The sequence below is a fragment of the Xenopus laevis genome, chromosome 5L (assembly GCF_017654675.1).
Source record: "Xenopus laevis strain J_2021 chromosome 5L, Xenopus_laevis_v10.1, whole genome shotgun sequence".
Lineage (NCBI taxonomy): Eukaryota > Metazoa > Chordata > Amphibia > Anura > Pipidae > Xenopus > Xenopus laevis.
In genome coordinates, this window is record NC_054379.1 from 38,705,012 (window position 1) to 38,849,190 (window position 144,179).

Below are 144,179 nucleotides of genomic sequence, written 5' to 3' on the forward strand. Positions count from 1 at the left end.
CCTGACACAGTTACTTAGTAATTGCAGGTAAAGTTGCTGTACCGTGTTAGCCAGTAAAAATGTTACAGGGCAAGGTTATTACATCACTCATTCATCCGGGTCAGACAGGCTTTATGCCTCACAAGACCACGGCCATTAATTTGAGAAGATTGTTTACACATATTCAACTAGCCAATCAACATCAATCCAACGGAGCGGTTGCCTCGCTGGATATAACAAAGGCATTTGACTCGGTCAGTTGGCAATACCTCTGGCAGGCACTTGAGAAATTTGGGTTTGGACCAAACTTTATCTCATGGATAAAACTGTTATATAAGAACCCCACAGCCTAAATCCGAGTAAACAACACTTTATCAGGGGTATTCAACTTGGGTAGAGGAACTAGACAGGGTTGCCCCTTATCGCCCCTGTTATTTGCCCTAGCTATTGAGCCGCTGGCAGCAACTCTGAGACAAACTCCCTTGGTAAAAGGTATATCAACTGGTAGAGTAGATGAAAAAGTGGCTTTATATGCAGATGATGTACTACTGTTCCTTGCAGATGCTGGCCCTTCTTTGAGGGCAGCATTAGAAGTGTTAGAAAGATTTGGCGCAATAAGTGGCCTACAGGTGAATAAGAACAAATCGATACTATTTCCCCTGGGGAATCAGGTTGTTAGGGAAGAGACCTCGAGACTCACTGTAGTGACTAAATTGCGCTACTTGGGTATCATTATTACATCAGACACCTCCTTATATGTAGCTGAAAATTTGGAACCCATCCTAACAAGGTTAAAAACGGCAATTCCACACTGGATTAGACTACCACTAACTTTGTGGGATAAAGTCAATCTATTCAAAATGCTGTATTTGCCTAGATTCCTGTACCCGTTATGGAACTCATCTCTATATCACTAACCTTTTCTTTAAAAAAATCAATAGTGATCTAATCTCCTTCATATGGGCCAACAAGACTGCAAGAATGTCATGGTATACTCTAACTGCCCCTACAGACAAAGGAGGGCTCACCCTCCCCCATTTGCAGCATTATTATTTTGCCTCCCAATTATCCTACATTCACAACTGGTTTAACCCAGATGACAGTAACTCTTTAACTGCTGTACATGCCTCAATTCTGGGATCTCTGGAGGCTATACGTAACTCTCCCTATAGGCGACTATGTGACCTCCCTCAGTGGGGACCCCAATACCTAATGTTTCTGGCAAAACTCCTCTTTGGAGAAATTCTAACTTGTTCCATATGAAGAATCTAATAGACTTTAATTACTGGCCACAAATGGGTATAAGACAAATTGAGGATTTGATTATAGAGGATAGCTTTGTCTCCCTGGAGCAATTAAACGCCAAACTGAATCGTCAAGATATACAATTCTTCCGATACTTTCAACTGAGACATGCATTTCATGCACAGTTCAGTTCTTTTCAAATTACACCCACATTGCTGGGGTGGGAAGCCAGACTTTGGACTCCAGACCCCAACAAACTGCTATCTCAGCTCTACAATATAATTCAATCCTCTCAATTTCCCCCATTCAACAAAGCCAAACAAAAATGGCAGTCACTTATTCCTTCTCTAGAGGAGGAGGACCAATGGGAAGAGGCTATAGATAACCTATACCCCTGCTTAATATCACTCAGAGACAGAATGATTCAATTTAAAATGATTCACTAAATTTATGTTACCCCATTGAGGCTCAAAGCCATGGGTAGACTAGACGGAGCCACCTGTGTAAAGTGTGGCAGGGATGAAGCTGGTTTCCTCCATTTGATATGGGACTGTCCTCAAGTAGCAGAATACTGGGCAGAAGTCATACAATACGCCAATGTCTTCCTCTCCTTCCCAGGAATCAAGTCCCCGGAGTTTTGCCTATTAGGTGTCATAGATGAGGTAGTGCCCTTACAGAAATCCAGAACACTTCTAAGGTCGATCCTTTTCTACACAAAAAAACTAGTAATTATGAAATGGATGAGCCCTAACCCTCCCTCACTGCAGCAATGGATTGACTTAATCAATGGTACATTACCCTTAATTAAACTGACGTACAATGCTAGGGGAACACCTGGGAAATTTGGGAAAATATGGGACCCTTGGCTAAACGTCAACCCCCATGCATCCCTTCCGGATGATTGATTTATAAGAAGTACTCTGACATAATTGAGGTTATTGGCTAATTATTTCTTCAAACCATCGCTATACATATAAATACTTGTAAACGGAGCTGAATAAGTGTAAAGCATATATGTGCTGTTTATTGTTTGTTTTTTGTTTAAAATGCAGAATAAAAACCTTTAAAAAAAAAATGTTACAGGGCAACCCTTTTGAAAAAAAAAATGTTACAGGGCAACCCTTTTGAAATAAAAAAATAATAAAATAATAACACAAGGGGTATAAAGGTGATACCTTTATTGGCTAACTGATATAATCATAGCAAGCTTTCAGAACATTTTAGTTCATTTTAGTGCACTTATACCATGAAGTGAATGGGAACATTTTCAGCCTGGTGTGGCATTGGCCTTTCCTAAAACAATCCTATTGGGTTTGTTTAATGTTTGAATGATTTTCTGGAAAACTTAAGGTATGAAAATCCACATTACAGAAAGATCCTTTATCCAGAAAACCCCAGGTCCTGAGGTTTCTGGATAACAGGTCCCATACCTGTGTAAAGATATAGAAAGGAACATACTCAGAGATCATGATGATGGAAATCATGGAACTCAGAGCTGACTTGTAACAGCAGCCTTATATTTTATAATAGGGGGAATATTATTTTTCATAATACAGTGAATCATATGAGGCAAATTACATCACTAAGCACCTAGTTTAATTGAAATAACCTTTGACTATGCCAGAGCTGTAATTATTGGATTATCAATACAATTGTTTGGTTGTCGCGCCATCCTGCCTTCAAAACAATGCATGACATTTTAGCAAATCTAAGCATAAAGAAACAAGGACAATAGGGCTGTTTTTATTCCTGTGCTTTTCGGATGATAATGATAAGGTCTGAAAGCTACTAGTATCGACATCAACAAAGATCCTAGTGTTTATTCAGAATCATGTGTATTCCATTGCCATGTTGTACAAGGGCAAGTATGAGAGGTAGCTATAGCCCTTATATAAGCAGTGCCACTTTAATAAAAGTGAAAAAGGGGCTTTTGCCCAGGTCCTAGTGATTCTGGAGGTCCACTGTGTTTGAATTAACTTTTTCCACATTACAGGTAGTTTTGTCAGTGCAGGTACACTGCCCGTCACCAGTTTTCTGTGGGACTTTTCCTGGGCAGTGGTGAGTGGAAGAGGTGCAGAATTTATTGAAGGCAAGGGATGGGAAAGGCTTGCAGTATAAAAAGTGCCAAATGAGAGGCGCACTTATTGATGAGATGTAACAAGTGGGGAATTTCATTTATCTGTCAATTAAAAGCTTGCTTCTTTACTTCCTTCTGGTATGAATTGCACCAATACTGTATCAAAAATCAAGAAAGAAAACAGCACAACAAAATACCCATGGGCAGAAAAGGACAGTTTAGAATAGAAGGACAAGGCCATGTTGTATGGTGCGCATTCTGAGCTCCCTCCCAGCTCTTGTGGGGGACATTTAAAAAAACAACAAAAAACTTTCCCCAATTGAAGTGTGGGCTTTATTAGGGGGACAGGTGCCCTTTAATCTGACTGCTGTCCATTTTCTTTCCCACCTAGGGGCACATTTATCAAGGGTCGAAGTGGATTTGAGGGAATTTTCGAAGTTCAAAAAGTTTGAATTTCGATGTAATTTGTTGTTTGGGACTTTTTCAACTATTTTTTGAGGAAGTCCTATCTACTCTATTGCACTTTGCCTGGTCTGAGGTGGCAAGTCTGGCGCAAGAGGCAACGTTCAGTAAAATCCACATCTTAGTGAATTCAGTCCATTCGCCAGAGCGCAAATTCGCCAGGCGTTAGGGAGCGAAGTACCACTAGAGTCTCCTTCGCTAGCGAAGTTACACCAGCAACCGTAAATTGGTGAAGTACCGAAATGATGTCACGCTGGTGAATTTTCGCTAGCATTAGTCACTTTGCCCTTTAATAAATCTGCCCCTGTGTTTAATGATTCTGTTGTTATAATTTGTATTTGCCATTAAGAATAGCATTTTGGAATAGCTGCCACACATGTCTTATTTATACCTGTAGGGCATTGATATTTTTGTTACAGCTTTTTTATGCTTGGGTCATAACTTACATTTCAGAGTGAACATTGTTCCCTTTTCTAAGAGCAGCAACGAAACTAGGGGTAGGCAACAGAGGTAGATGCCTAGGGAACAAAGAGTGCGGGGATGCAACCTTGGGCAATGTGAGCCATAGGGCAGGAGATAAGGACAGGGCCCCCTTGTACCATGTGCCCAATATGTTGCTCAGTAGAAGGGTCTACCAAGAATGAACGAGTCAACCAGAAGATAAGGATGTGTATCAATGCCGTACCTACAAATTGCTGGTTCTCACATCAATAAAATTTTAGGGTCCCTAAGACATGTTTTATAAATATATTGAAATGCATATTAGTCAATAATTCACTGGGTTCTCCTCACCTCCTTGCCCCCCAGCAGGATCAGGTGATGTCTGAGGCAGCACACAGACCATAACAAAATGGTGGTTCAAGGCAAAAGATGTAAAAGGGCAAGATTTACTTCAATGTATATTCCAGTTTGATAAGATTCTTTAATATGCCACTTAATTTGATATAAACTATCTGTTGCTTAAGTGTTCATTTGGGGGGTATAGTTTCCCTTTAAGCCAGAATCAGAAAAAAATCTGGTTCTAAGTATAACCAGGATGTGTTCCAGCAAAGGTGGCAAGAAGCTCTCACTCCTTTTTCAGATAAAAAAAAAAAATCTGATACTATCGTCCAACATTGACATTTGTGAACAAGACATTTGAGCCAGGAAAATGCTAACTGATATTAATCAACATTGTTCTTAGTAAGTACCTATCATTGAACAAGTTAACGCCCCTTAGTGCTTCCTTCTGTACATATATAAAACAAAAAAACATCCTTCTGCCTTTAATTTGTTCCAGTCTCTGATGCAAAGATGAATTCGAGGTACCTGGGAATGATGCTGATCGTGTTTTTTCTAGTTGGGTGTGTGGTGGAGGCTAAAAAACCTGTTTGTGATTGTGATGAGGACAAGCCCCCTGCTTTTTGCAGAGGAATTACCTGCCCAAAATACAAGTTGGTGGAAAAAAACAACGTAAGTATGCTTTCCATGTACTACACTATAGCATGAGTCTTAAGGTGTCTTACTGTTACAGTATTCCATATTGATCATTGCTAAATGGTTTTGGAGTTTATCAGCCTTTAACCTAGAAGGTACCTGTACCCCTCTTCTTCTTTACAATTACAAGTAGCCCTTAATACCTGAGAATAAACAATTTCTCTCTATAATGAAGAGCTCCTTAAGATGAACTGAAATTATAATGATATTTTATAAATATTTGAAAAACTAAAGTGTATGAAAAGGCAACTTCTGGCCGCCTCAAAGATGCAGAACCACAGCTTCCAATAAAACACCCTACTTTGGAGGCAGGAGATTGATTGGAGCAAGGGTGTCCATAAATTTTCATAACTCATAGCTCACAGCTTGTTGTCTAGATCTCTGTTTAAATATCTCATGTTGCCCTTTCTCAGCATCCTGAGATGGACCTCATGGCCGTATTGATTTTTTCACAGGAGCTGGGCAGAGAGTTGGCAGAGGGAGAGAGAAGAACTTTGGTGTTGGTTTAAAGTAAAACCAATAAAAGGCAAATTAACCATAGACATGCCAAGATAATCACTACAGAAAATTCATAATCAGTATATTAACCACAGCTGTACCTTTATAATCACTGTATAAATAAGCACTCCATTAACACCAGACATGCCAGTAAGAGCAAGGCAGAAATAGATAGATTTAAAACATTACCTACATTTACACAAGCAGCATACAACACTAATGTCTTCTTCTTTCCTTGTACTTCTTCTATCCATGATGCTTCTCTCTTTCTCACTCTCTCTCTCTCTCTCTCTCTGGGGCAAATTAACTAACCTCCGAAAATTCGCCAGTGACGGCTTCGTTCACATCGCAACACTTCGCCAGGCATAGATTTGCCAGGACTATGCTAATTCACTAAAATCTGAAGTTGCGTCCAGGGCGCTGAACGCTGGCGAAGTTGCGCTGGCGTTACTGCGGCAGGCAAAGCGAAGTTGCACTAGCATTGCCTCATTTGCATACAGCAGGAAGTTAAAGTTGAATGGACTTTATACATTACATTAATAAAAGAATATAAAGTTGTTATATTGCCCTACACATGAGCCCAGTGTATAGTTTATGTGCGATATGTTAGGAAATGTAGGGGGAAGCCGGGTACCCCAGAAAAAATTTACGATCTTTTGCAGCCTATCACCCTGAAAAATGAAAAGTCGCCAGCGTTTTATGGGATATTCAACAATTTTTCGAGGTAGTTTTATCTACTCTATTGCATTTCGCCTGGTCTGAGGTGGCGAAGGCAAGTCTGGCGCAAGAGGTAACGTTCAGTAAAATCCACATCTTAATGAATTTGCGCAGTTACATCCCTTCGCCATAGCGCAACTTCGTCTGGCAATTGAGTGCGAATGAGCGCCAGTCTCTTTCGCTAGTGAAGTTACTCATCATCATCATCATCATTTATTTATATAGCGCTGTCAAGATACGCAGTGCTTTAAACTGCACCCGTTAGTAAATTGTCGAAGTTCCAAAATGACATCACACTGCCGAATTTTCTCCAGCGTCAGTCACTTCACCCTTTAGTAAATTTGCCCCTCTGTCTGTGAAACTGTGAAAAATGATGGCCACTTTGGATTTTTTTCTGAGGAGCAGGGGGCAGAAAAAAACAGGAGAGGCATTTAGGGGCAGATTTATCAAGGGTTGAATTTCAAAGTTTTTTTGAATTCCCATAACTTCGAAATTCGAATTAAAAAAGGCCAATGGAAATTTATCAAAAAATCTAAGGGTTTTTTTTGGCCAAAAAGGTCCATTCGATCGAATAAGTATTTTTGATCGAATTTGAATCATACGAATCGAAGTAACAGCGTATTCGATAGAATTATATTCAAAGTTTTTCCAAAAAAAACCTTTGATTTTTCAAAGTCCACCAACTGACTCCAAATAGGTTCTAGGAGGTCCCCCATAGGCTAAAACAGCAATTCGGCAGCTTTTAGATGGCAGTTGGTTGAAGTCGAATTTTTAAAGAGAGAGAGTAGGTACATTTCGATATTCTAATTTTTTTATTATTAGTTTAAAATTCAAATTTTTTTAATTCGAATTTTCATTTCGACCTTTGATAAATCTGGCCCTTAAACAACGATTCAGGAAAGCAAGCTGTGGGTGTAAAGGCAGGACAGTTGGGAAGTATGACACGTGTGTGATTCAGAAGATGCAGGACAGTTGCATGTACACATAAGAGTGAAGACACATAAGCTACCAGTAGCAGCTACTTGTAACGGCTACAAAATACACAATAGTGGTAATTCACTAACTTGCGGATTTTCGTAAACTTTACCTCTTGCACCAGACTTTACTTCGCCACCTCAGACCAGGCGAAGTGCAATAGAGTAGATAGGGATGGTTCAAAAAAAGCTGAAATTTTTTTCTAAGTCCCAAAAAATGATAGGCTGAAAAAGAGCAAATTTTTTTTTATGGTACCCTCCTTCCCCCCTACATTTGATAACATATGGCACCTAAACTATACTGTGGGCACATGTGTAGGGCATTAGAATACATTTATTAAGGTTCCCTGGACTTGTGTAGTGTAATGTGTTTTCTGCAGCATATACTGCCATTGTACTTTAACTTCGGATCTTTGTGAATTTACGCAACCCTGTCGAATCTACGCCTGGCGAAATGCGGCAAAGTCAACCCTGGCACAAATCCGGGTTCAAATCTTTGTTAATAGTACATAAGTGTGAGCAAGATGGCACCCACTTTTGCACTTGTGTTTGTATATGAGCCTTCATTTCTTGGGCATTTAGCTTTATGGATGTTTCATGTGGTTGTTGGCATTAACTACCCTAGCAAAAAGGTAGCAGTTTGGAAAATGAACAGCCAGCATAATAAAACGACCAATTAAAAATAAGAATAACAAAATTATTATCTGTATTTCGATTGCCAGGGCTAATTACCCAAACAACCACATAGTATTTTTAGTTATACATACAATAAAAAAAATGGAGAGCAGTTGAAAAGTTGCTGATTGATCTTTAACACAGTAAGTTATTTTTTCCATAATAACCACATTTATTCCCAAAACTGCCTAATGCCAACTTACTTTAAAAACTGCAGGTATCAGAGTACACACATCACAGATGTTGGCAGTATACTTTAGGGATGTACTGAATCCAGGATTCGGCCAAGATTCTGCCCTTTTCAGCAGGATTCAGATTAGGCCTAATCCAAATGCCTGGCCAAATCGAATCCAAATTCAAAAAATCATGTGACTTTTGTGACACAAATGAGGAAGTCAAAACAATTTACACGAGAGCGGCACTCGCAGGCTTCTTTTCTCCTTTCCCCCCTAATTTACATACGCAAATTTGGGTTTGGATTCAGTTTGGTATTTGGCTGACTCTTTCAAAAGGATTTTGGATTCAGACAAATTATAAAATAATGAATTCGATGCAGCCCTAGTATATTTATAGCAGTATGTATATATACAACAATATATATATGTTATCAATCTGTTTTTTTAGAATTTCGAGTTGCGCACATATGAAGCCACACAATGGGTGACAACTCCTTTACAGATGTCTGTTGAAGGTTTGGAAGAAAGTTTTATTCACTTAACAGAGTACATGAATGGAAAAAATTGGGAAGGTATGAAGTGCTTCTTTATTTCTATATTTTTTGGAGTACATACTGTATGTCAGGCATTCCAGCCCATCAGCTAGTATAAAGGTCTTGGTACCCCCAAGAGTGCCTACTACAGGTATGGGATTTGTTATCCAGAAACCCATTATCCAGAAAGTTCCAAATGACAGGAATATATCAAATAATTAAAATGTTTTAAATTGTTTCCTTTTTCTCTGTAGCAATAATAAAACAGTACCTTGTAATTGATCGCAATTAATCCTTATTGAAAGCAAAACCAGCCTATCAGGCTTATATAATGTTTAAATCATTTTCTATTAGACTTATGGTATGACGTTCCATATTATGGAAAGATCCACTATCCGAAAAAACCCTGGTCTCGAGCATTCTGGATAACAGGTCCCATACCTGTATGTCCTTATAGGAATATACCAGACTACAATGAAAGGCTAAGACTGGGAGTTGCAGGATTTGCATAGACAATGTTCTAGCAGTGACAATTGTGGACTTATTGGTCTTACAACTAGGGTTGCCACCTGGCCGGTATTTTACTGGCCTGGCCGGTAAAAATGATGGTTGATCCCAATGTTATTAATAGGGAAAAAAGATAAATATATAGGCCGGTATTTTTTTCAAGAAAAGGTGGCAACCCTACCTTACAACAAATGCTGCCCACATCATAACCTCAATGTTTATTAGGGGCTTTACATGGTCTTTTTTTATAAATGGTAGGAGCTCACAATGTTCCCCAGCTATTACAACTTCTGCTTTCCTGCACCTGCATATAAACCAACGTAGGACATACCCTGAAAGTCAAGAGTGTTTTTTTATTTTTTTAAACAAAATAAACATAAATAAAATGCTCAGTCAGTACAGGAGAGACAGTAGGACTACACATTTATAGCCAGATACAGTATGTGCCAATTATGGACAGTGCTTAGGCTCAAATATCAATATATAATCTACATAAAAAACCTGGAAAGAGGAGAATTGGCAAAATGAAGATGCAGATTAACAGTATTGTCTACACTGACCATCTCCTAAGTGCCAAAATTAGTATCACATTCCGGGGCAACAACTCATTCACGGGGTGAGAATAGGATGGGGTATGGTGCGGCACAAATCCATGTAGTTATTTGGGGTAACAGGAAAGAATTTTAGAACCAAATGGTTTCCATTTCTTTGTGGCTGCATGTGATCAGTGCTGCTCTTATGGAGATGGGCCGGTAGCATTAAAAAACACATATTGGGGCCCCACTAAGCAGCAATTGTAGATAACAAGTTTCAACCAAAAGCCAAAGGTCCCTTTTAATTCTGATTATTATAGATGTATTTATGAATTAAGTTCTTAATGAGACAAACAATACTAACCTCACATGTTCTTTAAGAAATCCTAATGGAGATGGCTGTCCCCGTGCTAGTAATCGCTCCAATAGGTAAACCGCCTGTCAATGGAACCATGATGTTCCTTCTGCCAACGGAAATTAAGAAACCCCCAACACCCACAGATGCTGATATTTCGTTTCAAAAATTCAAAGAAACATCGGTTTACGTTAGGTAAGTGCACCATTGGTCAGATGCTCTCTAGGGCTCTCTTACTAGAAGCTGCAAGTGCAAGTTGTGCAAAAATAGATGCAACCATTGCATGTATTGATGCATTTCATTAAAGGTTCTTGCACTAAAAGTCCCTCCTTGTTCTCTAGTGTATTTGCGTCAAGTGCTCATTGTGCCCACGCAGCCTGTCTAATGAATCGATTGTGCCTATTGATGTTAAGAAGTAGGCACAGAAGAAGGGTAGTAATTCCAGTGTTCAGGCTACATCAATAAGCACAACAGACTTATGCCTAAAGAATTGCTTTGTCATTTGAATGCTACACGCTGGAAATGATGCATTTATAAAAATTTAAAAAGTGCATTTGTCGCAGCTACACACATTGAACTCTTCTGCCTTTCATAGACTCATTTATCATCTGGCTGGTGTGCTTGGCAAGCAGTAAGTATACATAAGATAAGAAAGAAAAGACAGATCATTTCTCAAAAGACCTGAGATATGGCTATTAGGTAACCTGGCAACTTTTTCACCATAATGTGCCCCAGCTCCCTGAATAACTTATCAAATAAACACTGGAAAATATCATGGGTTATCAATGCCCCTGCTAATATGTTTCAAACCTCTAAAGGAAACCAAGTATTCTGTGGCACAAAATGTGCAGATTAGTAGACAGTGGGCAGATATTTAAAGGAGAAGGAAAGCTATAGAGGCATTTTATTGCCAATAGATTAGCTGCAAAAGCAGTAGAAAGCTCTAGAAGCTCTCTGTTTGTTTAGGATAGAAGCTGCCATATTAACTTGCTGTGACATCACTTCCTGCCTGAGCCTCTCCCTGCTCACTTATAGCTCTGAGCTCAGATTACAGTAGGGAGGGGAGGAGCGAGGGGAAGAGGAGGAAACAGAGCATGCTCACGCCTGGGGCAAGGAGGTTTAAGCTGAAGGCAGGAAGTCTAATACAGAAGCCCATGTGTACACAATAGAAGGAAACAAATGCTGTGTTTCTTTTGACAGAGGACTCAGAGCAGCACTACTTTAAGGGGTTTACTGGTATATTTAGGTGGACCTTTCTGATAAGGCTTACTTAGTTTTAACCTTTCCTTCTCCTTTAAACGTCCTTCCATTGCATATGCTTTATTTGGTGCAATGCACACAAAGGTAGCTCTGTACGTGAGAACTTGTTAATGAAAGGTGTAATATTAAGGGCACCCTTGTTACTTTTTGAGCCTAGTGTCACACTGACATTATTAAGCACAATAATCAGTACATTGTCATTAGGTATGTCACACTGATTAGGCATAGGGTTGCAGTCAATTATATTTAAATAATGATTGCACTAGAACACATTTATGGAGCCCTCACTCAGTGATCCCCAAACAGTGGCTCACGAGCAACATGTTTCTCACAAGGCCTTTGATGTTGCTCTCAATGGCCTCAAAGCAAGCAGCCAAACAGGGTCTGTAGCCTGTCAGTCCACATGGAGCTGCCAAATAACCAATCACAGCCTTTAATGGGCACCCATAGGAACTTTTTTCATCCTGCCCTACTTTTTTATATTTAAATGTGGTTCACAGGTAAAAAAAAAAAAAAAAGTTTGTGCCTTAACAGGTTGTGGCCATGGAAATCACTTAAAGGAGCACATTTGTCCTTTTGTTTTCCAGCTAAACAAACCTAATCCATTTTGATATAAAATCAGACTACATCCTTTTCTAGATTCCCTCTTATATGGTAACATTACATTTTGTTGCTTGGTTTGCCCTTTTGTATACTTGCATTCTCCACCACATGTACACAGATTCAACCGATGTTTTCTTCCAATTAAGGCAGTTTATTTATTTACAAGGGTGCAATTTTAGCATAAAGAAAAAAGAACTTGAATAATTTACTTCCCTTTAGTGAAATCCTCACTAGTTCCTTTGTGTACAGCAAAACAAATGCAAAGTTCATTGGAGTCATGGAGGACTTATCTGCCTGGCTACACTAAAATTATTATTTTAATTATATAATGTATACATTATTACCTTTCAGCTTCTATTGCACCTAGAATATACAATGCTAGCAGAATCACTGTGACCATAAAAATCTTTAATGTATTAGTTCACTTTTAGTGCAGCGTCACCAAGTGATTTTTTCGAAGGAATGTTCTACTGAGATACTAAAAACATCAGGCTGATCTTCCCTGCTAAAACTAAAAATGTTGACATGGTGGTAGCTCACCTCTCATCTTCTACTCCTACCCTCCATCACCAAACATGCTCTATTCTTCCAGATGCACCCCGCTCTTTGCTCTGATCCTTCTCCTGAACTGTGTTCCATATTTTTGGGCTGGGCGTTTTAGAGTCCAACAATGAAAATTATAAGATGTAGACAGTGATGAATGGAACAGGTGTCATATAGACCTATGGAAAATAATGGGCTGATGTGCATTGTCCTTCACTGGGTCCCAATAGGACCAGGACCCACCAGGAGATCCTTTAATTCCAATGGTATTGATAAACAGGATTCTTACTGTAAAATGTTACTATATTTGGAATTAAAAAGCAGCTATCTTCAAAAATGGTTTCCGCAACAGAAGTATGGGCTATTATAGTCTGCTCTCCTGTAGTGAAACAATATTTTGTTTTTTTCCAAAATATTGTCCCTTGAGAGTGCTGTGCTGCTCAGATGACCATGTTTAATGACACATATAACACACTGTGCAGGCTGCACACTTGTAAGGGGAAACAATAGTTTCCCTTCCTCCCAAAATGTGCCCCTTATTACACCAGGCCCTGACTAGCATTCTGTAGATTCTGGCAAATGCCAGAGGGGCTGCTGTAAAATTCCATAGACAGTCACTGTTTATTGGGCCTGTGGGGGCTGTTTGGGCCTTTGTTTACTTGACATGCTAGGGTCTATTTTTGATCTTATTCCAGACCTAGCTAGCACTATGAGTGTGATGTATAAATACTATTAGCTACAGAGAATGTGCTGAGATAGCAGACATATTTCTCTTGTGTAACCAAGATATAAAAATATTGCTTTTTTCCAGGACTTACTATGACTTCAGTACCGGAGGTCCTCATGCAAAAACACTGGCAGAAGAACTGGATTTGCAGGGCAAGGCTTTTGAAAAATCATTCTTCATATCAGCTGGATACCATGATCCAACTCTACTAATTGGACGGCACTGTGAAGTGTGGTTTTTAGCAAACTAATGGGAAAGCAAACACAAGAACTTTTCTGTTTCTCTTAATAAGCAATTGGAATCTCTTTTAATGGAAAAGCTGTTGAGACAAAACGCACTTGTGACGTCACTCTTCGGGTACCCATTGTTAAGCCAATAAATGATTTACATTAAACTACGTCTATGGAAAGATTGTGGTAGTTGGGAAAATGTGGGACTGTTGTGAGTAAATATCTTTTACAAAATTTTAATACATTCTTCTCTATTTGATAAACTATCCTGCCTTGCATAATTGTGTGTTTGTAATTATTTATAATACTTACCTGGTGCAAGGCCACAACAATAAAATGACCCCGTATAACTAAAATAAGAAACATTCAGGTTTGAAGTAGATCTACTCAGTACCAACATTAAAGAGGTTACTTTTAGTATTATATAGTAGATGTTGATATCCTTAGAGAACATGCAGTTGGGCTTTATATATTATTATATATTATTAGATAACTATATTGTATATATAATATATTAATATTAGACAAAAGTTATTTTATAGCTCCCCTTAAATCTGGTTGGCAGGTGTGTATTCACTCTGATATTAGAACATTTCCAGTCTGTTATTCAAACCACTGCTTGTTCGCTAGGGTTACCAGTACTATAAATTAAATTAAACACACTAATTATATCAAAATGTAATCTGTTATTGATGTAAGATTATAGTAATAACACCCAGATAGTTCATAGATAGTAGATTGTACGGCCAGCTGGAGGAGCACCACTGGCTGAGGCAGACACTGTTAGTATATTTACTAGTAAACAATGTACAGTACAACGTAAAATATTTAGCAAATCTGTGTAGTTTTGAAACAAAATGTTTAATCTTACTATTAGATAATGCATTGACCTTTAAACAGGTGAGACAGAAACCTTGCAAACTTGCTTAGAATTAGTTGTATAGGTTCTTACAGGCGATATAGCAACCTGTTATAAAGGAATCCTGGGATGCAGCTCAAAAGGACTTGCTCTTTCATGAAAAGGAGAATTCCCTGCTGGCACCTGTCTTCACTGACAACCGTCTAGGGCCCCTGGACTTTCTGTGGTGGGACCAACAGGGAACCCAAAAACAGCTAAAGCTCAGTAGTAACGGGGTTCAGACAAGGATGAAGCATAAACTGTAGTCAAGAACAGGCCAAAAGCCAAGCAGACGACAGGAATCAATGCCAAACAGGGAGAAGTAAAAAACCAAGAACATATACAACAACAAAAAGGGCTTGAGCAGAATATGAAACAGAAGCCAGCTCGGGCAAAAATAAAAAAAGAATGAAGTTTTTAAAGCTGAAAAGGATGGTCTTCTGATATCACGACCCAGGAACAGTGATATTGAAGGAACTGATGTATTTCTTCAATTAAAGGAGTTGTTCACCTTTAAATTAACTTTTAGTATAATGTAGGGAGTGATATTCGGAGACAATTTGCAAATGGTTTTCATTTTTTTATATGTGGTTTTTGAGTTATTTAGCTTTTTATTCTGCAGCTCTCCAGTTTGCAATTTCATATCCTAGCAACCATGCATTGATATGAACAAGAGACTGGAATATGAATAGGAGAAGGGCTGAATATAAAAAAGTAGCAATAACAATACATTTGTAGCCTTACAGAGCATTTGTTTTAGATGGGGGTCAGTGACCCCCTTTTGAAAGCTGGAAAGAGTCAGAAGAAGAAAGAAAATAATGAAAAAAAAGAAAAAAATTAAGACCAATAGAATTAGCCATTCTATAACATTTTAAATGTTAAATAAAAGGTGAATCGCCCCTTTAATACTTCAAGTGCCCCCTGATTTAGTAAAATAGGGTTTCATTTCACTGTTAGTAAGCACTAGAATGTAATTGTAATATTGTGTTTCAGAATGCAATCCTAAATATACATTAAAAAATGGCCAAGCTATTATGTGATCACCAACCTCTGCAAAGGACCAAATGCTGGGAGCTTTAAAGGAAGATTCTTCTACAAATAAAAACAAAATTTGCAAACTGGTTTGTGAATAACCGCTCCTGCCCCCACAACCTTCAATAAGAGGGGTAGGGTTGCCACCTTTTCCAGAAAAAAATACCGACCTTCCTATATATTTATCTTTCTTCCCTATTAATAACATTGGGATCAACCATCATTTTTACTGGCCGGGTGCCAACAATAAAGAGGGGCCTTAGATTGGGAGCACACAAGGGCAACACTCAGGGGCGTAACTACAGAGGAAGCAGACCCTGCGGCTGCAGGGGGCCCAGGAAGTATAGGGGCCCCATGAGGCCCTAAATAATATGCAATTTCAACATATATTGGTAAAAAAGGACAGCCTCTGGTTATGTTGGGGGCCCTAAAATGTATTTGCTGTGGGGCAAATTAACATATAGTTACACCTAGGGTTGCCAGCTCTCCAGTTTTGACCCAGACAGCCCGGTATTTTGAAGGGCTGCCCGGGTCAAAACTTCCTGCCCGGTTTTCCACATAAGGAAAACTGGCAAGGATTCCCCATGATTGACACGGCGATCAGCCAATCAATCATGTCACGGCACGTCCCTCTGTGTCATGACCACCTCACCATGTCACAGCCCGCCCCTATACAGCACGGTCCCGTCACCTGACCAGTCTCCACTGGGGCAGGGTTTCCAGGTTTTTAGCCAAATTGGGCTACTAATTTAAACCCCAGGCGGTTTTGAAAGTACAAACTATCCAAGGTACAGATTTGGGCTACTTTGTGGGCCTTTCGGAAAAGCATTTAGGAAGCAAGCACTCAATAAAGGCAATCCTCCTCCGGGCAGATAAATTCAAAGTGAGAAGTTTATTGTGTCCACAGCCTTACGCCATAGTTGTTTTTCTTGCTAAATTTGTGCCAAGGCTGCCTCTCTCAATGCATGTTGGGTAATGTAGATTTTGTTTAACAATTTGCCGACTGCCAAGTTTAATGCAATGGGACTGACTTGTGTAGAAGTTGTGAGTTACCAGATATTGGGCTCTGTAACCCTGTCTCCCATCACTCTTAGGAATTCTCACATTCTTGCCCTATACCTCCTGGGCCACCCCTGGTGATGGGCAAATCCATACCTCCCAACTGTCCCTTTTTCGGAGGGACAGTCCCTCTTTTGACAGCTCAACCCGCAGTCCCTCATTTGTACTGGAAAGTCCCTCTTTTCTCTGCACTGAACAGCCAGAAAAAGAAGCAAAGTTTCTCACTCCATTGGCTTTTAGCAGACAGCCCAGAACAGCTAACAGGTGCAAATAAGATACTTTGTAACAATTTTGAGACACAAAAACACAGTTTAGATAAGGAGAAATATTTTCAAACTTTCATAATCTGCCAGATTTTGTAAAACAAACATGGTAATTAGGGGGTGTGGCCACAGAAAGGGGTGTGGTCAAAAATTGCTGCGCTATGTGCGAAAAAAAAATTTTTGTCCCTCTTTTTACTTCCAAAATGTTGGGAGGTATGGCAAATCTGTCCCATTCTGCGTCATGGAAAAATATGTGAGATTTGAAAAAGGCGTATTTTCACATATATTCATTTATTTTTTAAGACCTTTTTTTCACTGCACATATTGTGCTATTTTTGGGCTACTTTTGAAGTGCCTCTTGGCTGGTTTTGTAGCTGACGTTGCCTGGTTTGGAGAATTAGACCTGGTAACCCTGACTGGGGGAAAAGATGGCGACCTGCCTAGTTACACCACTGGCACCACTGCCTCTGTATAATAATAATATTAGCATAATTATATTCTATTATAGGCTGAGGGCCCTTTACTATTGTACATTTCAAGTAGTTGTGCCATTATATCAGAATGAATCACCACACACACCACATGATATTAACAGACACCGGTTAAGTAAGAAGATTCTCGCACTTTATTTCATTTACAAGAAATCTTCGCGACTGCCACTTTCCACCACTAGAGGGCAATGTCGCCGCACCAACTGGCTGAAAGCAGCAAGCGAAAGAGACGGTGCAGTGCCTGTAGCTCGCTGTTCCCTCTGTCACCCACCCCAGCCGAGCACCATGAGAGCTGTCATCCAAAGGGTCACTAAGGCCAGTGTGACGGGTAAGTGGGAGAAGAGAGAGCGCGGCAGCTTCCTGTACTCGTGTGCGGCTCTGCAGAAATGTAACACTTCCTCCAGTACAGGCGCAGGGGCTTTGCCTAGAGAAGGAACAGCCGATCGCAGCGAATCTCCTCCCAGTGCAACAGGAACCGGCTCTTCCGGGCAACTTCCTTCCTGTGCAACCGGATAGTCAGTGGGGACTGGGGAGAGACATGTGACTGTGGCTTCTTTGCCGTTCTACTCTCCTGTGTGTTACTCACCTATATTGTGCCCAGTACTGCTCTACTGCTGCTGTAACTCCTGCACTTACTTCTGTACAACTCAATTATTACCTGGTGCTGTATTACACACGTGCACTTATTACCCACCTTAGCTTGTGCACCGGTTTAGTTACCCCTTAGCTTGTGCACAAGTTTAGTTACCCCTTAGCTTGTGCACCGGTTTAGTTACCCACCTTTGCTTTTGAGGGGTATAGTGAGATTAGTAGAATGCAGCTGGAGGGCTGCAGGTGAGACATCTATGAGCTCAGTTTATTTTTCAACTTTTATGGGGGCCCCAGCTTTCCTACTGTGCCAGGGCCCTTTATAATCTCTCATTGCAGCTGTATGTACATACCTCCCAAGTCCCAACTGTCCCTTTTTCGGAGGGACAGTCCCTCTTTTGACAGCTCAACCCGCAGTCCCTCATTTGTACTGGAAAGTCCCTCTTTTCTCTGCACTGAACAGCCAGAAAAAGAAACAAAGTTTCTCACTTAATTGGCTTTTAGCAGAGAGCCCAGAACAGCTAACAGGTGCAAATAAGGGACTTTGTAACAATTTTGAGACACAAAAACACAGTTTAGATAAGGAGAAATATTTTCAAACTTTCATAACCTGCCAAATTTTGTAAAACAAACATGGTAATTAGGGGGTGTGGCCACAGAAAGGGGTGTGGTCAAAAAACTTGCGCTAAGCGCGGGAAAATTTTTTTTGTCCCTCTTTTTACTTCCAAAATGTTGGGAGGTATGGTATGTATCTATACCATAGTTGCCAAGTGTCTCCAGAAAGCCTCTGTTTATGACACTCGGGGGTTGCTGGCTATCTGCATAGCAGCATTCCATCTGGAATTAAGTGTTGCATATATTTTTGGTGTGGCACATAGGGTTGCTTGCCATCTGGCCAGTAAAAATGATGGTTGATCCCATGTTATTAATAGGGGAAAAAGATAAATATATAGGAAGGCTGGTATTTTTTTCCAGAAAAGGTGGCAACCCTAGTGGCACATCAAGCTCCTATGTACACAGGTCTTGCATGACACAGTGGCTTAGCAACATGGCATGTATTTATATTTCTTCATCTGTGCTATAATATCAAACTATCCCAGACAGCAGATACGGTGTTACCCCCAAGCTGCTCCTTGACCTTCAGGTTGGGTTTCAATGAGTTTCAGTATAAAACATTCACCCCTAATGTCTCCAAATGAACAGATCATGTGAAAATCAGGGATATTTGAATTGCATTTTGTTTGGGGAAGGGGATTGCAGATTAATGGCATTCAAGTTAAAGGAAATGTAAACCCTCAACAATTTCATGGAAAATTGGTCTTCTAAGTACTTTTATAATTTTGATTCATAGTTTTTCTGATTTTCAAGATATTTTTCAGTTTAAAAACTGCAGATATAGGTTTGGAATCCATTATCCAGAAACAAAGCCCGGATTACAGGCAGGCCATCTCCCACTGACTCCATTTTAATGAATTAAATCAAATTTTTAATGTAAACATTCTGGATAACGGGTATAATACGTGAAACAACAGCGCCACCTGCTGTACGTTATACCAACTTGCTACGATCACAAATTAATTTAGTGAGAAAGGAGCATCTTGTGATGTTGCTCTATTTAGAACATAAAGTTAATAAGCAGAGAAGAGTGATCTGATTTTTCTTTGGTGGCCTATTGATAATTCGTGTGCAATCATCTCAAATGAGACGTCTTCCTGTATCATAAACTTTAAGCTCCCTGCATTTTATGTCTGCAGTGGTCTCTAAGAATGGAGCAGCACCTGTGAGCTTCCACCAAACTCCCTACACCCCCCCCCCCCAAGCAGTATCATATTTTGTCAGTAAACTGGCAGGGACACATAAGTTACTTATAAGTTACACCACTTCAATAGATCTTTTCAAACTGATTTTTCTATTCTAGTTAAGAGTACATTATTTATATGCTATTCAGTAAAAGTACAGGTATGAGATTAATTATCTGGAAACCCATTCTCCAAAAAGCTTCGAATTACGGAAAAGCCATTTCCCATAGACTCCATTTTAGCCGAATAATCCAAATTTTTAACAATGATTTCCTTTTTCTCTGTAATAGTGAAACAGTACCTTGTACTTGATTCCAACTAAGATATAATTAATCCTTATTGGAGCCAAAACTAGCCTATTGGGTTTTTATAACGTTTATGTGATTTTCTAGTACAGGTATGGGATCTATTATCCAGAATGCTCAGGACCTGTGGCTTTCCGGATAGCGGGTCTTTCCATAATTTAGATCTTCATACCTTAAGTATACTAGAAAATGTATCAAGATCCAAATCTATGTTATATATTTAAATTAGGGATGCACCAAATCCAGGATTCATTTCAGGATTCATTTCGGGATTCAGCCAGGATGTGGCCTTTTTCAGCAGGATTCGGATTCGGCCGAATCCTTCTGCCCGGCCGAACCAAATCTGAATCCTAATTTTCATATGCAAATTAGGGACAGGGAGGGAAATCGCTTGACTTTTTGTCACAAAACAAGGAAGTAAAAATGTTTTCCCCTTCCCACCCCTAATTTGCATATGCAAATCTTTCACAAGGATTCTTGTTTTTTTTTTCTGAATCCAAAATAGTGAAGTCGGTGCTTCCCTAATTTAAATATATGTTTACTTTGCGTCTATATGGGTTTCCTTCCACACTCCAAACCTACAGGCTGGTTAATGGCTCCTAATACAAATTGGCCAAAGTGTGTGAATGTGATAGGGTTACCTTTAGATTGGAAGCTCCACTGTGTATGATATTTATTCTCTGTAAAGCATTGCTGAATGTCTCAGCCTATAATAATAATAAAGGTCTGGTTCTAAGCACGACAACTATTGTCACACTTCCATTATGAAATTGTCTGTTTGTATATGGCTCCTCTACACATGCCCCATGAAATTAAATGGCTGTTGCACTTGCTTGCACAAGGTGCAGTGTATTTTTGTGCAAGAGTGTCTTGCCATGAGTCGGCTGTGTAATGGATATTGCAAACTCAACAACACCAGTATCCTGGTTGACTCTATTTGAATTTTGAAACAAGGGAACCTTTTGGTCCAGTACTGCTACATCAGATGCAAGTTGTAGCACATGCAAATTTTATTGCAATTGCATGTTCTGTGGAATCTAGGGAAGAAAATGTCTCATTGTGCATTAAAAAGACAACTAATTACTCTATTTTATTGAACTTGTGCACTCCTTTAGTGATTGAGACTTATAGTGCATGTTTGTGCTTGTTTAATAAACTAACCCTTAGAACGCTTGCCACTTTTTTGTTGCCAACATTGAAATGCTTATTTGTGCTTCACAATCATTTATGTGTGCATGTTCATTTTTCCTAGTGGGAGATGAGCAGATCAGTTCCATTGGGAGAGGCATCTGTGTCTTGTTGGGAATATCAGTGGAAGATACCCAGAAAGATATTGAGTACATGTAAGTATGTTTTAAATAGTATGGTAATGTAGACAGGGCCTCCACAGTATTTGGCAGGGTTCTCCCCTCCAGATGGCAAGGGTTATTAGTCCAATTCCCATGTAGCCCGTGGGCTTACAACTAAGTAATACAGACCCCTCATTGAGATTTGGGCCTCTGTGTAATTGTAATTAGCCATGTGCGGGTTGACAAAAATTCAACCCACTCCTGAACCCAGCCAGCACCTCCATTTATAGACCGTTCCATCTCTGACGTCACAAAAGGAGGCTGGGCAGGCATGCATCTGTAAATAGAGGCTGCCAGAGTACCTGCAACCCACAAAATGTGTGTAAAAGTCTGCCTCACCCACAAGTATCGGGCCGGCCTGTACATCACTACTTGGAATACTGGACCTGCTTGTGTTGGGTCTGAGGCGACAGCCAGAGCTATTGTTATGGCTTCAGCAACACAATATGGGATGATGTAATAACAGGTGCAAAGTTTGCACTGATGGGTCCCAATGGTTGCCAGACCCATTGTTATGTTTATAAACCTTATATTAAAATACTCTTTATTATTTTAGTAACCAGTGCCCCCTAAGCTGTTCTGGTAACCCCATTATCACCCCAAAGATTTAATTCTCTCATTACTTCATTCACCAAACCCACCCCCCACAATTTTTTTTAATTGCACACCCCCCGAAAAAATGTGTTCCTTACCTCATGCACATTAAATCTTTTGCCTTTTTGTTACAGGGTGCGTAAAATTCTGAACCTGCGCCTATTCACGGATGAGAGTGGGAAGCCCTGGTGCAAGAGTGTCATGGATAAGCAGTATGAGGTGCTCTGTGTGAGCCAGTTTACCCTTCAATGTGTGCTTAAAGGAAACAAGCCGGACTACCACATGGCTATGCCTTCTGAGCAAGCAGAGCCTTTCTACAATAACTTCTTACAACACATGCGGAAAGCCTACAAACCAGAACTCATTAAAGGTACTGCTAGCTAACATATTAGTGTTTTTTCTTTCCATTTGTAAAAGTGGCCATATATGACCAGAATTGGTTTGGGACGATATAAAAAAACAAAACTCTTCCGCACAACACTTATTTGAGTCTCTAGGGTGCATTCACTTCCCTGGTTCCAAGCCAAATGAAACACACCTACATAACAACAATTGCATTTTAATCCATTTATTTTAGCAGAAAAATGTAGCACAAGCTTTCTGGGAACACCCCATGAGGAAGCGGGTATTCCCTGAAAGCTTGTGCTACATTTTTTCTGCTGAAATAAATGGCTAAAAAGGCAATTGCCGGTATGTAAGTGTGTTTCATCCATACAAAGTTGCTGGGGCAATATTAATCATATTGCCCAACAGTGGAGACATGCCCAGTGTCTCAAGGTACAGTTTCAATACACCCTCTTGTCAGTTTGTCTGTCTAACCTTTTTTCTGGTGGGTAAATTGGGCATTTGCAGTTCCTCACTTCCCACCACCAAACTGTGGAATAAATCACCTGGGATGAATTATTTAAAGGACAAAGAAAGTCTAAAATAGAATAAGGCTAGAAATGCTGTATTTTGTATACTAAACATAAGCATAAACTTACGGCACCCCAAAGCCTAATCAAACAAATGATTTCACTGCATACAGTCAGGTTTCTAATAAAAACGGTACACATTTTTAAATTAAAGTATATTGGAGATAGGTTTCTTTTTCATTAAAGAAAGTAAAAATGGGATTTTATTTTTTGCCTTTCCTTGTCCTTTAATCTGTTCTCCCAGCCTACAGATGAGCCTGTTATAGCCGCATAAATTCCTATATAATAAAATTATGCCCATATATTTCACAAGATTAGTCGTGTGTTCAGTGGTGTAGCTATAGAGGCGACAGACTCCGTGTGTGCAATAATAGAACGGTAGTCTTTTTGATCCTCATTTGAAAGCTGGAAAGAGGAAGGCTAATAATTAAAAATAAAAAATTAAAACCAACTGTAAATTAGAATAAGCCTTTCTACAACATACTACAAAATAATGGTGAACTACCCCTTTGAGTTTGTGGATTGTACCTAGAGGCAGTAATGCCCTTTTTTTAATGAGTACATTTCTAATAGAGGGTAAATGTTTTAATGAAGCTAGTATTTTCAATGCCATACAGTGTGCTCTTCACTTGTGCTTTATCTTTTTCAGATCCAGTGGGTGAGCTATACCCTTGTTTTATTTATACCCTTAATTTTATTGATTGGGAAGTATCACAAAGCCCTAAAAACTGGAAAGAGCTTTAAGCACTTAAAGATTGGGAAATATTGGGGCACAGTTGAACAAATGTTTTTATTACATGTCTGGTGCTTGCACTAATGCGATTGAGATTTTCCGCATTTTGGTAATAAGGAGGGCACATAGAGACTTGTAGAATTCAACTTCTTCAGGAGATGTCCTACTCTACCCTGTTTTTCCTGTTTACACCATTTTCATTGAATCTCTTCTGGTTTTTTTGCTCTTCTACATTTCCCACAATAAGAAATACATTTTCAGTATAAGATACAAGATTCAAGGGTTCACTATTATACTATTCACGATCATTACATTTGAGCAAGGTCCCTGAGCAGTTGATTGTAACCCATAAACAATGTATTGCCCTGCTATGGAAAAATTAATATTATAATTCTTTATATTTTTTATTTTCAGCATTTCCATAAAAAAATTTAATTTTTCCTGATCAAGTGCAGAATATAATAATAGTGCACTATCCCAAAGATAGTGCACTACTTTTATTTAAGAACAATTCCACATCCTGAGATATAATCTGTTACAGATTGCTTGTATTAAAACAGATCATACTCTATAGTAATGAACTCTTGAACATGTATCTTCTATTGAACTTGTATTTTTTTGTTGTTGAGGGAAATGCTTTGTTGAGTATTTGCTAAAGTAAATCAACTTTTAAAAATTATTTCCTTTTTCTCTGTTATAATAATAAATCAGTACAGATATGGGACCTGTTATGCAGAATGGTCAGGACCTGGGATTTTTCAGTTAATGGATTTTTTTGTAATTTGTATCTTCATACTTCTACTAAAAAATCATTTAAATAGCAAATAAACCAAATATGATTGTTTTGCCTCCAATTAGGATTAATTTTATCTTAGTTTGGATCAAGTACAAAGTACTGTTTTATTATTACAGAAAAAAAGGAAATCATCCCTAAAAATTTGTATTATTTGGATAAAATGGAATCTATTGGAGAGGGCCTTTCAGTAATTCAGAGCTTTCTGCATAACAGGTTTCCTGTTAACGCATCCCATATCTGTACCATGTAATTGATACAATTCGTGCACATTTCAAATGTTTACATATTTATTGTGTATTCTAAGTGCCTTTTTGTGATATGTACTAGCTGCAGCCACGTCGTCATGTCTCACTCTGTATTCGTATACTGCTGAGATGACAATAAAGTTGACTTTGACTTATTCAGGGCAAAACAACCCTATTGGATTCATGTAATATTTCAATTATTTTTAAGTAGACTTAGAGATCCAAATATCCCGAAAGAGATTCCAGGTCCCGAGCATTCTGGATAACATGTCTAGTATCTGTTTAATGAGATTGCTCATTAGTTCCTCTTGGAAAATGGAAGTTCCAGGTTGTGCCACAGCAGAACAACCACAGACACTTATAGGCACTACTATAATTATTTGCTTTCTACCATACAGACTCCTGTTTCAGACCCCAGGGTAGAACCAAGCTGTGCCACACTGACATTTCTGCTTGAGCATTTGGAACCTGAATAAAGAGAAGAAGGGTTTTTTTCTTCTCCTTTAAAAGCTCGTTTGTCAGCTGTCAGCTCCGAGTACTTTTATGGGTTTTTTCCCTCATCTATAACAGCCCTGCTATAAAAATAGTTAGTTGATTTATGTGTGCAGTGTGCTGTTTCTGCGTGGATGTAAAGGTCTCCCGTTTGTTATATCGCCAATAAAAATAAAGTTCCTCAGAAAAGCCGGAATAAAAGTCATTTGCTTTTTGGTTTGCAGAACTTCCCCCTGATAATGAACACTTCATTTCAGCAATATTTTATATTTCTAGGGCATTGTTTCTGTTGCTGAATAATTCATGGCAGTTGCATTTTGCTGGCAGTTTTTTGGGGAGTGTTTGCAGAATCACTGATTTATTGGGACACAGACTGTAGCACAGGAAAACCAAGTTCAACAGTTTAAGGCAGTGGTCCCCAACCTTTTTTGGCCTGGCGACCGGTGTAGAGACAAATTTTTTTGCAAGGACTGGGGGAGGTGGTCGGCGTCCAATTTTGGAGTGCCGGCGTCCAATTCAGCACTCAATCATCCAATTCGCCGTGCCGGAGTCTAATTTGGTGCACCGCGTTAATTGTCCCCTAGGCTTGGCGGCCCAGTGGTTGGGGACCCCTGGTTTAAGGAGTCTGCTTACTAAAGTGTGTAAGAGCGAGATAAAGACACCTTATGGACTTAAAAAATGATCAATTCATCCAATTTTTCGTTGTAGTGCAACTGTGTCAGTTTTGAAGCTTCGGATGCAATTGAGTCAGACGCATGTCCCCTCATGATACAATTATGGTGGAATCATGGGGGAAATTCAACATTATGGATGAAAACATTGTGACAGTGCTCAGAATTGCGCTTGAACCACTGCATTTAAATGGCCCTTAAAGTGACCAAATAAATGTACACGGTTGAAATAACACTATCTATATCTGGGGTGCTTTTTAGGCCAGGTATGACTAGGTGATGGGGCCAAAATAGGGTGATTCCTGGAAAACTGTGTGTGTTGACATTAGTGATGTGCGGGCTTGCCCAGGACTCGCAAGGTTCGGGGCAACCTTGATACGCCGTTTGCTGGTCACCGACGTTTGTGGGTTCAGGTTGAGCTCTTCTGCCTACTCTCCCCACCCACAATCTTAGACTGCCGGCTTCTAATTTTTATAGGCACGCGCCTGCCCACCCTCCCCTTTTGGCGGGGCTGGTTGGCGCAGGTCCATAAAAGGAGGAGGGAAGCCAGGTCGGGCATTTTCTCGACCCGCACATCATTAGTTGACATTCTGCAAAAGATACAGGAGGCTAAAGGGTGCAGGGAGTCATACCAGATTGTGCCATATACAGGGTGCCACAAATGTGTCATGGTGCAGGTATGGGATCTATTATCTAGATGCTCAAGACATGGGATTTTCCAGATAAAGGGTCGTTCCATAAATTGGATCACCGTAACTTTTAAAAAAATATTTAAACGTTAATACCAATAGGGTTGTTTTGCCTCCATTAAGGATTAATTATATCTTAGTTGGGATCAAGTACAAGTTAACTGTTACAGAGAAAAAGGAAATCATTTTTAACATTTTGAATCAATGGGAGATGGCCTTCCTGTAATTCGGAGCCTTCTGCATGATGGATTTCTGGAAAACGGATCCCATACCTTTTCCAAGGGTCCTACTAGCTTCACGTACCCCCACCAGAATATCTGAATGGAACACTGGCTTTAATGGCGTGACTGGGGCGTGGTAAGCAGCACCCTTAAATGTGAGGCAGCCCAAAATAGAGCAGGCGATAGTTGTTCAATATAATGTATTGGCCCGGCCATAGGTAATTAAGAGTGACCATCCAGATGGGCATTGTAGGTTTATTGTCTGACTCACTAACAATGTTTTTTTATTTTATATAAAGCTTAGACTTTAGCTGAAATGATTTCCTCAGACACAGAGATTGCTGATTAGCCCTAATGTTATCTCTCCTTGCATGGATTCCTCACAATCCAAGCGCCAGTGCACTAAATGCTGAGAGATCCTGATATTGCTTGGCTGTCTCGCTCCTCTCTGATTGCAGTTTTCTTGGTGAGAGCTGTATCTGTACCAAACAAGATTATTTTTTTCCTCCCCTGTTGAAATGAATGCCGAAGTTTCTAGGTGATTGCTGATGGTAATGGTTTATAATGAGCAGCTCCACTGATCAGTGTTATTTCTTTCAGGTTATTAGGTTTAAAGGGGATATAAACACTTGTATTCAGCAAAAGTGATCTTGACGTAAGCACATACAGAGCACACGTCACATTACTGAGATCTAAATTAAAGGCTTTTTTTCATCTTTATACTTTATACTTCGTTTTTTTTAGAAGAACAGTTCTGCGTTATTACAGCCCTACTCTGACATGGCTGATATACGGTACGCAACTATGTGTTTGCTCTTGCGGAACCCATTCCTTTCTTGTAAAACATTGGTCACCTGAGGCATGATGGAATGGATTGTCTCTGTAAGGGCCCTTCACCAAATTGCTGTCCATATTCTACCACCTTCCCATCATTCACAGTAATTGCACAAAATAATAACGGCACAGGCCAGCCTTGGCTGTTATTCCATGTTGCTGCCACTTGTAGCAACTGTTTTTCAATAGAAACATTTAATTATGTTATGTTTATTTTTGGTTTTGTTTAGGGAAGCACCGAATCCAGGATTCGGTTCAAGATTTATCCAAATCTTTTGTGAAGGATTCGGGGGTTCAGCCGAATCCAAAATCGTGGATTCGGTGCATCCCTAGTTTTGTTTTCTGTGCATAAACTAATGTATCAACTCTCCTGTTATTTTACCTTACTAATTTTACTATCTAATATGAATGACTAGATTACTGTATAAGGTTGTTCCTAGTAATGTGCTCTCCATAAGGTGCTCATTCTGCACGTCGCACATGATACCTAGCAGCTGTGTTCTGTACTCGGGTGGGAAGGGATTAAACATATACAATGTGCTTTCGGTTTGGATAGGATCCATCCATGACATTTTTCCATTGTAGTCTTGGCTGTTTAGCATGAATCTGTAGTTGTGTGTTACCCCTTTATTAATTCGGATGGTTAACAAACAGCTGCTAAAACGGCAAAGTCATTTTAGGGCTCCCTGTACTTTGGAGATGATAATAAGTTTTATATATTAAAATTGCTTATCTGTCCGTGACCAATTGGGCTCTCTTGCTGTTTTCCAGAGAGCAATCGTAGTGTCTGATGTCCTTATCATGCCCCACACTTACAATTTACTGATGTGTAATTGTACAGCCAAATAGCAATTGGCTCATATGACTTATTCAAAGAAACGTGTTAAGGCCATTCTCCACTAGGTGGCAATCATGCATTGTGTCGGCAGCTGAATAAGTTTAGTATTCGCATTATCCGTTATTCAATTTACTGACCTATTTACATTGTTACAACAAAAGAAAATTGTGATTTAAATAATCAGTTTCCATGAACGTTGCTAATTAATTTCATCTTAAACATTATTTTCCATTCTTGTTTCCAGATGGAAAATTTGGTGCCTACATGCAGTTGAACATACAGAACGATGGCCCAGTGACTATAGAATTGGAGCCGCCCGCCTCTACAGCTGATCCAAAGCTTGTAAGTACTGTAGATCATTTGGTTTCATATAAAAACTACTATTTATTATAAAGCCATTGGAAGGTACAGCAGTACTATCCATTGTGGGATTAGCTCTGTATCCTACACTGTTTTGTTAATCTGGTAGGATCTCCAGTTTGCAATTTCAGCTATCTGCACTCTAGCAACCATGCAAGAGACTGGAATATGAATAGGAGTGGATCCGAATAGAAAGATGAGTAATAAAAATTAGCAATAACAATAAATATGTATCCTTACAGATGATTTGTTTTTAGATGGGGGTCAGTGACCCCTATTTGAACCCTGGAAAGAGTCAGAAGAAGAAGGCAAATAATTCAAAAACTATAAAAAGAAAAAATGAAGACCAGTTGAAAGTATGCTTAAAATTAGCCATTTTATAACATACTAAAAATTAACTTAAAGATAAACCGCCCCTTTAATAGCTCTTCTGTGCACACAGTACAGCGTCTGGTCCCTTCAAGTGGGGTGGGGGTATCTTAAACTTAACATCTTTCAAAATTAAACAATTAATAAACGAGCACTTACATAATATTTAAAAATCTCTTTCTTTTTTATCCAGTTACAGACACATTATAATTCATTCATGTGCAACATATGATTCATATTCTGATTCATTAATTTTATACTATAAAAATGCAATCTTGTTTGTTTTTCTATTAATTGTGTAAATGAGCCGCTGACATGAGTTCATCTCCAAAGAAGTAGTAGAGGCTGCCATATGAGGGCAGCAGAGGAACACATCCATTATTTCCTTTCTGTTTAGCTGCTATAAATAATAATGGTATTTGTGGAGTGTGTTACACACACTTGTTCAGTGATTTCTAACCAGGAAAGGGTCAGAGCAGTATAGATATCACCTTGGACTTTCAAAAGGCACAAAACAACCCCCACCCGATCTTGTTTACTGTGTAAATGACATTGGCACTTTTACCATCAGATAAGCGCAGCCGTAGTTGTGAAATGCACTGTTCCTCTTAGAAAAAAATGTCCAGTGTTTAAATTTGCATAGTGCAGCCCATTTGGTGATTAATACCATCTCCTTATCCTACATAGAAGGTTATGTATATATTTGTAACCCCCAGACTCGCCCTAGAGACCCTAGTTTGAATCCCAGTGGCAGCTTATGGGAAACATTTCCACTAGATTGTGAAACATGGTTGGTTGCACTTGTTTCCATTTAGCCAAATCAAGTTATTCTGCTTTCAGTTAGTTCAGTATGGGCTGCACTGTGTGCAATGTGGTTATTTGCTTAAAGGAACAATAACACCAAAAAATTAAAGTGTTTTAAAGGAATGACATTATAATATACTGTTGCCCTGCACTGGCACAAATGGTGTCTTTGCGTCAGAAAGACTACTCTAGTTTATATGAACAAGCTGCTTTGTAGCCATGGGGGCAGCCATTCAATCACAGGATACACAGTAGATAACAGGTACAGTCTAAAAAATCCCATTGTAAACTACAGAGATTATTTGTTATCCGCAGTGTGTCCTGTGCCATTTCTCCTTGAATGGATGCCTCCATGGCTACACAGCAGCTTGTTTATATAAACTATAGTAATCTTTCTGAAGCAATCATGCCAGTTTTACCAGTGCATTCTTAAAGTATTTTATATGTTAATTACTTTAAAATGCTTTCATTTTTTAGCATTACTGTTCCTTTAAACAGCGAAGGGCTTTCCCAAAACACAATTATAAAGAATGTTTTTGTATTGTTCTGTAGAATTAATATTTGCTTACTCTAGCCCAAACCATTAAAACCAAACCCAGACTAGTTGGCATTAAACATTCAGGCACAAAGCGATCTCCTTGCATCTGCCAAACCCAGACTAGTCTGCCAGGCTGCCAGATGATGAAGCGTGATCATTTCAGAAAACATTTTCGCTGCTCCAGAGTCCAATAGCGACAACCTTTACACCACTCCAGCTGAATCTTGGCATTGCACATGGAGACACATGCTCCTGATGTTTTTGAGCTTCCAGAGATGTTTGGAATGCAGCAGTGAGTGTTCCAAATGAGGATGTCGTTTTAAAAATGCCTCGATAGTTTTGGGCAAAAAAAAGTGTCTCGATACTTTTGGCCATTTAGCGTATAATCTTATATTCCTTTATGGAATATTGTTTTAAATATTTAGTTTTATTGTAAAATTTTATGGAGAAAAGAAATGTGTTTTCAGTTACTGCTTCTATTGTTTGCACATAATGTTCCAGTTTCTATAAATGGAACCAGAGTTGGATACAAAGGTAGAGTCCTGCAAAGGGGCGGGTACTCGCGGAATACCCACAAAGCAGTCGGGTTTCCGGCATAATGCCCCCAATTCCCTAACTGTGTGGGCAGACCAGGTGTAACCCGCCTGGGTACCCACCCTCCCCTGGTAATATGGCAAGTTTTTCCCCTGAGAAGGCTCTGGAATGACTTCTCTTCTGGAGATATAAAGGTCCCTGGGCGTAAGGTAAGTTGTAGGCCAGGTAACGGGTCTGGGTAGGGGTACGTGTTCAGTGGTGGGTGTGGATCAGGTTGCAGGTCTGGGACTAAAAGTCGATCCTGCACCTGACCCTAATATGACACTTAAGAACTCGCACTCAACCCTATATATATATATATATATATATATATATATATATATATATATATATATATATATATATATATATATATATATATATATATATATATATATATAGACAGAGACATTTTGTGCATACTGCTACTGAAAAATGCCTTACCCTTTAAACAAAACAGGGATTGTTTGTCCATATATTGCAATATATTTAAGCTGGCCAACTACGTCAAAGTCATCCCATATCTGGCCTGTCCTACACTCAACTTTCATCTGATTCATTAAGAATTCTATTGCTTCATTATACATTTTACAAAGGGACTAAGTTTTACCTGCAACTTACTTGCTGCTTTCAAAGTAAAACTCCCAAATTTGGCTGCCCTTTTATTAGACACCAGTGGGATCACCTGACTATAGCTGGGAAGGGTGGGAGCTACAACATGGAGTTAGCACTGCTCCTGTATAACTATAACAAACAAGGGAAAGTTGTGCTCACCACTAATTTTTAAACAATCCCTGTTTAAAGGGTAAGGCATTTTTCAGTAGCTGTATGCACAAAATGTATTTTGTGGTCACAGCCTCATTGCACCCCCGCCTAATGGTTTTAAAAATTAGTGGTGAGCACAACTTTCCCTTGTTTGTGATATATATATATATATATATATATATATATATATATATATACCTGCGCCTAACCTGCCCCAATGTGACGTCACAGAAGGGGGCAGGGCACGCCGGCATGAGTATATGAAAAGGAGTAGTGCACCTGGATGGAAGTGGGGCAGTAGAAGGTTGCCAACTTCCGCACAACATTTGCAAGCCTCTATCCCCACCCACCTACGGCCGCAAATGCTGTGCGGAACTAGGCTCGAACTTGCTTCGGGTCAGCCCGCACATCACTAAGGCATGGGTCTGTTCAACCAGCCCCGCGAAGGACTCTACCTTGGTTGCTTAGGCCTAGCAGGTGTAGCATTTATGTAACCAGAGAACAGGAATGTGCCTGGTCATAAACATGTTCTGTAGCTCCAAGAGTCTGTACAGCTTTGTATAATCTCCTTATTAATGTGCTTTGGTATTTGGCCCATCTGCCTCATGATGAAACAGCAGCAGCTTCTCTGCTGGGAAACAGAGTATTATTTCTCTTTAATTTCTATAGTACCCACATGTTACACAGTGCTTTGCAGAGATTGTCTATTCTCTAACATCAGTCCCTTCCCTTAGTGGAGCTTACAATCTAGGTCCCTATCACATACACACAACCACAGTAGCGGCAGTTTCATCTGGAGCCATTTCAGCTGTGTGTGTGAGTGTGGCAAGAACATTTCTGGGCTTTATACATAATGGCTTGTTGTGAATACACTGTCTCTTTTCTTAACCCTGCCCTCTGGCAGTACATGGGTTCTGCAGCCTTGAATTCATGTATGAGCTTAACTTCCCCTCTAGTAAATATACATTAACTGGCACATTATTATGTCCTTTTGACTCACAATACAAAGCAGGCTTTCCAGCCTTGACAAGATTTGTGCTGTCATGATGCTACTGGGCACTGTATATATATATATAAGGGGACACTGTGAAATGACAGCATTTAAATATCCTTTCAGCATGCACAAAGCCTTTTGTATTGTGGTAGAGGTATGGGACATGTTATTCTGAATGCTCGGGACCTGGGTTTTTTTTTTTTTGGGATAATGGATATTTACTTTGTCTACTAGAAAATTATGTAAACATTAAATAAATTCAATGAGCTGGTTTTGCTTTCAATAAGGATTAATTATATATTAGTTTGGGTTCAAGTTCAAGGTACTGTTTTATTATTACAGAGAAAACTGAAATAATTTTTAAAAAATTTGGATTATTTGGATAAATGGAATCTATGGGAGATGGCCTTTCTGCAGTTCTGCACTTTCTAGATAACTGGTTTCCGGATAACGGATCCCATACATGCACCAGAAAAATCTGCTACTTTAAAAGGATACCAGATCTTTTTGTATAATGTTTTCCCATGTATGTTTGTGAAGATTCACATTCATCCAGGTATGTTTTCCCATGTATCCACAATCAGACATAAGCATGTGTTCAGATAATGTATTCTGATCCGTTATTTGGAAACCCTTTATCCAAAAAGCTCCGAATTATGAGCAGGCCATCATCCATAAACTCAAATAATTCAAGTTTTTGAAAATGATTTCCGTTTTCTCTGTAATAGTAAAACAGTACCTTGTACTTGATCCCAACTAAGATATAATTAATTGGTGGCGAAACAGTCCTATTGGGTTTTAATACTATAATTTTTTTTTAGTAGACTTAAATAATGGTGATCCGAATTATGGAAAGATCCCTTATATTTACTCAGAACAAAGCATGATCTTAAAATTGATAGATGGGAAAAATATTAAGAGAGCTGCTATTGCTTTAACTTTCTGGGATCCTCAGCAAGTGAAATTTGGGATTATCTACTGTGGATGTATTAGGAGAATAAAATTCCTGCATGTTATGGCTTTTGTAATCTTACAGGTTCCAAATGCAGTAATCAAAATCATCTTCTGCTTGCATTGAACTGTATGAAAGCTGATTGGTTGCTATTTACAGTTACAGTGCAGAGTGCCGACGTGTGCCGCGTCCTGATAATGTTACGGTGCATTTGGTGATCACCAATCCAGTGTTTCACGCTATGTTGGCTTGTGCCGACTCCGTGTGATATAAGTAATGCATTGAGCTTAAAATAACTCTCACAGCTGCCTAGAGTTTTCTCTACCATATTGATCTATACACACATTGTCAGCTTCTATTTTTATGGGCAGCTGCAAGTCAGAATAAAGATGTTTTCCCCACTGCCTCCAAATTGAGAATGGCTCATCAGCCAAGTGCTTTGAAATATTAAGATAAATAATGAAGGGATTTCTCTGTTTTTTTTTTTTTCCCTGATGCCGTAAAGCTGTAGATTTGGTTCATATTAAATGAAAAAAAGCACTATAGTTGAAACCAGCTGCACCCGTTTGCATGAAAACTCATGCATCTGCAGAATGCTGCACAACTGTTCTATAACCATGAAGAATATTTTTTCTATTGGGTCCAGCTCTACAGTTCAAGGATGATTTGGCAACTATTGCTAAACTTCAGTTCTTGCCATTGGGCTAGTAAGGGAAGAATGAATGGTAAACGCTGCAATCACCAAGTCTGAATTTATAATTTTTGATCTGTTCAGGTATTGGATCTGTTATCCAGAATGTTTGGGACCTGAGGTTTTCCCGATAAGAGTTATTTCTGTAATTTGTATTTCCATACCTTTAGTCTGCTAAAAAAAAATTTTTTACATGAATGAAACTCAATAGAATTGTTTTGTCTCAAATAAAGATTAATTGTATCTTCGTTAGGATCTATGGGAGCTTCCCGTCTGTGGGAGCTTCCCATAATTTGATTTTCCGGATAACGGATCCCATACCAGTTCAATGTATTTTACCTCTTCTCTACCTGTTTTAAAATCAGCTGTGAGTTTCTTGCTGGCCATTGAAAGTACAGACATGGGATCTAACATCTTTAATGTTCGGGACCTGGGGGTTTCCAGTAAAAATGTCAACATATCTTAAGGCTACTATAAAACATTAAATAAATCCAATGGGATTGTTTTGCCACCCATATGGTTGTATTCAACTTAGATGCCATCAAGTTGCTGTTTTATTATTGTGGAGAAAAAGAAAATGTATTTTAAAAAAAAGCCCTTCAATAATGATTTTATGGGAGATTGTCTACCTGTAATTTGGAGCTTTCTGAATATCAGGTTTCCGGAAAAGGAATCCCATACTTGTACTACTTTTTCAAACCTCTACTTGATCCTGTTCCCTTTTTGGTAATCCCTGCTTTACTGGGGGTTCACTACTGCCTTATCCCTGACTATTTCTGGCGTTGGTAAGTAGCTGGAAGGCCTGGGCTGAACATTATTAGTAATAAAATCAGCACTCTTCAAATAGATTATTTGTTTTCTTCCACTTATTAGGCACCCTGCTTTCACTTCAAGAGCCACAGGGTCAAAGCTTATTTGTTTTTCATTGCAAAGTGCTGCCCACTGTAATTTCATGTCAGGGACTAATGTATGCTATACGGTTTGACCTTGAATTAAATGCTACTCATTCTACAGCAATTTTATTATCTTGCTGACCCATTTGCACATGAGATTAGTAGCAATTACTATAACCTTCGTATAGAAGTATCATGTTGGATCCTGGACCATTTAAGAAAGAGCAGTAGCTGTATTTATTGAATTACCTTTTGTCCATTTCTATATAGGGGGGGGTTAATCATTTGAAAATCACTTATGTCCTCCTCTTAATGTTGATACTCATTCACAAATACTGTGTTAATTTACCGTAACCTATAGCAGCCATTTACTTACATGATTCTGCCTATAGCAGATTGAGAAAAGCTTGTTGCTGACTGGTTTCTTTGGGGCAAATTTGCCCCATTTCCATTAGTAAACTTTAACCTGTTGTATCTGTCCCCCACATATATTTTTTTCAAAGGCATTAACAATAGAGAGTTTCCCATTATTGGGCATTTTTATTTATCCTTTTTTACTAGTCCCCTTGTTAATGAAAATATCTTGGGGTTCTTCCAAATTTTACAGGTCGTGTTGTTGATTTTGTGCATGCTAACAGGGAGCATCTCTCAAATATGCAGCTCCTGGTAACTTTAAGAGCTATTTAGGAGCAAGTTCTGTGTTGATATTGTATGTCTCTTTATAAAAAGTACACAAAAATTACTGCCACAGTACAAGGCACTAGTGGGTTTAGGGCCCCCCAATTGTGTCAAATTAGTAAAATATAAAAACATTAAAATGTCTCTGATTGAACAGATAAAGCTGTTCAGTGAGAGAACAGGAATTCATGCCAACCGTGGATATCATTAGGCTGATACATGATTTTATAACGAAAAATCTGTTTGGTTTTAAAAATTAATCTGCTTATGGCAGGTAATAAAGAAGTCAGCAGGTGTTACTCTGCAGCCCCCAGTCACTGGCTGTGAGGTTCAGCTGTGTATAGGAGAACTTCACTTTACAGAATGAGGTTTTGTTGCCGTACACAGTGAGACCTAGTATGGTGCATGTTCCATATCCTGTGTAGGCTTAGCAAAAGCGTTTTTTAAAGTTCCCAGCCCGTATTATTGCTGAATGTACTGTGCAGCTCTGGCTAAAATGTAATTGTACATCTACATGCGGGCACTTGACTTTATTATTACCTGTATCTCAGACATTTATGTCAGTAGGCAGTTAACATGGCCAGGTAATTAAGATCTAGCACGAAACTGGTGTTTTGCACAAATATCTGACGTGTCAGTAATTGGGAGGTGGCTGCTGGGCACTGGTGTTTTGGGTACAGTACTGGGTCTCTGCAGGTTTGTCCTCTTCTTCCTCTCTTTGAATGGTATGTTAAAATTAACAATAAAAGAATATTTGCAATAGGTCCCATTTACTTATCAAGAGAAATGTACAATAAAAATGGACGCCATTGACTGTTTTTTAAAATTACATTACACACGTCAATATAATTGTGCCCAGAGATGAGCACTGGTTACTAAATTTCATGCAAATGGTTACAACTTGCCTCTGGAAGTGGCATCATGTGAGCAAACACACGCCATTCAGTTGCATCTGATCAGCTGCTGCAACATCAATGCAGGTTTTAGGTAAAGGTTTCGCCTTATTCACCAATGTCGGAGCAACTGGGTCAGGGCAGTATAGAGTGCAAGTATTAACAAATATTTAAAGTCCAAATTTATCTCATGTTTTCTGAAAACTACTCTGACCAAATCTGTACAGGTTTTTCCCCTTAATTATCAATACATTTTCCCGAAAATTTCCTGTGCAGGGAAAAATTCGGATTGTACCAATTTTTCGATATATTCCGCACGAAAAACTCTGGCTTTTTCGGATTTTTGCCGAAAAACCACAAACTCTTTACATTATTGCACGAAACCCAGCGCAGATCAAAATATCTTCCGGACTTCTCCTATTGACTTATATACAACCTAGGTAGTTCTGAGATGCAGATTTTTCGATTCTGACTTTTTCCATCCTCGGGGTATAATAAAGCCGAAAAAGCCGAGTTTTTTTTTTCCACTATAAATTTGGATTTTATAGTTAAAAACAAAACAAAAAAAAAACTAATTTTTCAAGTTTTTGGCATTCAGACTTTAATAAATAACCCCCTCGATGTCCTTGGAAAGGTCATGCTCATGGCTTAACAAGACCCTTATGTTTAATAAAAATGTTTGTTGCATTGTTTACACCCATAATGCATTGTCATTTTTGTTTTATCCAGATAAAAATGTAGTTTAGTTTTTGCAAATTATGACCATACAATCGTACTTGGCTTTGTGTGGTTTTTTTTTCTGCATTACTGAACCATGGTAAAATTATATTTCTATCAATTGTATAGTGTATTCCTTTATTGGCTTTAATAAATAATAGACTTTTTAACTGTAGGGATGTAGGGATGCACTGAATCCACTATTTTGGAATAGACTGAACCCCCGAATCCTTTGCCAAAGATTCGGCCAAATACCGAACCAAATCCTAATCTGCATATGCAAATTAGGTGTTGGAAGGGGAAAACATTTTTACTTCCTTGTTTTGTGACAAAAAGTCACGCGATTTCCCTCCCCACCTCTAATGTGCATATGCAAATTAATATTCGGAATCGGTATGGCTGGACAGACGTATTCAGCCGAATCCTGCTGAAAAAGGACGAATCCTGCCGAATCCCGAACCAAATCCTGGATTCGATGCATTCCTAGTTCCTTGTGACTTATTTGCTCCACTTTTGCTTAGCATTAAAATTATTAGTACACTTCAGTTTATGTTTTATTCCACTTATTCACATCATACCTGGATTAAAGCATAGAACGGATGGGAAATGACCTTTAAGCATTGAATGTGGCAGTTTTTTTTAGTAGGTGTGTTCTCTAGCACGAGTATGGCAGTTGTTTGTTAGATACCGGTATGTTCTTCACCACAAATGATCATCCACCTACACTTTATCTTAATACCATTTGCAGTCCTTTTGGAAAGGAACTCTTTGGAGCTTAACAGCCCTGTTCCTTTGCTTTAGTGCAACTGATGCTACCAACATTTTATTTATTGTTATACCCATTTCCTCAATGACTACATAGTCAGAGCACTAGCAAAATCATTTTTCCACAGGCTTGTTCACAAGCATTTAGGCCTCTTAGGAATGGGGAGTTACACTCATTGAGAAACCAAAATTGTGTTCATTACAGCCTTCCAAAACCCTTATACCAGAGGGGCTTCAGTACTAGATGCCAGATTCCCGTGAATCTTTCCTTCTCATTTACATATAGCATTTTGCCTCAAGACTGCTCTGGAAAGGTTAATATTATTTGTATGTCAGAGGCACATTCTTGAAACATAATTTAGCAGTCACTGGACTAAGCAAGAGTCCATTCTTTTTAGTAGGAAAAAATCAAAGCGTAGCTGTTTGTGCGGTCAGGCCAATACATTTTTGTATAGCAACTACAGTTAAACAGAATTTATAGGAATAAACAGGCAATGATGTTTCAGGTTTGGGAATAAAAACGTCATACGATTGTACGTAAGTGTCAGGATTATATTCCCCTGGAGGTTACTCTGCCTATTCAAGTGTCACATTTAATAGCATTATGCCCAGTTAAGCTAAACCTATAAAAAGCATCTTTCTTAAAAATAGAATTTTATGAGATCTGTGTGATTATGGCATGATTATATTTTGGAGAAAATGTTACTTTAAAGATGGCTTAAGTGATTTTTACTTGGACAGATTTGATTTCACTATAATGCAGTAGAGAATCAGGCTGGGTAGCTGTCATGCAATAGATATTTATGTATATATAAGAAAAGCACAAATTTTAAGAGGAAATAATGTCATATGTAATTTACCAAACAAAGCCCTTTGTTAGTCTACCTGCAGTATGTTAGTTATAATCACAAAACAAAAATGAAAGCTCAGATCTGATCAGAATCATTCTTAAACGGACTGTAAAATAAATCTTATATTAAATAACCATAAATTCTCCTCTTGACTTTACAAATACTATTTCATACATATTATGCCATTGCCCCATAGCATTTACAGACTCATTTTGATCATTGAAACACCAGTAGAAACTGACATGCTAAAGGTCACTATGAGCTGCCCTTTCTGTCTTTTTGCAGTTCAGAGGGTATATTGAGTGATTTATGTCTTTCCCACTACTATGCAAGGGGGTGGGGGAAATTGTCCCTATAGGGGGGCCCTGAGTTCACACTTAGCCAGTGACTGGATATAAATGTAAAACCCAATAGTAGTTAATGAGTGGCTGTTCCCCATGGATTATGGGCACCTCGACCTTCCACTTGCTCAGCTAGGGATTATATAATGCTGTGCATGATCTTTTTTTACAAAAGGGTTGCCCTAGAGTCCTAATTTATTAGGCTGTCAATGACACATGGCAAGAATGTGCATCCCATTTGCAGGCCTTCCCCGATACTCCTTATACACAGGATTTGTATGACATATCCTGATAATACAGCTGGGTAATACCTTTTATATTCAACTTGATTATAGGTGACATGCAAGTGCAATTGCGATCCCACAAATTTCGCTGCAGTCAGTTGCACAGAAAACCCTTTTCCTTAAAGAATTCAACTGTTTTAAAAAAAAAAAAAAACCCCACCCCACGTAGAACCCCTCCCTCCTTCCCCCCAGCATAGCTGCCCCCATGGAAATGGCCCTAACTTTATACCATGGCTGAACTGAGAGTCAAAACAGGCCCTGGCATTTCAGGTACACAGAGGCCCAAACAGACCCCACCTTCCCACTAAATACTGATTTTCTATGGCACCTTATGGCAGCCCCTCTGGCATTTACCAGAACCCACAGATTGCCAGTTCGGGCCTGCTTTATACTTGCCCCTTGGTTGCAGATTCCACGCAGCCATCTTCCGGGTCTTCGGTAAGAAGTGAGAGAACGATGAAGTGGCATCTGCGCAGTTGGAGCAATTTGGCGATTTGCGACAGCTGTGCATGCAATGAAACTCACGGAAATTTGAAAGCGCAGGAAGAAGGCACGAAGATCCGGAAGATGACTGCGTTGAATGCCGATGCTTGAATATGCGCAGAGGGGTAAGTATAAAGTTATTTGCCCGGGGGGCAGCTATGCTGGGGGGTAGGGTTTTTTATTGAAAAAGGTTGAATTCTCCTTTAAAGGAACTTGTGCCAAAATCTGCTCCTTGTATTTCCATATAGTTTGACACAGCAGTGCAGTTGAACCTACTGCCGTAGGGGAACCATGGAGCTATTACCACCTCTCAACCAGATGGTAGCCTCAGGGTTCCCTTTGCCCCACAGCACTTGAGTAGAGAATCGGCTACAGATATCACTTGAACGCTGAATGATGCCAGATGGACTTCTACACTATGCGCATCAGGCACATCTCTTCCAGCAATGACATCAGAATTCTGGGGCAAAATTCTGTATTGTGTGGATCGCTCAAAATTTCACTCTACTCACTTCACTAGCGGTTGTAAACGACCCCATATTGTTACATCTTCTGCACGGAGGGGGGAGGTATTCAAGGAGGGCATTTATTTCTTCTAAGCAAAATATGTCATCCATTGTAATAAGTATTTGGGCAGCTGGGTCTGACATATTTTTTTGTTGTCATGTTTGAGCATTTTAATGCTTGGGTAAAATAATAAAATGGTTAGTCAATATGCACTGACATAGATTCTTGGGTTATTAATGTTTTATAGTTTTCATAGTGACCTTATACATTATATTCTCCTCTGAAATGTAATTTTTAATGAAGGATAGGGATTTATTTTACCTTTCCCTATTAACATATTCAACATTTATCACCATTAACAAATACAAAATTTCAGTCTTTTTGTAAAATTATTGCTTAAATAAAAGGCAATCTTCAGTTATACTTTCTCTCCTCCTTATTTCTTTATTTTTTGGATGGACAATTGCAGATAGTAAAGAACTGGGAAAGATTTAGTAGAGGAAAGAGGTAACACATATCGCTCATTATATGTGGCTTGTGTTTGTGCTCTGCTTTACCATTTTCTTTCTTGTGTTTGACAGTTTCACAACATCCTAATGTGATTTTAAAATCTGTGCCCAATATGTCAACCATGGACATAAAGATCAGCGATTCAATATGTAGGTGTTAGGCCAGAACAGAAACTTGCCCACAATGCTCCAGGCTTTTTGATAGAGTTGGTTGACATTTTTCATGGACACAAGACACTTTGTCAGGTTTGCTGCTGCTTTAGCAGTCATCTGTCAATGACATAAATGATGAAACAACCAACAAGAGACTTTAGAAGTTTAGCCGTTGATCCTGAGCTGCAGCAGCAACAAATGACAGTAAAGTGTCATGTAGAATTGTTCCAGTGGTAGTATAATTGTCTTGAAAACGTCCCTTCTACTCAAGACACACAAAAAGCCATAGACTAAGGTGCCAATGGGATTTTTTGGGTAAATATAAGTACACCTGAAACTCCACTCCAATATATGTAACTATGGCTTTATCCTAGTGTGTTTTGTGTATTGCTTTTTACACTTTTGAATTTGTTTTTGGAACACAGAAAAACAAAATGTTACATTAAAGGTATATGTTTTATATATAGGTCTACTTTTATAAGCAGTTTTCTACTTTCAAATACCAAAAACCCAATTGTGTGTTGGAATGTTCCTATTCACTGAAAAATAAATCTTACATTTCAATACTAACTAAACTTATAGCTAAGATATTTTTAGTATGTAATAGGCGTCTGGAAGGAGTCATGAAGGAGAAAAGTGTAACAACGACTCCGCTATTCTAGAAATCATCTTTAAATATAGCAATTTAAATTTCAGCATTGCATGAAATGGCACATGACAGCATTCAGATGAGGCAAGACAAATACTAAAATGTTATCTGCACAGATGTTAACCCCTCATGTGTATGTGTATAGCAAGTACACAGTGGGCTACATAGTAGCACAAACTTGGGCATCAATTGTTGGAATTCAGCAGTGAATCCTTTGATATTGCTGTCAGCACTAGCTTTAGAAGAACATAAACTCCCTAGATAACATACCAGCGTTGTTAGAGGTGAGTTTGGGAAATACAATGTAATAACCACAAGGCATCCAGTAGCCATTTGAAGTATTTTCAGAGAATTATTACTTGGCATATTACATATTGTTGTGCTTGTTTTTTTGTGTCACATTATTTGGTGCACCAAATTGTGATGCATACTGAAAAAATGTTGTAAATACAGTATGTTGTAAATGATTTCTTAGTATGACTAGAAATCCATATTTATCCTTTATTCTTCTGGTAATGTATTTTCTATTAATCTATTAAAAATTCAAAATGGGTAGATAATGTTGTATGCTAAAAAGGATGACATTTTTGTGGCTGTTACAAATGTCTGAAAATTAAACCTATTTAATTAATCACCTATTGTTAAGAAGTAGCTATATATATATATATATATATATATATATATATATATATATATATATATATATATATATATATATATATATATATATAACAAAAAGTCCAGACCAATTTAAGATAAATGAAAAATTTGTATTTTACCAGTATACAAGTGGTCATGCAAACATGCAACGTTTCGGAGCTCCCGCCCCTTTGTCAAGCATTATTTCTCACAATGACATCATATCCTATTTAACCTGTCCCATAACATTAGACACACCTACTTCTTACATGGTATTAACTGTTTAACACACATACATAGTAGCACAATAGTTCCACTCCAATAGCATTATATCAATATCACATATGTGTCACATAATTTCTGTCATTATGCACAGTGTGTCTAATCCCCATAGCTCAATCATGTCTTACTCCACCATTTGAATAAAACATCCATTAAAGATTCAGTGACTAGGAATCCAGCAACATTCCACATTTGTTCTTGGATAAATCTAACGTTCTGTTTTTGTACCCAAGAACATGGGAAATATATTGCTGTATATCTGACTTTTGATATCTGGAGTTTTTGTAAATCAAAAATTATATTGACCAAATGTTGATGAAAAATGATAACTTCCAGTAAATTATGTAGCCGTGTTTTAAATTCAATGGAATGACTGCTTATTACAAAATATTGTTTGCAGGGGACATATTTTGGAATGTTTTTCTGTTGGGATATATTCTCTTATGCACTCTGGGTACAAATTCTGTTGTAATTCTGCTGACTGCAGTTTTGCTTAAGACACATCTTTTGGCTTTTTTTTCTTTCCATGTGTGGAATTCCTGGGAAGCGTGCTGTGTAAATGACTTGGAAATATTAAAGATCAGAACGGCTTTAATCTTCTTTTGCTTGTCATTAAGGATCACACTTCTGCTTCGTTTTAATGCAATTTAATTTAAAATTTGCTGCACTGTTAACTCTGATTTTATTATTATCCTATTCGTGTTGCCATCTATACCAATTAACATTGTACCTAGTAGTTTTGATTTATTACAGACTGTTGCTCCATTCGTCAGATACAAAGGCAAGAATGACGAAGTTTAAAGCATGAATAAATCCCTTTTTCTCTTCAGTTTTTTTAATGATTTCTTTTGCCCTTTTACAATGTGATTTCCTTTATTCATAGTCATCTCATATCTTGGAAATTATATACTTATAAAAGGTGACTAGTGATGTCATCAGTTATAAACGATGAGTAGTGATGTCATTTTGTCACATGACTCACTATATGTGTATTATAATAAATAAAGTACCCTTGTTGGAAAATATGAGGATATTGGAAGTAACCTCTGAGTTCTATGAAAAAAGCCATAAAAGCATGGTCATGGAACTCCTCAGTGACTTATAATATCCTTATATTTTACAATAGGGGGTACTTTATTCACTATGCCCGGTTTTTAGAAGGGCTGCAAGGGTGAAAAGTTCCTGTCCAGATTTCAAAATTAGGAAATCCAGACAGGACATTGAAGTGAATGAAATGGTGATCAGCTGATCGCTGCATAATAAGTGCTGCCCCCCCCCCCACATTGCTGGCCCACTCCTGCCCGTTTTCATCTTTAAAAAGGTGGCAACCCTATGTGCTGGTAAAATCGATTGAAGGTTTACAATTGATCAACCGCTAATTAATATTTTTCATTGTGTATGGTTTTGGTCAGACCAGGCTGTTTCTCGGCCTGTGTTTATCCTGACCACTCATCTGTGCTCTGTGTTTTTTCTTGGCCTGCATTTATGCAAATAAGGGTACAAAAGGGGGGAAAGCTTTTTAAATGCCATTAATCACGTGACTCAAAGTAACATGGTTTTTCAGATTCTGTTTTTCTCAGGCACTTTGATTTGGCCCAATCCTGTTTAAAAAAGCTTGTATTTGGACAAATCCTGTTTGCTTTGGGGAGATGTATTAGTGAATTCATTAATATTGAATATATAATGTGAATATAATTTTTCCCTGACATTAATCCACTGACCATAATTGTATACGGTAGAACCCCCATTTTACATCCCCTGATTTTAAGTTTTCCCTCATTTCACATTGTTGTTTTGTGATCCCACCTATATATTATGCATAATACATTTCCCTGATTTTACATTTTTCTGGATTTGACACCATTTTTTTTCTGGTCCCCTGAAAAACATAAAATGGGGGTTCTACTGTATGAATAAATTGCTGATACAGGCATGGGATCCATTATCCAAAAACCCGATATCCAGAATTATAGGAAGCCATCTCCTATAGAGGCTATTTTAACCAAAAAAATTCTACAATGTCCTCTAATTTACTTGTAATGTGTAATCATGTCCCCTCGCAAGCGCCTTTTTTCCAGAGAAAACAGCCCCAACCTTGACAGTCTGCCCTCATAATTTAAGTCTTCCGTCCCTCTAACCAGTTTAGTTGCACTTAGTCTCTGCACTCTCTCCAGCTCATTTATATCCCTCTTAAGGACTGGAGTCCAAAACTGCACTGCATACTCCAGATGAGGCCTCACCAGGGACCTATAAAGAGGCATAATTATGTTTTCATCCCTTGAGTTAATGCCTTTTTTTATGCAAGACAGAACTTTATTTGCTTTAGTAGCCACAGAATGACACTGGCCAGAATTAGACAACTTGTTATCTACAAAAACCTCATAGATCCTTCTCATTTAAGGAAACTCCTCACTGCCATTTAGTGTATAACTTGCATTTATATTATTGTTGCCAAAGTGCATAAATTTGTATTTATCAAAATTGAACCTTCTTTTCCAGTTTGCTGCCCAGTTTCCCAACTTAGACAAATCACTTTGTAAAGTGGCAGCATCCGGCGTGGAACCTATAGTTCTGCACAATTTAGTATCATCTGCAAAAATAGAAACAGTACTTTCAATGCCTCCAAGTTGAAAAGCAAGGGACCTAGTACAGATCCCTGCGGTACTCCACTAACAACACTGGTCCAATTAGAAAATGTTCCATTTACCACCACTCTTTGTAGTCTATCTTTTGCTATGAAGTCCAGTATCTTATCCTTTATTAACCTTCGAAAAGCTTTCCTACAACTGACATCAGAATAACTGGCCTATAGTTTTGAGGCTGAGAACGGGATCCCTTTTTGAATAGAGGCGCTACATTAGCAATTCGCCAGTCTCTCTGCACTATGCCAGACCTCAAAGAATCCTGAAAAATTAAGTAAAGAGGTTTGGCAATCACAGAGCTAAGCTCGCTAAGTACCCTGGGATGAATACCATCAGGCCCGGACTTTTGTTTATCAATAAAATTGAATTCCCCCCCCCCCCAAATCCCCAGATTTTTGATTTTTGCCCGAAAACCCTAAAAAAGTCAGATTTTCAGCAAACCATGATAACTAAGATGGCGGGTTTGTGGACTCCAGCTTTATGCAGCATCAGGGTGTGATAAATGATGAAGACATGAAACGCGTAAGGCATAGGACACAATAACTCTTTACTTTGCTCTGGTGGAAGACTGCCTTCATTTGAGTGCCTGCTCCAGATTTATCCTTTTGAATTGACTCTGGCCCAGTATTCTGTCCACTTAATTGTTTTGTACTGCCCTAGTGATTTACTGGAAAACCGTGCTTGTTTTGTATAAAATATATTTGCGTGTCTTTCCAGCATCTTGATCAATTAAGATGTTTGTTTCCTCCAGTGTGACAGAATTCTGAAACTTGTCTATGTATGTGATGAACTTCTGAGCAATTTCCATAGGTAAACTGTGTTTACATGTGTATTTTTAGCTAAAAGCTCCTGCCTGCTATTTTGTGTAATGAAAATAATTATGGTGTATTCCTGAAAATGTCAGTATTTGTATTGCCATTATGCTAATCTTCTGTAAGATTTATTAATAAATGCATTACCACTGAACTCAGCTGCTTGTAGATGGGAGATATTTTTGCAAAGAGCTTTAGATGGATGAATGACAAGCATGTGGTTGGCTTATATGTAATTAATTGGAAAGATAAACTGCAATGTTGATCTTTCTGCTACTAGTCACTGAGATGAATCTAGTTTCCTAAATGCATAGTGTGCCTCTGTACTGACATATATGGGCAGATTTATTATGTGGCGTAAGAAAAAAAGGCAACAAAACTCGCCAGGCTTCGTAAAAACAGCATCATTTTTTAAATGTGTTTTTTCTTAGAACGGTTTCCGCCAAAATTGACTTACAAAAGATTTGAAGTGTCATAAATGGTGGCAAATCTAGTGTTTGCACAGTGTAAAATAAAACACACCTTGATAAATTTGCAGTTTATCTAACACATTTTACACAGCATAAAAAATAGGCCCCTAAGCCTTTTCCCCCCTACAATTCCAAGATATACCTTTGTTTATCATTATTTCATATCATATCAGGTTGTAGGATTGTATGTTAGTCCTACCCATTGAGTCTGGCTTTCCTGGGGGATACAAAGCAGTAGGTGGGGACCCAGGCAAAGGCTACATATCTTGAGATTCTGGTTTAAATCCTTATTTATTATTTTGGTTTTCATTAGAACTAGGGATGCACCAAATCCAGGATTCAGCCTTTTTCAACAGGATTCTGATTAGGCTGAATCCTTGTGCCTGGCCAAACTGAATCTGAATCTTAATTTGCATATGCAAATTAGGGATGGGAAGGGTAATCATGAGTTTTTGTCACAAAACAAGGAACTAAAAATGTTCCCCCATTTTTTCCATTCCCTCCCCTAATTTGCTTTTGGTTCAGTATTAGGCTGAATCTTTCATGAAGGATACGGGGATTCAGCTGAATACCAAATAGTGGATTTAGTGCATCCCTAATTAGAACTGTAGGATTGTGGGTGTTATTTGCTAAGTGCAGTGCCGGGTGAACTCAGCAGTGCTGAGGGGGACACATAGGCCCAAATTTGCACTGGTGGGTGTAGGCCACTACAGAGCCCTGTTCGTACTGTCTGCCCTATGGCCAGAGCTGCATTCTTTGTTGGATTTCCATGTGCCAAGCACAAACCAGGCCCTGTATGCAAGTACTTCTTAATTACACACAAAGGTATGAGCTTTTGCATCCCTTTGTAACTTTTATCATGAACTAAAGGAGACCTGAACAAACGTTGGACCGCAAATAGGGGCATGTACCATTGTTTAAGGGCTTAAATGTCTGCTGTCATTATTTCCTTTTCAGCCAATTTCTTTTAAAAAAAAGACCTTTACCTGTACATACAGTAGACATGTCAATTACAGCCAATCAGTCCGTGCACTCTCAAGGGATTTTAGACCCAATAATCTTCATCAAATATGGCTTTATTCCAGCAATTAATGTGACACACAGTGGCAATCAAAGGTGCAGTTAGCACCTTTGATTGCCACTGTGTGTCACATTGTTTGCTGGAATAAAGCCATATTTGATGAAGATTATACATTCCCTAATTTCTCCGGCTGAGCGCTCACATCGACAGAGCTCATCTTGTTCCGTGTGAATTGGGATTGCTTGCGCCCGTGGAGTTCTCGGGGGATGCCGCTGGAGGGGAGACGTGCTTCCTAGACGCCGAGTGGGTGAGCTCCGCTATTTATCCTCATATACCTGCTTTGTACATGTTAGACCCAAGACCAGAACAAAATCATTTGTAGGTTCTTTTCCATTCCCATGAAACACTAAGAAAAGTTGCCTAAAAGTAAGTTCTCTCATAGATTATGGCAACTCTTAAATGTTACCTTTCAGCATCTGTTGTATTTATAGATCTTTTATGTCAGATAAAGTAGAATAGAGGATATAAACTGGGTTACACAGCTGGAAAGAGTTCTGATTTAGTGATTTTGCTTATTTTGCATTTTTGACTGGAGTAGGGCTGGAATATTCAAGCTTTCTAGAAAATTTTCAGCTGGATGGCCTCCAGTCATTAGACTCACAAGAAGCCTTCACAGGCCCAGTAACTGCTTAGCTGCCATCTGCTGTTTGCTGATCTGGTAATCTATCAAGGAGGCTTATATACAAGGTACTGTGTCATTGGTGCCCAGAAATGAATCTGCTAAATCATCCAGTGTAATATAGGTCAATCCACATGTTCCTTCCAGTATATTCCTGTCACTTGCATACATACAACAGTACTGTAATAATAAAAGGTTACACAGCAGAACTTTCCATTTTTTTCACAGTATCATTTGTTGTATGTTTTGGAACAATCCACTTATTTTAATAATTCCCTGATTTTAATGGAAAAGGGATGTGTGCCTTTATTAATGGTAATAAACCTGCAGATATGTGATCTGAGACTTCAAAGCGACCCTGATGGATCTCGAATGGGGACTTCACAGGCAACAATAATGTAGTTGGCGCAACATGAATGGTTATATGAGCAGAGGCTCATTGGCAATTTTCCACATGGGCCAAAGCATCTAATATTTATACAGTAACAATTAAAGAGTCTTCAAACCTTAATTCATATAGTACTTCACCAATAAAATGTACAAATAGGGAAAAATCCAGTAACCAGCAGCTACCCTTGAAGAAATAGCCAGGCTGATCAGAAAAGGGAACCGAAAACTCACTCAACACCTTTTTATGCTTGCTTTAAAAAAGTGTATGAATCAAGGAAAATGGCTTTGTGATGTTATAGAAAGAAAGGTGAGCAAGGACTTAAAGGAGAAATCAACCTATGGCGGAAAAAAACCCTACCCCCCACCCCAGGTGGACCCTCCCCCCCCCGGGGAGATGCCCCAAACTCCATACTTACCCCTCGGCACAGATTCTTCAAGCGAAGTTCCATGCTCGGTAAAAGTTGTCGTAAAACTGCTCCAACTGAGCATGCGTAGAAATAGCGATCTCTCAGTTAGCTTACAGAGGACACGGAAGATGGACGTGTGGAACTTCGCTGGAAGAATCTGCGCCGAGGGTAAGTATGGAGTATGGGGCATCTCTCCGGGTGGGGGGGGGGAAGGGAGGGATACCTGGGGTAGGGGGTATTTTCCCCACAGGTTCATTTCTCCTTTAAGATGGCCATACACTATAAGATCTGCTTGTTTGGCAAAGTCACTAAAGCACCAAAGGAGTGGATCCTTCCCCCCAATATGTCAACCTAAGCTTGGCAATATCAGGCCCATCTGTTTGTGTGGCACTAGGGCTAAAATGGAAATAAAAGCCATTGGTGTGAGGAATGCATCGAAAAGCTGACGCTGTCCTAGATCTGATGGGAAAAGCATACCTCCCCGACCAACATCCAACCGATTTTTGGCCATACAAGCTGCCAAATCAAACTGAAAGGCCCGAAACGGCAGTTTAAATCTGCCCATTCATGACCACCTTAAAGTGGTGGTTCGCCTCTTAGTTAACTTTGAGTGTGGTATAGAATGGCCAACTCTAAGCAACTTTTCAATATGTCTAAATTATTTTTTTTATAGTTTTTGAATTACTTCTGACTATTTCCAGCTTTCAAATGGGGGTCAATGACCCCATCTAAAAAAACAAATGCTATGTAAGGCTACAGTTGTATTGTTATTGCTACTTTTTATTACTCATTTTTCTATTCAGACCCTCTCTTATTCATATTCCAGTCTCTTATTTGAATCAAAGCATGGTTGGTATGGTAATTTGGAGCTGAAATGTGAACAACCCTTTAAGGGGCACATATTATGAATAAATTATGTTGCCATAAATTAGGCATGAGAAATGGAAGCTCTCCTTCCATCACCACCCCCTTCTTTTTGAATATGCCATTATTTGTTCCTTTTTCTTCTTGTAAACTTCACCCATACCTGAAGTATCATACGCTCCCTATTTTATTTGAATTCAGTATCACTGAAATGTGCAGGCCTTTCAATGCTGATTCAGGTATTAAAGGGTTTTTTTTCGGGTGCTCTGATGCATGCACCCACGTTCTGTTCATTTATATTGATTTTTTAGAATTGTATTTATCAATGGGTAAAAGTTAGATTTTTGATAAAATGTGTGTTAGATTGAAAAAAAAAAAACATTCTCAGTCATGGTACAATATATATTGATTTTAAAAAATCTTACATTTTCAAGAGTGATAAAACAGAAGCATTCTTAAGAACAATATCTGGAAATTGAAAATGTGCAGCAGATTTTGTTTTTTTGTTATTTTGAAATTTTCCCTTTGGCTCTTCAGATTCATTCTAAATGCAAACTCTCTTTTGATAAAAAAAAAAAAAGTAGAAAGCAGATGTTGCAAAATTTTAATATACAGATGGTTATTCCAAAACTGTTAGATATATAAAAGCATTGCATATCTTTTCCATGGATGGATTATAAACAAAATCAAATCATAGCACATTTTAAGGGACATGCCTTAAAAAATGCACCTGGTGACTGGTATTTTTGTGACGTTCTGCTTTACATGATGAAGTGCCACTTATATATATCCCCACAAATCAAAGGGTTCTTCTTTGTAGTCATTATAAGGAAAACTAAAATTAGGGGACCATCAATCACTTTAGGATCAGGTGAGAGTTCCTCATTGTTGGTCCCAATCAGGCACTTTTTAATGATGATGTACTGAGCTCAGTGGGTCCAATAATTTATCTGTCAAAGTGACTGAACTGCTGATTTATCCATCTACCTAAGCGAGTGCTGCCAACTCCCACAGGCATTTTGTAAATCTCTACATTTTTTTCAAACAGTTTTTGTTCTATTGTTAATGTATAGCTATTTATAATTTATATACCTGATACAAGTATAGGATCCATTAGGTCCACAAACCAGCAATGCCACCTCCCTTAACATCCTACTTAAATGATTTTTCCTTTTTACCTGCTTTCTTCTGTATATTAAGGTAGTGCCTTATACAGGGTTCACCAGCAAATTGAATAAAATGATGAAAACTGAATCATTTTTTTTTAAAAATAATTTGTTGAAGGTCAAAAACGATATAACTATTAAAAAACGAACACTATCATACTTTATAACTAGTTTAACAGAACATAATGTTACTCATATGTTGAGCAATGATAGTCATATAGGCAAAGCTAAACAATTGTCCTGTAAGGTGGCTGGATAGTGATGTGATGGCTAAAATTATCTGATGTATTAGCCTGGAAAATGACCATTTGGGTGGCTGTGATGATACAGGTATAGGATTAAAAAACTCCGAAATACAGGAAGGCCACTTCCCGTTGACTCCATCTCAATAAAATAATTCAAAACTTTAAAAATTATTTATTTTTTCTCTGTAATAATAATAAAACAGTACCGTGTATTTGATCCGAACTGGGATATAATTAATCCTTATTGAAGGTAAAACAATCCTATTGAGTTTATTTAATGTTTAAATGATTTTTAGTAGACTTACAGTATGGAGATCCAAATTATGGAAAGACCCCTTATACGGAAAACCCCAGCTCCTGAGCATTCTGGATCACAGATCCCATATCTGTACATAAAATTCTGTGTATGCAGATTCAAACCCAGGATCCCCCCGACTTGGATTGATTCTGTTCTCAAGCTAGCCTTGTTCATTAGTACCCTGGCCTAGAGGCAGAGCCACCTTTGAGGCTGTAAGAGCAGTTCTTTGTTTTTCTGTGCTGTGAAAAGAAATCTCTATTGTCTCTCACTGTTAACTCCCTTTTACTCCCGTATGTACTCATGTCATACGTTCATGTATAACCATGTGTCTTAGTGGTCTCTGTTTCCTGAAATTCAACGAAAATATAATGGATATGATTTGGGTCATAGCTTTTTTGCTTTTAGCTATTGAATTTAGGAGCTGATCTGATGCTGATTAGTAAAGGGCAAATCTGTCCCGATTTGTCAATGGGAGTCAAAATAATTGTGATGCGCGACAATTTTGACACAAGCGACTCTTTTGTCCAAATGCATGAAAGTCGATGGGTGTCTGAAAAAATTTGACATGCAAAATTTTTAAGCGCGTGACAATTTTGACATGCAGCAATTTTATATGTCGCGTCGAATTTCACAAATGCTGATGTTATTATTGTTCTGATTGTTTTGGGGAAAAGGAAAATACACTAGTGATCGTAACAGTGTGAATATCTGGTGGGCTTAGGTCTCAAAGGACTAAAGCAAGAGTGATTTCCTTTGTCATGCATGAAAGAGTTGTTGACTTGATTAGGCCCCATTGTTGTAGCATAGACAAGCCTAAACACTATCAAGCATAAAGAACGTGTTTCTTTATTAAATTGTTTTGTTATATTTTTATCGGTTAACAGCGGGATCTTAACTGTTCCAGCATATGGATTGTAATGTAGTTGTCGACTGTCATATGTTTTGCAGCGCCGCATGTATAATAAAGATTGTCACATAGTGTTTTACTCAAGTATGCTGCTTATGTAACATGATTACTTCAAATCCATCAGTTCAGACCTGTTATTACATTTCTAAAAGGATAAAGCACAAGGGAAAACAAATGACTGAATAATGAAAGAGTGAGATGGAGGGGTGGAAGGGGGAGACATCTTTATTGGCTCCTATGTATCTTGTAATAGAGAGGTTTCTGTATATCCAAATGGAGCCACAGTTTACACTGTATTTCCAGTGTATGAAGAAGGTACTCCATGTGGCTATTTATTAACATTCCAATTTCTATTTTTTCCCAAAATTTTCAGATTTTTTTCTCTAAAAATGTGTTTTTTAAAAAAAATTCTCTAAAACAAAAGATTTGAGATTTATAAAGTGTAAAAATCACGAAAAACTCTTATACAAAAATTTGGAGAGTAAAAGCAGTCGAGGTTCTATAGAAGTCAGTAGGAGCTGCACTGATCCTATTAGACCATTTTTTTTTTTAGCCTAAAATTTTTCACTAGTCATTGCCCTTTTCTAGGTATTCATATTTTTTTGCAGGTCGTTCAGCTGTTTTTTTTGTTCATGCTTTTTATATTCGGATCCTTTAATAAATTCCAAGGCATTCATGATTTTAGAGAACTCTAAAACCACTATAATTTGAATATTGATAAATGAGTCCATGTATTACAGTATTCTGAATGGCTAATGTCTATTCTTATTTATTGTAATTGCCTCTGTGGTTTTGTTAAGGTCCATTGTTCTTATCCATTGTTGTATTTATTTTATTTCTGTTACGACTATAAATTCTGCCAACATGAAGATTGGTTTGGATGCCTGATTTTCATCCCCCCCCCACACAAGTTATAAAAAGCCATTGATGATGAGGGTTAAAAATAACTGTGGCGCCAGGGCCCCCATAAGTTAAAAATAATTGGCGCCAGGGCCCTCCTTAGTTAAAAAGAAACATTGGGGCCCCAGAGAATATTTTTTTTAAAAAACATTGGTGGCAGGGGCCTATAGAGTATTAAAATAATACATTGGTGGCCAGGGGATTAATTAAAAAACAAAACCAAAACTCATTGTTATTCAGTAGAACTGAACACTTGGCTTCAGGGCTTCAACTTCCGCTCCTTTCGTAGCTTTGGTCTTTTCGTTGCTTCAGGACTTTAACGTCAGCTACTTTCATGGCTTTGGGTCTTTTAGCGGCTTCGGGCTTCCAAATTCGGGTTTTTGTGACTTTGGCGGTTCAGGACTTCGGCAGGTGCAGCACGGGTTCGGCACTGTCAAGGGAACCCGGCTATTTTGAAAAGTGCAGCACAGCCGGGCCTCCCTTTAGGCCCAGTAAAGCAGTACCCCCTGTGCCCCCCTGATGGCGGCCCTGCCCGCGGGCCATCTGCACACTGGACAAATGAAGAATAGTCCCAATCATATTACGGGTAACCAATCCGATGCAGGATTTTTGCACACCCCAGCACAACTGACCCGCCCACAACCAACTCCCCACCCCCGTGTGCTGGTGCTTGCACTTACCATCATCTTTGTTGCTGCAGACACAATTATTAGGGAATGGGCGGGTGGTAGTTCCGATGTGGCTAGTGGGAGACACGGCCCCCCTAGTGTTTTCTTGCCATAGGCCCGGGCCTTTGTCGCTTGCCTACAAATCCGGCACTGAGGGCAAATCTACCTTGTTTTTTTTTTACTTTTTTATGCAACCAAGACTTGCCTCCAAGCCAGGAACTCAGGAACTGCTTTGAGGCCACTGGGAACAACATCCAAGGGGTTGGTGAGCAACATGTTGCATGCGAGCCACTAGGTTGGGGATCACTGCTCTAATTCAAAGGTTGAAATGACCATCTGAAATGGGCTAAAATTCATCCATCGTATAGACATAAAGTGAATATAAATAAGAAGGGCCAGGTTTGTTTGGAATACTTGTGCTTCTTTATTTTCCAAGTAACTTTAATGCTTTAGCACTTTTCTGGCACTTGGGATACTGTACATGTTTTCTACTGTGTTCTAGTTACAGTTCTGGTATGCTTTTCTTTGTTTAGATTTGTAGGATACAATGAGAAGAAAAATAAGAATTATCTAATGAAATATTTGACACATTTGATAAGGTAAATATATGTACTGTGCATCATTTCAAATAGATTAACAAGTTCCAAAGCTATTGCAAGAAGCAAAAATTAAAGATAGGTGTAATCTCTGTTTAATAAACCTTGCCAAATATTCTCATAGAAATTATCTAGAATTCCAAAATATTCAGCAGAAGCAGACCCACAGACAGTAACATCAGGGGACCTTTAGAGAGTCGCTACTCTGACATCAGCAGGGGACGTCAGTGCACAGTATCTGTGCCAAGGTGTTTGTATAGAAACTGGCAGGATTATCCTTCTTTTTCCCCCCAAATGTCCCAGCTGTTCAGTTTTATCCTTAGAGATGATTACATTGCCAAGCTGAACGCTCCCCCTTTTTTCTCTAAACCTAAATTGCATGCTTGTCACGACCTACTTTCCTCTGATGTGCTACGTACATGCAAAAAAATTACCTCTTTAACAAATACAGCCTCAGTATTAATTATCTCGTTAAAATAATTACACTTACTGAGCAGAGGAAATTTGCTTTGTGGAATCAAACATTGCTGAATGTTATAGGAAACAATGAATAGAAACCAAATGAATACAGATGTGTTTTACATTGCAGTGGGGTCGGGAACCAGCGGGATACCCGCAAAAAAAGCGTGTACCTGGAATCAGGGTAGGACTTTCAGGTGCGGGCATACATGTGGGTCGGGTTGCGAGTCTCATCTAAATTTCTTATATTATGTTATAGTGTCAATATTTTAGTTTTTTTTTAGATTTTACAAAACGTGGTTCTGCCCCGCCCACTTTCGGTCACTTCCGGTTTGCAGCAACATCACTTCCTGTTTGATGATGGTCAGCGGGTTCTGTGTCAGGCTGTGGATAAGGCAGTTGCGGGTCCGGGTCGTGTAACTGATCAAAGTGGGTAAATATGCGGGTTCCGGTCAGGTCTTACAAATTGGTTCTGTGCAGTCCTACAATTGGTTTCTCGATTCTTTACATTTCTGTCCAGTAGCCTGTGGCCCCAACTTGTCCAGGAAGGGGGGAAATTAACATGAGGGATGTTGACTGATAATGGAAGTAGGATGATGTAGTACAACCACCGCTGAAAAGGTTATGGTAAATCCACAAAATCTTTATAGGTTACATAGAACTGTGCAATACATACACTTTAACTTTATATATATTAAATATACCACAAGGGCCAGTTTTAGCAAAGTGGTAGGATCCCTGATTTGTTATTCTTTGTTACAAGTAGTCATAGATAAACTGTAATCATAGAGCTATGATAATTATTTGATTATTTTCTCCCTGCATCCCACAAGGGATTAAGGATTTGGATAGGTTATAGTGTTTGGCACTGCTGCTGAGGTGCACTGAGAACGAACATAGAAAATGAATGAGTTCTGCTCAGCGCAGTCAAACACATTCTGATACTTATCAGCTTTGAATATTTTTTATAACCTTTGCTGACTACCACAAAAGTTTTGAAGGGACTGTTCAGCTTTAAATGAACTTTTACTATGATGCAGAGAGTGATATTGTAAAACAATTTGAAACTGGTTTTCATTTATTATTACAGTATTTCTAGTTTTTGAGTTATTTAGCTTTTTATTGAGAAGCTTTCCAATTTGCAATTTCAGCAGTCTGGTTGCTATTGTACAAATTACCCTAGCAACCATGCATTGATTTGAATACGAGAATGGTATATGAATGGCCTGAATAGAAAGGCAAGTAACAAAAAAATTAGCAGTAACAATAAATTTATAACCTAACAGAGCTTTTGATTTTAGATGAGGTCAGTGACCCCCATGTGAAAGCTCTAAAGAGTCAGAAGAAGGCAAATAATTAAAAAACTATAAAAAAAAGAAGAAGGCCAATTGAAAAGTTGCTTAGAATTAGCCACTCTATAACATACTAAAAGTTAACTTAACCAACGCTTTAATAGTTGAGGGAAAAAAAGATTTTCCAACTAAGAGTTCGTCTGGATTCTGTTTGGGCAATTTTAACACAATAAGAAGGATGAGGAAGGTAATAAGGGGATTTGTGGACACCATCACAATGACAAGTACATTATAGTGGTATTGTTGTAAGCATTGCTGCCTTGCAGTATTGGGGTCCTAGGTTATATTTCAGCCACGTCACTGCGAAGAGTTTGCTTGTTCTCCTGGTGCTTCTGTGAGTTTCCTCTGGGTACTCTGGTTTCCTCCCACCTCCCAAAAACATGTTAGCGCTGTATAAATACATAATATAAAATAGTTCAAATACCGGTATATAGTTAGCAAACAGACTTACATTGAATATATTTGCCTTACAAACTGTGGCTTTGTTATTAGGTATTTACCAGTATATTTACTATGGGGGTCATAGCAAGGATTGCAGTTACGTTGCCTTTAAATCATGGTTAAACTGTAACTTACTGCTATTATAGTATCTGTTTCCTAAAATACTATCACAGGAGGCAGCCAGTTGTGTAGTCTGGCACCCAAATGGTCATTCTCATAAATGTGTTGCAATCCATATTCCATGGCACATTATATAGTGTTTTGCACTGTTGCATTAGAGAAACTTGGAAGACAATAAACTACGTAAGCCCCAGGCTTTATCCTTAGAGACCGTGTGTGTATATTGAAACACTTGTTTTCTATTGGTTTTACATTAAAGCCAGGGCTGTGGCCCTCAGGTGCCTATTTAGAAAAATAAAATAAACACTTCAAAAAAAATTCCGTCCAACCCACTGCTGGACACTTTCAGCTAAATTGTGGTGGAGTTGGGGGGTGGAGGAAGAAAGTCCAATTTTAAATCCATTCTTACCATTTTCAGATTTGGGTGTGAGAACCTTTGACAAATATTCACAACTACACAAAAGGTTAGCTGACTTATTATGGGTGGTATTAGGTGTGTATATTATATCCACCACTCTATATATCACTGATATATGATTTATGCCTTCATCTTTATTAAGATGTGTACCCTTCTCTACCAGCCCCACACTATAGGATTGTACAGACATACACCTTGTTTTGGATCTTGCTTGATTTGGCCTTTTACTTTTTTTTATAATCTAGGGATATATATATATATATATATATATATATATATATATATATATATATATATATACAGTGGTGTGAAAAACTATTTGCCCCCTTCCTGATTTCTTATTCTTTTGTATGTTTGTCACACTTAAATGTTTCTGCTCATCAAAAACCGTTAAGTATTAGTCAAAGATAACATAATTGAACACAAAATGCAGTTTTTAAATGAAGGTTTACGTTATTAAGGGAGAAAAAAACCTCCAAATCTACATGGGCCTGTGTGAAAAAGTGATTGCCCTCCTTGTTAAAAAATAACTTAACTGTGGTTTATCACACCTGAGTTCAATTTCAAAGGTTATAAAGCCATTTCTAAAGCTTTGGGACTCCAGCGAACCACAGTGAGAGCCATTATCCACAAATGGCAAAAACATGGAACAGTGGTGAACCTTCCCAGGAGTGGCCGGCCGACCAAAATTACCCCAAGAGCGCAGAGACAACTCATCCGAGAGGCCACAAAAGACCCCAGGACAACATCTAAAGAACTGCAGGCCTCACTTGCCTCAATTAAGGTCAGTGTTCACGACTCCACCATAAGAAAGAGACTGGGCAAAAACGGCCTGCATGGCAGATTTCCAAGGCGCAAACCACTTTTAAGCAAAAAGAACATTAAGGCTCGTCTCAATTTTGCTAAAAAACATCTCAATGATTGCCAAGACTTTTGGGAAAATACCTTGTGGACCGACGAGACAAAAGTTGAACTTTTTGGAAGGTGCGCGTCCCGTTACATCTGGCGTAAAAGTAACACAGCATTTCAGAAAAAGAACATCATACCAACAGTAAAATATGGTGGTGGTAGTGTGATGGTCTGGGGTTGTTTTGCTGCTTCAGGACCTGGAAGACTTGCTGTGATAGATGGAACCATGAATTCTACTGTCTACCAAAAAATCCTGAAGGAGAATGTCCGGCCATCTGTTCGTCAACTCAAGCTGAAGCGATCTTGGGTGCTGCAGCAGGACAATGACCCAAAACACACCAGCAAATCCACCTCTGAATGGCTGAAGAAAAACAAAATGAAGACTTTGGAGTGGCCTAGTCAAAGTCCTGACCTGAATCCTATTGAGATGTTGTGGCATGACCTTAAAAAGGCGGTTCATGCTAGAAAACCCTCAAATAAAGCTGAATTACAACAATTCTGCAAAGATGAGTGGGCCAAAATTCCTCCAGAGCGCTGTAAAAGACTCGTTGCAAGTTATCGCAAACGCTTGATTGCAGTTATTGCTGCTAAGGGTGGCCCAACCAGTTATTAGGTTCAGGGGGCAATTACTTTTTCACACAGGTTTGGATTTCTTTTCTCCCTAAATAATAAAAACCCTCATTTAAAAACTGCATTTTGTGTTTACTTGTGTTATCTTTGACTAATAGTTAAATGTGTTTGATGATCAGAAACATTTTGTGTGACAAACATGCAAAAGAATAAGAAATCAGGAAGGGGGCAAATAGTTTTTCACACCACTGTATATATATATATATATATATATATATATATATATATATATATATATATATATATATATATATATATATATATATATATATATATATATATACATACAGTGCTTCACAACAACATTTATACCCATCTGCACTAGTGTCTATAGGAAAGAGCGGACTTTTTTTAATTTATCAAATATTTTTTCTTTTTTTATCTATCTTAAGACATCTTTGTCCTGTTCAATTTCTATTGTTGCCCTAGTACAAACTCTATGCCCATAGGACTTAAAGGAACAGTAACACCAAAAACTGAAAGTGTTTTAAAGTAATGAAAATATCATGTAGTGTTGCCCTGCACTCTTAAAACTGGTCTGTTTGCTTCAGAAACACTACTATAGTTCATATAAACAAGTTGCTGAGTAGCAATGGCGGAAATTGAAAAACGGCTATATGGCACAGGATAACTAATGGATAACAGATAACACCATTATGTTCTACAGAGCTTATCTGCTATCTGCCTTTTCTCCTTTGAATGGCTGCCCCCATGGCTACACAGCAGCTTGTTTATATAAACAATAGTAGTGTTTCTGAAGCAAAGACAGGAGTTTTACTAGTGCAGGGCAACAGTGCATTATATTTTTATTACTTTAAAACAATTTAATTGTTTGATGTTACTGGTCCTTTAAGTAATTTGGACACAGAACAAGACCCAGTTGATGTATCGCGGGATATCTAATGAGCTTCTCCTTACATGTCACTGATGAATTATGAGAGTGGACTCAGGTTGCTGACATGGTGTCAGGGGTGAAAAAGATAAATCCAATGACAACAGTCTATTTTTGTACTTTATGGACTGTTTTGACCCACATAAATATACCCAGCACTAAGATAGTAATAAATAGCTACTTGTGAATGCAACATTCAGTTATATCACAAATAGCAGGCAGGCTCTTAAAGGAGTTGTTCCCTTTTGAGTTAACTTTTAGTATGACATAGAGAGTGATATTTGCAATTGGTTTTCCAGTTTGCACTTTCAGCAATCTGGTTGCTAGGGTCCAAACATTAATTTGCATTAATTTGAATAATGGACTGAAATATGAATAGAGGAGTGTCTGAATAGAAGGATGAGTCATAAAAAATAACATTAACAATAAATATGTAGCCTTATGGAACATTTGTTTTTAGATCGGGTCCTTGGCCCCCATTTGAAAGCTTGAAAGAATCAGTAGAAGAAGGCAAAAACTTAAAAATTATGAAAATTAAAAAATAATGATGACCAATTGAAAAGTTGTCCATAATTGGCCATTCTATTAGATTTAAACAGTCACCTACAAGTTAGAAAACAAAAGCAAAGATCAGAGGATTAGTTGCTGTGGGCAGCATCTCTTGAGACATGTATCTACAATGTTAGTTTTTCATAAATATTCACACAATTGCTAAAAAAAAGGCTATGAGGGAAACATCACAATCATACATATTTTTTTGGGTTGCATTTAGGTTTTATTTATTTAGGTTTAAGTATGCAATTTTTCTTTTTAGCAAAGTCCTTTTGCAAAATTTTGTGTGCACTTCACAGTGAGTTGGGTTCGCTTGCATCATAATTTGTCCGAATTTGCATAGTTTTAGAGACAACTTGGGTTCAGATCACTCCACAGTTGACTCCTGTAGTATTGAATATATACAGGGCCACCATCAGGGGGGGACAGGGGGGACAAGCGTACCGGGCCCGGGCATGAAGGGGGGCCCAGCAGCGCTGCATTTTTTGAAGATTCGGGCCCCCCTTACGAGCGCCCGAGCCGTACGTCTTGCCGAATGCGTTGCCGAATGCGGAAGTGCCGAAAAGCCGAAGCCGATGCGCCGAAAAGACCCGAAGTCACGGAAAAAGCCGAAGTCCTGAAGCGCCGAAAAGACCCGAAGTCACGAAAACAGCCGAAGCCGAAGTCCTGAAGCAGCGCAAAGACCCGAAGTCACGAAAACAGCCGAAATTGAAGTCCTGAAGCAGCGCAAAGACCCAAAGTCACGAAAGGAGGCGAAGTTGAAGTACTGAAGCCATGAGTTCAATTCTACTGAACACCAGTTTGTGGTTTTTTTTTTAATCCCCTGGCCACCAATGTATTATTTTAATATTCTATAGGCCCCTGCCACCAATTTTTTTTTTAAAACATTTTTTTTGGGGCCCCAATTTTTTTTTTAACTCGTAAGGGGCCCATGCCACCATTGTTTGTTTTTTTTTTTAGTTTTTTTTTACATTTTTTTTGTTGGGGCCCCAAGTTTTTTTTAACTTATAAGGGGGCCCCTGCCACCAATGTTTGGTTTTTTTTTAGGTTTTTTTTACATTTTTTTTTGTTGGGGCCCCAATTTTTTATAAGGGGCCCCTGACCATCAATAGCTTTTCACAACTTGTGTGTGGGGGGGTTACTTTTTTAGCGCTGATGTCTGTGTGGTCTTTTAACTGCGATGTGGAGTGGGCGGGATATGGGGTCGAGCTTTGTCATCAGTGTGGGCGGGGCCCAGGGGGCCCCAAAAATTTTGTTGTACGGGGCCCCATGATTTCTAATGGCAGCCCTGAATATATATAATAAGGTTTAAATAAGAAGCCTTATAAAAAAGTAGCCACAACCTATTTATATCTTTTTACATCTGCTTCTGAACAGCACCTTTCCAAACAAGTATTAAATGTTGTTGTGAAGAAAAATTTACTAACAGCTTGAGAACCACAGGACGTATATCCCAGCCCTGCAGCCTAACCTTCTTGAGGAAAGAAAAAACACCCATTCAGCTTCCTATTCTTATGATTTTCTCTGGAATTAAGGAGGCCAAAAATATAGCAATGTTGTTGACAGGAACCAGGGGCCCAAGCATTACTGTCAGGACATGGGGCCTGGTCCTACCCTCAAGAGCCACTGGTTCTTATAGGGTTTCGTAAGGACCAAGAAGGAAGCTAAACTGTCACACAAGAAAGCAAGTACTAGTGATGTGTGTAGGGTTTCCACTATTTTTAAAAAAAAATTACCGGCCAGTGGTGGGGGCGGGAACTAAATGGGCGGACTGTGATGCAAAAAGGGGTGGAGCCAGGGGTCATGCTGCAAAAGGGGGTGGGCCACATCCCGAGAGGGGCAGAAAAAGAAGAAAAGTTATGTTTCCACTGGAAGGGCCAAGAGCTTTTGTTAAGGGTATTGCAAATTACCGGCAGCTACATTGCCGGTAAATTTGCAATACTAGCCCTGGCAGGTGTTTACCGGCTAGGCCGGTAAAATACTGGCTTGGTGGCAACCTTAGATGTGTGGTCGGGCCTGAAAGCTGCAGGAACCCGTGTGTTCCACTCAATCTTGGCGGGCCGCAGGCTCAGGCTTAACTGTGCCAATGCCTCTCTTCCAACACCCTTTGGTGCTTTATATAGGCTTGCGTCTGCATGCCCCTTTCATAACATTGGGGCAGGCGTGGTCTATAAGTAGCAAATCGTGCTGGGTTAGGTTGAAGAAGAGCCTGCCTCTTCAGGTTGGGTGCAGGTCAACTTTTTGTCGACCCACACATCACTAGCAGGTATTTAAAAACTGAAGCAATTTATTGAACCACAGCCAAGCAAGATACAGAAGGAAGGTCAATACAGGCACGTTTCAGAGTCCTTCCAAGTTCCAGAGTCCTTCCAAGTTCAAGCAAAGGGTCAGGGCAGCCAGAGAACAATGTAGATCCAAAGAACAGGAACTTGCAAAGTATAGTGGTTTTAGTGGGCCTTTAAAGGGCACACTCCTGGTGATGTATATAATTCCTGGTGTCTATTGTGTGCCTAGGACATTGGCTTTCCAGCTTAACATGTCTGCGGATTCCTCATACAATCCAATCAGTTCTCCTGCAGGTCAGATGGTAAAGTACAAGGAATAGTGTTATTTAAAGTGTGCTAGAGTTTTAACTTCTCTTTACACTTTGTTTTGAGATGCTCGTATCTTTCCATTGAAGAAGGAGCATTCAAAAGCTTTTATATTGCAAGCAAATTCATATTCTTAAATGTTCTGTAATTATTCATGCTAATCTCAGACTGCAGGATTTCCTTTTTGGGCTCTTAATCTTCTTTTGTTCTCTAGTAACAAAACAGCCCATATAACCTATGAAACCATTTCCCCATCTTAAATGCAGCAATGGTTTGTTCATTCAGATCTTATACTGAAGCGGGTGGATGCTACTGACAAATGAAGGTTAATTACAGATATTCTCAATGGATGACGTGTTAGGTCAGTGTCTCGGTGGGTCAAGACTCCCTAGGGGGGTCAGGGAGAAATTTAATGGAGGTCGCTCATTTATCAGCTTCTAAATAATAAAGTAATTAGTCATTGTAATTCACTTATTCTACCGTCTGCATACCTTTGTAACATTATCCTATTTTATTTTCTAAGAAAAGGGGCTGAAATAATAGACATGCATGGCATTTATGATTTTTCCATTCCATTCAATTCCATTAGCCCGAAAGACAATATTTTTGCTCTAAATTCACTGTTATTAGGTCCTATGAAAGAAGTGATATAATCTGTATAGAGAATGAACCAGATAAATAGGGTAATGTGCTGTTACAGGTATGGGATTCGTTATCTGGAAACCTGTTATCCAAGAAACTCTAAATTATGCAGGCTGTCTCCCATTTCTAAAAATGTTTTCCTTTTTCTCTGTAAAAATAATAGTACCTTGTACACCATCTCAACTAAGATATTATTAATCCTTATTGGAGGAAAAACAATCCTATCCAATGGAGATTCAAATTACAGATAGACCCCTCATCTGGAAAACCCCAGGTCTCCAAGCATTCTGGATAACCGGTCCCCATACCTGTATTTTAAAAACATAGGGGTAGATTTATTATAAGATAGAACCATCAGTTCTGCCAGTTTTCTATTGGGTCCCCAATAGAAAACTATTGTTCATCTTTTTAGGATTTTTTAACAATTTTCTTCAACTGGACAATTACGTACGATTAATTCAATGGCCAGTTTGATCAAATTGATATTTAACATTGTCCAAACCTTATAAAGATTTCCAAAAGATCCAGAAAACACAATGGGCAGTGTTACATATTTCTATGTACGGCCCTACCTGTCAGTGCAGGACGACTGGGGGTTAACTTGCTCCTCTCCGGAGGCAGGACAAACTATTTTGAAAAACTCCTCCTTCCTGGGATCTCCACCTCCTCACCAGTTTTTAGTTTGTCCTGCCATCGGAGGCAGCAAATTCTCCTTCTCCTGCATATTTATGTTAAGCTACGCTTGTGAGCTCTCTGACTTTTTCTCAAGTACCAGGTTGAGCCAAGCATCGCTTCTTATAGTACGAGGCAAGTGGTAGAGCCCTTCAAGTGTGCTCCCTTTGCAACATACAGGCCACCGGGTGAATCCTTCACTGTGTGTTTCCCCTGTTAAAAGCTGGCCGTACTTGGGGTAATAAGTGCTCCCGCTATTATTTAATAACAGGTTGAGCCTACCCGAACATCCTAATGGCTGAGGTAAGGACAGATATGTTATCATAAGTCCTTCACTGACGGTGCGTTTCAAGAACGCGGTTGCGTTCCACACAGCCTGTACTACTTCGCGCACTTCTGACGGCAGCCATATATGGTATTTGGCGCGCTCAGGTCATAGTTACCGGCGGCCATATTGGATCATCCGCACTGTGCGGCTTGTAGTCCCGACTTCACATTGCTGCGGTCACGAACACACCAAGCGGTAAGATCGCGTGTTACGCATTAACAATATCTATAAGCCTGCAAGACAAGTTACGCTACATACAGCGACTTACTATGGCCTCAGCAGATGAGGATCTGGTGTCCTTAATTGAGGAGATTGACTTGCCAGCTAAGCAGCGCAAGCTAAAGGCAAGGATCAAGAAGGCCCCTAAATCAGCTCCTAAGCGTAAGGATCGATCACGATCTAATTCGCCAGTACAGGCACACTCAGCAAATCTAACCACGCACTCTGCACTGGGAAATACTGGCATAACTACAGCTATAGTACATGCCCCTCAGGAGGCCCAAGCACAGCCTCCATTACTATCTACCAGTCAACCTTCAGGTTCCAGACATGCCATTACACAGGTTCAGGCATCTCCTGATTTTTTTCAATTCCTCACCTGGTTCCAATCGACCATCCAAGCCACCATAGACAAGACAGTGACAATGAGGTCAGAGCCTACACCTAGCTTAGGTGGAAAAAAGAAGCGGAAACGATCTCCCTCTCCCACTTCAGAAGAGGAAGAAGTGTCCCACAATTACCCTGATCAATCGGAGTCCTACTCCTCTTCAGAGGAGGGTGCCATTTCAGACTCTCAATCATCTTCCTCAGAGGACACATCTAAGCAACCAGAAGAGGTTAAAGACCTCCTCAGATCTATTTTCTCAACTTTAGACATTAAAGAGGAACAAATCTCACTCTCTAAAGCAGACAGGGTACTAGGGAACTCGTCCAAACGCCCGAGATCATTTCCAGTATGTAAGTCTACTACTAAATTAATTGAATCTGAGTGGGCACAACCAGATAAGAAGAGCAATATACCTCCAAAATTTTTCAACTCATAACCAGTGCTAGAGGAATTTAAAGTATGGGATAAGATTCCCAGGGTAGACCCTCCTATTGTCCGACTTTCTCGTAACACTATGCTTCCAGCAGAAGATGCAGGATCCCTAAAGGATCCAATAGACAAGAAGATGGACTATGTCCTTAAAAAAGATTTTCAAAGCGCGGCGGCCATTCTAAGACCAGCGGCGGCAGCTTCTACAGTGGCCAAGACAGCCAAATATTGGTGCCAAGAGCTCATCCATTCACCGCCTACTGACCCACTTCAAATTGGGGAAGTCATGGAAAAGATTAAATCGGCATTATCTTTCCTTGGAGAGGCAACTCTCGACATAACAAGACTTGCTGCAAGGGCATCAGCAGCAGCTCGTAGAGCGCTGTGGCTCCGCAATTGGACAGATGACACAGCCTCCAAGAATAGACTCACCTCCCTAAAATTTGCCGGCTCTCAGTTATTCGGACCGGAGCTTAAACAGATTATTTCAGAGGTCACTGGAGGTAAGGGGGCCTTCCTTCCTCAGGCTAGACGCCAGCGGCGTGAGTTTCATAGACGAAATTATCACCACAAGACATGGTCTTCCAATAGCAGCAAGCAGTCTCGACTACCAAGACCACAGTATCAAGGGCAGCCCAACAGGCGCTACAGATCACATTGGCAACCTTCAGGTCAAGGCCAACAAAGATTTTCAAAAAAAACCCATATCGGCCAAAGGTCAGGATTCCTGACTATCCTACATCTCCTACAAATACCGCTCAGGTCGGAGGAAGGCTAAAAAACTTTGCATGCATTTGGCAGCAGTCCATCACAGATCCCTGGGTACAAAACATCATCACCAATGGCTACAAAATTCCATTCCTTACCAGGCGACCCAAGAACAGGTTTGTCCCTTCTTCAATTCCGACCCAAACAGAAAAAAATCAAGCTCTACACGACATCATCACCAACCTCCTCCTGAGCGATGTTATAACTATGGTACCAGGACACCAACGCTTTTCCGGGTTTTATTCAAACCTTTTCCTGGTCCCCAAAAAGGACGGAGGTTACCGACCAGTTCTCAACCTTCAGTCCCTCAACCGCTTCGTACGATACGACAGATTCAAGATGGAGTCACTGCCCTCCATCATCAAAGCCCTAAAGCCAAACGCCTGGATGTCGAAAATAGACATATGCGTACCTGCATGTACCTATACACGAAGATCACCAATGCTTTCTAAGATTCGCCGTTGCTCAAAGGCATTTTCAATTCAAAGCGCTGCCCTTCGGCCTATCCTCCGCACCACGCATCTTTACGAAGATCCTCAATGCCCTTCTCGCCACACTAAGATCACAGGGCATCCATGTCACGGCCTATTTAGACGATCTGATAATCTCAGCGAGTTCCAAAGCCTTGATAGACAGTCACACTCAGACATGTCTACAGACTCTTCGTCTCCACGGCTGGTTAATAAATTACAAAAAAAGTCAAATCCTTCCATCACAACACTTAGACTTCCTAGGTATGACAATAGACACGGTGCAACGCAAGGTCTACCTGCCAGAACACAAGGCCATAACCTTAAGAGACTCCACACTACAAGTGATCAGAAGCAGATGCACAACGGCGCAAGGCGTCCTAAGGCTACTCGGTCTCATGGCAGCAAGCATAGAGGCACTTCCATTTGCCAAATTTCATCTCCGACCGTTGCAATCCTTTTTCCTGCGGCATTGGAACAAAAATCACCAAGATCTGTCGCAGGTCCTCAGTCTATCGGAGAGGACCAGGACCAGCCTAAGGTGGTGGACATCTCTGCCTCGCCTGCAGCAAGGCAGAGTCTGGGACCGACCGGTTCAAGACGTAATAACCACGGATGCAAGTCTGATAGGGTGGGGGGCATCATGGCACCCGCGAGTCTGCCAGGGGAAGTGGTCACATCAGGAGACCAAGTTACACATCAATACACTCGAACTGAGAGCGGTTCTCAATGCCCTCATGCACTGGCAGCAGCACCTACAAAACAGACACATACGTATACAATCAGACAACGGCACCACAGTGGCATATCTCAACCGCCAAGGGGGCACCAGAAGTGCAACAGCACTGAAAGAGGTGTCTCAGATCATGACCTGGGCAGAGCGGAACAACAACCATATCACAGCGATTTTCATTCCAGGGGTCCAGAACTGGCAAGCAGATTACCTCAGCAGAACCACACTGGACCCCGGAGAATGGCAACTCAAACCAGAGGTCTTTCTGGCAATAACAAAAAGATGGGGGACTCCATCAGTCGACATGATGGCCTCTCGATTCAATACCCAGCTCCCCAGCTTCTTTGCCAAAGTTCGCGATCCCAAAGCAGTCGGAGTAGACGCTCTGGTGAGCCCGTGGAGATGTCAGCTAGCATACATACTTCCACCCATTCCACTCATTCCCAGAGTCATTCAAAAGGTACTAATGGAACAGGTGACGACAATCCTAATAGCTCCATGGTGGCCCAGGCGAACGTGGTTTGCAGACCTCATTCAGTTGTCCCAAGAGGAACCATGGGTTCTTCCTCAGATTCCAGACCTTCTATCTCAGGGTCCAGCTGTGGCAGACAACTTACCACAACTAAAATTGACGGCGTGGCTATTGAATCCAAGCTGTGGCGCGACAAGGGATTCTCTGCTAAAGTCACGTTTACTCTCTTAGCAGCTCGCAAACCATCTACAGCTAGGTCTTATTATCGTACCTGGCAGAGATTTATGGGATGGTCGCAATCCCACTGTTTGCAATGGAAAAACTGTCAATCTCCACAAATAATGGAATTCCTTCAACATGGCCTAGACAAAGGGCTAAGTGTATCGGCACTGAAGGTTCAATTGTCAGCCCTCTCATCTCTATATCAAACGCAATGGGCTCTTCTACCAGAGTTTAGGCAATATTTCCAAGCATTATTACATATTTATCCTTCGCACAGAGATCCAGTCCTGCCATGGGACTTAAATTTAGTTTTGAGGGCCCTTCAACAAGCACCCTTTGAACCAATGGATACAGTGGACATCAAATACGTATCTTGGAAAGTGGCCTTTTTACTCGCTATTTGCTCAGGACGTAGAGTTTTGGATCTCACAGCTCTGTCCTACAAACAACCCTGGCTGGTCTTTCACCTGGATAAAGCGGTGCTGCGCACAGTACCATCTTACCTGCCGAAAGTTACATCTGCGTTTCACATTAATCAAGAGATTGTGGTCCCTTCTTTCTGCCCTAAACCATCTAACCATGCTGAACGACAGCTTCACAAGCTTGATCCGGTTAGGGCATTGAAATTCTACCTCAAAAGATCTTCGCAGATTAGAAAAGCAGATGCCCTCCTGGTGCTTTTTGGCTCTAAGAAGTCAGGTCTCCCAGCTTCTAAAGCTACGATAGCTAGATGGATAGTATCCACTATTTCCGAGTCCTACATTAGGGTAGGTCAGAGCATTCCACCCACTCTTAGGGCTCATTCTACCAGGAAAGTCAGCGCTTCCTGGGCACTACAGAACTCAGCTTCCCCAGACATGTTATGCAAGGCAGCTACTTGGAGCTCCTTGCATACATTCTCAAAATTTTATCAACTAGATGTTCTTTGGCAGGAAGGTGCTGCAAGCAGCAGTGGCACCTAGTTAGTTCCTGCATAGTTCAATTTCATTCTACTTTTTGTGGGCACACTACCCATAGTTTTAGTTCGGTTAATGTTCTTCCCCCCCCCAATTTTGGACGGCTCTGTGACATCCCCAGTCGTCCTGCACTGACAGGTAGGGCCGTACGTAGAAAAGGAGATTTTCTTACCTGAAAAATCCCTTTCTCGTAGGCCCGTACTGTCAGTGCAGCATCCCACCCTTTTTTTGGGTAGGGTGCCGGGTATTTTTGCTGCTCGTCATTAGACAGTTAGGTCAGTTAGGTTAATCACTATCTCCACCGACAGGCTTGATAACAAAAACTGGTGAGGAGGTGGAGATCCCAGGAAGGAGGAGTTTTTCAAAATAGTTTGTCCTGCCTCCAGAGAGGAGCAAGTTAACCCCAGTCGTCCTGCACTGACAGTACAGGCCTACGAGAAAGGGATTTTTCAGGTAAGAAAATCTCCTTTTACATTACAAAATAATTTTACAAACATTGAATATGCATATTATTGTTTCAATGCATTTTCATGAATTCGTCAAAAACATTTTTGGGTAGAGATCAAAGGCAAAAGAGAACAAAGATAACTTAATTTGAAAATGACCTGGCCCCGCAGGCATTGCCCCTAAAATCTTTGGGAACATGCAACGTCGGACCCCAGTGGGTCCCTAACACCCTTGCCCCCCCCCACAGCACGGGTCACACCTGTGGTTAAGTGATTGCTATTGCTTCCACTGCAACTCCATTATCTTTCAAGTGGAAAGTTCCTTATCAGTGGAGGAGTCACCAGTTGAAGATCAAAATGTAGCAGCATCCCAGAGGACAATAATGGAAGCCACTGCAGCAACTAATACAGGGTAGGGGATACTAATGGGGAAATAAAAAATTAAAAACCTCTAAATGCATTATAGATAATTATGGGGATTTTACATTTGATGTGTAATGTGAATGCTTAATATTTCTATCATAGAAAGGAATAGAGCAGCTTTAATGTTTAATGGTCCTTCTGTAATAGAAGATTGAACTGATCTCTGTGGTACAGTCTATTCCATTACTGTCCAGTTAGAAATAAATTAAATTCTATTTTAATCCCTTCTCGGCAAAGGGATGCAACTGTTTAAGGAAGCAAGCATCAGGGTGGTAATAACAGTGCTATTGCGAATACTCTGTAAGATTAATCATTTACAACATATTTTAGTATGTTACACCAAACTTTTGAAATCTTATTTTCCTCTGTTTGTTGAAATACCATGCATTTAATTAAAAATGTATTGGCTAATTAGCTGACTTTCTCAGGTTTTTAGAAAATTCTAAAAGTGTTCCATTGTAAGTACTGCAGGTGGTACAGATGAAGCCACTTGGATTTGTGAGTTAAATGCGTCATGACTCAGAGTTAATTGAAGAAACTGTGTTATCTAAAGTTATCTTATCTCATTTAATGCATTTAACCTTTTCATTAGCATACCAAAGCACCATTGTTCACAATGGTGAATGCTTTAATTAGATGGGATGTTGTGACACAGTTTTCTGTGTTAAATGAGATAAATGGGATATCTGTGTTTAGTTATTCTGTGTCAAACAGACAAACCAAAGTGGCTGCATCTGTATGTACCCTGTGAACCTGATTGTTGCTTTAAGGGCAAGGGTGCATGGAACAGTGGCTTGTCTGCTCTTAACCTGCAGATCAGCTTCTCTCCACCTGCAGAAAAAACACAGGCTGAGAGCAGTGGAGCCAACGCTATATGTGACCTTGCCCTTAGTGGCTTGTGCCACTCTCATTATTAAAGGGCTTGTTCACCTTTAAATTAACTTTTAGTATGATGTAGAGAGTGATAGAAATTTGTAGCTGGCCGAAATCCGCCACAGGACGCCAGTATTGGCGGTTTTTAGCAGAAACGCCAATACGTCAAGAAACTACCAAATCGATAGACTCTATGGGATCTGCACGTTTGAAACCACACTTTACGTAAATACGCAGCATATTTTAAATATGGCATCCAAATTCAATGAGAACAATGAGAACAATGAGAAGTGCATGTTGAGAAAAGAATCCTACGTGCTGAAAAACGCATGAAAAACGCATGTTGACAATCTCATGTGGTTTCAGTGGCGTATTTACGCCTGGCTGTTCTTTTTTAAAAACGCAATGTAAAAACGCCACATCTGGCCTTGCCCTAAGAGCTCTAAAGCGTAATATTAATTCATACTGAAAGTTTCAAAGCCAAAGAGAATTCAAGTAAAGGTGGCCATACACGGAGAGATCTGCTCGTTTGGCGATGTCGCCAAATGAGCGGATCTCTCTCCGATATGCCCACCCAAGGTGGGCATCAACGAACAGATGCGGCCGCGATCCGGTGGGATTTTTAGTCCCATCCGATCGAGATCTGCCCGACTTTCGGCCAGATCTCGATTGGGGAAGCCCGTCGGGGGCCCCCATACACGGGTCAATAAGCTGCCGACACGGTCTACTACAAAAGCAGATACTGTAGTGAATCCTATTAGTCTGATTGCCAATTAGCAGTATGTGTCAGCTATAAGAGGTCTGACAATCAGCGTCTGATGTAAGAATTCTTAAAGAAACTAGAGGTAACCGAGTTTCAAAAAGATTCAAGTAGCTGGTGCATAGTTCACATAAATTGCAAATTTTAAAGGGGAAATCATAAAAACATAGCAAATACGGGGAATTAAGGGGTTATATTATTATAGCTAGGGATGCACTGAATCTTTCACAAAGTATTCAGAATTCAGCCGAATCCCAAAATTGTGGATTCAATGCATCCCTAAATATAATAGATGATCTAAACCGAATCCAAACCCTAATTTGCGTTTATAAAAATGTTTTACTTCCTGGTTTGTGTGACAAAAAGTCAATTAATCACAGAAAGATGAATAATAAAAAGTAGCAATAACCAAACAATTGTAGCTTTACAGAGCATTTGTTTTTAGATGGGGCCAGTGACCCTCATTTGAAAGCTGAAAAGAGTCAGAAGAAGAAGGCAAATAATTCAAAAACTATAAAAAAAAAAAAAAAAAAAGTCAAAAGGAAGACCATTTGTAAAGTTGCTTGGAATTAGCCATAATTACAATATAATCTGGAAAACCCTTATTCAGAAACATCTGAATTATGATAGCCATCTCTATTACACTATATTTTAATCAAATAGTTCATATTTTTCTAAATTATTTCTGCACAGGCATCTAACCTATTATGCAGAATTCTCGAGACCTGGGGTTTTCTGGATAAATAATCCTTATTGGTGAAAAACACTCCTGTTTAACAGATTTTTTTAGTCGAGAATGCATGGGATCTAAACTGTTTAAAGATCCCCTATTCTGAGCATTTTGGAGACCAGGTCCCGTACTTATAATACTTTCATAAATTGCTAATAATTGCTATTCTATATAAATCATTAATTAGTGTGTCATTTGCAATTATGCAAACACAAGATTTATAGCAGATTATTCAGATGGTCTAAATGATTGCCAAAAACATAGCAACTCACAATTAATACCACTGCAATGAGTTGTTAAACTTACAAGAATTACACTAGTTATCACAAGATAAATTTGTTGCATTGCTCTTCAGCAAACATGGCAATTACGTTATTTTTATTTAAAACGTTTTTTTTTTCAATGTTAAAATGATGGCTCACCTTTACGTTAACTTATAGTGTGTTCCAGAATGGCTAATTCTAAATAACTTTTCGATTGGTTTTCATGTTTTCTTTTTTTTATAGTTTTTGAATTATTTGCCACCTTCTTCTGACTCTCCAGCTTTCAAAACAGGGGTCACTAACCCCATCTAAAAATCAAATGCTCTGTAAGGCTGCTGATGTATTTTTCTTGCTACTTTGTTATTACTCGTCTTTCTATTCAGGCCTTCTCCTATTCATATTCCAGTTTCCTATTCAAATTAGTACATTAATGGTGAACAACCCCCTTTAATAGGAAATGAGTTACAGATAATTTTACCAAATTTTAGTAAATGGGAACATGCACATTAAGGGGCAGATCTATCAAGGGTCGAATTTCGAAGTGGAAAATACCTCGAAATTCGACCATTGAATAGAATCCTCCGACATTCGAAGTCGGAGGATTTTATTCATCGTACGATCGTATTCCGATCGTATTCCGATCGTACTCCGATCGTACTTCAAATTATACGATTCGAACGAATCCCAAAATTGTGGATTCAATGCATCCCTAAATATAATAGATGATCTAAACCGAATCCAAACCCTAATTTGCGTTTATAAAAATGTTTTACTTCCTGGTTTGTGTGACAAAAAGTCAATTAATCACAGAAAGATGAATAATAAAAAGTAGCAATAACCAAACAATTGTAGCTTTACAGAGCATTTGTTTTTAGATGGGGCCAGTGACCCTCATTTGAAAGCTGAAAAGAGTCAGAAGAAAAAGGCAAATAATTCAAAAACTATAAAAAAAAAAAAAAAAAAAAAGTCAAAAGGAAGACCATTTGTAAAGTTGCTTGGAATTAGCCATAATTACAATATAATCTGGAAAACCCTTATTCAGAAACATCTGAATTATGATAGCCATCTCTATTACACTATATTTTAATCAAATAGTTCATATTTTTCTAAATTATTTCTGCACAGGCATCTAACCTATTATGCAGAATTCTCGAGACCTGGGGTTTTCTGGATAAATAATCCTTATTGGTGAAAAACACTCCTGTTTAACAGATTTTTTTAGTCGAGAATGCATGGGATCTAAACTGTTTAAAGATCCCCTATTCTGAGCATTTTGGAGACCAGGTCCCGTACTTATAATACTTTCATAAATTGCTAATAATTGCTATTCTATATAAATCATTAATTAGTGTGTCATTTGCAATTATGCAAACACAAGATTTATAGCAGATTATTCAGATGGTCTAAATGATTGCCAAAAACATAGCAACTCGCAATTAATACCACTGCAATGAGTTGTTAAACTTACAAGAATTACACTAGTTATCACAAGATAAATTTGTTGCATTGCTCTTCAGCAAACATGGCAATTACGTTATTTTTATTTAAAACGTTTTTTTTTTCAATGTTAAAATGATGGCTCACCTTTACGTTAACTTATAGTGTGTTCCAGAATGGCTAATTCTAAATAACTTTTCGATTGGTTTTCATGTTTTCTTTTTTTTATAGTTTTTGAATTATTTGCCACCTTCTTCTGACTCTCCAGCTTTCAAAACAGGGGTCACTAACCCCATCTAAAAATCAAATGCTCTGTAAGGCTGCTGATGTATTTTTCTTGCTACTTTGTTATTACTCGTCTTTCTATTCAGGCCTTCTCCTATTCATATTCCAGTTTCCTATTCAAATTAGTACATTAATGGTGAACAACCCCCTTTAATAGGAAATGAGTTACAGATAATTTTACCAAATTTTAGTAAATGGGAACATGCACATTAAGGGGCAGATCTATCAAGGGTCGAATTTCGAAGTGGAAAATACCTCGAAATTCGACCATTGAATAGAATCCTCCGACATTCGAAGTCGGAGGATTTTATTCATCGTACGATCGTATTCCGATCGTATTCCGATCGTACTCCGATCGTACTTCAAATTATACGATTCGAACGATTTTATCGTACGATCGTACGATTTTCCTTCGAATACAAAAAACTTGCTCTGGAAGGTCCCCATAGGCTAACATAGCGGTTTGCAGGTTTAAGTTTGCGAAGTATTGAAGTTGAAGTTTTTTTAAAGAGACGGTATTTCGATTATCGAATAGTCGAACGATTTTTACTTCAAGTCGAAGTAAATTTCGAAGTCGTAGTATCCTATTGGATGGTCAAAGTATTCAAAAAATTACATAGAATTTTGAATTTTTTTACTTCGAAAATTCCCTCGAATTCACTTCGACCCTTGATAAATCTGCCCCTAAGTCAGCAACGTTTGTTTTGTAATTTGCTTTCAAACTCAGTGGTGTGCTAAACTTGTAGATGGTTCTGAGATGGTCAATGTTATCATAGTGCAACTAAGTTTTGGCTTTAGTGATGAGATGCTCCGCTTTAGTGTTTATTTCCCTGAACAATTATAGCGCTTTACTCGATTGAGGGCTAGAAATGTCATTTTCCAAGGAGGAGATGCAAAATAAATAGAAATCTATTGTACTCGACATCATGTGCATTTGTTTTTGCTTTACGTCTGGCAAAGATCCGCCTGTGTTACTTCTTTATTACTTTTCTGCTGTGACAGACAAATTAAGACACTGCTTACAGTACTTTTATAGCTGAACGAGACAAAGTAGGAGCTTTAAATAACTTTCATGTAATGACTAACCTCATTACTCCATCATAGCTCTGGCCTAATGTGCAGATAGAAAGCAACTTGATGTCTCAGTGGTTTATTTCAACTACTGACTCACCTTTCACTTTTGGAACACTCTGTTCTTTATATTAATGTAACAAGCATCAAAGCCGTCTTATTAAAAATGAGCCATTCTCTTACAGTGTTAGTTTATTCCCTTGTCAGCTTTTAAGTATGCAAGGATTTCTCTTCATCCTTATAAACCTATTAAAACTGCTTTGATTTCTGAATGTCATCCCCTTTGTTAAGCCAAACTTAAATCAGATGATTTACTCCAAATGAATATACAGTATCCTGGTGCATTCAATAATTTCTGGAATCTCTTAATGAATAAATTCAAGTGGAGTTATCAAAACATGATATTGTTCATTAATAACTTGGGAATAAGAACATTTTAGCACTGCCTTGTTTACTTAAAATTTGACCATATTCTTCCACTTTTGCCCAGCCAGCACATGTATTGTCACAAATGAGATCTGCTATTACTTTGGAGGGAACAAACCCTTGTAGAATCCAAGCTTGGCCAAAAAAACTGAAAAAACTTTAAACTGGAGGCTCAGAAAACTGATTAGCGTGTTGGTGGGCTTCTGCAGAGTCGGAAACTTTCTTAACTCGTCTTTCATATAGTATTTGTGGGAGGAATAAGAAATGATTTCAGTTACCCCCTCTATACTCTATTTCACAGTTTATATAGAGTATTTGCTCCCTCACAATCCACTTTAAAGGGATTTTTCACCTTCCAAACATTTCTCAGTTCAGTTGTTTTCAGATTATTCACCAGAAATCGTCCAATTACGTTTCATATTTAACGTTTAACTATTTTTGCAAAATGAAAGTTTCATTTTCCTTTCCGGTGTTTTAGTCTGGCAGCTCAGTGATCCAGGTACAGATTCTGAACTGTTAAAATGTACTACATTTAGTTAATACATTTAGGGGGTCATTAATCAAAGGTTGAGTTGCTTTTTTCATGAAAAATTTAGTTTTATGGGGTATTTTTGAGTCAAAAATCTAATTTTTTTTGGTTTAAAAAAACTCACAATTTTTCGCGATTTATTATGCCCTGATGCTGGAAATAGCTTGAATCTAAAATCCACCATCTAAAGGTCATGTAGAATGCAAAAAGATTCACTGAAACTCAAAAGCTGGTGCAAGCAGGGACAAACCCTTGCTTTTAATTTGCTGATTAGTGCAATGTTTCGCGGATGTTCCCCTTTGTCAAGCATAACAAAGGGGTACATCCCCGAAACTTCTGCAAATAAGCACGCAAGGGTTTGTCCCTGCTTGCTCCAGCCTTTGAGTGCCAGTGAATCTTTTTGTCTGATTGGGAGGGTGCCGATCCCTCCATCGCCGTGCAACAGGCGTCCATTTTCAGAAGGCCAGGGTGAGCAAGTGGTGCCTCTTATCCTGAAGAGGTCCTGTAGAAGTCAATGGAAGATGTTAATAGTAGGGATGCACCAAATCCACTTTTTTGTATTCGCCAGACCTCCGAATCCTTCGAATACTGAACCGAATCTGAATCCTAATTTGCATATGCAAATTAGAGGTGGGAAGGGGACATTTTTTAACTTCCTTGTTTTGTGACAAAAAGTCACAATTTCCCTCCCTGCCCCTAATTTGCATATGCAAATTCGGATTTGGTTCGGCCAGGCATGAGGATTCGGCCAAATCCGAATCCTGCTGAAAAAGGCCGAATCTTGCCTGAACACCGAACAGAATCCTGGATTCGGTGCATCCCTAGTTAATAGCCTTCATGATGTTCGAATTCTCGGCTAGCCTTCGAAAACGTGATCAATTCTAGCTTTTGGGTTGTTAACCCCCAACTCGCTGATTCAAGTTTTTAGCATTCAAGTTTTTTCTTAAATCAGAGACCATTTGAGTTGTGAGTTCATTTGAGGTCTAAAAAAACTCACATGGCTCTTAAAGTTGACATTTGCTAAACAACCCCCTAAATTAATACATTTCTCAGCAGCATCTGTGGAATATTAGCAACTATTGTATCAATTATAACAGATGCCTTTGAAAAAACAGGGATTGCCACTCAGCAGGGACACAAATAAAAAATGTATCAACAAATGTATCAATTTAGAACAGTTTCTGCTTTAGAAAGGCATAAGAAGATGAAAAATGAAACTTTACATTTCTTTGGAAAAACGGTCACAAATTGAAAATAGAAGGTAACTTTAAAAAGTCTCTAAATTCTCTAAACATACTGAGACACTATATTGCTAAACACATGCCTTTTATTTAAGAAATATTTATGCTAAATAGGCAATTCTTCATTATAGTTAAATTGCTTCTTTAATGTTGTAAACAATGTTCCCCCTAAACTGTTGTGCATACCCACTGAACTGTGGACAGAAAAGCTTGCATACATGCATATAAATTTTGTACTTACCTGGACCACCCCTCCAACCTGCTTCAAAAAAGACAAAAAATATTTTTTGTTCACATTACCTATCAGGAATAATAAGGAATGTGCTAGTAAGGAATGTGCTAGTAGATACCGTAGGTATGAAGCCTTGTTTTAAGGGACTTGTACTAAGCACAAGTAACCCTGTGTAACTGGTTGATAGCTGGGCTGCCATCAGAAATCACAGGGCCCTGTACAACAAAGATTTTTTGGCTCCACCCCAGATCCCGCCCACCCCACAGTAAAAAAGACGAGAAAGACATCAGCACTAAAACAGTAAAAACAACCCCTACACACACACAAGTTGTGGTCAGGGCCTCCCATAAAAGTTTCAAAACAAAATTGGTGGCCATTGGTGTTCAGTGATACTTAAAGGTCTTCTTTATTCTGCTCTTCGGTGGCTTCTCTTCTTCGGCTCCATTTGGCAGCTTTCAGCTACTTTTGGTGCTGCTTCGGCAACTCAAAGGGACCCGGCTAATCGGGGAAGTGCAACACGGCAGGGGCCCATTTAAATCTTAAAAACCACGGGGCCTGGCACAACTTTCTCCCCTGTGCACCCTTGATGGCCCTGGTAAGTAGTACAGCTTAATATAAGTTGCATGTATACAAAATTACGTTGCCAGTCTAAATATCACATCCAGTCTTCCAGATCTTGAGAAGAAAATGAAATGTCTTTGTAGACAGTGAAGTATGCAAATAACCATGGCCAGATGGGGAAATGCCCACTCGGTAGATTATATTGCATTTGACATGGTTGAAGTCATTGTGGAGACTGAATTCAACAGCAGCTATTGGTTACAGAAATAGTCACATGAAATAGAACATCACGGAGCATGAAGCAAAGGCTTTTATTGCCTTGTTTGATAGCATTAGGTCATTGTAAAAATAGTTTTTACCACTGCTATGCTGAGAATCTAATACATGCCTTTCACTAGTAACATATCATAACATCTCCTTTTCTGTCTCAAGGCTTTACTTGGACAAAGGGCAAATGCAACCCAGAATGTTCAGATCATGTAATGCAACTCACAATGCTCAGACTTTGACATTAAGCAATTACTGACCCCTTATTTTAACACCTCAGCTCCAAGATTCTTTGCATTTGCAAATGTCATATTAACACTCTTTACTCTTTTTGCATGGGTAGAAATGTACATCAGTCTAGACCCGGACCTTCAAAATGCCAAACCATGCCTACACGCTTTATGCATTTTATAATATGAAGTAAGTAGGTCATCTGATGTTTTATTTTTGATGGGCCGATTAAAAGAATCATTAGTAGAAAATCGAAAATTATCTATTACCATGGGCTGGACAAAAGCAATTTGCTTATGATGGGCAGTGTTAAACTGGGGTGTGCGGGGTCCAGCGGGGCTGTCAGCTCAGGGACCAACAGCCAGGCATAAAACTAGGAGCCTGCCTTCACTCATCACCTCCACCATGCGCTATGTATCTCGTTTACCTCTACTTTTTATTAGTGGAGGTGTGCACTATGCTTGAGGCTAATTTCTTAATTTTACTGTGCACCAAATATTAGCTTGTTGCAGTGTTTGTCATTGCAAGAATATATGCTAAATGCTGTGTTTTGTATACGAACAACCACAAGGAACAAGCCTATTCTCAACAGCACTAAAGATCCCATTGCTTTTAGTTGGTAATTGTACAATGGTTGCAGGCAAAACTATTTCTTTGTTGGCCTATTGCCTCTATATCGCATATAATGTATATGTTCTAAATACAGGTATGGGATCCATTATCCAGATAGTTCCGAATTAAGGAATGGCTGTCTCCCATATGCTCCATTTTATCTAAATAATCCAAATTTTTAAAAATGATTTCCCTTTTCGCTGAAATAATAAAACAGTACCTTGTACTTGATCCAAACTAAGATATCATTATTACTTATTGGAAGCAAAACCAGTCTATTTGGTTTATTTAATTTTTACATTATTTTTTTAATAGATTTAAGGCATGACAATCCAAATTACAGTAAGATCTGTTTTCAGGAAAACTCCAGTTCCTGAGCACTCTGGATAACACATCCCATACCTGTACCACAAAATATGCTCTTTTACCTAAACAAAGATTTCATGTTGACTTCAAAGGTTTTATACAGTTCCCATTTTGAGATTTCACTTGAAAACGAGCAATAACTATGCACTATTGATTGGCTGAAACAAGGTCATAGCATCCTTAGGGATCTTACTCATGGGCATTTGAGGCTGCGCTCCACTGCGTTCCGGTTTTATGCGTTCAGCCGCAGGGAAGAGCGGGAATAGATGCGCTGAATTCTTTTCATACAGACGCATGTAAGTGCCGAACGCAGGTAAAATGCAACATGCTGCGTCCCAACCTGCGTTTGGCACTTACATGCGACTGTGAGTACAGCCGCATTGAAAAGAATTCAGTGCGTCTACTCCTGCGCTCCTCTGCGGCTGAACACATAAAACCAGAATGCAGGGGAGCGCAGCTTCGAACGCCCGTAAGTAAGGGCCCTTAGAATGGAAGTGGAAAACAGAGCTAGCAACAGAATCAAATGCAGGGGGACATCAAGCATTGAAATCTTGTCCAACCTGAAGCAGTAGAAAGGACTAAACTGCACAACTGTATTGACAGCAGCTACTGAATATCACTATATTTAAATAAATCTGTGGCATGGAAGTCCCATATGATCCTGGGCTTAAACTACCAGGGTTGATATTTAGCCTAGCTTTAGTGTAAACAAATGCCAAATATAGTGGCATATAAGATATTTAACTAGCATCTGAGGATCTACATTTATAAACAGTAATTTGGAGTATATGTGCAAAGACTTGAGAAATATGTTGTATGAATACTTCTGAATTGGATTTGCACAATAGGGCATGATTATGTTCTGTTTGGTGCTTGCTGAACTATGTAGTGCTTATTCCATGGTTCTTGGTATGCATGGTGAAGGAAATATGCACATTGGCTTTTCCTCAGTATAATTCAGAAGCAGCTTTCGTTTGCATGCAAATACCAGCTGCACCATGCTTAATGCTTTTTAACTACCAAGCTATAAAAATTACAAGTTTTTAACTGTTTAAGTAAGTAAAAAACAAAACCAATCGGCTCTTTTATAAAAACTGGGGTTGTAATACACCATTTTAAAATGTTTGTAAGCTCATAATAATCATATGAAATCTTTGGCACACGATTTGTCACAGACATTTGTACTTTTGGTATGTTGTCTATGACTTCAAAAAAATGTTGCACGATTAAAAGTAACCACATTGCTTCAGAGGAACAATATACGATCAATATAACAACAATTTGTAAGATTTGAAAATATGTTTTGCCTTCGCTTTAATTTAGAAAAAAGTCTTTTCGTTTGTTATGAATAAAAGAGGAAATACATTTGGTTTTATCTTTTACCATTTCTACAAATCAGACGACATTATTTAACTATCTCGTATGAGCCAAAAGTTATGCCCAGCCATAAAAATCAACCAGACTGACTGGAAAAAATATAATATGATTATCCAGAGTCTGATGTGGACCTGGATGTGGTTCATGGTCCTCAGTCTGAAAGCCACCATGTGTGACATTGGCACTTTGGATCAGTTTGCATTTGCCTTCCACTATATATATAAGCAAATCAGGCAAAGATTCACTGGCTTGTCAGATTTTTGCAAATACAAAAGGGGGTTGTGGGAGCACTCACATTACTAAGTAGAAATATATATAAGTATAAGGGAAGTGCTACCGACATAACCAAATGGGTCAGTGAACAGATTTTTTTTTTTGTCAGATTTTTGCACCTACAATATCAATATAAAAAATGTGCTTTTAAATGTTTTTTTTTTGACCATATGTGAGTGGAAGCGAGATGAAATTGCAGTTTGAGGCTACTAAAGAGCCACAAGTTACAGCTTCTATATACAAAATACTTTCCTTTAGACTAATGCCAGACGAGGTTTGATCTCTGCCTGCGGAAAAGCACAGGCCAAGAATCAGCCCTTACAATGTCATCTCCTTCACCCAGATCCTCGAGGTGGATTTTGGTGCAGAAAAGAGTTTGGCTTTCGGTGTGGAAATCTGCTTTGTGTTCTGCACCCGAGCAGAAGCAATGGATCCACATACAAGCAAGGAAGGAAGGAGATGGCAGCTTAGCGGTTGATTCTTGGCCTGATGAAAACAGCAGATCAGCCCCCCTTCTGACATTAGCATAATTGTAATGGGAACGTTAACCCTATATGTTGGGCGATAGTTACAAAGGTTAATTGAAATCTGATCAAATTATTGCTATTCATATCATTGCATCGTGACTGCGGTCTAATGGGCAGAGGTTAGAAGTATCCTTCTCTAAATACAGTGAAATCGACCCCCTACCTACGTAATGAAGGGATTAAAAAGAAAAATATTTCCTATTATCTATGTGAATAGTTTTTCAGCCATGTGCAACACTCGTTGTATTAGATCATGCACACAGAGGATACGAGCAAGCAATCCCATTAGTTCACATACATCATGGTGAGGGGTTATGCTAGTAATTGCTAAGCACCAGATTATCATGTTCTAAACATTTGTGGAAAGGAAACATAAAGCACCGTCCGCACTTGCCAGAAAGCATTAGCTCAAATATTCTCTGTTCAGACATAAAACATTCTGATTGAGCTATAAAATTTGTCATGTTAATCCACTCTTAACATTTTTCCTTTTATAGGGAGGGTTTTTATTTCTGATAAAAATCTGATTGCTATACACATAACTTAGGCACTCTAGAGACTCTAGAGATAAAAATGTTTGTACTAGGGTTAGTAACCCAAAACAACCACATTTTTACTGTTCATCATAAATACTATCCGCTAATGGGTTACTAGACCTAAAAAAAAACTTTGGGACTATCATTACAATGTACTTTATCCCCGTAGCAATTAAAATAATATGCTTAAATGTATATTTATGTGTAACGTGATGAGTGTAAATAATGGAGGTCACATAATTAAAGGGATACTGTCATGGAAAAAACATTTTTTTTCAAAATGAATCAGTTAATAGTGCTGCTCCAGCAGAATCCTGCACCGAAATCCATTTCTCAAAAGAGCAAACAGATTTTTTTATATTCAATTTTGAAATTTAACATGGGGCTAGACATTTTGTCAATTTCCCAGCTGCCCCTGGTCATGTGACTTGTGCCTGCACTTTAGGAGAGAAATGCTTTTTGGCAGGCTGCTGTTTTTCCTTCTCAATGTAACTGAATGTGTCTCAGTGGGACATGGGTTTTTACTATTGAGTGCTGTTCTTAGATCTACCAGGCAGCTGTTATCTTGTGTTAGGGAGCTGCTATCTGGTTACCTTCCCATTGTTCTTTTGTTTGGCTGCTGGGGGGAAAAAGGGAGGGGGGTGATATCACTCCAACTTGCAGTACAGCAGTAAAGAGTAATTGAAGTTTATCAGAGCACAAGTCACATGACTTAGGGCAGCTGGGAAATTGACAAAATGTCTAGCCCCATGTCAGATTTCAAAATTGAATATAAAAAAAACTGTTTGCTCTTTTGAGAAATGGATTTCAGTGCAGAATTCTGCTGGATCAGCACTATTAACTGATTCATTTTGAAAAAAATGTTTTTTCCCATGACAGTATCCCTTTACTAGCTCTGCAGGATATCCCCCGACCACTAATGATCCTTATTTGCAACAGCTGTCTTCCATTCATCTTTCTAAAGGAAATGCACCAGGATGTCACCTTTATATCTCAGCGCTCTTTTAAGACAATGTTTACTCAAGAATAATAAATGCACACACAGCCATCTTGTTTATATTCAATTTTGAAATTTAACATGGGGCTAGACATTTTGTCAATTTCCCAGCTGCCCCTGGTCATGTGACTTGTGCCTGCACTTTAGGAGAGAAATGCTTTTTGGCAGGCTGCTGTTTTTCCTTCTCAATGTAACTGAATGTGTCTCAGTGGGACATTGGTTTTTACTATTGAGTGCTGTTCTTAGATCTACCAGGCAGCTGTTATCTTGTGTTAGGGAGCTGCTATCTGGTTACCTTCCCATTGTTCTTTTGTTTGGCTGCTGGGGGGAAAAAGGGAGGGGGGTGATATCACTCCAACTTGCAGTACAGCAGTAAAGAGTAATTGAAGTTTATCAGAGCACAAGTCACATGACTTAGGGCAGCTGGGAAATTGACAAAATGTCTAGCCCCATGTCAGATTTCAAAATTGAATATAAAAAAAACTGTTTGCTCTTTTGAGAAATGGATTTCAGTGCAGAATTCTGCTGGATCAGCACTATTAACTGATTCATTTTGAAAAAAATGTTTTTTCCCATGACAGTATCCCTTTAAGCGTTTTTTATATATATGAAATAGAACTTATCTAATTTTTAGATGCTTTATGCCTAGGGGTATCACCACCTGTCCTAGTTGCTGGGCTGTGACACAGTTGCTTCTACAGGTATTGGACCTATTATCCAGAATCATCGGGACCTGGGGCTTTCCGGATAACAGGTCTTTCGGTAATTTGGACCAAGACTACTAGAAAATCATGAAAACATGAAATAAACCCAATAGGCTGGTTTTACTTCCAATAAGGATTAATTATATCTTAGTTGGGATCAAGTACAAGCAACTGTTTTCTTACTACAGAGAAAAGGAAATAATTTTTACAGTTTTGGATTATTTGATTATAATGGAGTCAATGGGAGACATCCTTTCCGTAATTCTGAACTTTCTGGATAATGGGTTTCTGGATACCGGATCCCATACCTGTATATAACAAGGTGTAGCTCAGTTATATTTCTAGATTGCTCTGGTACATAAGCAGCAATTCAGTATGGTGAAGGTGGGTCATGGGTACAGGCAAATCAAATATAAGTACCTGTTACCTGAAGATGTTTCCTCCACCCTGGTTGGGGAAAAACAATATTTTTTTTTTAAAGAATGCTCCTGCATGGGCTAGGATGACACATTGTAGGATCAATTGGAGAGTATATGAATTTAAATACAATATATACAGAATTATCAAATAATAAAAATTAAGTCCTGGCATTAATTAATTTCTTGTTGCTGGGGGCAGTGACCCTGACAACCAGATTGCAATTCCAAGTCATGGCCACAGGAAAATGAAAAAGGAATAATAATGATAAGCTCTAATTGGTCAGATTAATTTTCTATATCATAGTTTAGGTTATATATTATTATTGATAATAATTATTAAAAAAGTGTTTCTAAAGTTCCAAAATAGTCTGCAACAGTAAAATAACGGTTGCACATGTAACTATATTTAGGAGACAACTGTGCTGGAATCTTATTTCCTTGTAGCTGGGGTTGCTAAATGTACATTTAGCTCAGTACTGTGCTTTATAATTCATTTGTCCTTGTGCCAAAGTTTCGGTCACAGCGACGTTTTTCTGTTGTTGCTTATACATTGTTCTTCATCGCTCTCATCAGGCTCATTGTACATGTATTATTGATGGAGCAAGCTTATGTTCAGTGAACAGCAATATGCTAGAAAGCATTTCTGGGATGCATTACATTACACACACATATTTACTAGCTCTGCAGGATATCCCCCGACCACTAATGATCCTTATTTGCAACAGCTGTCTTCCATTCATCTTTCTAAAGGAAATGCACCAGGATGTCACCTTTATATCTCAGCGCTCTTTTAAGACAATGTTTACTCAAGAATAATAAATGCACACACAGCCATCTTGTTTCTGCTAGGTTGTCTTTTTGTAAGCGGCCATTACACCAGTGGCATTTAAAAAGAAAATTACAATTTTCATTAGCGGTGAGGATCATTTTTATGTTACAGTGTTTGTGAATGGATTTGGTGAAAGCTGAACAAAGGCTGATATGATAGGCCAACAGAAAGTTAGACTTTAGAGGACACTTAAAGGGGCTATTCACCTTTGATTTAACTTTTAGTATGATGTAGATATGTGTGATATTTTGAGACAATTTGCAATTGCTTTTAATTTTTTATTTGTGGTTTTTGAGTTATTTAGCTTTTTATTCAACAGCTCTCCAGAATGTAATTTAAGCAATATATCGGGTTTGTTTTAAGTGATTTTTGTAGTAGGCTTAAAGTATAGGGACCCAAATTACAGAAATATCTCTTATCCAGAAAACCCCTATTCCCAAGCATTCTGGATCACAGGTCCCATACCTGTATAGGGATTTTCATGGGACAAGTAAATGTTTTTTTCCCTTTCCATTATGACTGGATGCTTAGAACAAGGTCCATATGGCTCCTGTAAAGGCCATATGAGGTGCCCAAAGTAAGTTAAAAATGAGTGAAAATAAATTAACACAACCTCTGCAGATAAATACAGTAGCTTTGCAGAATTTGCTTGAAAAGTGAAAATATAACATGGAAAAGTTTGGGCAATTTTCCAGTTCATTTGCCAGTTTTATAGTTTTGCAAGGGTTTTATAAATTCATTGAATTGTTAGGTGAAGTCAGTCCCACACCTTAATATACTCTGTGACCCTTGCAACCACTGGGGTTGTTGTTCTTACACTTCAAAGCATTGAAAATATAATTGACTTCTCCAAATAATATATAAACCCTGCCTGGTTCTGATTTTAGAAATGTCATTAAGTGGAACTGTGGAAGCAAAGTTTAGTTCAAGTTCTAGCCCAGGACAAATTGATAAAACAAATGTATTTGGAGTTTTGGGTCACAATACCTGTGTGCCAACCAGATGGGTTGGAGAGGCTGCATAAAGTGTAAATTCAACTAGATTTTGTCCTGGGGATTAATTCCCATCAAACTTTATTGGGAAGTATAAAGGGATGTGCACTTAAAGGATAACTAAACTCTAAAAATGAATATGGCTTAAAATAAGATAAAAATATTTTATATACTGAACTTGTTGCACCAGCTTAAAGTCTCAGCTTCTCAATAGCAGCAATGATCCAGGACTTCAAACTTGTCACCATCTTGGAAAGTGTCTGTGACACTCAAATGCTCAGTGGGCTCTGAGCAGCTGTTGAGAAGCTAAGCTAATGGGTCGTCACTAATTATCAAGAAGATTGAGCAATTAAGTTTGTCTAATATAACTGATGCTACAGGGCTGATTAATACATTCTGATGCTAATTGCACTGGTTTCTGAGCTGCCATATAGTAATTATCTGTATTCATTACTAATCAGCCTTATACTGTGACATTTCTATTCTGTGTACTGTATATTGTGAGTGGGTCCCTAAGCTCAGTAAGTGACAGCAGCACAGAGCATGTGCAGTGAATAGAAGATAGGGAGCTACTGGGGCATCTTTGGAGACACAGATCTTTACTGCTAAAGGGCTGTGGTTGCCTTGGGCTGATACAGAAGCCCAAAACATAATGTACAACATTTCTAGCTACTTCTTTAGTTAGGCTTTAGTTCTCCTTTAAAGTAGAATCTAGGTGGTCAGCAAACAGTGTCTGTTCCTGTTACTCTATAACAGATCCGCTTGTTGTTATAAATTAAAGGCAAGTGAACAAAAATAACCACCATGTAAAATTACAATACAGAGGCAATAAAACTGTACTCTGCATTTTTTAATACATAAATATCACCAGAATATAAGTAATGATTTTTTACTTAGAACCTTCTTTTTTTTTTGGTAAAAAATCTGGTATCGATTTGACAACTGGTAAATTCATTATTTTACTTGGCACGTCTGTTTAGCACGGCGTAGTGCAGCCAGGCACATGTTCCCTTTGTTTCTGATATATTGCTTTATGTAAATTGACGCACATATAAATTTTACACTGATAATATCAAAGCAGTGAGATTTGACTTACAAATTTGATACCTAATGTACTTTGATGTTTCAATTTGCTCTTGCAGTTTTGCACACCTTACTTTCTCTTGCAGATTGTCAGCCAGCGCCAATACATTAACATTTTAACAAGACAGTTTTAGGGGGCTCTTAGTTTCGGATAAGTTTCTGTGGAAACAAACCAACAGTTTATCCACACATGTCAAATCTTCAGCATATTGGTGCACAGGCAGGGCAGTGAGATCCATTGGGCTTTCTTGATACAGGGGAGAATATACTATTAAAGGAAAACTATACCCCCCAAACAATGTAGGTCTCTATAAAAAGATATTGCATAAAACAGCTCATATGTAAAACCCTGCTTCATGTAAATAAACCATTTTCATAATAATATACTTTTCTAGTAGTATGTGCCATTGGGTAATCATAAATAGAAAATTGCCATTTTAAAAAATAAGGGCCGCCCCCTGGGATCGTAGGATTCACTGTACTCACAAACATACCAACAAATCATACCGGTTAGGTCACATGAGCCAATTAACAGACAGTTGTGTCTTTTGCTTCCACACTTCTTCCTGTTACCGTTAAGAGTTGTAGTATTTCTGGTCAGGTGATCTCTGAGGCAGCACAGAGACCATCACGAAATGGTGGCTCAAGGCAAGAGATGTAAAAGGACAATATTTACTTAAATATATATTCCACTTTGGTAAGATTCTTTAACATGCCACTTAATATGATATAAACTATCTGTTGCTTAAGTGTTCATTTTGGGGGTATAGTTTTCCTTTAATGGGGTTGTTCACCTTTAAATTACATTTCAGTATGATGTAGAGTGTGATATTCTGAGACAATTTGCATTTGGTTTTTATTATTTGTGGGTTATTTAGCTTTTCCTTCAGCTCCCTAGTTTTCAATTCAGCAATCTGGTTGCTAGGGCCCCAATTACCCTAGCAGCCATGCATTGGTTTGAATTAGAGACTGGAATATGAATATGAGAGGGCCTAAATAGAAAGATAAGTAAAGTAGCAATAAGAATACATTTGTAGCATTACAGAGCATTTTATTTTTTAGATGAGGCAAATAATTTAAAACCCATAATAACAAAGGAAAAATTGAAGGCCAATTGAAAAGTTGCTTAGACTCATACTCATACATACTAAAAGTTAACTCAAAGGTGAACCACCCCTTTAAGGGCAGGGCCACATGATGGATTTTGCCTTAACTAGAACTCATTAAAAGAAAACACTTATAGGGGACATATACCATCCATAGTAGAGTTGCTCCAGAAAAGTTGAAGGACTACCATTCTCAGAATAGTAACATAGAAAAAAGATACAAGTTCAACCTTTTAAGTGTATACAAGTATTACCTGCCTAACTGCTAATTGATCCAGAGAAAGGCAAACCCCTTCTGAAGCCTCTTCAATTTGCCTCGGGGGGGGGGGGATACCTTCGTGACTCCTAGATGGCAATCAGACTAGTCCCGGGATCAACTTGTACTATGAGCTATCTCCCATAACCCTGTATTCCCTCACTCACTGAAAAGCAATCCAACCCCTTCTTAAAGCTATCTAATGTATCAGCCTGTACCACTGGTTCAGGGAGAGAATTCCACATCTTCACAGCTCTCACTGGAAAAAAAACCCTTTAGAATATTAGGCGGAACCTCCTTTTTTCTAATCGGAATGGGTGACCTTGTGTCAGCTGGAAGGACCTACTGGTAAATAAAGCATTAGAGAGATTATTATATGATCCCCTTATATATTTATACATAGTTATCATATCCCCCTTAATCGCCTCTTCTCCAGTGTGAACATCCCCAACTTGGCCAGTCTTTCCTCATAGCTAAGATTTTCCATACTTTTTACCACCTTAGTTGCCCTTCTCTGGACCCTCTCTAATTCAGTAATAGTTCAGAAAATTGGAGACCAAACTATACGGCATATTCTAGATGGGGCCTTACCAGCGCTCTGTACAGTGGAAGAATGACCCCCTCTTCCCACTAATTAATGCCCCTTTTAATACAGCTCAAGACCTTATTTGCCCTTGATGCTACTGACTAACATTGCTTGCTACAGCCAAGTTTATTATCTACAAGGACTCCAAGGTCCTTTTCCATTATGGATCAAGCATTATTGGGAGCTGTAGTCCAGCAACTAAAGTGATTCTTAACGCAACAATGCATAATGACATTGTATTGTGAGACTTCCAGAACCAACTTCAAGAGGATTCCCCAATGAGAATTATGTTGGTTCTGTTAATATCTGACACTGTGATCTTGGTTTTAACCATATTTGTTGAAGTAGAAGGAGAGGCTTAATCACTGGAAGTGTCAAACTGTTTAGCACACCCCAGTGATTATACTAGCTTATCTCAGACACCAGGCCGACACTACTCTTTGCTGAAACACACCAGGCCAGGGTAATAAACTAGTGAGTGTCACACCGCTTCCTACTTACCTCTCTTGGGATCTTTTCTCCAGCCATGGGCTGTGAAGTTCAGCTTCTTTACTCTAAGTTCTGATTTTACTCTACCACCTGCAAGGGATCCCTGGGATGAGAAAGAAGATGGTTGTACACCCCTCACTAGTAAATTACTCCAGGCCGGTGTGTTTTTCTGAAAAGAGGATGCCAGTCCAGGGTCAGAGGTTAGCTTTTATAATCACCAGCCTTTCATTTTCCTTTAAAGGGGGTTGTTCACCTTTAAATAAACTTTTAGTATTATGTAGACATATATATTATGAGACTATTTGCAATTGGTTTGAATTTTTGTAATTTTTTTTGTGGGTTTTTAAGTTATTTAGATTTGCGTTCAGCAGCTTTCCAGTTTGGAATGTTACCAGCTAACTGGTTGCTGCGGTCTTGTTTACATTAGCAACCAGGCAGTGGTTGAGAGATGCTGGAATATAAATAGCAGGAGGGCTGAATAGAAAGATAAGTGATAAAAAGTAACAAAATAATCAAATTGTAAGCTCACAGAGCAGTAGTTTTTTGCTGTTGTCGTTCTATTACATACTAAACGTTAACAGAAAGGTGAACCATCCCAGCACTGAATCTGCACTTGTAATCTTTAATGGCAGTGTAATATTGACCAGGTAAAGCTGCATGTAATCCCTATATGTCAGATGACTGACATGTTGCTGATAGGGGGGATTCCTGATCTTCTCTCACACAGCTTTTCACATTACATGCCATGATGCTTCTCTACCAAGCAAATCTATTTTGTCAGATAAAGACACGTTTTTTTTTTGGCAACATGAAATAAAATATAATTATAATCAGCTTTCCTATTTACAGATTCTCAATGGTAAGTTATTTGTAATTGCAACTGAAAACAGTATTTGTATGTCGCTTTCTGTACTGCTGGTTTGGACTTTTCAACAATGCAGGAAAAGAGAGCTCTCCAACTTAACAATAGCCTGCATGCTTCTTCACTGGTGTGTGAATCAGCTGCCTTTTGCTACTTTGTGCCCAGTTCAAAACCAGCATTTCAGAGAATATAAAAGAACAGGCAAATCTTGTGTATTGAATCACATTGTACAGTATATAGTGCAGCAAAATAATAAAGGATTCCAGCAGAATAAGTATTGTAGTCAGTAAATATTATCTATTGAAAGTCAGTTGATACAAATATGTGGAGCTGATCCTCATATAATAAGGGGCAGATTTATCAAAGGTCAAGGTGAATTTTCGAATGAAAAATATTTGAATTTCGAGCTATTTTTGTGTACTTCGACTAGGGAATAGTCCAAATTCGATTTGATTTTGAAATAAATTCAAAAAATTCAAATATCGGAATTAATCATGTACTGTCTCTTTAAAAATCCGACTTCGACCATCGCCATCTTAAACCTGCCAAATTGCTGTTTTAGCCTATGGGGGACCTCCTAGAACCTATTTGGTGTCAATTGGTGGAGTTTTAGGGGGAAAAACTTCGAATCAAATTCAATCAAATGCGCTATTCTTTGATTCGAACGATTCGAATTTGGACGAATATGGACCTATGTGATCGAAAACTGACCTATTCGACCAAATAAAAATCGACTTCATTTCGGTTGGTCTTTTTGAATTTCAAAATATTTTCAATTCGAAATTCGACCCTTGATAATATGCCCCTAAGAGTGATATACTGTATTATAATCAATTCAGCAGTGTCTGAGTTTGGCCTGACCACAGTCACTCAAGCCTGCATTTTATTATACATATACAGGCATGGGATCCGGTTTCCGAAAACCCGTTATCCAGAAAGCTCAGAATTACGGAAAGACAGTCTACAATAGACTCCATTTTATCCAAATGTCTAAAAATGATTTCCTTTTTCTCTGTAATAATGAAACAGTATCTTGTACATGATCCAAACTAAGATATAATTAATCCTTATTGGAAGCAAAATCGGTCTATTGGGTTTATTTAATGTTTACATGATTTTCTAGTAGACTTAAGGTATGAAGATCCAAATTATGGAAAGATCCCTTATCCGTAAAAACCCCAGGCACCTGTACAGGTGTAGGGCCTATTATCTGGAATGCTTAGGACCTGGTGTTTTTACGGATAAGGGATCTTTCCATAATTTGGATCTTCGTTCCTTAAGTCTACTAGAAAATCATTTTAACGTTAATTAGACCCAATATGATTGTTTTGCCACCAATATGAGTTAATTGTGAATTACAATTCATTACAGATTTATAATCATTCCGATTCACATTAGTAACTGTCAAATCCACTTTCCTGGAAGAGCGAACACTATTTTCAAGTTAAAATGTAATCAATGCAGAATTGATCTTATTCGTTCTAAAGCAATATCTGCCGTAATATAGTCCAGTTATCGTTATGAAGCAATCATTACATTGTTACAAAGTCTTGATCCACTTATGCCACATACACTTTTCAGATCACCAGTATGTCTTTGAATGGACATGGTATTGGAGTGAAGATGCTTCAGAGGAAAAGCAGCTGTAGATGATTAGTAGCCTTACTGGCTGAGATGCTCTACAGGGAACTCAGCATTCTCTTGGTTGGAAGTTCTTTTGCGTATAAAAGGAAAATCGACCAACCCTTTAATATTCGTTTAGCGTTACAGGAACTTACTGTTTGCTCTGGGCCTTATGGATCAAACACAGAGAGAACAAATGGTGCAAAACATTATCAACCGTCACTGCTGGACATCCCTGAATGTCAGCTATTATCATTAAAGTCTAGTAAATATTGATTTACCCGAGCATAGCATTAGATGTACGGATCTGAGTAATTAAAGATGCTCATTTTACACTATTTATTTTTCACTCTTCATCTGTTGTTTGTTCTCCCGACGGCATTGTCTTGGGACCTGACAAATGTGTTGCGTGCAGATTACTGTATGGATATCGTTGTTATACAATAAAAAATCCTTATATTAAAGCAGAAGCAGAACTAGCAGCTGGCTGTCTATTATCTGCCAATATGTACTAGTCAGTACTCTGAGCTTTGGGCCTGCAACCATTCCTGGGAAAACTGCTGTGGTCCAGCCACTGATGCCCAGTTGATGCCCATGCCTTCCAAAAGTGCCAGCGTCAGCACAAACCAAAAACCCAGTCTTTACCAAGCCTCATTTTTTTTGGGACTAAAATCCTTAGCACGGCTGCCTGTTAAGCAAAGGATAGTATATCAAACCCCTTCACTACTCTGCTCCTCACTACATTCGACTTCTCTGCTCCTCTCAGAGCCACCTTCTCTTCACCACATCCACTGCCACCTCTCGTCTTAAACCCTTCTATCTTGCTTACCTCTAGGATCCTCTCTCAATCTCTTCAAGAAAAAAAAACTAAGACATTTTGGAGCACTAGAACAATAGCCTAGTCCTGCGCCTACTGACTATGCCTTACCTTGTGCACTTTTGCTTCTCCAATTTGTGCCTGTATGTTAGCCTCTCATCCACTTATACTGTAATCTCTATGGGACAGGGACCTCCCTCCCACTGTGTCTCTTACTACATATCGCTTAAGCTTTTTAAAGTTATACATATGTAGTCCACCCTTTTGCTGTGTTTTATGGCTGTGTGTGACAAGGCTTAAACTGCTTGACTTGTGCCTAGGATCCCAGTGTACCTGTGCAACTCCCGGTACCTGGTGTAGTTTCTGCTCTAGTGGTTTACACACCACGTGGTTCTAACCCCACTACTTCTCCTGGTTGGAGCCACAGCTGCTCACTAGCTACCCTGTACTCACTCTCACTCCTAGAGTGGCTATTACAATGCTCACTATCACTGTCTAGGCTTATCTTCCAGATGGACCAGAGCCCTGGTACTGAGGCACTACTGTTAGGTCTGGATGTGTGCAGATCAAGGCACACGTGCACCCAAGCTCTCTACTCTGGGCACCAGTGACACATACGCCTTTCCTGACTTCTTCTCACAGTAGGTGCACCCGACCAGAACCAGCAGTGCAAATAAATATTAAAAGAAACTAAAAATGGGCCACTGATACCACAGAACACCTAGGCTATAGCCTAAGCTGGCCTGTGCATTAATCCACCACTGACCAAACACTACAAATATTTACTATGTGCATAAATATGTAAACCTTTATATTACTCTTAATTTAAAATAAATTCTTACCGTAATTGACCCAGATGCAAGAATGGAGCATTATTGCTTACGCTAGCCACAGTTAAACTATAGTTATATAGTTACAGTTAATTGAATTTGGCCTTGACGTGGCCCGTAACTGAAAAGTTTGCTGAATATTTGCCAGCACACAACACAGTCACTTCTGCAGCCCTTACACAAGTATGTTTGAGATGCAAGTTTGAGCACACCTAAACCCTTTAGCTTATTGATTCATATGCCTTTAGTTGGATGTAAGACATATCATTATATTATTCAATGTATTCAGTTTATCAAAATAGAATATGTAGTGCCACAATTTATTCATTTATGAACATTTAATCGTGGGTAATAGTCTTTGGCTAAATAAAGGCGTTTAATACCTCCGATTTTAAAGCTTCTACTTGGTGAAGTGCTGCAACAAATATGTATTTTATTGGGGAATTCAGGCATCTAGCCAGTAACAAACGACATCCCTTTTTTAACCTGGAGTTTAAACTTTTATTGTTACAAGACTACAGAACCAATTTAGTAGCCTTGTTTTCACCAAATCATAAATTGCCATAAATTGTTATGAAAGGGGTGTCCTGTGATTGGCTGCTTTTTCTTCTGAATATGGTAGAGAATCAGAGAGGTGAACTTCCCAACAAATGGCTGTGCTACCCTGTGAAGAACATCAAAACTTACATAAAAAATACATAGATGTTGTTAAAGCAGGGCATTCTCTCTAACTATAACCAAATTGGCTGGTAATATGAATTCTGTTGCTCTACCGATGATGTATCTACCGGTACATATGTGAAGCTTATCATAGTCAGAGTATCAGGTGTAATGGCTCTACTGCAGCTACTCCTTCCCTTTTAAGAATTGTGTCTGCCATCTCTCAGCCACTAATTAGGATTTATTACGTATCTTTCTTCTGTTTCCCAAAAATGAGTAAGATCCAGTGTAAATACCACTGTCTTATCAGATCCTTCTGTTGTATGATATCTCTCATCCACTGGCTGCTTATGTTACTCTGCGCTTCTCTTTTCTTCTGTCTCTCCAAATAAGGCTTCCCTGTCGTTTCTTCCATTTCAATTATATGAAGTCATTTATGGCCAATATCTTGCTGTAATTATGTAACTCTGAGAGCACAGTTCTCCTTGTCTTTTAGATTACAAATAACTGCACGTAGACAGATTTGCCCATTTTTACTAAATGAGACCCATTATGTCTGTAGCTCATTCAGATCTTTGGTTGATTCTTTTTTGAATGTAATTGTGCCCCTTTACTATGTGTCACATGTCAATCTTAGTTGTATTCCCCCACCATATTAGTGCATTTCAGACATTGATATTTTGTAGGACTTGAATTAGTTGCAGTATAGGCACAAATTAGGATTCCAGTGTTTACCAGGGTCAGCAACGAAAAAAGCAGATGCGTTGTAAGCAGTGTCAACTGGGGGTGCTCTGCAGAAACTGAACTAGAGGTGGCGGGCCCTGGCGCAGGACGCGCAGCCGGGCCCCAGCCCCCCTCCGTACACCCGGAACTGGCCCGGGAATATGCGAAGCGGCCCGCGGACTGCCGGGGGGCCCTGGCCCGCTCGCACCACCTGCTCCCCCGGTAGTTCCGCCCCTGGTGCTCTGGGCCCACAGGGGCTGCAGTATCAGGCCCCCTCCATGGCCCCCCAGCCCAGCTGCAACCCCATGTGCCACCCTTACCCCCATAGACGAGTACTTCTATTATCTTCTCTTCGCGGTCAGGGCAGGAGGGAGCAGCGATCGGGTGCACGGAGCACACAATCTAATGCGCCCCTTGGGAGTGGGTCTGGGCCGATGGGGCCCACTTACAGTTGCCACCTGGCCGGTAAAAATGATGGTTGATTCCAATGTTATTAATAGGGAAAAAAGATAAATATATAGGAAGGCCGGTATTTTTTTTCCAGAAAAGGTGGCAACCCTAGGCCCACTGGGTTCTTTTCCGGTGTCTCGCCGGCCCAGTCCAATCCTGATTGTAAGAGCCTGTACAAGAGCTCCAGGGCTGGGATTTTAAAGAATTTATACTGATGCAATTCCTGTTATTTAACTGCATCAACAACAACAAGAATATAAAATTAAATTGCAAATTATCTTAGAATATTAGTGATCTCGGCATAATTTACATTCATTATGAACATCCACTATACAAAAGTTTTGGTACGTTAACTAACAGTTTAATAAACTGATGGTGTCTAAGACACTTAAGCGACTTTTAAACATATACTTAGGGGTCAAGTTTTAAAGCTGTTTAGAAAGTAGCGATTAAAGGGGTGGTTCACCTCTAAAGAGATACTGACACCTGAAAATAACCTTTTTTTTATATCCATCATAACATTATCTTTGAATGCTATTTATTATGTAAAAGTATTAAGTATAAAGTCTTGTTTAGGAACTTCAAGTAATAATTACTTACAAAAGCAGAACTATCAGCAAAAAACGATCAACGTGACCTAATATTTTGAAAAGACAATTTTTTGTGTCGGTATCACTTTAAGTTAAATTTTAGTATGTTATAGAATTTCAAGCAACTTTTCAGCTGGCTTTCATTTTTTATTTTTATAGTTTTTTAATGATTTGCCTTCTTTTGACTCTTTCCAGCATTCAAATGGGGGGTCACTGACCCCATCAAAAAAAGAAATGCTCTGTAAGGCTACACATATATATACTCGTATTGTTATTGCTGCTTTTTATTACTTATCTTTCATCAGACCTTCTCCTATTCATATTCCAGTCTCTTTTTCAAATCAGTGCATTGTTGCTAGGGTAATTCTGACCCTATCAACCAGATTGCTGTAAATGCAAACTGCAGAGCTGCTGAATAAAAAGCTAAATAACTCAAAAACCACAAATAATAAAAAATGAAAACCAATTGGACATTGTCTCAGAATCATACTAAAAGTTAATTTAAAGGTGAACAACCCCTTTAGCAATATAACAATATATAGTGAATAAAGTACCCCTATTGTAAAGGATATTATAAGTCACCAAGGAGTTTCATGACCATATAAAAGCACGAGGCCGAAGGCCAGGCCAGGTCATGGAACTCCGAGGTAACTTCTAATATCCTCATATTTTCCAACAAGGGGTACTTTATTTATTATAATACACAAGTTTTAGGAGTCATGTGACAAAAATGACATCACTACTAACCGTTTATAACTGATGACATCACAAGTCACCGTTTATAAGGATATAATTTACAAGATATTCATGGCTTTTGTGTATTATAGCAATGTAACATCTCCCATTACAAAGACACAGGTGGTGGGGGAAATGTTAAGAACAAAAGGGTTTTGAAAACAATTATATATATAAATAATCCAGACTGCTGATACATTCCACTTTTCTGCTATATAAAGTAAATGACACAACAGTGACTTCCAACTAGCAGTCAGCATTTGAATTACAGCAATATGGACATGCCTTGAATAGGAGAGGGCCCTTAGTCTGTTACAGAATGACAGCGTTCAGTCACCTTTTTAATAAGCCGTTATGTAGAAGATGATCCTAGTTTTGTGTTCTTTAATGTGAGTATTCAGCTATAGAATTCTAAGCAGGCAAATATTATATAATATAGGGTGAATACTGTGAAACATAAAATAAAATGAAAATAAAAATGCATGTTTTTGCCTCTTGGAAACTCATTTTACTTTATATGGATAACAAACCAGAGCAAAAAGAAATTTGTTAAAGTTCTGCTCCTTTTTGTGCAAGCTCTGTTTACTTCTCTTTATGGTTAAAAAGAAGACAAGTTCAAAGTAAGCTGCTTTCTCCAGTCTGTGTGTTCTATAAACATATGGGTACAGCCACAGAATAACTGTTGAAATAGGAGACCTTCATGCTGTTCATACAAATAATGTTTAGTTTAGCAGTGGCAATGCCTTTGAACAAAAAGACAGTTATAGCACAATTTTCCATTACACGTTTCTTTTTCATCTTCTTTTTTTCACGCACACAAATTAAATTGAAGCAAAAGCACATTGATTTATGAAATGATCCTAGTAATATGCCTTTATTATGTGTTTAAGTAATTACAATATTCATCAAAACTCTCCCCTCTGTACAGTCAACTGGAAAACACAGTGCTATTTTAAACAAATATTTTTAATTCAACTAAACATCTCATTCAGCATGTTTAAAAATGTACTGTATGAAACTAAAGTTAGCCATATACTACAGGCATGGGACCTGTTATCCAGAATGCTCGGGAAATGGGGTTTTCCAGATAACGGATCCTGTCGTAATTTGGATCTTCATACCTTAAAGGGATTGTTCACCTTTAAATTAATTCTACTAGAAAATCACGTAAACATTAAATTTACCCAATGGGATTGTTTTGCCTCCAATAGGGATTAATTATATCTTCATTTGGATCAAGTACAAGGTACTGTTTTATTATTACAGAGAAAAAGGAAATCATTTTTAAAGATTTGAATTATCTGATTAAAATAGAGTCTATGGGAGGGGGCCTTCTCATAATTTGGAGCTTTCTGGATACAGTTATGAAACCTGTCATCCAGAATGCTTGGGACCTGGATAATAGATCTTTCCATAACTTGATACTAGAAAATCATGAAAACATTAAATAAACCCAATAGGCTTGTTCCAAGAAGGATTAACGATATCTTAGTTTGGACCAAGTACAATGTACTTTTTTATAGGGATGCACAGCGTCGGATTTAACTTTTGCGCGCCCCTAGGCCGCACGGTCCGACCAGGCGGCCGCGCAGTCCTAGCGCCCGCCTTCCCAGTGCGCCCGCGAAAAAACGCCGGCGCAGCTGGTGCAGTTGAACGGCGGCTGGGCGGCATGCCGCCCCTATTTCTTTGCCGCCCTGGGCCCGGGCCTATGCGGCCTTGCCGCAAATCCGGGCCTGGGGATGCACGGACTCCACTATTTTGGATTCAGCCGTACCACCGAATCCTTCGTGAAAGATTTGGCCGAATACCGAATCCTAATTTGCATATGCAAATTAGGGGTGGGAAAGGGAAAACATTTTTTACTTCCTTGTCTTGTGACAAAAAGTGATTTCCCGCCCCTAATTTGCATATGCAAATTAGGATTCGGTTCGGCTGGGCAAAAGGATTCGGCTGAATCCTGCTGAAAAAGGCCGAATCCTGGATTCGGTTCATCTCTACATTTTTGTTATAATAGAGAAAAAGGCAATCATTTTAAAACATTTGGATTATTTGGATAAAATGGAGTCTAGGAAGATGGCCTTTCCCTAATTCAGAGCTTTGTGGGTGACAGGTTTCCAGATAATGGATCCCATACCTGTATTATATTAAAATGATGATTACATACAAGTAACATAAGTCCAGGGAGCCCTTGAGTTGTACAGGCCTTAGCTTTGGAAACATTTACAGTTTTAGCACTGCTTATTCAAGAACTATAACACCCCCAGTAGCCTTGAAAAAGTGCTTCTGTACAGCAGTGATGCAAAATACTTTGAACAATACTATATTAAGCAGAACTTGTGTCCCATTTACCATTACATGTGATACCAGCAGCACCACTATATCATTTTAACTTATGACATTGTTTTTACTAAGTCGCATAACAAAAAAAGAACAGTGGGAGAAACACCTGCATTTTTGCTGAATATTTATGTTCCACCTTGACAAATTGATACCTGGCATTCCGTGAGCGTATGCTTTGAATCATGGTTGTACTTTTTTTTTTCTTCATATTTTTGTGGTGCTGTATTCTAACCTCACATTGTGTATTTATATCTTTGTCTTCTTGGAAACCTAAAAAGCTGTCAAAGCTGGAAAAGCAGCAGCAAAGGAAAGAGAAGACGAGAACCAAGACACAGTCGGAATCTAGTCGAGAGAAGAGCGTCCCACGCAGTAAGGATGACCCCAGTGCAAGCAGTGGTGCAGAGGGAGATGTGTCTTCTGAAAGAGAACCCTAGGATGTCAAACAAACCATCAGGTACACCCTGAGCCTAACCATGCCCAATAAATCACATTACTTTCCATCAACAGATTGTGTTCCCCCAATGGAAAATCCTTATGGCTAAGGTAAATAGCTTCATAATATTAACTGCCATTGAGCTCTTTGATCTTGCCATGCCATGTGTTGCCAATAAAAATGTGGTTTGGCATAGATCAAAGACGACCACCGAAACAGTAATTCTTTGGTGTTGGCAGTAATGTCCCTAACAGCTGAATTTATGTTCTGTTCCAGTGAGGTGGTTAAACATAATGTGAATTTCCTGTAAATATTGCTATATTCTTATTCTTTTGATCTACAATATTACAGTGACTTGTGTAGTAGAAGTAATAATGTGCCCCAGCTTTAATTTATCCAGATGTAAATCCTCAGTCACGGTCCCCTGACCAGTACTAGGCCACCTAACTACCTAGATGCTCACATAAGGGATAGTCTTTGCTAAGAATAAAACATGGAGTCACTGCTGAAAGTTAAAAAGCTTCTAAGAATGTGAATTCTGGGATTATTTGATGGGATCTGGTATCCGGAAATGCACAGTGGGACATTGCCACTGGCAGTTGCTCGAGGTAAGCTTAGAAGTACATGCATGGTCATGTCAATGTCCGTGCCATTATTGTTTCTCCATCCAAGACACTGGGTAATCTTGGTCAGTATCTGCTGTTGCAATAGCCTCTTGGTGCCCATTTAAGATACGCATCATTGATTTTGCACCAAATTATCTGTATGTCAAGTGGATTGATGATGATGATGATAATGAGGATTAGTTATTACAAATATTATTTAGGCAGCTGAAAAGTGTTGGGTGGGACCCCCATACAATATTATTTTGTTTCATTACTTATTAGGAACTGGTAAAGAAAATATCTACTAGCCTACTGCTCACATTCTGTGACGTGTTGTTTTCTAGAAAGCCACTAACAATGTAACAGACTTTTCTATGATGTTATATATCCCACAATTATGTAAACAGTTTAAATAGAATTGATTAAAGCAATTTAAGGACTTGAAAGAATGGCCTATAAATGTAGATACAGGTATAAGACCTGTTGTCCACAATGTTTGGGACATGGGGTTTTCCAGATAAGTGGTCTTCCCCTAATTTGCATCTCCATACCCTACCATAAGTCTACTAAAAATGTATCAAAACATTAATTTAACCCAAAAGGATTGGTTTACCTCCAATAAGGGTTAATTATATCTTAGTTGGGATCAAGTACAAGCTACTGGTTTTTTTATTACAGATAAAAAGGATATCATTTATAAAAAATTGGCCTTCCTGTAATTCGGAGCTTTACGGATAACGGATCCCATTCTTGTGCTAGATTGGTCTTCTACATCAGTTATTATATATTTGGAGGGGCTGTTCATCTTATTTAGTGTAAAATATTTATTCTGACTTGTTAAAGGGCCACTTTACCCACACCCAGGAGGGCCATGGCATAGCAAGCCTGGGAGGGACATAGGGGCAAAACATCCCTTTCCATATTAGGAGCAACTCCCTTATGCGATGCATAGAGTGATGTCATAAAACTAGTCCTACATAAATGTTCAACTATCAACAGAGTCAACATCACCCCAAAGGCACTTAACACAAACATTCAAATGGCATGTAGCCAATGCCAAAGAATAAGGGTGAAAAGCAGTTCCTAAAAAAGTCAGCAGCAGCTAAATTTTCCCATATCATTATGGGAAATAATAAAACAAATTGACATAAACTAGTTCCGGTAATGGTGTGAGTGTTTTGGTGCAGAATTCTTCGTTATTGTGGATGTCCATGCCACATGGAGATAGCATTAGCAGTGAGTGTCCCAAGGGCTCTAAACTGCTGCTTCTGCCTCATATATAAAGTAAAAGGGAGAATGAGAGATACATTATGGTGTTTTTGTCAGGACAGACACCCACTAATAACAAGGCAGTTCCCCCAAAAAAAAAAAAAAAAAAAAACTGGCACACCAAGAATTGGGAAAGAAGCACAAGTCATTTTTTTTGTAACCTGCCAATATGATGGTGTAAGGTGGGAGGATATGAACATGGTCTCGCTCGACTGAGATTCTTAGTGTAGGAATTCTTTGTCAGTTGTCCACCTGTCTGTCTCTCAGATTCCTCTGTTTATGACAGCTGCAGACATTACTTGAGACCTCCACATGTCAGACACTTGACACACAGTGGGAAATTTCTGAAACACACAGAATGGTGGAAGCGGTGAACTTATATATTTTTGCACAACGTGCGTGAATGTAAACTTCTGCTTTATAATATTTTGTGTAGCCAGATATTAACCTTTCTTAAACCTTCACCCCAGTAATATGTAAAGAGGACTGGGATATCTCAGCTTTGCTTTGCTGAAACCACAACCAGCTTCCACTCTTAATAATTAAAAAAAATACAAATAAATACTGCTAAACTGAAGATACATCAGTATATTTCTGTTGTAACATGTCCATAATATTCTCTGGGTAATTCTAGTTGTTACTTTTACATCTGTGCAACGTATACATCCAGTATTGGACAAGGGATCTAGGACCCTGAGGGGCCCCACCCCAGGGCCTTACAAATATGCCGCAACCCCCCTCCTTCCCCTGCACGTAACTAGTAGTCTTCAATGTGGCCATAGTCAGGAGGGAAGGTCAGGGGGAGTCTAGATGTTTCAGACGGGCCCAGTCCAACCCTGTATGCCTCCTACACATTTTGTTTCTTCAAACAAGTTAAATACAGGTATGGGACCTGTTATATAGAGTGCTCTGGGCCTGGGGTTTTTTGTGTAACAGATCTTTCTGTAATTTGGGTCTTCATACCTCTACTAGTCTACTAGAAAATCATTTAAACATGAATTAAACCCAATAGGCTGGGTTTGTGTCCAATAGGGATTAATTATATCTTAGTTGGGATCAAGTACAAGGTACTGTTTTATTATCACAGAGAACAAGGACATTTTTAAAATTGTGAATTATTTGGATAAAATGAAGTCTATGGCAGATGGCCTTCCCATAATTTAGAGCTTTCTGGATAATGGGTTTCCGAATAATGGATACCATACCTGTATATCTATCTATCTATCTATCTATCTATCTATCTTAAAAGCTCTACAATATCAGCTTTAAAGAAACAAACCCCTTATTAAAAAAAGCCCTACTCCCCTACCCAACATAGATCCCCCTCCCTCCTTCCCCCCAGTCTAGCTGCTACCCGAGGCAATTGCCCCTAACTTTTTACTTACCCCTCGGAGCAGATTCAGGGATCGGAGTTCATGGCAGCCATCTTCCGGGGCATTTTCCCAGGGTAGCAGCTAGGCTGGGGGGGAGGAGGAGGGAGGGGGATCTATGTTGGGTAGGGGAGTAGGGTTTATTTTTAATAAGGGGTTTGTTTCTTTAAAGCTGATATTGTCTTAGCATAAGAGCATTCTAGGGACTAAAGAAAATAGGCAAACTTCCCATATTCTGTCATTGTATTAGGCAAGAGGAATTTCAAGTGAAATTACTAATATTGCTCTGTAGTAATAAAGTGATTTATGGCTGTATAGGTCCCAGAGAATGTAGCATCCTGCTTAGAATTCATTACTGTTCTCAGTGGTGCATCAATGACTCAATTGCTGCTGAAGATATTGCCACAGATTGTAGCTACCCCTCTACATATTTAGCTTCTTTCAGGAATAGCTGAGCATATGTATTTGCAGGTTTTTTTCTTTACAGTATTTACATCTAGTCTTTTATTTTACGATACACAAGAGATTACCTTATTGCAGAATTTGCCAGGATTAATTCTAACTAATACCAAGCAGTGTTAAATGTTAACTATAACATTTAAAATATCAAATGTACAGGTATGGGACCTGTTATGCAGAATGCTCAGGATCTTTCCATAATTTGGATCTTCATACCTTAAGTCTACTAGAAAATCATTTAAACATTAACCCAATAGGCTGGTTTTGCTTCCAGTCAGGATTAATTATATCATAGTTCAAGGTACTGTTTAATTATTACAGAGAAAAGGGAAATTATTTGTAAAAATCTGGATTATTTGGATAAAATTGGGTCTATAGGGACAGCTTTTCTGTAATTCGGATTTTTCCGGATAACGAATCCCATACCTGTATTAAATATATTTTTGAAGTTAATTTGATCTGCCACACAATACAAAACCATTAAACCTGTTGAATAAACTATACAGCATTCCTGAAGCAGCATATCAGGTCACGTGGTTAGGTCACGAGCAGTCTGCCTATTAAAACGACTAATTCTAAGCAACTTTTCTATTGGTCTTCATTTATTTATATTTTTTTAATTGTTTGCCTTCCTCTTCTGACTCTTTACCACTTTCAAATACAGATTACTGGCTCACTGAAGTTCAAGCAACTATTGCATTTTGACCCTACAATGTTATTCTTATTTTTTCTTTTATTACTCATCTTTTTATTCAGGCCTCTCCAATTTATATTCCAGTTTCTCATTCAAGCCATTGCCTCTAATTTGGAACCTAGCAACCAGTTGGCTGCTAATATTCCAAAGGAAGGATTTCATTAGATACCTATATACAAAAGTTAAATGTATTAGGGACGTATCTCATATTTCTCAGTGAAAATAGCAAATAGATTTTGCTGGTGAGACGAGGATGCAGAAAGTTTCTTGTTGACAGATACATCCTGAAATGTTTTCCTCTAACTAAAGCAAAATACAGAATAGAGAATGTAGTTATTCATTTATAAAAAGCTTATTTTGTGTGCCACTGTAACAATCATCTTATTTCTGGCAATTTTCATTCACTTTTATTAACAATTCTGACCAGATGCCTCCCGGGCGCCTTTGATTAGTTTCCTTCTGACTGGAAAAAAATATTTTTTCTTTGAATTCTAATGGTTTGTGAAATTGCATACTCTTATAAGACTTTAAATACACAGGCAAGGGGCTTATGTAAATGAAGAAAAATCAGTTTTTTGGTGTAAATCCATATTTTAATAATTAATCTTAACTCATTGGCTCATTTTATCTGTAATCCAATTATGAATTGTTTCTGTTGCTATTATTTTTAATGTGTTTTAAGTTCCACCTAAGAGGTTTGTACTGGAAGCAACTCATCAATTTGTAGTGGAAGCATTTGCATTTTATATCAACGTCCAACATGCTCTAATGCAGTTACCCATAGCAATCAACCAGACCTTTTTTTTATAGAAGAATGATCAAAACAAATTGCTGATTGGTTTACATGGGTAAATGTACTGGTGCAATTTACAAATGCATCTGCAAGTGCATGAGCTCTAAAATGGATGCAATAGATAAAGCACATAGACACAATTCATTATGGTACTTGAGTTCAAACATGCTCTTGTATTTCCACATGGTTACCATGCATCTATCCCGCCTCTTCTGATCAGGGTCAGAATGGGCCAGTGGGAAACCGAGGAAAACCTTGGTGGCTGGTAAACTGGTAAAACGTACGCTTCGGAAAGTTGCCCAAGGCGTCTTTGGAAAAAACGAAGCAACACATAGGTTTGTAATAACTTTTATAAGCTACAGATTACCCAGTTGTCTAAATTATTAGTTACACGGAAGTGCACTAGTGATATGTGGGTCAGGAAAAACCTAACTCAACTAACCCTAACCCACAAAATGTTGCCATTGTAGAGCCTGCGCTCAAACCATGTTTTCACACTAAGTAAGCTACTTCTGTGCACACTTCTGGTTCCAAGACAATGGCCTTTGGAAGAAGTGGAGCAGTGTACTTCCCGTCTGACCTGCATCCAACCCTAACCTTCAGTGGTTGGCCAAATCTCAACCTGAACCTGCCCAACAAATGGTGCACTTTTAGTGATTTGGCTGTAGTTAAGCATCTACTATAGAGACACTTCCAAGCAAGTGGTGAAGGAAATGGAAGCATTAGGTACCAAAGTATCAACATCCACCATTAAGAATGTCCTTCATGGCTATTGTCTGAAAGGTATTGTGCAAGGTAGAAGCCTCTACTCTCAGCCCAGTGTAAAAAAGCCAGATTGAAGCTTGCAGATGATCACCAGGACAAAGACCTAGCCTTGGAGAAAGGTTCTCTGGTCATATTAATGATCATCACTATGTATGGAGAAAGAAGGGTGGGTCTTTTGATATGAAAAATACTGTGAAGAATGGGAATGGCAGCATCACGTTGTGGGGATTTTTTGTTGGAAAAGGGACTGGTACACTTCAAAAACTAAATGGCATCAAGAGGAGGGAGGGTTATGTAGAAACTAGAAGCAACACTAGTTGCAGCCATGTCTTCCAGTATGACAATGATCCAAAGCATACCTCCAAAAAATGTCATCTAAACAACATCAAGTTATACATCCTTGTTATATTTCATCTAACAATATGGCATGGGTATGGGATCTGTTTTCTGGAAACCTGTTATCCAGAAGGCTCCGAATTACAGAAAGGTCATCTCTCATAGACTCCATTTTAATCAAATAATTGACATTTTCAAAAATGATTCATTTTTCTCTGTAATAATAAAACAATACCTTCTAATGGATCCCAGCTAAGATAGAATTAATCCTTAATGGAGGCAAAACAATCCTATTGGTAGACTTAGGATATGGAGATCCAAATTAGGGAAAGCTCCCTTATCTGGAAAACCTCAGGTCCCAAGCATTGTGGATAACAGGTCTTATACCTGTAGCTACAGTTATAGACCATCCTTTCATGTCCTTAAATTGGTTTAATTAATTCTGTTTAAACTGCTTATATAATTGTGAAGGCTATAACATCAAAAAAAAGTCTGTTACGTTGTTAATGGAGATCCAAATTATGGCAAGATCCCTTTTTCAGAAAACCCCATGTCCAGAGAATTCTGGATAGCAGGACCCATACCTGTATCATCATATAACATGCTTCTGGGAACGTTGCACAAATAGTGATATACATACAACTAAACAGGCAGTAGCAAAGACTGGCCTGATTGAGCTGCCACTGGAACCTGAATTGGATTTCCTTTACAGTAAAGATATCACTTTGAACTCTTACACAAACTGTTGACTATTCCCTATATTTCTCTAGGGATGTTAGCTATATTCCTGCAATCACACGCACATCTTCTCCTGCATACATTACACTCTTTGCTGCCCAATTAGATATGTACTTGGGCTTCACGTGTTTTGCTTCAGACATCACTGTCATTGATTGGGTGCTAATAAAATCTATTTTTATGCTTTGAGAACATTTGATTTGCCATATACATTAATCAGTGGGCTGGCATGCTTTAAATGTTTTCTGCTCTTGAGAAGGATGACAGAAAATTTACCAAAAGGTCCTTTTCCCACTTTCCACAGCAAAACTGAAGGGCGAGCTTGGGTTTGTTTCTTCTTAACCTAAAGCTTTCATTAGACAAAGGAGAAAGGAGCGAAAAGAAAATATAAATGAAATAAAATGAAGAAAACTATGCTGTATAAATAAAATTAAATATAATTTTCTAAAATCTGAAATCAGTCCTTATTAATGAAATAGAAGATGATTATATAAGGAAGTTATTTTCATTGTTTTCTGTAAATAAAATAGCACAGGCTGAGGGTTGTGTCAGTGATAATTAATGTCAGAGAAGGAAAACTGATATAAAGGGGTTCTTTAACTTTGAGTTTACTTTTAGGGGCAAATTTATCAAGGGTCAAAGTGAAAATTCTAATTTCTATTTAAAAATTTAATTTTTCGAGCTTATTTTAGTGTAATTCAACTAGAGTTTTTTTTAAAAAAATTGAATTTCGACATTTATCATGTATTGGCCCTTTAAGATTTCAAATTTGACTATTCGCCACCTTAAACCTACCGAATTGCTGTTTTAGCCTATGGGGGACATCCTGGAATTAATTTCAAGTTGTTTGGAGACATCCTGAAATCGAATTTTTTTTCTGGTGGAAAAACTCAAATCAAATTTGATTCGAATTCCTGACTTAAAATAACTCCTGACTGACACTGACTAGGGCTTAACCTGGTGGTCCCCAACCAGTGGCTCATGAGTAACATGTTGCTCCTCAACCCCTGCGATGTTGATCCCATTGGCCTCAAAGCAGGTTCTTATTTTTGAATTCCAGGCTCGGAGGCAAGTTTCATAAAAAACAGATGCACTGTCAAAAAGACCTTTTTGTAGGCTGCCAGTTCACATAGGGGCTATCAAATAGCCAATCACATCCCTTATTTGGCACCCCCAGGAACATTTTCATGCTTGTGTTGCTCCTCAATTCTTTTTACATCTAAATGTGGCTCATAGGTATAAACTGGTTTATCCCAATCCTTGTCTGTGCAGCAAAAGTCTAATGGCCCTCCCTGATGGAGAACTTCTGCCCAACATTATATATTCATGCTTTTAAAGCATCACCCTGTATTTGAGGGGTGGATTGCTTTGCTGTATGAGCTGTTCTTGTTATTTACCAAATATATACTAAAAACATTGTGTTTTATACCGTCAGCTACCCACTGTCAGCTACATATTTGTACCAGTTACATGAAAGTGTTTTTACAGTTGTCCAGGGCACAAAGAGCTGCTTCTTACATCCCTGACCCTGTCCTATTGGGACATTTGTTCATTATTATTTCAGAGTAGTCGTGCCTTCCGTCGTAGCTTCAGCTCCCTGATGCCTTCATCTCTCCTCTGGCTACTGAACTGTGAATACCAAGTCATTTTATTCAGGCTCGCGCACACAGCTCCCACATGATAACCTTCACTCACACCGAGCACAAATGTGTCTGCGAAAGGATGCCTGGTGCGTAAAGGCTTTGCTTGCCTCCACCCTCTCGCACATTTGGAAATTACATTTTGCGCATTACAAGTCCAATCTGCTGCACGGTGTAATGGATGAAAATGTCATTATTATTTTTTTCTTATATTCATTTAGCCGATTGGAAAAAAAGGTGGAATAGAAGTTTAAAAAGTAATAATAATATGTCAGTTGTTCATTCATTTCACGGTTCTGTTTGTTTTTATTTCCCTCTATTAATGTAAAACTTAACTCCTGTGCTGTCTTGGAAAAAATTTAGATCTTAGCTGCCTATCTGTTAAACTAGGAGTTTCTAAGACATTGGGGTTAACGGGGATAAAGCAGGAGACACCCCAAAACTGATTTCCCCTTCTAATCCCAGTAACCCCTAAACTGTTGTAGCATAGAAAATATACTAATAGCGCAAAGGCACAGTGTGAAGAGCAATTTGTGCATCTTACTTTAATATCAATTGTCTATTGTAGGAAAACATTTTATGGGTACAGGATCCGTTGTCCAGAAGCCTGTTATCTAGAAAGTTCTGAGTTACTGGAAGGCCACCATAAACTCCATTGTAATCAAATAATTCAAATTTTTAAAAATGATTTCCTTTTTCTCTGTAATAATAACTGCCTTGTACTTGATCCCAACGAAGATGGAATTAATCCTTATTGGAAGCAAAACCAGTCTATTGGGTTTATTTTATGTTTAATTGATTTTCTAGTAGAATTAAGTTATAAAGATCCAAATTATGGAAAGATCCCTTATTTGGAAATGTACTTTAGGGTGTATTTCCCTAGGTATAGAAAATAGAGAGCGACTCTCTGGGGAAAATTCTAATTACTATAGATCAATATGTTCCATTTCCAAGAACAACTGATGAACTCAACATGGAACAAATCAGGTGGGCACATTAGATCACAAAAGGTGTAAAGTCATATTTTAAAGGGGTGGTTCACCTTTACATTAACTTCAATTGGCCATCTTATTGTTTGAATTATTTATCTTCTTCTGACTCTTTCCAGCTTTCAAATGGGGGACACTGACCCATCTTAAAAAAGAAATCCTCTGTAAGGCTACAAATGTATTGCTGTTGTTTTTTTACTCCTATTTCTATTCAGGCCTCTCCTATTCATGTTTCAGTTTCTAATTCAAGTCAGTGCATGGTTGCTAGGTAATTTGGACCCTAGCAACCAGAATGCTGAAATTACAAACTGAAGTGCTGCAGAATAAAGAGCTAAATAATTCAAAAACCACAAATAATAAAAAAAAAAACTAAAACCAATTGCAGATTGCCTTAAAATATCACTCTATACATAATATGAAAAGTTAACTTAAAGGTGAACAAGAGTTGAAGTGGCCCCTCCTGACAAAAACAGCAAATTGTTGGACCATGTATAGAGCCAAACTGGCAGCCTGCTCAATGGATATTTAGCCAAGATTGACCAGATTTCTGGAGAGAACCACATCATTCCGAACGGGGCCTCTATAATAATGCTTGCTGGCCAGGGAGTTTAACAACTGAATCATCAGCCTGAATTTGGCCTAGTAAATCTTCCATCAGTAGTAGTAGTAACATTTATTGAGTTAAAATTAAAATATTCCCTTATAAGCAGGGTTTGTCTTATGTTGTATTATTCTTTGGAACAATTAAATGTATAGAAATATGTAAATAAAGGTATGGGGTCTGTTATCCAGAATGCTCAGGACCTGGGGGTTTCCGGATAAGGGGGCATTCTGTAATTTGGATCTTCGTGTTTTAAGTCAATTGAAAAATAACTCATGTAAACATTAAATAAGCCCAATAGGCTGGGGTTGCCTCTAATAATTTATTAGATTGATCAAGTACAAGTTACTGTTTTATTATTACAGAGAAAAGGGAAATCATTTTTAAAATTTTGGATAATTTGATTATAATTGAGTGTATGAGGAGATGGCCTTTGCGTAATTCAGTGTTTTCTGGATAACGGATCCCATACCTGTACATTCTACTGCTGATAGGGATGTCTTACTGTGGTATGAAATATGATAGCACTAATATGCATAATGTAGATACAGATATAAATGAGAAATGTGATGTGCATACACTAAACTGTACCCTCATTAATTAACAACAACCCTTATAAAAATTTATATTTTCCCTTTTATTGAGCTTGAAACGCTTACAGTGCACCTATAGTTGTGTGAATTATTTTTCATCTCTGATTGAATATCATATTGGTAACGAGGACAGCTATAGGCTGTGGAAGCTCATTCATAGTATGCAGGTGTTAAATCCGGATTCTTTCTGATTGCAGATTGTTTGCCAAAGGTGCTTATGCATATGTATGTATTGTATCCATTTAGAATCATCCCGTTCTCCATGCTCCCACAGGGACCGACAGTTTCCATGCAAGTTTGTGTCATGTTCATTTTTAATCTTATTCATTTACTTCGGTTTCTTTCATTATAAGTGGAACGGCTTCTACCGAGGTATCAGTAACCATATAACTTGCTTTATACAACTCTTTTTTTTGGACATAATATGGTTATATTGCAGTAAGTGACCGGTACACCCCAGCTAACTTGCTTTCGTATTTGAAGGGGATGTAAAGCCAAAAAAAATCCTATTTCGACTTTCTTGTTATGAAAAATAAATCTATCTCTAATATACTTTAATTAAAAAATGTCTACCATTTTTCAAAGAAACCTGACTGTATGCAGTGAAATTCTCCCTTCATTTACTTGCTCTGACTGCTGCAGATCAGAAACTTCAGATGGTCCCTAATTGCTCTTTAGGGAAACTGATCATACTTTCAAATTGCAGGGAGGAGCCCCCCACCTTAATTCCCCAACCTTGAGCAGCTTTACTTGTTTGTCTGTAGAGCAGCCAGCGACCCTGTAGAGATTCATATCAACAGACCCAGTCCAGTCTGCATATTCTGATTATTAATCAGTCTTGCCGTATTGGCTTCTATGGCAGATATGGCTGAATCCGAATCCTGCTGAAAAAGGCCGAATCCTGAACCGAATCCTAGGTTTGGTGCATCCTTAAAACATAGTACTTATTTTTACCTTTCTGTACATATTTATTTTTACCTTTCTGTTCTCCGCAGTAGAAAACACACACCAGAAGGGAATGAGGCAGGTGGTTTATTAAAGCTAAATGCTAATAAAAGTCAAGCAAACCATAGTATGTTACTGTAATAGCCCATGTATGTAAGTGTGAGTTATATGTAAGTCGTTGTAAGTAACTCAAGGACTCCCTGTACTAATGTTGTTTGCAAGTTTTAATTAGTGAAAGTTTTTTTTTTTTTTTTAAAAAAACAACTTTATACGGACAGGTTTTAATGCCTTCCTCAATGGAAACAAAGGCACTTTTTCACAAATAAGAAATACTAAATAAATATCCCTTTATACAAAGTCATCCTTTTCTGTAACTCTCCAGTTTTGCTGTTTTGAACTGAACTGAAGTCTATTGGGAGATAAATTGAATTACAAGATTATTATTGCTGTTACTATTAGATTATATTGTGCAGAGCTGTACAGGTTATTTATGAAATCACATAACAGGAGAAGGTTTTTTGCAAGTCCTTACAGTTTAAAGCACAAGTCCCCATGGTGCACAGTGCATTGGATAGTGGGGTTTAATCTGAAGCACAGTTTAGATGAGATTTGGCTCTAATGTTCATTTTCAATTTCATCTCTCTTGGATATACAAAGATCAGTTAGGGTGGGATCTGGGATGAACCATCAAAGGATGACTGATAGGATAATTATTTCATATATCTATAACCTTGTTGAAATGAAAATAGTATGAAATGAAAATAGTATGAAATAGTATGGGGGCTTAATAAATGTTGGTGCACAACAGAGCGCTCAACTTCAAAAAGGACGGGGTGAGAGACAAGCTATAAAACTAGAAAACTGTGTAGGTAAATGTATGAGTGGTAATTAAATTCATGACAGTAGCCATAAGCTTTGTTGCATCATCCAGTTATATCTTCTTCTTTATTTGTGTAATATAGGTTTTATTTATCAAATTGGGGCAGATTTATCAAGGGTCGAAGTGAAAATTAGAATGAAAAAAATTTGAATTTCAAGCTATTTTTTGCGTACTTCTAAAACTATCGAAATTTATCGAAAATGTGAATGACTTATATTAGATGTCCCTTTAAAATGTCCCTTTAAAAATTAGACTTCGACCATCTAAATAATTTCAGCCTATGGGGGACCTCCTAGAACCTATTTGGAGTCAATTTGTGGACTTAGAAAAAACTTTGAATCAAAATCGATCCAATACGATGTTACTTAGATTCGTTCGATTAGAATTCTTACAAAAACGGGCTATTCACCCGAAAAAAAAACTTTGTTTTTTAGTCTTTTTTTTTATTTTGGAAGTTGTGGGAGTTCAAAAAAACTCCCATTACTTCGAAATTCGACCCTTGTTAAATCTGCCCCATAGTGTTATATTTCTAATGCTTTAATATCATTTTTCTTTTTTATTTCAGGGCTTTACAAGTCTTTTGGAAGCATTTTGCAAATCAGACTGCAACTGGGACGTACAGTATGTCTAATTGTGGCTTATTCCATGTTGAAAGAAACCAAAGGAATGGCTTCCATTACCAGCGGTGATGTGCACTCCCAGCGATAAAACTGTCCGCACATCGACCTCTTCCATCTGTCTGATACTTTATTGTCTTTTCTACAACCTCGAGACAAATAGTGCCTGTGTTTTTATCACTGCCCATTTGTTTACTTCTATTTACATCTTTTACCACTTATCACTTAAACTCCAAAAATTTTGCTTTGATGAAATCTATACGCTACATTTTTGTGCAGTAAATATATATATATATTTTTTCTCCCGGGATCATTGTACAATTAGTCCGTTGATGTTTGGAAACTTGTTGTAATGTTAAATAGATCTAGTTATTTGCGCTTGAATTAAATCTTTGTCTGTGTATCTTTTCCTGTCACCACCCATTAAACAAATAGTTTGATCTCCATTTTATAAGATTACTCAAAGGAAATGACAAAGAACAGGCAGCCACTATTTTACTGGTGACAGTTATGGGACCACAAGTACAGCTATAAGTAGTGCCAGATGCACATCAGAGAAGCACTTATAAGTTAGTTGTGTTTAGACATTTTACTGTAAACTTTATTGTGCTATGCTACCTTAAAGCCTACAACACATGGACCAGTTACCATCCAATTTGATCTGTCTAATGATGGTCTTAGGAATTAGATCAGTTACTTATTTTGCCACACACGTAGATGGCAATATTGTAGTTGTCTGGGGACTCTTAACTACAGGGGGGCAGATCTGGTAGCATAGAGAGCAGTAGGGATAAGTGGAACCCGTTACGTGTGACCAAGAAAGCCACTGACCTTTATTAAGGGATTGTTTACCTTTAAATTAACATTTAGTATGATGTAGAGAGTGATATTCTAAGACAATTTGCAACTGGTTTTCATATTTTATTATTTTTGTTTTTATAGTTATTTCGATTTTTATTCAACAGCAGTTTTCAATGTCAGCAATCTGGTAGCTAGGGTCCAAATTATCCTGACAACCATGCACTGATTTAAAGAGGAGACTGAATTGTGAATAGGAGAGGGCCTGAAAAGTAAGATGAGTATTAAAAATGATCCATAACAATGTAGTTTTACAGAGCATTTGTTTTTTTTAGATGGGGTCAGAAAACATTACAACAAAAAAATTTTTAAATTAGAAAACCTGCAGTATGGCCAGGGTTGACCATAGGCCCATTCTACCTATTGGGCTGTGGGAGAGAGGTGGACAGGGATTGTTACAGAAGCAGTCAGTGTGAGAGACAGACAGACACCATTTTTGCACACCCAGCCCTGGTGGTGAGACACTCATCAATGCCCAGTCTAGGGGGCCTTAGTAAAATGTTCCAATTGTGCCAGTTGCTAAGACCTATACTGCTTATAAGCATGGAGTTTGAAATATTTTTATTTTGTCAGTGAAATTGTGTTTAGGATATATTTCCAGGTACTGTACACCTGGGGGCAGATTTATCAAAGGTTGAGGTGAAATTTTAGCTATTTTATGTGTACTTCAACTGGGGAAGAGTCCATTCAATAGAATTTGCTATTATTTCGATTAGTAAAATTTGAATTTGGCCAAATACGGACCTATTCGATCGAAAACAGACCTGTTCGACCAAAAAAAGAAAACTTTTCAGTTGGTCTTTTTGAATTAGAATTTTGAAGTTTTTTCAGTTCGAAATTCGACCCTTGATATATACTGTATGCACCTAAGTAAAGCTGATAGGATTGTTTTGCCTCCAATAAGGATTAATATCTTAGTTAAAGGGGTGTTTCACCTTTAAGTAAACTTTTAGTATGTTAGAAGGGCCCATTTTTATCAAGTTTTCAATTGGTCTTCATTATTTTTTATAGTTTCTGAATTATTTGCCTTTTTTTTCTTCTGCTTCTTTCCAACTTTTAAATGGGGACGTTTTTGTAATTCGAAATTTATCGATTTGATAAATATGCCCCTTGGTGTTATTCATCTTGTTGTATGTTGTGTATCACTCAGTGATTTTTTTTGTTGCTATTTTAAGCAATTAATTAATCAAGCAAAGTATTTTAAGCTTGTGATTAATGAGCTCCTTACTGTAAATCACTAAGCACAGGTGGTATTTGCCGAAAGTGTGATAACTCTTGATGATCATCTCCCACAATGAAAGCTGAAGTGCAATAAAAGTCTGACATGTGACATGTAGCAGAAATAAACATATCGGGCAGAGAATACAATGGTGGTGAGAGCATGGCATGGAGCATACTGTATGTGAAAGTGCTTCAGATTAAGGGGTGCTACGGTGCTGTAGAGTGGGGGAGTGCTGTGGATAAGGTGTAGGAGTCAAACAGAGCAATACATAGTTACATATTTAGTTACCTAGTTAAGTTGGGTTAATCAAAGACCATCAAGTTCAATCACTCATGAAGCCCAATGCATATGTATATATTTTGGAAAGGTGACCAAAGAAAGGTGTAAAAAGTCCTCCCTTTATTTTCTCTATAGTGGGAGATGTTACTAAACAGATACGGGGGAATGTAATAAAAATCGCAAAGTGCGAAACAACCAATAAGAATAAAAATCCACACCTCGCAATGTAATAGTGTTTTTAATTGTGTGTTGCGAATTCGATCTTAAAAGTGCTTGAAGGTGTGGTAATGTTTTGGAGCAAACATAGCGACTTTTTCAGTTAGAAGTTTTATTACATTAACTGCCCATTAGCGCAAACTATAAAATACGCAAACAGTCTTCCACTGTCGGAAGTGGTCGCTAAACAGTTTCCGGGTCAGCAAAAGCTATATTAAATTTGCACAAATTTGTTCGCGCAAAAGCATAACTTTTCTCATTGCGTTAGCGACTTTTATTACATTCCCCCGATAATGTCTTCTTTGTTTAAAGGAGAAGGAAAGGCAAAATGTATGCACTACCTCCCTCTAAAGTGCTCATAGAGATGACCTTAGTCGTTATATTTTCAGCTCATTCATCGAATACAAAAGCAAACCATCATGCTTCATGCTGTGCTTCGGTAAGATGTGGCCGCCATCTTGCTTAAGGATTAAATGCTTTATTTTCCTCTCCCTTTGTATTGCGCATGCGTGAAAAAATAGAACTCCCCCTGACCCTAGGAGCGCATCATGAGCGCCTCTGAAGCATGCGCAACATGATCTCTTTTGGCCCACTGCGACTCAAGGCTTCCTCGGGCAGCAGGAAGAGAGCTGCCTGGAAAATCAGTGATGTCAATGGAGACCTACGCTACATTCTCAGCAGAGCGCTCTTCCTACTAGGAGACACCAGGGAGACAGCATGAACTCCATTCTGTAAGTGATTAGTCGACCAGACTTTTGATAGACTTTTGTGTTTTAGCTTTCGTTGTCCTTTAAAGAATTTTGCTGTCTGGCCCTAGAAACTATAGTGTCCTGGACAGAACAGGTAAGCAAGTCAATCCATTCCAGTGGTCCAGCTAACACATTGGAGCTCACTCGCATATGAAGACTGTCCTGTGGAAAGGTAATAAATTGTAGTGAGAGTGTTAAAGGGGTTGTTCAGGTTTAGTATGAAGTAGAGACAATATGCAATTTGTTTTAATTTTTTATTATTTGTGGCTTATGAGTTATTTAGCTTTTTATTCAGCAGCTCTCCAGTTTGCAGTTTCAGCAATCTGGTTGCTAAGGTCCAAATTACCCTAGCAACCATGCATTGATTTGAATTACAGACTGGAATATGAATAGGAGAGAGTCTGAATAGCAAGATGAGTAATAAAAAGTAGCAAGAACAATACATTTGTAGCCTTACAGAGCATTTTGTTTTTTTATGGAAGGCAGCTAAGTGGGACTGGTGTTCCTAGGGGGGTTTAGTTCTCCTTTAAAGTGAAGAAAGTGTCTGTTGCTGAGAGGGGCATGGGAATATTTGATCCTTAAAATAAAAAATATTTATACTTTTCTGGGTTCCATTTCTTCCCATTTTGATCATTCCCTTTTTTTATTGTTCTTTTCAATTACTGGACTGGCATTTTTTTCCCTTTGCACACCTACCTTTGTCTGCCCCTTGATTTCCTCTATCTGAGCTCCGTTAGTATACGATTTTGTTTCCAATTTACTGTCCATTTCACGCCATAATGCCATTGTCTTTGGGCAGTACAGGGAAGGGGATATGGGATTGTCATCCACAATGCTTGGGGCCTGCGGTTTTCTGGATAAGGGATCTTTTCATAATGTGGATCTTTATAACTTAAATCTACTAAAAAAAAATCTAAACATTTAGGGGTGGATTTATCAAAGGTCGAGGTGAATTTTTGAATGAAAAAAAATGAAAATTTCGAGCTATTTTATGGGGCACATTTACAAAGCTCGAGTGAAGGATTCGAATTAAAAAAACTTCGAATTTCGAAGTGTTTTTTGGGCTACTTCGACCATCGAATGGGCTAGTTCGACCTTCGACTACGACTTCGACTACGAATCGAACGATTCGAACTAAAAATCGTTCGACTATTCGACCATTCGATAATCGAAGTACTGTCTCTTTAAGAAAAACTTCGACCCCCTAGTTCGGCAGCTAAAAGCTACCGAACTCAATGTTAGCCTATGGGGAAGGTCCCCATAGGCTTGCCTGTGCTTTTTTGATCGAAGGATATTCCTTCGATCGTTGTATTAAAATCCTTCGAATCGTTCGATTCTAAGGATTTAATCGTTCGATCGAACGAATAATCCTTCGATCGTTCGATCGTAGGATTAGCGCTAAATCGTTCGACTTCGATATTCGAAGTCGAACGATTTTAGTTCCTAGTCGAATATCGAGGGTTAATTAACCCTCTATATTCGACCCTTAGTAAATCTGCCCCTAAGTGTACTTCGACTAGGGAATGGTCCAAATTCGATTTGAATTTGAAAAAAAATTAGACTTCGACCATTCGCCATCTAAAACCTGCCAAATTACAGTTTAAGCCTGTGGGGGACCTCCTAGAACCCATTTGGAGTCAAGGTTTTTTTGGGAAAAAACTTTGTATCAAATTCAATAGAATTTGCTATTATTTCGTTCAGTACGATTTAAATTCGGCTGAATACGGACCTGTTCGACCAAAAAAAAGCTTCGACTTAATTTTGGTTGGTCTTTTTGAATTCGAATTTCTAAGTTTTTTCAAATCGAAATTAGACCCTTGATATATATGCCCCTAAATAAAGCCTATAGAATTCTTTTGCCTCCAATAAGGATTAATATCTTAGTTAAAGGGGTGTTTTACCTTTAAGTAAACTTTTAGTATGTTAAAGAAGGGCCCATTTTAAGCAAGTTTTCAGTTGGTCTTCATTATTTTTTATAGTTTCTGAATTATTTGTCTTTTCCTATAGCCTCTTTCCAACTTTTAGAATGGGGATCACTGACCAGTCTAAAAACAAATGCAAGGCTACAAATGTATATTAATTGCTACTTTTTTTATTACTCATCTTGCTATGCAGGCCTTTCCTATTCATATACCAGTCACTTATTTAAATCAGCGCTGCATGGTTGCTAGGGTAATTTGGACCCTAGAAACCAGATTGCTGAAATTGCAAACTGCAAAGCTGCTGAATCAAAAGCTAAATAACTCAACCACAAATAATAAAAAATGAAAACCAGTTGGAAATTGTGTCAGAATATCCCTCTTTACATCATACTAAAATGTATTTAATTGATTTAAGATGAAGTAAAAGGTACTGCTTTACTATTACAGAGAAAATAATTTCTAAAAATTTGCATTATTTTGTTAAAATGGAGTCTATGGGAGATGGCCTTCCTGTAATTCAGAGCTTTCTGGAAAATGGGTTTCCGGATATCAAAATGTGCTGAGAATGCAGCTAAAATGAGTGAAACAACAGGCTTCTCTATCGCTGCCAGGTACAAAGCAAAATAAACGACTGCATCTATAAGGTGCTTATCATAACCTGGAAACAAGCCATATATACAATATAACATTAAACAATGTTCTTGGGTGCGATGTCAGGAGCCTTATTGATTTAACTGATGTTTTCTCATCCTCCTCTTCATTTTGAGACCTCAGGGTAATGAGAATAATGAATTGTGTATCAGAGTCACTTTCTCCTTAGTCAATGATCTTCCGGCACCTCAGCTGCTCCTGTTATAATTATTATCTTTCTTTTCTTCTCCCAGAGGAAACGTGTCGCAGTCAGTGTAGAATAAAATGCACTTTAACCAAAGTTGTTTCCTGATATTTTCATATTTATCTTTCACAGTAATTGTCAGGCACAGTAGAAAGCGTTCCAGTTGTAAATGGGGATTGGAAACAGCCTATTTTGGAATAAGGATTAGCCTAGAGTTTTTGCAGAACAAAGAGGAAACTCCCAATTCTCATGTAGGCAAAAAGTGAACCTGAGAGGATTTAAAGGAGACATAAAGGATTAATGAAAAAACCCTAATTTTGTAGGCAATAATGAATACAATTGGTGTGGGTTTTACTTTGGGCTAAAAATTATTATCTTTAAAAATGGCCCCTGGCACTCCCTATAGATCTTCTGCACGGCCCCTCTCCATGTTCAAATGAGGGGTGGACGTGTTTTAGCAGCCCTTGCCAGAAGTACAGTAGGAGAGGAATAGCCAATCACAGCCCTGCAATCACACAAGCAATAAATCAATCCCAAACACTACTTTTTTAAACACATTCGTTCTGTATTTAAAAGAGTATATATTGTACTGGCACTAGAGATGCACCGAATCCAGGATTCGGGATTTTTCAGCAGGATTCAGATTCGGCCGAATTCTTCTGCCCGGCCGAACCTAATCCTAAATTCCCAAAGTCAAGGGAAATCACTTGACTTTTTGTCACCAAACAAGGAAGTAAAAAATGTTTTCCCCTTCCCACCCCTAATTTGCATATGCAAATTAGGATTTAGTTCAGGATTTGGGCCTTTGGCCGAATCCAAAATAGTGGATTCGGTGCATCCCTAACTGGCACATTTTTTTCACACAATATTTCTCCTTTAAAGGTAGAAATAATAGAATCTGTCATTACATGTACAGTAGCCTGAGCGCAGTGTCTGTGATTGCTATACTCAAATGTATGCAAACAAAAAAAGATGGCAGCTAGGCACACCACAGATATGTCAAATTCCTGCTTTATTGGAATATAAGCAGAAGGTGGGTGCACAACATTGTTGGGTTTCTTCATTTTTCAAGGGCCAAACAGAGAAAAGCGCCTTTGCTAATAGCTGTTGCTAGTTTGGCTGTCATCCTTACAATAACCTCTATAAGACCATGCCCCACCGAATTTCCCCTTTTCTCAAATTATTTTTATTATTACTGGAAAGGGGCCTGTTATTCAGAACACTCGGGACCTGGGGTTTTGCGGATAATGGATCTTTCAGTAATTTGGATCTTCATACCTTAAATCCGCTAGAAAATCATGTAAACATCAAATAAACCCAATAGGCTGGGTTTGCTTCCAATAAGGATTAATTATATATTCGTTTCGATCATGTATAAGGACCTGTTTTATTATTACAAAGAAAAAGGAAATAATTTTGAATTTGGATTATTTGGATAAAATGGAGTCTATGGGACATGGCCTTTCAGTATTTCAGAGCTTTCTGGATAATGGGTTTCTGGATAATGTATCCCATACTTGTAAGTCTCTTGTTGTTGCAACTTCAGTACCATGATATATGTGTATGAATAGGTGCATAGGTGATTTGCTTGGCTAGTTACATACATAAAGTTGGGGCAGATTTATAAAGCGTTGAATAGTAAATTCGAATTTGAGAATTCAAATTTCAGAATGTGAGATTTAGCATGCCTCGACCATGAAAACAGTCCTAATTTGAATATTCGCCATACAAAACCTGCCGAGTTCATGTACAAGTCGATGGTAGAGGTCAGTTAAGCCACTTGGAGATGTAAATAGCCTTCCTGACATTCAATGTTTTTTTTTTCGGGAGAAAAACTCGATTCGTACCAATCGAATATGATTCGAATTTTCTTTACATGAATTCCAAATTCGACCTTTGATATGGGCCTCTTAAAGGGATACTGTCATGGGAAAAAAAATTTTTTTTTCAAACTGAATCAGTTAATAGTGCTGCTCCAGCAGAATTCTGCACTGAAATCCATTTCTCAAAAGAGCAAACAGATTTTTTTTATATTCAATTTTGAAATCTGACATGGGGGCTAGACATATTGTCAATTTCCCAGCTGCCCCAAGTCATGTGACTTGTGCTCTGATAAACTTCAATCACTCTTTACTGCTGTACTGCAAGTTAGAGTGATATCACCTCCCTCCCCTTTTTTTCCCAGCAGCCAAACAAAAGAACAATGGGAAAGTAACCAGATAGCAGCTCCCTAACACAAGATAACAGCTGCCTGGTAGATCTAAGAACAACACTCAATAGGAATCGGGCTCTATGTTACATATATGGTGGTCCTGCTCAACTGCAACACAGTACTGGGAAGCAGTGAACCTGCTAATAAACCAATTTGCTGACCCTCACATTAAACTCAACCCAGCACTAGCACTGTTAGGATATGATCCTGAGCAAAGAGACAAACAAACCAGGAGAACTCTAACTCAGCTGTTACTAGCCAGCAGAACCTTAATAGGAAGGAACTGGAAAAAGCCCTCTTTACCCACATATGCGGAGATAAAAGCTGAATTTGAGCGGATTCAATTATATGAACGTGCATACTTCCACCTCTCTCTTGGGCAATAACAGTCACAGAGCTTGGATTGGGTTACGGATATCCGAATACGTTTATCTATTTCCAAATCTTCTATATCATTCGATTTTTCCTGCAAATAATTGTATGTACACATGAGTGTATATCTATATATATGTGTAATTGCATATGGTCACATGCCTGCCCATGTATACATGTACGCGCTTCTGTTGGTATTGTGGGTTATCCAATGCTTATTGTGTATTGCTACTACAGCTGAACATGCCAGTTCTCCGCATTCTTTCCCTTCTCCCCCCTCTTTTTCCTTCCCTCTTTTTTCCTCTACCCTTTCTTACTTTATAGACTCTCCTAATTGTTAATAAAAAAAAAAAAATAAGAACAACACTCAATGAGACCCATGTCTCACTGAGACACATTCAGTTACATTGCCAGAAAGCATTTCTCTCCTAAAGTGCAGGCACAAGTCACATGACCAGGAGCAGCTGGGAAATTGACAATATGTCTAGCCCCATATCAGATTTCAAAATTGAATGTAAAAAAAAATCTGTTTGCTCTTTTGAGAAATCATTTAGGAAAATTTTTACGAGTTAAGAAGCCAGCTCATTGTCAGCCCTGGCATATTGAACACCTATCTGCTTATGTTTCAATGAAGTAGGCATTTGCTACTAGCCATTGCTAGTCATCTGTATAAGAACTGGACTTCTATAAGATTATTGATTGAGCCCAGGGGCCCACACCAAGCTTTAATGGTATTATTAATCTTTATAAAGTTGTAGAATAACAAATTTTTAGCATTTATATATTTTTATAGAAATTATTACTTGCCTTCCTCTTCTGCCTCTTTTCAGCATTCATAATGTGGGTCATTGATGATTTTATTGTTATTGTTACCTTTTACTACAGGTATAGGGCCTGTTATCCAGAATGTTCAGGACCTGGGGTTTTAATATAGTCTGGATCTCCATGCTTTAAGTCTACTAAGAAATGATTTAAACATTAAATAAACAGAATTGTTTTGCCTCTGATAAGGATTAATCATATCTCAGTTGGGACTGTTTTATTATGACAGAGAAAAAGGAAAACATTTTTAAAAATTAGAATGATTTGCTTAAAATGGAGTCTATAGGAGATGGCCATCCTGTAATTCAAAAATTGGATAATGGATCCTATACCTGTACTTATCTTTTTATTCAGGCCTCTCCAAATCCTCCTAATTGTATGGTCACTCATTGAAACCACTGTCTGCCTGGGTCTGGGGGCTAGGGTAAATTTAAGAGCTGCTGAACGAAAACAGATAAATAATTAAAAAATAGATTAAGACAAATTCCAAATTAGCTCAGAATATCACTTTCTACATCAGACTAAAGGTGACCAACTCCTTTAAAAGAGAACTAAAGCTTAACAACTGAAGCTGGTTAGAAATGTTGTACATTATGTTTTGTGCTTCTGTGTCAGTCCAAGGCAACCACAGCCCTTTAGCAGGGAAGATCTATGTCTCCAAAGATGCCCCAGTAGCTCCCCATCTTCTTTTCTGCTGATTCACTGCACATGCTCTGTGCTGATGTCACTTACTGAGCTTAGGGACCCACTCACAATATACAGTACCCATAGAATATAAATGTCACAATATAAGGCTGATTAGTAATTAATACAGTATCAGAATTTAATAACCAGCCCTGTATCTACAGCTTATATTACACACCAATCTCATTTTCTGCTTGATAATTTGTGACAACCCCTAAGCTTAGCTTCTCAATAGCTGCTCAGAGCCCACTGAGCATGTGAGTGTCACAGACACTTTCCAAGATGTTGACCCCCTGTGACAAGTTTGAAGTCCTGGATCATTGCTGCTATTGAGAAGCTGAAACTTTAGGCTGGTGCAATAAGTTCTGTATATAAAATATGGCATTTTTAAGCACATTCATTTTTAGGGTTTAGTTCTCCTTTAAGCTCCAAAAAAGAAAGTTCTCCTTATGTTCCAGAAAAGAAGAGCTCTTCTACCTGTCTGGTGTGCTTAAATGGCTTCAACTTACGAGCAAATAATCATTTCTTTAAATGAAAATCCTTCTATCATTCCACTTATTTGAGAAGAGTTCTTGAGACTTCTTCAGTTGCATCACCATGAAGTCTATAGGAACCTAGCGCAGTGCCAGAAAAATGTTCTCAGCCTTTTTTTACTCAAATGCACAAGAATAGAGAAAGCGTTCCGTTATTGTACTCAATTACTGTATATTAGAGCAAGATATCCCTCCTGATTAGTTAAAACATACAAAGTTCTTATGATCCCCAAACTTTTTCTCTGTAATAATAAAACAGTACCTTGTACTTGATCCCAGCTAAGATATAATTAATCCTTATTGGAGGCAAAACCAGTCTATTGGACTTATTTATGGGCTTATGTGCAAAAATAGGATTTGTGAGTTTTTAGTGCTTTTTTTCTACTTCGAATAAACTCACAATTTAAAAAAAACCCTCAAATGTTTGCTTTTTACATTAACAAATCCAAATATAAAAACTTGATTGAATACAATCGTTGAAAAAAAACTGGACACACCTTGAATTTGTGAGTTTTCCAGCTCAAAAAAAACCTTGTAAATCTAAAATTAAAAAAAAAAAAAAAAAAAAGCCTTGAATTTTGTCTAGGGTAACTCATAGTAACATAGTAAGTTAGGTTGAAAAAAAGACTCGTGTCCATCCAGTTCAACCTTAAAGGGGAACTCCGGCTTCCAAACAGACTGCATGCAGGAACTACATAACCCATAATGCATTGCACTGTGATGTCTGTTTCTTATTGAAATCACATGTGCAGGGAATTGTGGGGTTTGGAGGATGCAGGCTAAGGACAGATGGCTGTTGATACAAAGTAACAGTAGTCAGACAGCTCAGCAAAATAGTCATAAAGATCAGCAGGAGAGCAGGGGGCTAGGCTTAGGGAACTGTCAGAAACCATTAAAAATCATAAAAAGACTGCATATTTTTTAATTGATGTATATTGCAAAATTGTTTGAAATCATGTTTACTTTTCTAAAAGCTTAAGTTATGTTTTTGTGGAGTTCCCCTTTAAAGAGATACTGACACCAGAAAATAACCCTTTTTTAGATCCATGATAACATTATCTTTGAATGCCATTTATAATTTTGCCATAAAAGTATTTGCCTTTCTTACCCCCATGTTCCTCTATGAGTGGGCTGCCAAGTTTGTGCCCATCTTATAAAAGCAGAACTATCAGCAAAAAATGATCTATATGTAACTTTTAATATAGATTAATATTTTGAATATTATTTCAGTATCATTATAAGTCTGAATATAACCTGCCTAACTGCTGCCTAACTCCCATTGACTTCCACATGAACTCACAAGCTTTTAGATGCCGAAGTTTTACATTTGAGCTTTTCAAGTTGTTTGAGCTTAATAAATACCAAACATTCGAGTTTAAAAAAAATGTAACCAAGTTTTTGTACAACAAAAAAAAAATTCAAATTTGAACGTTGATAAAGTACAGGGATCCAAATAACATAAAGACCCCATGTCCAGAAAACCCCAGGCATTCCTGATAACAGGTCCCATACCTGTACATGGTTAGCATTTCTCAGTGCAACTTTAGAATACATTAACATACGCAATACAAAATAGATTGTGTTTACAGTATAAGAGATCGTTGAATTCCCATGGGAAAGGAAATCCTTCAGTTAGTATATACATTTACAAGTCCATTCTATGCAAGTGAGTGTGGAAAGACCCATAGCAAGCTAAAGATAGCACGTTGTCACTGGGAATCTGCTTGTTATGATATCCAAATGATTACTGAGCAAAGTAAACCGATTCCTTTGCCTTCAGAGTTTCCAGTCTTTCTGTTTGTCTTCCTTTGTGAGATTCTGTTTATTGTCTAGTTAAACACCATCTCTGCAAGGAGACACAGAATGTTGCCATGTATGGTGTTTGGCAGACAGCAAACCTGCGCCACACCAAGTAGCTGTGATCTATTACGGTTATTCATTTAATCCTGTCTCTCTTGATTTACTTTATTAGAGACTGCTCACTTGCTGCAGGACTGAAAAACTAGTCCATATAAAGTCATCTCAGGCGTTAGGTAAATCTGCTTTATCTCTGTTTTCAATGGACTGGCAATGCTCCAGAGGGAGAAAAAGAAATCTACCTTTCGGTAGTTATCTGTGCTTTGTTAAGCCAGCCGCTGTGTAACAGATACGTAAACACTGAAGCAACTATCTCGGGTAGATAGGAGGAGAGCAGAAACACACTTAAATAAACTATATCCAAAGAAAAACAGAATATAATCACCTTTCAATGGGGGGGGGGGGGAGCATGATTTCTTTGTATATTTTGCATGAGGCAGCTGCTCACTGTAATGTTTCTTAACACTCTATTCCAGTGATCCCCAACCAGTAGCTCGTGAGCAACAAGTTGCTCCCCAACCCCTTGGATGTTGCTCTCCGTGGCCTCAAAGCAGGTGCTTATTTTTGAATTTCAGGCTTGGAGGCAAGTTTTGGTTGCATAAAAAACAGGTATCCTGCCAAACAGAGACTCCTGTAGACTTCCAATCCACAAGTGGCTACCAATAGCCAATCACAACCCTTACTGGCCAGGAACATTTTTCATGCTTGTGTTGCTCCCCATATCTTTTTATATCTGAATGTTGCTCTCGAGTGAAAAAGGTTGGGGACCCCTGCTCTATTCTAATACATCTAGGCACTTAAAGGGCACCTGTTGTCAAATAATATTACCCCCAACAGAGCAACAGCAGCATTTCATTTTTAAAAATGATTTCCCTTTTCTAATAATAAAACAGTACCTTGTACTTGATCTAAACGAAGATATAATCAATCCTTATTGGAAGCAGAACCAGCATATTGGATTTATTTAATAGTTACATTATTTTCTAGTAGTCTTAAGTTATGAAGATCCAAATTACAGAAAGATCCGTTATCCGGAATACCCCAGGTCCCAAGCATTCTGGATAACATACCTGTAGTTATGCTTTTTCAGTTTGCTGAATCCATGTGGATTGGAGCCTAAAGTCATGTCAGGTCGCTCTGTTCTAGGCTTTTTATTTAAACACAGCCCTTCTCATACTGTGAACACTTTTATTTTGAGCATGCAAACCTGTTTATAGCTGTCAAAGGGGCTGTTCATCCAACTTTTTTTGAGCCACATTCCAATGTAAAAAGGGTTGGGGAGCAACACAAGCATGAAAATGTTCATGGGGATGTCAAACAAGGACTATAATTGGCTAACTGGGAGTCCTTATGTGGACTGGCAGCCTACAGGAGGCTCTTTTTGGCAATACACCTGTTTTTTATGAAACCAAAACTTGCCTCCAAGCCAGGAATTGAAAAATAAGCACCTGCTTTAAAGGAGAAGGAAAGTCCTGTTATACTTGGGGGTGCCCAAGTGATCGCATTTACTTACCTGATACCCTGGGCAGGTGCTCCTATCAGGACAAAACTGCACCGGCCCGGGATTCTTCCAGCAAGCACCACGGAACGATCATGTTCCGGCTTTGTCTTTCTTCTCACAGGTGTGTATGCGCAGTAGAGCGAAAAGCCGTACTTTAATGAAAAATTTGCTCTACTGCGCAAGTGGCTGCCCCGTGAAATTTGAAGAAAGAAGAAGCAGGAACACAATCACTATGCCCCGTGGTGCTCACTGGTATAACCCCGGGCCAGTGCAGTTTTCTCCCGGTTTCAGGAAAGTAAATTAGATCACTTGGGGTGCCTAACTTTTGGCACCATCAAGTAAAAAGGACATTCCTTCTCCTTTAAGGCCCCTGGAAGCAACATCCAAGGTGTTGGGGAGCAGCATGTGGCTGGGAATCACTGCTATAGGGTTTCTATGCAAAGGGAAAGCTAACGAGAAAATGTAACTTTGTTTTCCAGAGATACCAGTTCTTAAAGGAAAACTATACCCTCCAAACAATGTTGGTCTCTATAAAAAGATATTGCATAAAACAGCTCACATGTAAAACCCTGCTTCATGTAAATAAACCATTTTCATAATAATATACTTTTCTAGTAGTATGTGCCATTGGGTAATCATAAATAGAAAATTGACATTTTAAAAAATAAGGGGTCGCCCCCGGGGATCGTGCGATTCACTGTGCACACATACATACCAAACAAACTATACTTGTTAGGTCACATGAGCCAATCAACAGACAGAGTTCTGTGTTTTGCTTCCACACTTCTTCCTGTTAGAGTTGTACTATTTCTGGTCAGGTGATCTCTGAGGCAGCACACAGACCATCACAAAATGGTGGCTCAAGGCAAGAGATGTAAAAGGTCAAGATTTACTTAAATATATAGACCAGTTTGGTAAGATTCTTTAATATGCCTCTTAATATGATGTAAACTATCTGTTACTTAAGTGTTCATTTTGGGGGTATAGTTTTCCTTTAAGGAATTAGTTGATGCAGCACGTTGGACAAACTGCTGAATTATATTGAAATAGCATATAGCAGTCCCCTGCTAAAGGCACCTATAATACAATACATTAAAGTATTCAGTAATGTGTTGAACTACATGTAGCTATTCATAAGCTGCATAAATGACAGCTCCCAGCATGCATTGGGCTAGTAACTTGTAAAATAACAGCTGCCAGTTCCAATTTACAGAAGTGACGTGTCAATATCACTTTAAGTTAGCACCACAGCATAGGTGATGTCCTACTCCCACGTATTAGGAAACCTCAGTTTTTCTGCTTCATACTAGGGGAAATGCAAGAAGTAGCAAAAATGCCTACAACTGTTTCACAGGCAATTTTTTTTAAATGACTTTACTATACATTAGAATGGTAACAGAAGCAAATATTATTTAATGCTAGTGTCTGCATAATCTGTCGGCTGATCTGAGATATAAACTATTCTCTAGATGGAATCAGCAAATTAGCGGGTGTTATTGTCCCTTATGTCTGAATATAAGCAGTTGTACATTTCCCTTTAATGGAGTATGGTTTCAGAATCGCTGCCGAAAAAGGTGGCTACATTTTAATCCTGCATTCAAGGGCCATGGAATCATCACTATCAAAGAGCATCAGAGAACGTTCATAAAACCATCAAATATACTTGCTGACAATAAGCAAGTTCATTGTTCTAGAAATAATATTTATTCTTTCCCTGCTAATTCAGTTAAACATGCCAATCAGAACATTTCCGTGGGATGAAGTCATTTAGCTGAGATAACTTTACTTTTGGGCAAAATGCCTCCTTCTCCCCTGGATTTATTCTTTGCTGCTTAAAGCTTTAACAATATATTGTGAAAGTTTGAACATTGTACTGATTGACTTGGTGAGATTAAAGAGAGAGATTCCCACTTGGTACTGAAAGAATAACATGAAAGGAGGGTCTGCCAAGATTTGGGAAGTTTGGTGCTTTATATTCTCATCAAACAGGACTTCATTGTCTGCCCCTTACCAGTGTCCCAAACCACAAGTAGCATCTTATGTCCAGAATTAACTATGCTCTTACCTTTTGTGTAATATTGAGATTTGCACAAAGTCAGTGATATATTATAGTGATGTATTATTTATTAAAAGGGTTGTTCACCTTTGTGTAAACACATTTGTGTAAAATGTAGACAATTTGCAATTGGTTTTTATTCTTTATTATTTGTGTTCTTGGGTTTTGAGTTATTTAGCTTTTTATTCAGCAGCTCTTTAGTTTGCAATTCCAGCAGTCTGGTGGCTAGGATCCAGATTACCCTAGCAACCATGCACTGATTTGAATAAGAGACCGGAATAATGAATAGGAGAGGCCAAAATAAAAAGATGAGTAATAAAAATAACAATACAATTCTAGCTTTACAGATTTGTTTTTTGGATGAGGTCAGTGACCCCATTTGAAAACTGGAAAGAGTCAGAATAAGAAGGCAAATATTTAAAAGCCTATAAATAATGAAGACCATTCAAATTGGCCATTCTATAACATACTAAAATAAAACTTGAAGTTCTGAACACAGTCAGTTTGTCATTGGATTTCCTATTACAGATCCAAAAGTATCTATGAAAACACAACTGATCCAGGACTTACAGGATATTAAATAAGCTTTCACCCCAAATTGCACCCTAATACTCCTTCAACCTGGGATTCCAGAAGTATCTTAGACAGCAAATAATATTTAACTCTCATCTCAGCCTAACTAGCATTCAAGTCACGCCTCCCCTATTCACTGATTTGGGCACTTGAAGGGGCCAGGTACAGGTATGGTATTATCCAGAATGCTCAGAACCTGGGGTTTTCCAGTTAAGGGATGTTTCTGTAATTTGGATCTTCATACATTAAGTCTAGAAAATATTTTAAATATTAATAAACCCATTAGGCTGGTTTTGCTTCCAATAAGGGTTCATTATATCGTAGTTTGGATGAAGGACAGTTATGGGATCCATTAAACAGAAACCCGTTGTCCACAAAGCTCAGAATTATGGAAATGCCATCTCCCATAGATTCCATTTCATCCAAATAATCCAAATTTTTAAAAAATGATTTCCCTTTTCTCTGTAATAATAAAACAGTACCTTGTATTTGATCCAAACTAAGATATAATTAATCCTTATTGAAAGCATTGGGTTTATCAAATGTTTACATGATTTTCTAGCAGACATAAAGTATGAAGATCCAAATTAAGCAATAATCTGTTATCCAGAAAATCCCAGGTCCCGAGCATTCTGGATGACAGATCCCATATCTGTACAAGGTACTATTTTATTATTACAGGGAAAAGGGAAGCTTTTTACTATTTGGATAAAATGTAGTCTACAGGAGGCGGCCTTTCCATAATTCAGAGCTTTCTGAATACTATACCTGTACTTCTGATGCAAATATTAATCCATGAGGCACAAAGACATAAAACAAGGAGTTGATCAGTTGAAACTGACAGTTTTAACCAATGAGATAGCTTTTTGTAGCCTTCCCCTAAACCATGATACTGAACAATCTTTGTTTTTAGGTCTTTTGAGAGTTGCTTTGAGGATCCCATGTTGTCAAACAGAAGCACAACTTGCAATTGGCCACCTTTAATGCCTTTTCTCATGATTGGATACACCTGCCTATGAAGTTCAAGACTTAATGAACTAATCCAAGCAATTTCTTATTGCCAGTAATCAGTTTTGAGCAGTTACATGTATTCAAATTAGCAAAATTACAAGGTACCCACATTTTTGCACAGCCAGTTTTTCACATTTCATTTAATAAAACTGAATACTGCTTCATTAAAAATCTTTGTTCAGAAAACAGCTCAGTAATTATTATGCAGGCTGAGAGGGGTTCCCAAATTTTTTCATATGACTGTATATATAGTCTGTGAATTACTGACAACGGATTTAGCCTTCACATGCTTTTTAAAGGGGTGGTTCACCTTTAAGTTAACTTTTCGTATTTCTTATAGAATGGTCAATTCTAAGAAACTTTTCAATTGGTCTTCATAATGTTTTTTTTTTAATAGTTTTTGTAATTATTTGCCTTCTTCTTCTGACTTTTTCCAGCTTTCAAATGGGGGTCACTGACGCCATCCAAAAAAATAAATGCTTTGTAAGGCTACAAATGTATTGTTATTGTTACTTTTTAATGCTCATTTTTCTATTCAGACCCTCTACTACTCATATGCCAGTCTCTTATTCAAATTAGAGTCTGTGTTGTATATTGCATTGTCTGAAGCAGAGTTTAGAAAAACTCATATTTCACATTGACGTACAGTATGTATAAGGGGTTCATTTACTGTCCCATAGTTACAACATTTTACCCCAGGCCCTTGACCTGTGTCAGGCATAAAAATTTGTGACTTGCACTCTCTGCACCTCACTCTGGAGTTTCAATCCAGCACAGGGTACAAAGTGCAGGTTTACCCCCAGACAGAAATTCTTCTTCTTCCAACTCTTTCCAGCTTTCAAATGGGTATCACTGACCCCATCAAAAAAACAAATGCTCTGTAAGGCTACAATGTTATTGCTACATTTTTATCTTTTTATTCAGCCCTTCTCCTATTCATATTCCAGTCTCTCCTTCAAATAAATGCATAGTTGCTATGGTAATTCTGGCCCTAGCAACCAGATTGAAAAAATTGCAGTTTGGAGAGTTGCTGAATAAAAAGCTTAACCCAAAAACCACAAATAATAAAAAGGAAAACCAATTGCAAATTGCCTAAGAATATCACTACGTCATACTAAAAGTTAACTTAAAGGTGAACAACCTCCTCTATTGTGCCTTCCTCATCCACTAAGCCCAGGAGCAACAAAAAGCCAAAGATTTGCACAGGCCTGGAAGATAGTTATAGAGCTCACACACTATTTTGGGACATAAATAACCCAAATCAGACAAATTAATTCATGCCATTTTTTGGCAAATTAGTAAAGATTTTGTCCTGCGTAGTATTATCACTACATTAAGGGGTTGATTATCATAGTCCGAATGTATCTCAATATTTTCTGCTACAAACTCTGATCAAATCCGCTCGTTTTTTTTACGTTTATTTATTATTAAATTTTACCTAAAATTTGCTTTGCAGGAAAAAAAAAAATTTCACTTGTTTTGTTTTGGATTTATTCATGCGATTTTTCGGAATTTCCACCCGAAAACACCCCGAAAACTTTGGGGTATTGCATGAAACCCAGCGCACATCAAAAAATCATTCGGACTTCTCCCATTGACTTATATGCAACCTCAACAGGTCTGAGATGCTTGATTTTCAGATTCCCATCCTCGGGGTTTAATAAATTCCGAAAAATTTGTGATTTTTTAAAAGTCAGATTTAAAAAAAAAAAAAAATCACGAATCAGAATTTTTGCATTCGAAGTTTAGTAAATAACCCCCTTACTGTAGTAGTAGTAGTAGAAGCATGCACAATAATACAGAGGAACAAATGCATTCAGCTGTCTCCTTTCGTCCATTTTTTCACTCTGCATTTATTTGGCTGACTTGTTTTATTTTGTGCTCTGCTGAATCGTGTGGCCCAGCATGGAGCCTGGTCGCCCTTGCTGAGCATGGCTATTCTGCTTGGTACAATGAACTAGTCACATCTGGAATGAAGGTTACTGTACCATGCCTAAAAATAGAGAGACACATAATAGATCAGGCTGCTACTGCTACATGAACTGCATTCAAACACTCGGCAATACGGAATCATAAGCTGATGGGCAGGAACAATGAAACTGTCAATTTCTCTGACTGCAATATCCCACCGTATCCTTTCACTACCCCCAAGCATAACAATCATACAAAAGCTAGTGTAACGGTTCATTTTCTCAGTAACAGGGTCTTGAGAAAAATAAATGGAGAAATGTTTGCAAAGAAATCATAAAATCGTGTCAAAGAAATGATTTAAAGACATTAGAATCAGCAGAGCTCAAATTGTAGTTTGCAGAAAATCATTTAAAACATTAAGTAAACCCAACAGGCTTTTTGCTTCCAATAAGCATTAATTATATATTTCGATCAAGTACAAGGTACTGTTTTATTATTACAGAAAAAAGGGACATTTTTTTGGATAAAATGGAGTCTATGGGAGATGGCCTCCCCCTAATTCAGAGCTTTCTGTATAACGGGTTTCTGGATAACAGATTCCATACCTGTACTAGTCTAGTGAGTCAATAAAGCATGTGTGCCAACTCTGCAGAAAATTTGGAAGCCTCCATGGTGTTACAACCATTGTGTAACTGGTATATGTACTTTATATGGAACCCCCAGAGTTGGAAAAGTATTCACAGTGTCGGACTGGCCCGGCTGGACACGGGAAAAAAAGCCGATGGGCCCGACCTTTAATGGGCCCCCGCCGGACCAGACCCCTCTCCCGATTGGATTGTACAAACAAAAAGTATTTTAAGGCTCCATGCAGTGCCATTCTTGCAGGCGCGCCGAGCAGCACCTTTACGCAGGAGTCCACTACAGGATGATAGTCCCAAGACTTAAAAGGAACAGTAACCAGCATCAGGTCAAGGTGGCAGGGCACCCTAGGCAACCCTGCCGGCGACTCCCCCCCTAGTGCGCGCACAAGCGTGAGCACACATGCGCAGGAGAGCCTTCTCAGAGCACAGGTTACATAGCAAAACAGATGCACTCTGTAGGATCCCATTGTTTGCCTGTCTCTTTTTTCCTTTTTTAGCTTGAATGGCTGCCCCCATAGCTACACAGCAGCCTATTTATATAAACCACAGTTGTCTTCATCAGATGAAGTGCCCAGCTATGGGGCATGAAACGCGTTTTGTACACCCTCCACTGTTATCCTTCCTATGTGTGAATAAAGCCGAATTTTGATTTTAACTGTGCCGGATTCCTGGTATTCTTGATCTGCGCCTTGGTAGCGGTTTGTGGCTTTGATGTAGTAGCCGGCGAGGAGTGACCAGCATATTGCGAGAGCAGCGATCGAGCAGGACGGCATATTGGTCTGGGTGAGCTCCGCCATTAACGCTTCGTGAGTAGAGCTTTTGACTTATTATATACAGCTTACTTTATTGTTCTTTGTATTGCATGGAATCATGCCCAAAAACAATGCAAAATTCAACAATGTCGATCTGGTTTTTCTTCTTCCTTCTCTTCTCCCAGAGTGACCTTTACAGTTTAGGCACCAACATCAATCACCTCATTAAAAACAAATATTACCTAAAAAAAGTTGCAAGTTTGTATTTAATTGTACCATAAAATCTGTTTTTTTTTCTGTTCTGACTCCCCCAATGTTTTTATGTTGAACAGTCCTGATTTGATGTTGCACATACTTTGTATATCTGGATGTGCCCGGATTCTTTTGCTACAAATTCCACATAGAACAGATCTAGATTCAGTGCAGAGCTGTCAGATTATTTTACAGCCAAACTGCTGATTAAACTGCTTGTGCATATATAAATGTTTAAAGATGAAGGTGGTGGTCAACCTGTAAGTAGGTCATGCAGACATAATAAATCAAACCTGTACATAGTAATGAAATCTTTTACAGTCCTCATTCTTTCATTCCCACTGAGATTTATAGAAGAAATGTTTAGCATTTTAATTTATGGTGATATTTTAGAAGGTGAATTTCTTTACTAAAGCCTTGTACAATACAGCTACTCGATGCTGGAAGTGGGGCACGATGCCAATATGCCACTTTTTTTACTGTTGAATTGTATTCTGCCATACAGCATACATAGGGGTAGATTCACTAATGGACAAACCCCCACATGTAATACAATGCACTAAGTTTGCCCAGGAGCAGTAACCAGTAGCAACCAATAAGATGTTTGCTTTTAAACATGTGACCAGGAAATTCTACCTGCTGATTGGTTGCTATAGGTTACTGCCCCTGGGCAAACTTAGTGCCTTTAATTACATTACCCCAATAGTGTCTAATGCTAGCGACAATTCGCCAGCGTTGCCACCAGCAGGGACATCGCCAATTCACTAACAGGCGCAGGCGCCAATTTGTTAGTGAAAGAGACCGTCGCTAGCATTCGTTCACACTCTATCGCCAGGCAATTTTTCGCTCTGGCGAATGGCCGTTACTCCGCAAATTCAGTATCCAAAGAATTATTTTCTTTGGATACATTGCCCAAACTACGGGTTTCGGGCACAGCACCCGGTCTATTTGGTGAGTGTAAGCTCTGCTGACTATTATACAGTTCAAACGTCTAATTGGTTGTACACAAAAGTGCCGGACCGGGGTCTGTACACCCAGGTCAATCTTTCTACTCGGTGAGCTATTACCTGGTAGTTTTCATCACTACTAATGTTAAGCACATCTATAGTTAGTGCTTTAGAACCTCAGATATAATTTAATTGAGTCGGAATGGAGCCAGACGTTTTTCTCCTTCCCTGGACATTTGTAATAAAAAGTGGACCAACATTTATAATAAAGACCTCCATACATCTTTAAATTACCCACCGAAATTTTTTTTTTTTTGATTTCTTATATTACTTTTGATAGGTATTTATTTGATGTTTTAAACATCGCATTAACTCACACTTTTTATTATCATATGAAATGTATTAATGTTCTAACTCTTTGTAACCTGCAATTAACTTGTTGAAAGTAATAAGCTGGTTTATGCTGAAATCAATAAAAAGATTTGAACCTCAAATTACCCACCGTATGCAGATTGACATACTGTAAGTGCAAGATCACAAATGAATGCTAGCACAGCTTCGTTATGAAATGCTCGCACTGCCAAAGTAACGCTAGCAAAAAGTCGCCAGCATATTAGTGAATTAGTGTAGTGGTAGCGAATTTGCGCCTGGCGAAGTGGCGTGATGTGTGAAAAGCAGTTGCTGGCGACAATTCACCCTTTAGTGAATCTGCCCCATAGTCCAAACATTCCAGAGTTTGGAGTTTTTAAATCTGAAGCTTTTTTGTGCACCCTCTTTGCCACTGGCCAGAGATGAGCGTGTGATCAAAGTGGCAAATTATATTTTTGATCACATATTATGCTCTGTGCACAGTGTGATGAAATGCTACGGCCACACTGTGTCTTGAAGTGCTATAATCATCATGTGATAAATTGCTGAGACCACTGCTTGGCCCACATGTCATACATTTCTGGGGCTAAAGTTTCTTAAAGGAGTGGGTCACGTTTAAGTTAACTTTTAGTATGTGTTTAGAATAGCCAATTCTAAGCAACTTTTCATTTGGTCTTCATTATTCATTGTTTTTTTTAATTATTTGCCTTCTTCTTCTGACTCTTTCCAGCTTTGAAATAGGGGTCACTGACCCCGTCTAAAAAACAAATGCTCTGTAAGGCATAACTTTATTGATATTGCTACTTTTATTACTCATCTTTCTATTCAGGCCTCTCCTATTCACATTCCAGTCTCTTATTCAAGTCAATGCACGGTTGCTAGGGTAATTTGGGCCCTAGCAACCAGATTGCTATAATTTCAACCTGGAGAGCTGCCTAATAAAAAGCTAAATAACAGAAAAAACAAAGTTTCTCTCACTATCTACATCTCACTAAAATGTAAAGGAATTATATCATGATTTTTATGGTGTACTTTTTAAATTACACTGTTTACAATAATTCACTTTACCAAATCAAATTGTCCTGAACCAACAAGTTTATATTTTTTAGTTGTAATATTGGTGTGTAGGCAGCCATCTCAGGTCAGATCCTGTGTTGTCAGAAAGAGCCAGCACTTCATGATGGAACTGTTTTGAGATAGGCTATTGTTTCTCCAACTGAAGGAGTTGCAGAGGGACTTGGATTTTTATTATTGAGTGCTATCCTTATATCTACCAGGGAGCTGTTGTGTCAGGGAGCAATTTTTGGCTTCATTCTTCTACCTTCATCTAGTGATGCCACTGTGTTGTATATGCTGGGGCCACTCTGTTGTATGTTGTGGTGGTCACTGTGTCAAATGTTTGGGCTACACAGTGTCCTGAAATATTAGTGCACAGTGTCATGAAATGATGGGACCGCTTTATTAAACTTCTGGGGTCACTATGTCATAAAATGCTGGGGCCTCTGTGTGATATTTTGATATGGCCACACGATGTGATGCTATGAAATACTAGGGCCACATGTTATCAGTAAATTGTTGGACCACACTGTCATGAAGTTATTGGACCACTGTGTCATAAATTGCTGGGCTACTGTGTCATGAAATTCAGGCATCACTATGTCACATAATGCTTGGGCCACAGTTCAGTGCAATGCTGGTGCTACTGTATAATAAAGTGTCATGAAATGATGGGGCCAGCAGTCTACTAAATGCAAGATGATCTGGTTATGAATCCTGCTTTGTGTAAAACACAGACCCCTCTTCTTTGTTGACTTGATCTTCGCTATGTGCATTAAACACTTTCCTCTAGGAACAATTACTGAAACAGCAATAAGTCTGGCCTCCTGGTGATTGATTAAATGCTAATATTTGCTAGCCAATGTTACACAACTAACTTCTTATATTGTATAACAGTAAGACAACTGGTGCTTCTACAGAAAAGCCTCACTGGGCTGTTATTATGGGTTTGAAATTGGTTTTTGGGTGGTTCAGTTTGTGGTGCAAGGGGTGAGTTGTGTGAAAGATTTATTTATTATTTAGGCAAGATGAAAGGAGACTAGAGGTGGGCGAATAAATTAGCCAGGCATGAATTCACTGTGAATTTCTGTGTTTCGCCACCGGTGAATAATATCGTTGAAATGACGCGAAAATTCACTAGCGTCAAAAATTTTGGACGTGTGCCGGAACAGTCACTTGTATCAAAAAAAAAAAACCATGTGTCAACATTATTCGGACGCCCATTGATTTTAACGGTGGCGTTAAAATTGACAATATTCGCATTTTGCTAATTTTTCGCCATTTTGCGAATTTTGCACATAGTTTTGCGAATTTTTCTGCTAAGTGAAACGGGACAAATTCACCAATCACTAATGGAGACTTTATAAAAGTGTTATTGCAAGGAAAAGTAGTTGGCCTGAATATAGTCTTCCAAGTATTGTAACATAGTTACTTTGAGTTGAATAAAGTCCATCAAGTTCAACCCCTTCAAATCAACCCCAGTGCACATATACACACACTTACACATACAGACCTATCTATACACTCACATATATAACTATATATACAAATATCTATATGAAAGGGGTGTTCACCTTTAAATGAACTGATGAAATGATGTAGAGAGTGATATTCTGAGACAATTTGCAATTGGTTTTCATTTTTTATTTGTGGTTTATGAGTTATTTTGCTTTTTATTCAGCAGCTCTCCAGTTTCAGCCATCTGGTTGCTAGGGCCAGACTTACCCCACCAACCATGCATTAATTTGAATAAGAGACTGAAGTATGAATAGGAGAGGGCCTGAATAGAAAGATAAAAATGTAACAATAACAATTCCTTTGTAGCTTCAGGGTAGGACTACACGGAAGTTTTTTGTGCGCTCCGACACGCTGCGACAAAACAACAGCATCAAATCGCATGCAACGAAAATAAGGTAAGTGAATGCATTGTCAGATGAAGTCGCATCGTTGATCCGACGCATTATGGCTGTTGGATGCAGTCACTGCACGGTGCGTATGCATCCAACACAGGGCCGGAACTAGGGGTAGGAAGAGTAGGCACGTGCCTAGGGCGCAAAGCTTGGGGGGCGCCAGGCACGTACCTTTCTCTGCTTCCTACCCCTAGTCCGGCTGATTGTGCTCCTCTCCTCTTCAGTCCTGCGTACTGTTTGTGCGCATGCGTGCGCGTACAGGAGGGGAGGAGGAGAGCATACCGGAAGGGGGTGACAGGCCAGTCAGTGCACATGCGCGCATGCTTCCTGCGCACGCGGTGGAGGGGTGCGCCACGGCTGGCTGGGTTGTCTGGGGCGCCCAGCCGGCCTGACCCGGCCCTGATCCGACAGCATTTCTATCTCTTACCTGATCTCCGTCGCATGCGATTTGACGCTGGCATTTTGCCACAGCGCGTCAGATCGCACCGAAAACTTCTGTGTAGTCCTACCCATGCAGAGCATTTGTTTTTATATGGGGTCATTGACCCCCATTTGAAAGCTGGAAAGAGTCAGAAGAACAAGCATTTATGTCTGGGGAAGCCCGTACTTTGCACCTTGTGCTAAATTAAAGCTTCAGTTTGAGGTGCAGAGAGTGCAAGCCACATGTCTTTATTCCTGACACAGGGCAAGGGCCTGGGGTGACATATTCTAACCACAGGGCAGTTTGCAAAGTGTGAAAAACATGGTGGTTTGCGTCTGTATTTTTGCACTTTGCACTCTGCCCCACCATCTGTAAATGAACCCATTATAAGTCAATGTCAAATATGAGCTTTTCTAAAACCTGCCTCAGACAATGCAATAAACAACACACACACCAATATGTTTATCAATGCAGAAAATTATTAATCGCTAAATGTGAGAAAGAAACAAAGATTCCCTGAAGATTTGTGGCCACCCACAATGTTATCTTTGACTTTGTCACAATTTTGGAAAGATTTACATATTTGGAAATAAAGCAGTTCTTAATTAGCGTCATGATTCTTAATGTTGCAGCATGATTAATCACCATATGGGATATCCTTTCGGCTGTGATGCCTGCCAAGTGAACTCCAGAACATAATGTACATTTCTATAAATCAGACAGCAGTGAAAGAGAGCAGCCTGCACCAATCTGTACTCACACAAAAAGGAAGGGACTCTGGCCCAGGGACAATGAGGACAATGAGGACAATGAGGGTGCATATGATGTTATGATCTATCATCCGCTCAGACTTTTGCTGCATCCTCTATACTGTTTCTCAACCACACTTTGCTGGACTTCAAATCCCAGCATGAACCGACTAATAATCAAGGGTTATTGCATGCTGGGGGCTACAGTTAAGCAACATCAGGATTGTACTGTAACAGCAATATCTCTATTTAAAACTTTTCCTCGCCTCTTCACCTCAGGGGTTACACACCCTCTTCGGCCGCAAGCCAAAACCACAACCCCCCTCTGACCCTGGGCCCCCCACCAAAGCCACAACCCTCCCTCCACTTTCCTCCATCTTATTTTTAACTTCTTGTAGGGCCAATCGGGGATAATTCCCAGAACAGGGATAGGCGGTTGTAGAGCTACATGACTTGGCGACCCCCCACAACTGCGCCCTAGACACATGCCTTTTCTAGTTCTACCTTTACAGCAACTTAAAGTTGGTGAAAGTGCAAGGATATGGCAAAATGGAACATGGAGTCCAGCTAAAATCACAGCAGTTGCTGAACAACCAAGGTCTTACATTGTAGAGACACCTGATGGCCAGAAATACAGGAGGAACTACATTCAACAATCACATATCCATGTGCTAAGTGGAGTGATATCATGACAGTATCTGTTTTTCTCCTCAAAAAAGCAATTTAAACTGATTGTCAACCAATACAGGCATTGGATCCATTATCCGGAAACCCGTTACCTAGAAAGCTCTGAATTAGCGGAAGGCTCCCAAACACTCCATTTTATTTTTTTCTGTGTAATAGTAAAACTGTTATAAAACTTGATCCCAAGTAAGATATAATGAACCCTTATTGGAGGCTTAACAACCCTATTGGGTTTAATTAATGTTTGAATGATTTTTTTAGTAGACTTAAAGGGGCAGATCATTAAAGAGCAAAGTGGCTAACGCTAGCGACTTTTTGCCAGGGTCGCTAGCGAAAGGGACCGTCGCTAGTGGTCATTCGCACTCTATCACCTGGAGACTTTTCGCTCTGGCGAACGGACGTTACTCAGCAAACTCACTAAAATGTGGATTTTACTGAACATTACCTCTTTCGCCAGAGTTGCCTTCGCCACCACAGACCAGACGAAATGCTAAAAAGCATCTAGATGTCACTTACATCATATCCTGTGTGCTAAAAATGCAATTAAGTTAAAAAAAAAACGCTGGCGACTTTTCCTTTTTTTTTAAGCAGGATTGGCTGCAAAAGTCCTTACTTACTTTTGTGGGTAAGTGGTTTTCTCCACACATTTTATTACATAAGGAACATTAATTTTACAGTGGGCTCATGTGTAGGGCATTATATTAACTCTCTTGCCTTTATTAAGGCTCCCTGGACATGTGTAATATAAACTGGAAACTATTTGCAGCAACATTTATAATAAAGACCTCCATATAACTTTAAATTTCCCGCCCTATGCAAATTGACCTGAGAGCAAGATCACTAGTGAAGTTTCGCTAGGCACAAATGAATGCCAGCGCATCTTCGCTATGAAATGCTCGCACAGCCGAAGTAACGTTAGTGAAAAGTCACCTGCGTTTGACGCCTGGGACGAAACTTCACATTTTAGTGAATTAGTGTATTGGTAGCATAATTACGCCTGGCAAAGTTGTGTGATGGGTGCGAAGCTGACACTGGCGAAAATTCGCCCGTTAGTGAATCTGCCCCCAAGTATGGAGAACAAAATTACAGAAATACCCCTTCATTTTATTATATTTTTTCACCTCAAATTGAATCTTGTCCATGAGTTTTCACGTGATAAACTAGGAGATAACTTTTTCTCACTGAATTGAATCTGACCCTATATATGAAACCTAAAGGACCACTACACCCTAACCTTGTTCTACTGAATGGGGCTTAGTAGAAATGGACATTTATGCTGCCATAGTTATGTGGTGTGTTTGCCTGTTAATAAGATTCATTCTGTCCCTAAAGAACATTCCCTTGAAGAAAAGCAGCAGGCCCTGACTAAAGACCAGTGTATTTGAATTACTCTTAGCAGGGTTATTAGCTACACCCTATATATTTCCTGTAAATTCACCTTCAGGTTTTATATTGTAACTTTTGTGTTGCCTAAATAAAATCTTTATTGGTATTATGATTTTCCGGAGCCCAGTTTATTGTGACTTGGCCAATGCACATGCTTGCATCTAGAGGTTATTGAAATGCAACCCATGTTCTCTGCCACAGAGTAGGAATAAAAGGGGTGGGTTAAAGGAACAGTAACACCAAAAAATGTGGTTTGAAATATATAATTAAAATATAATTTAATGTTGCCCTTCATTGTTAAAAGTTATGTGTTTGCTTTAGAAAGGCTAATATAATTTATATAAACAAGCTACGGTGTAGCCATGTGGGCAGCCATTCAAGCTAAAAAAAGGAGAAAAGTCACAGGCTACTTCGCAGATAACAGATATGTTCTGTAATAGAATACAATGGGATTCTACAGCGTGCATCTGTTGTCTCCTGTGTAAACTGTGCTTTGAATGGCTGCCCCCATGACTACACAGCAGTTTGTTTATATAAACAACAGTACCGGTAATCTTTTATAGGGGTTGTTCACCTTTGAATTAACTTTTAGTATGATGTAAAGAGTGATATTCTGAGACAATTTGTTTTTTGAGTTATTTAGCTTTTTATTCAGCAGCACTCTAGTTTGCAATTTCAGCAATATAGTTGCTAGGGTCCAAATTACCCTAGCAACCATGCATTGATTTGAATGAAAGACTGGAATATGAATAGGAGAGTCCTGAATAGAAAAATGAGTAATAAAAAATAGCAATTACAATACATTTGTAACTTTAAGGGCAGAGACACATGCTCAGATTCGGGGAGATTTTGTCGCCGGCGATAAATCGGCTCTTCTTCAGGGCGACTAATCTCCCCGAACTGCCTCCCACCGGCTAGAATCTAAATTGCTGGAGGGATGGCACTTGGAGCTCTTCGTTTTCCAAAGTCGCCCCGGAGTTTCCTTGTGAGGCAACTTCGTGTAACTTCGGAAAACAAAGTGCACTGATTCCCATCCTACCGGCAATTTACATTCTAGTCGGCAGGAGGCAGTTCGGGGAGACTAGTTGCCCCGAAAAAGAGGAGATTTGTTGCTGGCCGACTAATATCCCCAAATCTGAGCGTGTGTCTCTGCCCTAAAGAGCATTTGCTTTTAAGATGGGGTCAGTGACCCCCATTTGAAAGCTGGGAAATTTCTGAAGAAGACGGCATATAATTCAAAAACTATAAAAAAATGAAGACCAATTGAAACGTTGCTTAGAATTAGCCGTACTATAACTATAACTAAAAGTTAACTT

General features: G+C 38.6%; 2 protein-coding genes across 2 annotated transcripts; both read left to right on the plus strand.

The window, feature by feature from the left end:
• The first annotated feature begins 5,036 nt into the window (after positions 1 to 5,036).
• Positions 5,037 to 13,848, plus strand: XB5970067.L (provisional ortholog of heme binding protein 2 L homeolog). Its single transcript, XM_018262236.2, has 4 exons — positions 5,037 to 5,215; positions 8,728 to 8,851; positions 10,234 to 10,402; positions 13,425 to 13,848. Exons 1-4 carry the CDS (start codon positions 5,057 to 5,059, stop codon positions 13,588 to 13,590), a joined length of 618 nt encoding a protein of 205 aa, XP_018117725.2. The 5' UTR covers positions 5,037 to 5,056; the 3' UTR covers positions 13,591 to 13,848.
• Positions 13,849 to 17,542: 3,694 nt separating this feature from the next.
• On the plus strand, positions 17,543 to 114,529 carry dtd1.L (D-aminoacyl-tRNA deacylase 1 L homeolog). The gene is given in 6 exon segments (NM_001093157.1): positions 17,543 to 17,641; positions 21,258 to 21,348; positions 22,083 to 22,318; positions 28,626 to 28,723; positions 100,635 to 100,810; positions 114,032 to 114,529. Coding segments are annotated over 5 exon segments (624 nt in total). The 5' UTR covers positions 17,543 to 17,598; the 3' UTR covers positions 100,791 to 100,810; positions 114,032 to 114,529.
• Positions 114,530 to 144,179: the final 29,650 nt, after the last annotated feature.

Excerpts from the sequence above, each read along its gene's own strand:
- XB5970067.L (XM_018262236.2), top strand. The coding sequence starts at position 5,057 with ATGAATTCGAGGTACCTGGGAATGATGCTGATCGTGTTTTTTCTAGTT. Across the intron at positions 8,852-10,233 it reads GAATGGAAAAAATTGGGAAG|AAATCCTAATGGAGATGGCT; the intron begins GTATGAAGTGCT and ends ATGTTCTTTAAG. Across the intron at positions 10,403-13,424 it reads GAAACATCGGTTTACGTTAG|GACTTACTATGACTTCAGTA; the intron begins GTAAGTGCACCA and ends GCTTTTTTCCAG.